At 43.4% G+C, this 133276-nt stretch overlaps 4 protein-coding genes across 9 annotated transcripts; 2 read left to right on the top strand and 2 right to left on the bottom strand.

The window, feature by feature from the left end:
• Positions 1-14023: 14023 nt before the first annotated feature.
• LOC111970037 (Krueppel-like factor 15) lies at positions 14024-21799 on the top strand. The gene is made up of 3 exons (XM_023996523.2): positions 14024-14342; positions 15297-16428; positions 17646-21799. The coding sequence occupies exons 1-3, from the start codon at positions 14249-14251 to the stop codon at positions 17812-17814; spliced, it is 1395 nt and encodes a 464-aa protein (XP_023852291.1). The 5' UTR covers positions 14024-14248; the 3' UTR covers positions 17815-21799.
• Positions 21800-27600: 5801 nt separating this feature from the next.
• On the top strand, positions 27601-40275 carry LOC111970036 (ETS domain-containing protein Elk-4). 2 transcript variants are annotated; one of them, XM_023996521.3, is made up of 6 exons: positions 27601-27807; positions 35581-35795; positions 37167-37880; positions 38038-38286; positions 38938-39063; positions 40078-40275. In XM_023996521.3, exons 2-6 carry the CDS (start codon positions 35589-35591, stop codon positions 40174-40176), a joined length of 1395 nt encoding a protein of 464 aa, XP_023852289.1. In that variant the 5' UTR covers positions 27601-27807; positions 35581-35588; the 3' UTR covers positions 40177-40275. The 2 variants fall into 2 exon arrangements, with proteins under 2 accessions (XP_023852289.1, XP_023852290.1); XM_023996522.3 differs by lacking the exon at positions 38038-38286.
• Positions 40276-61470: 21195 nt separating this feature from the next.
• Positions 61471-69090, bottom strand: LOC111970052 (major facilitator superfamily domain-containing protein 4A-like). The gene is made up of 2 exons (XM_023996542.2): positions 68659-69090; positions 61471-61502 (listed from the first exon to the last, which is right to left on the bottom strand). The coding sequence occupies exons 1-2, from the start codon at positions 68886-68888 to the stop codon at positions 61484-61486; spliced, it is 249 nt and encodes an 82-aa protein (XP_023852310.1). The 5' UTR covers positions 68889-69090; the 3' UTR covers positions 61471-61483.
• A 468-nt stretch (positions 69091-69558) lies between these two features.
• cdk18 (cyclin dependent kinase 18) lies at positions 69559-130283 on the bottom strand. 5 transcript variants are annotated; one of them, XM_023996517.2, is made up of 17 exons: positions 129937-130283; positions 112707-112812; positions 93269-93390; positions 78029-78177; positions 76896-77042; positions 76368-76424; positions 75391-75505; positions 74617-74711; positions 74431-74493; positions 73960-74083; positions 73666-73786; positions 72957-73054; positions 72722-72827; positions 72573-72615; positions 72390-72480; positions 72112-72189; positions 69559-71981 (listed from the first exon to the last, which is right to left on the bottom strand). In XM_023996517.2, exons 3-17 carry the CDS (start codon positions 93384-93386, stop codon positions 71947-71949), a joined length of 1440 nt encoding a protein of 479 aa, XP_023852285.1. In that variant the 5' UTR covers positions 93387-93390; positions 112707-112812; positions 129937-130283; the 3' UTR covers positions 69559-71946. The 5 variants fall into 5 exon arrangements, with proteins under 5 accessions (XP_023852285.1, XP_023852284.1, XP_070301722.1 ...); XM_023996516.2 differs by lacking the exon at positions 112707-112812; XM_070445621.1 differs by lacking the exons at positions 112707-112812; positions 129937-130283 and adding an exon at positions 105144-105242.
• Between the last annotated feature and the right edge of the window lie 2993 nt (positions 130284-133276).

The raw sequence follows: 133276 nt of genomic DNA, 5'->3' as shown, positions 1-133276 counted from the left end.
CCATTGGATCAAACTGCTGAAAGAGAAGATAAAGTGTGTGGTGAGTGACCATCATTTCGTAAATAGCTAGCTAGTTTTTTATTTCCCCCCCCAAAACATTTGAACTCTCCTTTACAATTTATTTACAATACAAACGGTCTTGTGACACCTTGGTCACCATAGCAACTGTTGATGGTTGGGGAAATGGCTGCCAGGCAGTTGAGCTTGTTTCAAGTACTGCTAATATTAGTATTTGTACAGGTAAGGAGTCAGAGAAACATACAAATCTACAACACGTGTTTATATTAACATGTTAGGGGGTAATACAGTTATTTTTGAACATGTGTGTGTAGATTATTTTTTTATGCATAAATTAGCTAGCTTAGCTAGCATGTCCTCCAGCTGCATTGGCTGCTAGCTAGGTCTGACCATAAAACTATTTAAAAAACGTATTTCCATGGAGAGTGACAATTGAGGTCTGATAAACGTCTTGCTATGTCATAAATTGGGTTAGAATTTGAGTATTTTGAAACGGATGGCGATATATTTGATTTGTTGATTGACGAGGCTACTTGGCTAGTACCTGACGATGGTAACCAAGTCACATGACCCATCATGTAAATACAGTGCATTTGGAAAGTATTCAGACCCCTTGACTTTTTCCACATTTTGTAATGTTACAGCCTTATTCTAAAATTAATTAAATAGTTTTTTCCCCTTATTAATCTACATACAATACCCCATAGTGAGAAAAGCAAAAACAAGTTTTATACATTTTTGCCAATTTATAAAAATAAAAAAAATGAAATTTGTTCCTACAATCCGTTCTCAATAACTACCCTTATGTATGTTTTCTACAGAAGAGTGCCATACAGAAGAGTGCCAACTTAACTTTTAAAAAGTTAATTCAAATCACTGAAGTAAGAGGTACTTGGGTTGATTTATTGAGGTAATATGTACATGTAGGTTTGGTTAGGTGATTGAAGTACTATGGACATCTAGCTATGGGTAAAAAGCAGAAAGTCTGGGTGTCCGTTTGATTAACTGCTTGGCAGTCATGGCTTTGGGGTAGAATCTGTTCAAAAGCACTTAGGTCCCAGATTTGGCACTCCGGTACCAGTACCGCTTATACCGCTGATTGAGTGTAGTCTGGCCCAGGAGTGTGAAGGTGAACGGAAAGGCTCTGGAGCAACGAACCGCCCTTGCTGTCTCTGCCTGGCCAGTTCCCCTCTCGCCACTGGGATTCTCTGCCTCTAACCCTAATACAGGGGCTGAGTCACTGACTTACTGTTTCTCTTCCATGCTGTCCCTAGGAGGGGTGCGTCACTTGAGTAGGTTGAGTCACTGACGTGATCTTCCTGTCCGGATCTTCCTTCCTGCCTTGGGTTGTGCCGTGGCGGAGATCTTTGTGGGCTATACTCGGCCTTGTCTCAGGATGGTACGTTGGTGGTTAAAGATATCCCTCTAGTGGTGTGGGGGCTGTGCTTTGGCAAAGTGGGTGGGGTTATATCCTGCCTGTTTGGCCCTGTCCGGGGGTATCGTTGGACGGGGCCACAGTGTCTCCCGACCCTTCCTGTCTCAGCCTCCACTATTTATGCTGCAGTAGTTTATGTGTCGGGGGGCTAGGGTCAGGCTGTTATATCTGGAGTATTTCTCCTCTTATCCGGTTTCCTGTGTGAATTTAAGTATGCTCTAATTCTCTCTTTTTCTCTCTTTCTTTCTTTCTCTCTCTCAGAGGACCTGAGCCATAGGACCATGCCTCAGGACTACCTGGCCTGATGACTCTTTGCTGTCCCCAGTCCCCCTGGCCGTGCTGCTGCTCCAGTTTCAACTGTTCTGCCTGCGGCTATGGAACTCTGACCTGTTCACCGGACGTGCTACCTGTCCCAGACCTGCTGTCGCGGTAGAGATACTCTCAATGATCGGCTATGAAAAGCCAACTGACATTTACTCCTGAGGTGCTGACCTGTTGCACCCTCGACAACCACTGTGATTATTGTTATTTGACCCTGCTGGTCATCTATGAACATTTGAACATCTTGGCCATGTTCTGTTATAATCTCCACCTGGCACAGCCAGAAGAGGACTGGCCACCCCTCATAGCCTGGTTCCTCTCTAGGTTTCTTCCTAAGTTCTGGCCTTTCTAGGGAGTTTTTCCTAGCCACCGTGCTTCTACACCTGCATTGCTTGCTGTTTGGGGTTTTAGGCTGGGTTTCTGTACAGCACTTTGTGACATCAACTGATGTAAGAAGGGCTTTATAAATACATTTGATTGATTGATTGCTTACCGTGCAGTAGCAGAGAGAACAGACTGTAACTTGGATGGCTGGAGTCTTCCTCTGACACCGCCTGGTATAGAGGTCCTGGATGACAGGGAGCTCGTGCCCCAGTGATGTACTGAGCCGTATGCACTACCCTCTGTAGTGCCTTGCTGTCGGATGCGAGCAGTTGCCATACCAAGCGGTGATGCAGCCATTCAAGATGCTCTCAATGGTGCCGACAGGGCAGGAGATGCTGTGTGGATAAAGTTGAAATCAGGTCAAAGGAAGGGAGGGCATTGATGAATGAGAAACAAACCGGGTGGTCTCGAGCACATCTCTGTCCCTTAGGTAATAGTTACAAGAGAGAGAAATAATTAACGGCAGCACATCCAAGATCACAAAGTACATCAGCTACAGTATTCTAAACCTGGCACTTAAAAAAATATATATATATGAAATTTGATAGTCAGGAGTCTGTGTCGACTCCAAAATTCCTTTGTTCCATTAATCTACTTTCTCCTGAAGTGTTCATTCAGCACTCCAACTGAAGATGGGCACTCAAACTGAAGATGGCGCCGAAAGACATGGTAGCTTTGCTTCTAGCTCCTAAGCAACTTAGAGTCATGGCTCACTCTGGATATACTGTCCCCGTGCATACAGCCAGCTGGGTTCTCAGTACATTGCACAGACAGGAATAAAGAACTCTCCGGGAAGAAGAAAGGCGGTGGTGTATGTTTCATGATCAACTACTCATGGTGTGATTGTGATAATCTACAGGAACTCAAGTTCTTTTGTTCACCTGACCTAGAATATCTCACAATCAAATGTCGACCGTATTACCTACCAAGAGAATTCTCTTCAGTTATAGTCACAGCCGTCCCTCCCTTCGGCAAATCAGATCACAACTCCATTCTGCTCCTCCCTTCCTATAGGAAGAAACTCAAACAGGAAGTACCCTTGCCAAGGTCTATTTAGAATCCATGCTTCAAGATTGTTTCAATCACGTGGACTGGGGTATGTTCTGGGTTGCCTCGGAGAATAACATTGACATATACACAGACACAGTGACTGAGTTCATCAGGAATTGTGTCCACTGTGACTATTAAAACCTACCCAAACCAAAAACCGTGGATAAATGGCAGCACTCGCGCAAAACTGAAAGCGCGAACCACTGCATTTAATCACGGCAAGGTGACTGGAAATATGGTCAGATACAAACAGTGTAATCATTCCCTCTGTAAGGCAATCAAACAGGCAAAACGTGAGTACAGAGACAAAGTGGAGTTGCAATTCAACGGCTCAGACAAGAGACGTATGTGGCAGGGTCTACAGACAATCACGGATTACAAGGGAAAATCAGCCATGTCGCGGACACCAACGTCTTGCTCCCGAACAAGCTAAACACCTTTGCCCGCTTTGAGGATAACACAGTGCCACCAACACGGTCTGCTCCCAAGGACTGTGGGCTCTCGTTCTCCATGGCCAATGTGAGTAAGACATTTAAGCGTGTTAACCCTCGCAAGGCTGCAGGTCCAGATGGCATCCCTAGCCACGTCCTCAGAGCATCCACAGACCAGCGGGCTGGAGTGTTTTCGGACATATTCAATTTCTCCCTTAAGCAGTCTGCTGTCCCCACTTGCTTCAAGATCTCTACTACTATACCCAAGAAGGCAAAGATAACTGAACTAAATGACTATCGCTCTGTAGCACTCACTTGTGTCATCATGAAGTGCTTTGAGAGGCTAGTTAAGGATCATAACACCTCCACCTTACCTGACAGCCTAGACCAGGCCTAGGCAATTCCAGTCCTCAGGGGCCTGATTGGTGTCATGCGTTTCCCCCATCCCCAGCAAACCCAGCTGATTTAAACTAATTGCATTCTAAACTGAATATCATGATTAGTTGATTATTGGAGTCAGGTGTGTTAGCTGGGGCTGGGGCAAAAGTGTGACACCAATCAGGCCCCCGAGGACTGGAGTTTCCCAGGCCTGCCCTAGATCCACTTCAATTTGCCTACCGCCCCAATAGATCCACAGATGATGCAATCGCCATTGCACTGCACACTGCCCTATCTCATCTGGACAAGAGGAATACCTATGTAAGAATGCTGTTCATTGATTATAGCTCAGCCTTCAACAGCATAGTACTCTCCAAGCTCATCATTAAGTTTGGGGCCCTGGGTCTGAACCCCGCTCTCTGCAACTGGGTCCTGGACTTCCTGACAGACCACCCTCAGGTGGTGAAGATAGGAAACAACACCTCCACTACACTGATCTTCAACAAAGGGACCCCACAAGGGTGCGTGCTCAGCCCACTCCTGTACTCCCTGTTCACCGATGAGAGAGTGGCCACTCATGCCTCCAACTCAATCACCAAGTTTGCAGACGACACAACAGTAGTAGGCCTGATTAGCAATGATGAGACAGCCTACAGGGAGGAGGTGATGGCCCTGGTGTAGTGGTGTCAGGAAAATTACCTCTACCTCAACAAAATGAAGGAGACAACCGAGAGAGCAGGCCCCTATTCACATCGACGGGACAGGAGTGGAAAAGGTGAAAACGTTAAAGTTTCTCTGCATATACAGTACATATATGACAATCTGAAATGGTCCACCCACACCGACAGTGTGGTGAAGAAGGCACAACAGCGCTTCCTCAACCTTAGGAGGCTGAAGAAATTTGGCTTGGCCCCTAAGGCCCTTACGAACTTACAGATTACAGATGTACAATTGAGAGCATCCTGTCGGTCTGTATCACCACCTGGTACGGCAACTGCACCACCCGCAACCACAGGTCTCTCCAGAGGGTGGACAGTTTCAAAAAAGAAAAATGGTGTAATTTTACCCCCTTTTTCGTGATCTTGTCTCATCGCTGCAACTCCCCAACGTGCTCGGGAGAGATCGAGTTATCCGTCTGAAAATCTAACCCGGAAGTGTTTATTTTTGATTTTTTTAATCTGTGTTTCCTGGCCCGTCTTTCTTCCATTTAAAGGGGTATCAACCAGATTCCTTTTCCAATGGCTTCATCAGGCTGTGATCAGGCTTTAGACATAGTTTCAGGCTTTTATTTTGAAGAATGAGCGAGATTTTTCAAAACTAGTCAGGTGTCCTCTGATTAGTTCCTGCGCGCGAGAGGGTAGCTCTCCATTTTCTTTTTCTCTCTTATTGAATAGGTTACGGTCCGGTTGAAATATTATCGATTATGTTTGTTAAAAAAACCTGAGGATAGATTATAAAAAACATTTGACATGTTTCTACGACCATTACGGATACTTTTTGGAATTTTCGTCGAACGGAACAAGGCTTTGGTTTTCTGAACATAACGCGCAACCCAAATGGCGTTTAAAAAAAATAAATTAAAGTCATATTTATCGAACAAAAAGAACATTTATTGTGTAACTGGGAGTCTCGTGAGTGCAAACATCCGAAGATTATCAAAGGTAAGCAATTAATTTTATTGCTTTTCTGACTTTCGTGACCATGCTAATTTGGGGCTAGCTGTTCTAGCATTGATTGATACACTCACAAAAGCTTGGATTTCTTTCTCTGTAAAGCATATTTTCAAACTCTGACACGATAGGTGGATTAACAACAAACTAAGCTGTGTTTTGGTATATTTCACTTGTGATTGCATGATTATAAATATTACTAAAATATTTTGCGCCCTGCAATTCAGCGGTTGTTTAGGAAAATGATCTTGTAAAAGGGATCCGTAGAGCAGAGAAGTTAACACCCTCTCGCTTAACCCAGAAGCACCAATGTGTCAGAGGAAACACTGCTCAACTGACGACCGAAGTCAAACTGCAGGCACCCGGCCTGCCACAAGGAGTTGCTAGAGCACAATGAGCCAAGTAAGGCACCCCCGGCCAAACCCTCCCCTAACTCGGGGGAGTTAGACCAATTGTGCGCCTCCTGGTCACGGCCGGTTGTGACACAGTCTGGGATTGAACCCCAGGCTTTAGTGACGCCGCAAGACTGCGATGCAGTGCCCGAGTCCACTGCGCCAATCGGGATGCCCAAGATTCTACCTTTATTCGTATGAGTTCCCGATATGTTTTTAGGTTAAGACCTACTGCATAAAAGTATCATGGACACTATTTAACTTGGATAATCACAGATCACAGCCAAATCCCGTAGTGTATTTTGGTGATGTTATGGTGAGATTATTATTCACTAAGAATAGAAAACATTTAAATGAATTTTACTATTAACTATACCCTTTGTACTCGACTTAAAGTTATTACAGTATTCCAAACAACCGTGCTGATGAAGCTGGAAACAATAATCGAGAACCAAGTGGAACTACTGGCAATTCAGCGACAGCTGCTAGCCGCTGGAGCGCAAGACCTGCAAAACGGAGTCCTGCATAGACCTTGTAGGACCAAGGAGGAGTTAGAGGACCTTGCAAGAGTCTGGAGGAGGCCATCACAAGACATAAAGAGATGGTATATATCTTAATCTTTGAAAATGTTCCAAGAACTTCCCATAGCAATCTGTTGTAAATCACAGTATTCAGGATGATGGGATAACTGCCTCTCAATTTTGTCTGTCATTTTAGATCCATTACATCCATTCCCTGGGGGGGAAGGGACCACAACACCATCGTGTGCAAGGTCCTCTACAAATTTCCTACCAATGATGTCCTCAAACACTACAGCTTGAGAGAAAGGAGAGAGAAGTGTTTTTTCCCAGGACCTGGTGATTTGCGGGTTAATAACCAGTAGATTCAATACTAACCTAATCTGAGTGTACAAAACATTAAGAATACCTTCCTAATATTAAGCTGAACCCTGCCCCCCAACCCCTTTTGCCCTCAGGACAGCCTCAATCCATCAGGGCATGAACTCTACAAGGCATCGAAAGCTTTCCACATAGATTCTGGTCCATCTTTCCACAGGGATGCTGGTCCATGTTGACTCCAATGCTTCTTTCCCACAGTTGTATCAAGTTGGCTCGATGTCCTTTGGGTGGGGGACTATTCTTGATACAAACAGAAAAAACCCAGCGTTGCAGTTCCTGACACAAACCGGTGTACCTAGCATCTACTACCATACCCCGTTCAAAGGCACTTATAATTATTGTCTTGCCCATTCACCCTCTGAATGGCACACGTACACAATCCATGTCTCAAGGCTTAAAAATCCTTCTTTAACCCATCTCCTCCCCTTCATCTACACTGATTTGAGTGATATCAATATAACACTGAAATATCACAGGATTCAGACCCTTTAAGTACTTTGTTGAAGCACCTTTGGCAGCGATTACAGCCTTGAGTCTTCTTGGGTAAGACGCTACAAGCTTGGCACACCTGTATTTGGGGAGTTCTCCCGTTCTTCTCTGCAGATCCCCTCAAGCTCTGTCAGGTTGGATGGGGGGTGTTGCTGCACAGCTATTTTCACGTCTCTGCAGAGATGTTCGATCGGGTTCAAGTCCGGGCTCTGGCTGGGTCATTCAAGGATTTCAGAGACTTACATTTACATTTAAGTCATTTAGCAGACGCTCTTATCCAGAGCGACTTACAAATTGGTGCATTCACCTTATGATATCCAGTGGAACAACCACTTTGACAATATGCATCATAACTCTTTTAAGGGGGGGGGTTTAGAAGGATTACTTATCCTATCCTAGGTATTCCTTAAAGAGGTGGGGTTTCAGGTGTCTCCGGAAGGTGGTGATTGACTCCGCTACCTGGCGTCGTGAGGGAGTTTGTTCCACCATTGGGGTGCCAGAGCAGCGAACAGTTTTGACTGGGCTGAGCGGGAACTGTACTTCCTCAGAGATAGGAGGCGAGCAGGCCAGAGGTGGATGAACGCAGTGCCCTTGTTGGGTGTAGGGCCTGATCAGAGCCTGAAGGTACGGGTGCCGTTCCCCTCACGCTCCGTAGGCAAGCACCATGGTCTTGTAGCGGATGCGAGCTTCAACTGGAACGCAGTGGAGAGAGCGGAGGAGCGGGGTGACGTGAGAGAACTTGGGAAGTTGAACACCAGACGGGCTGCGGCGTTCTGATGAGTTGTAGGGGTTTAATGGCACAGGCAGGGAGCCCAGCCAACAGCGAGTTGCAGTAATCCAGACGGGAGATGACAAGTGCCTGGATTAGGACCTGCGCCGCTTCCTGCGTGAGGCAGGGTCGTACCTCGCAATGTTGTAGAGCATTAACCTACAGGAACGGGTCACCGCCTTTATGTTAGTTGAGAACGACAGGGTGTTGTCCAGGATCACGCCAAGGTTCTTAGCACTCTGGAGGAGGACACAATGGAGTTGTCAACCGTGATGGCGAGATCATGGAACGGGCAGTCCTTCCCCGGGAGGAAGAGCAGCTCCGTCTTGCCGAGGTTCAGCTTGAGGTGGTGATCCGTCATCCACACTGATATGTCTGCCAGACATGCAGAGATGCGATTCACCACCTGGTTATCAGAGGGGGGAAAGGAGAAGATTAATTGTGTGTCGTCTGCATAGCAATGATAGGAGAGACCATGTGAGGATATGACAGAGCCAAGTGACTTGGTGTATAGCGAGAATAGGAGAGGGCCTAGAACAGAGCCCTGGGGACACCAGTGGTGAGAGCACGTGGTGCGGAGACAGATTCTCGCCACGCCACCTGGTAGGAGCGACCTGTCAGTAGGACGCAATCCAAGCGTGGGCCGCGCCGGAGATGCCCAGCTCGGAGAGGGTGGAGAGGAGGATCTGATGGTTCACAGTATCAAAGGCAGCCGATAGTCTAGAAGGATGAGAGCAGAGGAGAGAGAGTTAGCTTTAGCAGTGCGGAGCGCCTCCGTGACACAGAGAAGAGCAGTCTCAGTTGAATGACTAGTCTTGAAACCTGACTGATTTGGATCAAGAGTCATTCTGAGAGAGATAGCAGGAGAGCTGGCACAGGACGGCACGTTCAAGAGTTTTGGAGAGAAAAGAAAGAAGGGATACTGGTCTGTAGTTGTTGACATCGGAGGGATCGAGTGTAGGTTTTTTTAGAAGGGGTGCAACTCTCGCTCTCTTGAAGACGGAAGGGACGTAGCCAGCGGTCAAGGATGAGTTGATGAGCGAGGTGAGGTAAGGGAGAAGGTCTCGGAAATGGTCTGGAGAAGAGAGGAGGGGATAGGGTCAAGCGGGCAGGTTGTGGGCGGCCGGCCGTCACAAGACGCGAGATTTCATCTGGAGAGAGAGGGGAGAAAGAGGTCAAAGCACAGGGTAGGGCAGTGTGAGCAGAACCAGCGGTGTCGTTTGACTTAGCAAACGAGGATCGGATGTCGTCGACCTTCTTTTCAAAATGGTTGACGAAGTCATCAGCAGAGAGGGAGGAGGGGGGGGAGGGGAGGAGGATTCAGGAGGAGGAGAAGGTGGCAAAGAGCTTCTAGGGTTAGAGGCAGATGCTTGGAATTAGAGTGGTAGAAATTGCTTTAGCAGCAGAGACAGAAGAGGAGAATGAGAGAGGAGGGAGTGAAAGGATGCCAGGTCCGCAGGGAGGCGAGTTTTCCTCCATTTCCGCTCGGCTGCCCGGAGCCCTGTTCTCGTGTCCCGAAGCCACTCCTGCGTTGTCTTGGCTGTGCTTAGGTCGTTTCCTGTTGGAAGGTGAACCTTGCCCCAGTCTGAGGTCCTGTGTGCTCTGGAGCAGTTTCTCATCAAGGAATATCTCTGTACTTTTGCTATGTTCATCTTTGCCTCGATCCTGGCTAGTCTCCCAGTCCCTGCAGCTGAAAAACATCCCCACTGCATGATGCTCCACCACAATACTTCACGTAGGATGGTGCCAGGTTTCCCCAGACATGGTGCTTGGCATTCAGGCCAAGAGAAATCTTGTTTCTGGTCTGAGAGTCTTTTGGTGCCTTTTGGGCAAGCAGCTGTCATGTGCCTTTTACTGAGGAGTGGCTTCTGTTCTGGCCACTCTACCATAAAGGCCCAATTGGTGGAGTGCTGCAGAGATGACTGTCCTTCTGGAAGTTCTCCATCTTCACAGAGGAACTCTAGAGCTCTGTCAGAGTGACCATCGGGTTCTTGGTCACCTCCCTGACCAACGCCCTTTCCCCCGATTGCTCAGTTTGGCCGGGCTGCCAACTCTAGGAAGAGTCTTAGTGGTTCCAAACTTCTTCCATTTAAGAATGATGGAGGCCATTGTGTTCTTGGGGACCTTCAATGCTGCAGAAATGTTTTGGTACTCTTCCCCAGATCTGTGCCTCGACACAATCCTGTCTCGGTGCTCTACGGACAACTCCTTCGACCTCATGGCTTGGTTTTTGCTCTGACATGCACTGTCAACTGTGGGACCTTATATAGACAGGTGTGTGCCTTTCCAAATCATGTCCAATCAATTGAATTTTACCTAATGCTCAAACTTTTTTGATAATATATTGGATTGTTTTATATTTTTTTATGGTTTTAAACCGTTTGTAATTGTATCAAGGGAAAGGTTAAGTTGTTACACAAGGTAATAGCAGGTAGTAGTGCCTTACATAATTTCATTTTTATTTGCAAGCTTCTTTCTCCTTCCTTTTATCTTGTGAATAAAATATTTTAAACATCAAACATTCTTTTTCATATGTAAACTAAATTATTTGAGTTTGACTGTCCGTTATGTTTGATACAGAAGTTATTCATAAGGACTGGGCTGGATTCAGATAACACCACCCAAATCCACACCAACACAATGAAGGGATTAAAATCACAGCAGACTGGATCATTGTGGCCAATATCCTGAATCTCCAGCAGAGGTCCCCGTTGTATCGCTAAAACACTCCCAAACATGATAATGGAGGTAGGCTCTCTAGTCTTGCAATGTGGTCTCAGGGCATTTCATATTATTCTGTACGTAAAACCGTTAGTATGATCTATTTAGTATGATCTGTTATGTTTGGTATGGTATGTATTAATTTGTAATTGTCCATCATCCATTTCGTATGATATGTTATGAATTACAATTTGTATATGTTCGAATTGTAATTCGTACAATTTGTTAGGGATTTGAAAAAGTAAAATATGTTACGAATAGGAAAAAATTATGATATGTTATGAATTCCAATTTGTTGTGGCTAACGTTAGCTAGGTGACTAATGCTAACATTAGCTAGTGCTAATCTAATCAAATGTATTGGTCACATACATGGTTAGCAGATGTTAATGCGAGTGTAGCGAAATGCTTGTGCTTCTAGTTCCGACCGTGCAGTAATATCTAACAAGTAATCTAACAATTTCACAACTACCTTATACACACAAGTGTAAAGGAATGAATAAGAATATGTATATATACAGTGGGGAGAGCAAGTATTTGATACACTGCCGATTTTGCAGGTTTTCCTACTTACAAAGCATGTAGAGGTCTGTAATTTTTATCATAGGTACACTTCAACTGTGAGAGACGGAATCTAAAACGAAAATCACATTGTATGATTTTTAAGTAATTAATTTGCATTTTATTGCATGACATAAGTATTTGATACATCAGAAAAGCAGAACTTAATATTTGGTACAGAAACCTTTGTTTGCAATTACAGAGATCATACATTTCCTGTAGTTCTTGACCAGGTTTGCACAAATACTTTTTTCCCTCACTGTATATACATTTGAGGTGAGTAAGAGTAGGGTATGTAAACATTATATAAAGTGGCATTTCTTAAGGTGACTAGTGATACATTTATTACATCCAATTTTTAATAATTAAAACCTTTTCTCAATAGGGGGGCGCTGTTCTCACTTTGTAAAAAATCGTTCCCAAATTAAACTGCCTCGTACTCAATTCTTGCTCGTACAATATGCATATTATTATTACTATTGGATAGAAAACACTCTCTAGTTTCTAAAACCGTTTGAATTATATCTGTGAGTAAAACAGAACTCATTTTGCAGCAAACKTCCTGTCAGGAAGTGAGAAATCTGAAATCGGGGGCTCTGTTCCAGGGTCAGCCTATCAATTTGCATGGAATCTATGGGTCTACATGCACTGCATACGCCTTCCACTAGATGTCAGTAGGCAGTGAGAGTTGAAATGGGGTGTACAGCTCTATCTCAGGCCGAACAAGACCTGTTGGAATGACGCGACCACTCTTTCCTTTATTCTGCATGGCGCGAAGGGGACCCCTGGATTGCATTCTGAAAAGCTTTCGTTATAGGCGTTAGATATAGATTTTCGGTATTTTCTTTGTTATGCGTTCTGGTGAGTTGGACACTTCTGTGCCGCATGGCTAGCGTTTGCTAGCGTTCTACAGATGAAGAGGGCATTCACGTACTTCTGGTCTGGAACTCCGGCGTCCATGCTGGCACCTGTACGCCAGCCCAGGTAGCGCATTCGATATGCTGATAAAATGTAGGGAGCCTTGTTTTCACATTAGCTTTGTTAAAATCCCCAGCTACAATAAATGCAGCCTCAGGATATGTGGTTTCCAGTTTACATAGAGTCCAATGAAGTTCTTTCAGGGCCGTCGAGGTGTCTGCTTGGGGGGGATATACACGGCTGTGATTATAATCGAAGAGAATTCTCTTGGTAGATAATGCAGTCGGCATTTGATTGTAAGGAATTCTAGGTCAGGTGAACAAAAGGACTTGAGTTCCTGTATGTTGTTGTGATCACACCACGACTCGTTAATCATAAGGCATACATCCCCGCCCTTCTTCTTACCAGAGTGATGTTTGTTTCTGTCAGCGCGATGCGTGAAGAAACCGGGTGGCTTTACCGACTCTGATAACGTATCCCGAGTGAGCCATGTTTCCGTGAAACAGAGAATGTTACAATCTCTGATGTCTCTCTGGAAGGCAATCCTTGCTCGAATTTCGTCTACCTTGTTGTCAAGAGACTGGACATTGGCGAGTAGTATACTCGGGAGTGGTGAGCGATGTGCCCGTCTACGGAGCCTGACCAGAAGACCGCTCCGTCTGCCCCTTCTGCGGCGCTATTGTTTTGGGTCGCCTACTGGGATCCGATCCATTGTCCTGGGTGGTGGTCCAAACTGAGGATCCGCTTCGGGAAAGTCGTATTCCTGGTCGTAATTTTGGTAAGTTGATGTTGCTCTTATAGTTCTTCCCGGCTGTATGTAATAAGACTTAAGATTTCCTGGGGTAACAGTGTAAGAAATAATACATTAAAAAAATTAAAATACTGCATAGTTTCCTAAGAACGTGAAGCGAGGCGACCATCTCTGTCGGCGCCATGTTGGCTCTAGGAGTTAGGGTTAGGGGACGGGTTAGATAAAAGGGTTATGGTTAGGGTTAGATGAAGGGTTAGCTAACAGCTAATTAAGTTGAAAAGTAGTGAAAAAGTAGTAAGTAACTGCAAAGTTGCTAATTAGCTAAAATGCTAAAATTGTCTGTGATGAGATTCAAACATGCAACCTTTGGCGTGCTAGTCATTCGCTTTATACCCACCCCACCCCAAGGGTTGCTAGATGTTTGCTTCATACACCCCCCCCGACCAACCACCCTCCTTTCGTTTTTACTTAAGTAACCTTCTAATTTATGTAACCATACCAAACGTGACATATAATAATTTGAGTATCCCGGATTTACATGAACTATGTTATGTCTAGTCTATGAGACCAGTCTGAGTCTAGTGTTTATACATGTGCTCTCCACAGGGCTGACAGCCACTCCAACATTTGGTTAACCATGAAAAAGGCTATAATTCTTAATCCTAATTAAGCAATGCATAGGCTATAATTTAACAAAATGTCCATCATACCACCTGCTGCAGTTCAAAACTCTGCCATCTTGTCAGTTCATGACACATGGTTTCTGAATGAGCCACGTTGTATGTACGATATCATTTTGAGAACACTGGATACATAACTGTGGTTGGGTTAATTCTAATTTTCCCGGTGGCATAGGGACAGTAGGCCTAGATCAATGACGTTTCCAAAATATTGGGGGAAAAACAGCGTCCATCAAGCGGAAACCAATTAAATCTCTTGTTTTAGGGCGAGCCTCCGTAACCTTAGCCAACCAAACAGCCGGAATTGGATCCTTGCCTCTGAGTGTACAGAAATGCAGTCATGTGATGGGCTCATAAAGAATGCCAACATGGAGCCTTGGCAATGACGGGATCCCTCTGCAACAATAACACGACGGACAAAAACTTCGAGGACGGTGTATTTCGAAAGCTCTTAATATATTTCATGATAATAGACGGTAAGTTCGCCATTACTAATGTTAGTTGTTCTTTTCGTTTGCGCTGGATGCTTAGATTTGTATTTATAGAACCCTCCGAACTTGAGACTCGTGAATTCCTGTCTGGCTGTTGCAGTCAGGTGGCTTGCCATGCGCCTCGCCTGCCCATGCGCTGAGGTTAAAAGCAGTTGAAGTTTTAAATAATACTGTTTGCTGACGTCGAATAAGGTTTATCGATTGTATAACATGATTCACTTTGGTGTAATTACGCACTTATTACAGTCCTGCACCATGTTGTTTAGCGCCCGAGACACATATGGGCGTCATGTGGGAAGTGTTTACGCTGGACATGTCATTGTGCACAATGTATCCATTTAATTATCCCGCGTGTTGCTTTATTGTTATGATGGTCGAATTAATTAAATCAAGTGACACATTAGGTTTATTATTTTTCATTTGATGATAGATATTATTGCTTTGTTTTAGCACATGTGTTTAGGCCTTGATCCCATTCGGATTAGATGTTTGGCCTAATCATTTGTTGATTGTTAGCTTTCAGCCTATTATTACCTAGCTCTGGAGAACCCAATGGGGGTATACACATTTTACAGCCGGCCCCACTTTTGGGTTCTCAGCTGATGGTATGGACCACAGCTGGCTCCATGTGAACTACAATCCCAACACTTTGTCTAAACGCAAATACGCTTCACTTGCAGTATGGTTTTGGAAACCTTTGGAACTTATTAACGTTAGTATAAGCGAGAAAGAATCTTTCAAATCCAAAAGATACACTTTAATGCTGTTTTCACACACCACCTTGGCTGACACATCCTCTCACCTTGCACTCGCATTTCCATTGGACCATTCCACATTTAGCTGTTCCTTCAAATACAGCTAGGTCTTAAATATTGTATTCTTATTCATGTTTAACCGTTCACATTTTTAACTGCGCTATCCCTCACATTTTCTGTGCAGGTGTAGTGAGAAGCGTGGTTCTCTGCTCATCTCTCCTGTGTATCTGGACTGTATCAATGGTGTCGTTAAGCAGCAGAGCGCTGGTCTCTGATAATGACCTCTTTAGGGACAGTGTTAGTCTGGTCTCCCTGGAGCTTGAGGAGGGAGAGGGCAGTGAGGGGAGGAGCGAGGGGGATAGCTTTGCCTCCGGTTACAGCCCAGATGCCGGGGACATGGGTGCTCGGCTCAGCTTCAGCCCCGGAGAGGAGGAAGAGGAGGAGGAGGATGATTTTACCCCCATAGAGCGGGATAGGGAGAAGCAAGAAGAAGGCATGCTGCAGGTCCCCAGGCTGCCTGACTTCAGTCCCCGCCTGCCCTCGCCCTTCTCTCCCACCCTTGAGGACATCGAGGAGTTCCTCAGGGAGAAGATGGAGCTGGTGAGAGAGGGGATTCTCTTCTCTAGTGAACCCATGGAGGAGCCCGCTCCCTCCCCTTCCAGCTCCATTGAACAACCTCTCTCCTCCCCAGGGGGACAAAGTGACCCAGGGACCAGCGCTGCCCTGTCACCCCCCACCCCACAAACCCCCAACATCCCTCACACCCACAGCCCAGCAGCCCCGTGCCCCTCCCCGTCCCCCTCCACCCCCTCAGTGCTCCTGGGAGCACCCTTGGTACTCCAGGTCCAGTCGCTGCCGCTGGCCCAGCCTCTCCCCCAGACAGGCTCTCCTCCTGGGGCGTCCAGTGGGCTGAGATTGGCCCACCTGGTCTTGGGGCTCCACGGAGGGCAGAACTTTACCCTGCTTGCCTCACAGGTGCCCTCTGCCCCAGCCACCCTTCTCAACGTAGCCAGCATGGACGCCGGAGTTCCAGACCAGAAGTACGTGAAGATTGCCCCTCTACCGATCACCGTGAGGATTGCCGGGGGGCTTGCTGGGGCAACGGTGGTTGGGGGTCACAGTGGAGGGGCCGTGGTGAAAGCTGTGGCCCCACATAAGGTGAACAGACCCCCTCCTACAGAGACACTGAGGGTGCACAAGTGTTCTCATCCAGGCTGTGAGAAGATGTACACCAAGAGCAGCCATCTGAAGGCCCACTTCCGCAGACACACCGGAGAGAAGCCCTACACCTGCAGCTGGCCTGACTGTGGCTGGAGGTGGGTTATATCATAACAATGCTAGTCAACATGCAGAAAACACAGAAAGCTTAGGTTTGTTTAGTTCATTATCATATAGGCTAGTTATTAACATGTGATAGGATAATAAACAGAGAGAAGAAAGCCTGTAATGACTGGTTCAAAATGAAGTAGGTATAATGATGATAGTAGAAAAAATGCTCTATACCCCTTGTTAGGATGTTGACACAGTATTCCACTGTAATTATTTTGCAAAGCTTAGCATAAAGAAAAATAATATCTGTCTGTGAAGGTAGGGAATAGAGCTTTTATAAGACAATATAGAGGTTCTGCAAATATGAGATATTACAACACGCTCACAGTTTCTAATATCCCTATAAGCAACTGCAGTGAGCTTCCTAAGGGAAGGGTTAGTGTTATTGAGGTAGTTAGAGGATGTGAAAGGATATGCTTATAATGTTGTTTGTACACTGAGTGTACAAAACATTAGAAACACCTGGTCTTACCATGACATAGACTGACCAGGTTAATCTAGGTGAAGCTATGATCCCTTATTTATGTCAATTGTTAAATCCACTTCAATCAGTGTAGATGAAGGGGAGGAGACGGGTTAAAGAAGGATTTTCAAGCCTTGAGACATGGATTGTGTATGTGTGCCATTTGGGGTGAATGGGCAATACAAAAGATTTATGTGCCTTTGAACATGGTATTTTAGTAGGTGCCAGGCGCACCAGTTTGAGTGTCAAGAACTGCAACACTGCTGGATTTTTCACACAACAGTTTCCCGTGTGTATCAAGAATGGTCTGCCACCCAAAGTACATCCAGCCAACTTGACACAACTGTGGGAAGCATTGGAGTCAACATCGGCCAGCATGTTGACTCCCTGTGGAATGCTTTCGACACCTTGTGGAGTCCATGCCCCAATGAACTAAGGCTGTTCTCAGGACATAAGGGGTGCAACTCAATATTAGGAAGGTGTTCCTAATGTTTTGTACACTCAGTGTATATTGTAAATACTGTTTGACCCACCATTTAGTGTTTCTATTTCCCTCAGAGTTCAGTCTGAGCGCTAGTCGGGGGGCTATCAAACAGTGGGAAAAACCGGCCTCCTGACACACTTAGCTGTAACCGACTGAATGTTTAACTCAAACATTTTGAATTCAGAGAAATGATCAAAACACCAACTTGTTTTATCGCAGGGCTTTGGGTGTTGACCTGTGCTCCTCTGTCTCTGTAGGTTCTCTCGTTCTGATGAGCTGTCTCGTCACCGGCGCTCCCACTCCGGGGTCAAGCCTTACGAGTGCTCTCTGTGTGAGAAGAAGTTTGCCCGCAGCGACCACCTCTCCAAACACACCAAGGTGCACCGCAGCCCCCGGCCTGGCAAAAACATCAGAACTACCGTCTGACCCAGCCAGCCCAGTCTGGATCCTGATGCCACCCACCCACCTTCACTCACCCTTAACCCTGTTACAGCACTTGACCAGGACGGCAGAATTATAAGTACCTGCATTCAGAATTCAGAGCAGCCTGGTCCTCTACCTTTACCCTGGCTGTTCTTGCCCAGCCCAACCCAGCTCAGTACAATCTCAACCCCACCACGGGCTGACAGACTCATGAGAGTCATCCACCCAGGCCTACCCCGGGGAGGCCTTGCCAGAGAGTCTGGGTCCTCATCAGGACTCTTGTGCTATAGAAGCAGTCCTGGGCCAGAACGTAGGGTAGGGTTTCCCAAACTTGGTCCTGGGGCCCCCCCTGGGTGCCCGTTTTGGTTTTTGCCCTAGCACTACACAGCTGATTAAAATAATCAAAGCTTGATGATGAGTTGGTTAGTTTAATCAGCTGTGTAGTAATAGGGCAATAACCAAAATGTGTACCCAGAGGGGCCCCCAGGACCCTCTAATAGGGCTCTGAATCTGATTCAGACCCTAACCGGCCTCTGCCGCCTCCCCTCCTTCCTGCAACCGGAGCAGATGAGGGCTTGTCCTGGTGCTACACAGTGAACTAACAGGTAACGGCCATTTCAGGGATGTGATTGTTCAGCTTAAAGAAGAAGTTCACTTTATTTGAACCAAATCTGTATTTTGAATGTAAATGGCATGTTGTAAAAGTGCCCAGACACATGATACTGTGTCATTCTAAACGGTTTCCCCTCTGCATATGTGCTGCTTCTCCGTGTGGAAAAGTCTTGTGGGCTACACAGAGAATTATCGCTCGAGTCGCACAAAATGGAATATAACGTTGCGGATAAAGTTCTCAATGACACAATTTCATGTCTGAAACATCTAAAGACCTGCATCACAATACTGAGAGCGTTGCTGTTTCTAAAATGACGTATTTGGGTGTTTTTGGAGCCTTTGTTCATGTTTAATTAGCGCCCCTGCAACTGCAGAACGAGCATGAGGAAGTATATCGCTGGTGGTGTAAGGTTCTCAGAAACAATTTATTGTAAAAAAGAGGGTACTTCTATAACATGCTATTTACACTACAGTTCAGAAGTTTGGGGTCACTTAAATTTCCTTGTTTTAGAAAGACGAGCACATTTTTTTGTCAATTTTAAAACAACATCAAATTGATCAGAAATACAGTGTAGGCATTGTTAATGTTGTAAATGACTTTTGTAGCTCGAAATGGCAGATAAAAAAAAAAATGGAATATCTACATAGGTGTACAGACCCCCATTATCAGCAACCATCACTCCTGTGTTCCAATGGCACGTTATGTTAGCTTATCCAAGTTTATCATTTTAAAAGGCTAATTGATCATTAGAAAACCCTTTTGCAATTATGTTAGCACAGCTGAAAAATGTTGTAACGATTAAAGAAGCAATAAAACTGGCCTTTAGACTAGTTGAGTATCTGGAGCATCAACATTTGTGGATTCGATTACAGGCTCAAAAAGGCCAGAAACAAAGCACTTTCTTCTGAAACTCGTCAGTCTATTCTTGTTCTGAGAAATGAAGGCTATTCCATGCGAGAAGTTGCCAAGAAACTGAAGATCTCGTACAACGCTGTGTACTACTCCCTTCACAGAACAGCGCAAACTGGCCCTAACCAGAATAGAAAGAGGAGTGGGAGTCCTCAACTGTCAGCTTCATTAAATAGTGCCCGCTAATGATCAATTAGCCTTTTAAAATAATACACTTGGATAAGCTAACACAATGTGCCATTGGAACACAGGAGTGATGGTTGCTGATAATGGGCCTCTGTACGCCTATGTAGATATTCCATAAAAAATCTGCCATTTCCAGCTACAATAGTTATTTATAACATTAACAATGTTGACACTGTATTTCTAATCAATTTGATGTTATTTTAATGGACAAAAAATGCGTTTTTCTTTCAAAAACAAGGAAATGTCTAAGTGACCCCAAACTTTTGAATGGTAGTGTACATACAGATTTGGTTAAAATAAAGTGAACATCTCCTTTAAAGTGGATTTCAGGCCTTAAGGCTAAATCGCATCCTGCTCAGCCCCCCCGCCATACATATACACTCACCTCGTTACCCTGAGCAGATGACAAATTGTGACAGGCAGTTGCTCACTGTATAACACTGTTTTAAATGTAATTTAATTGTGTTTAAAACCCTATACTGTCACACATTCTATTCTACATATTTTATTGTTCTGTGAATCTGCTTCATGAGTTACTCTCTACAAAACAGTTTTAGAGGGCAATCCACCGTAAATAGCCCAGCTCATTCTAGCCTGTAATCTGTGCTATTAGCCCAGATGAAATTACTGTGTTGATATGTGAGTTTAGAGATTCTCTCAGAGAACAGGTGATGAGTCTAAATCTCTTAAATATCCCCTCCTGCTCCCCACGGTGCTAAACCTCTGTCCCAATCACATCCCTACCTGACCCTACAAGGGCCAATCCAGTACTTTTACCACCGCTTCCCTGACCTCGTGCCTCCTCCCACTCCACAAAAGACCTCTGGGCTGCAGACTGGTGTCTGTTGGTTTTCACCATGGTACTTCACTGTTCCATTATGTAATAACTGGTTCGTTAAGAGTCCACTCACACCCACCTGGTTTCCCAGGTTTGCATCAGATGCTGATTGAAGGGTAAGAGTGACTGAGTGAAAACCAGCAGAAATCACAGCCCTCCTGGTCCATGCTCTTAAACGACTGGAATGAGTTTAAAAACAAAATATTGCCAAACCAAACGTCCTATTTGACTTTTTAGTCACCTTTTTGTGCTATCTGCGCACACATTGTATGATGTAGAACCTATAAGCTATTTTACTTTATTTCTATGTCTTTAAAATCAATGTTGAAATGACTTGGCGAAAGCTAGTTGTGTATACTGTATTTGTACATTGGCTTTACAATGCAAAGTAACCAATTTTGTAAGGAACTGCTTAGTCATTTACAGTAGTAGAGGTTAGTATGTTAGGCCAGCAAGCAAAGCTAATAATTTACAGTATAGTAGCATACTGTACCTGAAAAGAGCAGCTGATCTTTGTCCAATCTGTGTCCGTCAAATATCACATTTACATGTACAGAACATGTAGGAGCTCCTATCCCGAGACAACCCCCCCAGTCAGTATATTAAGCTATCCAGGGGTGTCTGTGCTTGATTCTCTCATGTAGTGTATCTTGGTGAACCTGTAGAATGTTATTGAGGGGTTATCAGGTCAGCCAGACAGGAATTAATTATGAGACCCACTCTAACATTAATGAGTTAACCCATCACATCCCATCAAGATGAGCCCTTTGTTCTCAAGTGCACTTACTGTATGTTAGCAGGAGGGGGTTTAGCATGGAGAAATGCTATGCCAAGCACTGGAGGGCTCTGTTATGGGTATGTAAGCTGTATCTATGTGTTTGAGTTTAAAATTGTAAAAGGTGCTTTTTCAACAGGCTACTGCACTTAGGAAATCATATAGAGAACTATGGACTTTTCAGGGTAGCAGTCTTGGCCAACATCCCTTGAGTGAATTGTACTCACATTTGCCACCCATCACAGTGGTTCAGAACTTTTGGTTAAAACACACGTTGTGTTGCCTTTGGATGGGTCAACTCAGAATTGAGCACTCCAACATACCACCGCCCTTCATCAACAGCATCACTGGTAATCATCACCATCACATGGCCTCTTAAAAAGTTTGTTGTTCTTTGAGCATAACTAGTTTGAATAGATCACAATCCCACTCAGAAGTCTGACCCAGCTGTGTGTCCATGGCTGGTCTAGTTCCTCTGATTCAGTCCTGTTGTGTGTTCCCCTTCCTGCCTTACCTTTAACCATGGGTTTCTCTCCCAATAACTATATCATCCAAAGTATACACACACTCAACTGTACTGTATGTTTGCTGAAATACAGGTTCTATTTTTTCAAATACCAGAAAAGCTATTTTCCTATGTATGATAATAAAGACTAAGAAAATTAAAGCATCATCCTCGTCGTTATTTGAGTCATCATGGCTTATGTTTTGTGAATTTCAACACACAAAATGATCCATGCTTTCATTGGAAAGATCCAAAGATTGTAAAAGTGTTTATTTTTCTTTTCTCCAAACAATGGGGAGGATTGTGACAGTGGGTAGGTGGTGGCACAGCAACCACAGCGGTAGGCCGTTCCTACAAGACTGCCTGGGAAGAGAATGCCGTAGGCTCCAGTACTGTGAATGATGGCATATTTCTACCATTGATTCCGCTGTTACAGGGTGAAGGAATGTGGGTGTTCAATGCTAGAGAGAGAGAGAAATTCTCCCTGTGCGCTTCAGAAGCCAGCCTGCCTGTAAAACTGGAATGTCTGGCTCTGTGTGGAGCTGAGTTGTTCTGGGAATGTCTAGAAGAAGTCTGGGTTGCATTTCATTTTTTAAATTTAAATAGCATCCCCTGCCCTTTTTCATTCCCCTTTACAAACCGGAGATATCTGGGTAGCTGTAAGCCTCCATCACTCACCCTAGGGCTTTTGTCAATTGGTTTTGCTTAACTCATGCGTCCTCTCCTCCGTCCTCTGGCCTCTTTTTGGAAAAAGGTCAAAAAGTCAAGGAGAGGGAAAGTATGTGAAAATGCGCTTGAATGAAATGAGACTCCTCCAACCGCATGTCATTGGCCAAATTATGTTTACAGGGTGGAATCCCAAATTGATGGTTATCAAAACAAATGCAGCTAATTGTGCAATTTTGTTTTGATATTAGGATAAGTAGCATATCATTTTTAAATGTTAGCATGTTTTTCTACTTCGAGAAAACAATAGTTGATTGAAAAGTGGGTCAGAGAGGAAGAGGTGAAGCAAGAGTCCCAACTCTGCCAAAAGTCTCTATTTTCCAGCAGGTGCCATTTCTTTTCTTTTGCTAACCAAGCGAGGAGTTTTTGTATAGCGGTCAATAAGTGTCGAATTTGGTCAACAAGAAATGTAATGGCTTATTTGCTCGAATATACGTTTCGTAATTTTTAGGTTGTTATTAAGAGTGTACTGATATATAGGTAGGACATGTGGCCAGGGGCACAACTTTGGTTTTAGAAGTGGGGGGGCATAACCTGGCGGAGTTTGGGGGTCTTCGCTCAGACTTTCCTTGGGCATCTAAAACTAATTTCATGCATTTCTACACAATCTAATATGACCCTTTTAAGGTCATTTTTGTTGTAAACAAGAATAGAATATGTATTTTTAAACACATACATAAATGTGGATGCTACCATGATTACAGTTCCTTCGGAAAGTATTCAGACAACTTACAGCCTTATTCTTAAAAAAAAAAAATTTTTTTTAAACATCCTCAGTAATCTACACACAATACACCATAATGACAAAGCGAAAAAAGATTGTTCTACATTTTTGCTAATTTATGACTAATAAAAACCAGAAATACCTTATTTACATACACAACTGTTCAAAAATTTGGGGCCACTTAGAAATGTCCTTGTTTTTGAAAGAAAAGCCATTTTTTTTGTCTATTAAAATAACATCAAATTGATCAGAAATACAGTGTAGACATTGTTAATGTTGTAAATTACTGTTGTAGCTGGAAACGGCAGATTTTTTATGGAATACCATCACTCCTGTGTTCCAATGGCACGTTGTGTTAGCTAATCCAAATTTATAATTTTAAAAGGCTAATTGATCATTAGAAAACCCTTTTGCAATTATGTTAGCACAGCTGAAAACTGTTGTTCTAATAAAATAAGCAATAAACCTGGCCTTTCGACTAGTTGAGTATCTGGAGCATCAGCATTTGTGGTTTCGATTACAGGCTCAAAATGTCCAGAAACAAATACCTTTCTTCTGAAACTTGTCAACTCTATTCTTGTTCTACATTTACATTTAAGTCATTTAGCAGACGCTCTTATCCAGAGCGACTTACAAATTGGAAAGTTCATACATATTCATCCTGGTCCCCCCGTGGGGAATGAACCCACAACCCTGGCGTTGCAAGCGCCATGCTCTACCAACTGAGCCACACGGGACCATTGTTCTGAGAAATGAACGCTATTCCATGCGAGAAATTGCCAAGAAACTGAAGATCTCATACAACACTGTGTACTACGCCCTTCACAGAACAGCGCAAACTGGATAGAAAGAGGAGTGGGAGGCCCCGGTGCACAACTGAGCAAGAGGACAAGTACATTAGAGTGTCTAGTTTGAGAAACAGACGCCTCACAAGTCAGCCATTTCCAGCTACAATAGTAATTTACAACATTAACAATGTCTACACTGTATTTCTGATCAATTTGATGTCATTTTAATGGACAAGGAAAGTGATTTACTTTCAACATACAAGGACATTTCTAAGTAACCCCAAACTTTTGAATGGTAGTGTAAGTATGCAGATCCTTTGCTATGAGACTCGAAATTGAGCTCAGGTGCATCCTGTTTCCATTGCTCATCCTTGAGATGCTTCTACAACTTTATTGGAGTCCACCTGTGGAACTTCAATCGATTGGACATGATTTGGAAAGGCACACACCTGTCTATATAAGTTTCCCACAGTTGACAGTGCATGTCAGAGCAAAAACCAAGCCATGAGGTCGAAGGAATTGTCTGTGGAGCTCCGAGACAGGATTGTGTCGAGGCACAGATCTGGGGAAGGGTTCCAAAAAATGTCTGCAGCATTGAAGGTCCCCAAGAACACAGTGCCTCTATCATTCTTAAATGGAAGAAGTTTGGAAACACCAAGTCTCTTCCTAGAGCTGGCTAAAACTGAGCAATCAGGGGAGAAGGGCCTTGGTCAGGGAGGTGACCAAGAACTAAATGGTCAGTCTGACAGAGCTCTAGAGTTCCTCTGTGTGGAGATGGAAGAACCTTCCAGAAGGACAACCATCTCTGCAGCACTCCACCAATCAGGTCTTTATGGTAGAGTGGCCAGACGGAAGCTACTGCTCAGTAAAAGGTACATGACAGCCCATTTTGAGTTTGCCAAAAAGCAACTAAAGACACTCATACCATGAGAAACAAGATTCTCTGGTCTGATGAAAACAAGATTTGGCCTGGATGCCAAGCGACACGTCTGGAGGAAACCTGGCACCATCCCTACGGTGAAGCATGGTGGTGGCAGCATCATGCTGTGGAGATGTTTTCCAGCGGCAGGTACTGGGAGACTAGTCAGGATCGAGGCAAAGATGAACATAGCAAAGTACAGGGAGATCCTTGATGAAAACCTGCTCCAGAGCGCTCAGTACCTCAGACTGAACTCGATCTAACATCTCTGGAGAGACCTGAAAATATGTACAGGGACGCTCCCCATCCAACTTGACAGAGCTTGAGAGGATCTGCAGAGAAGAATGGAAGAAACTCCCCAAATTCAGGTGTTCTAAGCTTGTAGTGTCATACCCAAGAAGACCCAATGCTCTAATCGCTGGCAAAGGTGTTTCAACAAATTACTGAGTAAAGGCTCTGAATACTTATGTTAATTTTGTTAACCTGTTTTTGCTTTGTCTTTATTGGGTGTTGTGTGTAGATTGATGAAGAAAAATAATTTTGAATCAATTTTAGAATAAGGCTGTAACGTAACAATATGTGGAAAAAGTCAAGGGGTCTGAATACTTTCCGAAGGCACTGTTTAGACAATCCTGAATAAATAATGATGAGTGAGAAAGTTATAGACGCACAAATGTCACACCCCATCAAAAATGCTAACCTCCCCTGTTATCAAGGAAAGCGCTATGTCTGGCACAAACCCAACACCTCATCACCCAGAGAACACCATCCTCACAGTGAAGCATGGTGGTGGCAGCATCATGCTGTGGGGATGTTTTTCATCAGTAGGGACTGGGAAACTGGTCAGACTTGAAGGAATGATGGATGGTGCTAAATACAGGGAAATTCTTGAGGGAAACCTGTTTGTTTTCCAGAGATTTGGGACTGGGACGGAGGTTCACCTTCCAGCAGGACAATGGCCCTAAGCATACTGCTAAAGCAACACTCGAGTGGTTTAAGGGGAAACATTTAAATGTCTTGGAATGGCCTAGTCAAAGCCCAGGCCGCAATCCAATCGAGAATCTGTGGTATGACTTAAAGATTGCTTTACACCAGCGGAACCAATCCAACTTGAAGGAGCTGGAGCAGTTTTGCATTGAAGAATGGGCAAAAATTCCAGTGGCTAGATGTGCCAAGCTTATAGAGACATTTCCTCAAGAGACTTGCAGCTGTAATTGCTGCAAAAGGTGGTTCTGCAAAATAATTCAGTTTAAGTCATCAGGCAAGCTGAATGAATGTAGTCTATGGTATCTTTTCATTTATGTTGTGGTGGTGTTCTTCAGATTGTCCTGAATTTCACATGAAGTTTGCAATGGAGAAGGGTTACTACCAGATGCTGGTCTATGAATGGTAAAATACAGTATATTTATATACAAAATATCAGGTTAGTGTTTCCCCCTGTAATGGTTGAGGTTTAGATTGGGGAGGGAGGGTAGCCCAACTGATCCTAGATCTGTGCTTAACAGCTATTTCTACTCTGTGAGTTCTCGATCCATCTTAGTAAAAATATACAGTCCATCTATAGCTCTCCACAACCCTCTCAGAATTTGAAAAGTTGAATAATTTGTCCACAAATTTGATATACTCGAGTGATTCAATGTTTTGACCAATCTTAGCATTTGTTCACTCTAGTCTGTGTGTTTTCTGTCCAGTGCTTGAACCAGTGTCATGTGTGTAGCCTGCATTTTATCTTTCATTGAAAACCTCTCTACTCTCCTAGTGCCCTCAATATGGTGAACTGTACTGGTAAAACACACTCACAGACATACACTAACCATAACATGACTACAGTATCACATTACTTACACAGGTTGGTATTACATTACTACTAGCCTGTGTGTCTCATACAAGTTTCCTTTCTTTACATTATGCTTGGTGTGAGCTGACGATATTCTTTGTTTGGGGCTTAGATCATTGTAATCATGAAAAATATCCACTGTATGGAAATAGCTGAATTTCAGTTCACCACTGCCACTGAAGCATCTGGTCAATAGAGGTATGACACTCCAATACCACACACCAGATGCCTCCACTGTACAGAAAAGGCTGTTCTTTCATAAGGATAAGGAAAGGAGATCCATAGGTTTCTGAGCATGATCTATAGAGGCAACCTACAATCCATCTCGACAGTAGACACTGGTTACTCTGTCTCTGGACATGCTTTGCCCTTTGAAAATCTGATCAAACAAATGTAAATGTTGTGCAAGGCTGCTACAGAGTGGTCAGATGGGGTATTTGTTGAGCAGGTTGGCCCGATTTTATTTTGACCCATCTCTGCTCTGAACAGTAGTGTCAAAAGCAGAATGTGACATAACGCATATTTACACCTGGAAAAAACATATTGGCAGACAACATATTCTAGAAGCACTAAATATGTTTCCAGTTGTTTTAGAATAGCCGTCAGCGGTGGGTGGTTGCCCCAACATTTCTCACTCCACGTCTCCTACGCACCAATGCTTCATGCGAGACCAGATTCAGAAGCATGACAATAGCGAGTTGCTTATTTCTTAGCAAACCTGCCTTTTAAATTGTAACTTGCGAAATTACATTACAGGCCTACACAATATGATTGTGGGTCGACAGCGAACTTATTTTAGCTTGCAGCATCGTTTAATATATATAATTTTTGTCAAGACAGGAAGACAAATGTAACTAGCTGAAAGTAAAATTGGTTGGCGCGACGACACTTCAAACCACAGTAGCAGTCGGCGGTGACAAAAAACAATGCGTTTATGGAACGCAAACAAAAAAAGGAAGTGATCACAGCATGGTTTTAATTTCCTGTTCTTAAATATTCGCACTGTATTTTTATCGCCATAAACGTATACGGCAATTTATAGTTTTTACTGAAATGACGTAGTTACCCATTTGCTACTCGGCTTGCTGAACATAGCAAGCTCATTTTCTGTCATGTTTTGGGACTTTTATCGACACTTCTGGACGGCTCATATTTTAAGCGAGCTATACTAGCAAGGTAAGCTACCAACGTACCGTAACTAACGCTTGCGTAGTTCGCTAGTTACAATACTGTAAACCAGCTAGCTTGGTGACAAAGGGTATGACAATAAATGCTAGCTAGCTAATTGCAATATGGGTAAATGCATTGTTACATCCAATCTCAGCGTTAGGCTAGCTAACAAGTGGTGGTTTTCGTGCAGCTAGCTAAATTAGCGTTGGTTAACTACTAACGTTAGCGAAATGGCCATGTTGTAGCCAACAGCTAGCTGTCTGAATTTCAAGATAGTTAATTTAGTAACTAACAAAAGCAATGTCAACTATCACATTAACATCGTATTTTAGTGATTTGTTATACGGTATTATATTGTTTTGGTGGACAAACTAAAACACCACTAACATATTGCAAGTGACATCTCACTCTTCTCTGTGGGTCCTAGCTGTGTGTGAGTGCTGTGTCGTTACATAGTCGGATAAACTCTAATCATATATATATTTATATATAAATAATCTTGTCTCTTGGCGGCCGCACTGAGAGCCAGTTGGTCCCGTTTTGACCCCTTTTACACGGTCAGATTGTGAGTAGGGGGTGTGTCCCAGCTGGCCTGGATGAGTCAAGGCAGATTTACTTATCTAAGCCTCTTAGACGCACAAGCATTAGGTAGGCAGTGTTCAGTACACAACCCTATCAGGCCTTCTTGCCCCATAAACCTATGCAGAGAGCAAGCAGTCAGATGTACCACATCAAACCGAGGTACAATTCGTTTTCTATTAGATACTCGGTAGATATTCCGATTTCTAATCATCAATAACTTATGCAAAGAATGCCATTATGATAATGATAGTGCATTCGGAAAGTATTCAGACCCCATGACTTATTCCACATTGTTACGTTAGCCTTATTCTAAAATTGATTCCCCTCAATCTACACACAATAGCCCATAATGACAAAGCGAACACAGGTTGACATTTTTGCAAAACTATTTAAAATAAACTGAAATCACATTTATATAAGTATTCAGAACCTTTACTCAGTACTTTATTGAAGCACCTTTGGCAGTGATTACAGCCTTGAGTATGATGCTACAAGCTTGGCACACCTGTCTTTGTGGAGTTTTTGCCCATTCTTCTCTCCAGCTCCTCAAGCTCTGTCAAGTTGGATGGGGAGTGTCGGTGCACAGCTATTTTCAGGTCTCTCCAGAGATGTTCTATCCAGCCTCTAGCTGGGCCACTGAAGGACTTTGAGACTCGTCCTGAAGACACTCCTGCATTGTGTTGGCTATATGCTTAGGGTTGTCATCTTGTTGGAAGGTGAACCTTCGACCCAGTCTGAGGTCCTGAGCGCTCTGGAGCAGGTTTTCATCAGTACTCCGTTAATCTTTCACTTGATCCTGACTAGTCTCCCAGTCACTGCTGCTGAAAAACATCCCAATAGCATGTTGCTGCCACCACGCTTCACCGTAGGGATGGTGCCATATTTCCTCCAGACTTGACGCTTGGCATTCAGGCCAAATAGTTCAATCCTGGTTTCATCAGACCAGAGAACCATGTTTCTCATGCTCAGAGTCCTTTAAGTGCCTTTTTGGTAAACTCGAAGCTGGCTGTCGTGCATTTTACTGAGGAGTGGCTTCCATCTGGCCACTCTACCATAATTGGTGGAGTGTGGCAGAGGTTGTTGTCCTTCTGGAAGGTTCTCCCATTGCCACAGAGTAACTCTGTCAGAGTGACCATCGGGTTATTGGTCCCCTCCCTTCTTCCCTGAATGCTCAGTTTGGTTGAGCGGGCAGCTCTAGGAAGTCTTGGTGGTTCCAAAATTCATCAATTTAAGAACGATGGGGGCATTGTGTTCTTGGGGGACCTTCAATGCTGCAGACATTTTTGGGTACCCTTCCCCAGATCTGTCTCGACACAATCCTGTCTCAGAGCTCTATGGACAATTCCTTCGACCTCATGGCTTGTTTTTTTCTTTGACATATACTGTCAACTGTGGGATCTTATATAGACAGGTGTGTGTGCCTTTCCAAAGCATGTCCAATCAATAGAATTTAACACAGGTGGACTCCAATCAAGTTGTAGAAACATGTTAAAGATGATCAATGGAAACAGGATGCACCTGAGCTCAATTTCAAGTCTCATAGCAAAGGGTCTGAATAGTTATGTAAATAAGGTATTTTTGTTCTTTTTCTTTTTAATACATTTGCAAACATTTCTAAAAACCTTTTTTCACTTTGTCGTTAGGGGGTATTGTTTGTAGATTGATGGAAACATGTATATATTTAATACATTTTAGAATAAGGCTGTAACGTAACAAAATGTGGGAAAAGGGATGGGGTCCAAATGCACTGTATATTCTGAATTGGGGGAGTATGGACAATTATCCACAGGTTTTTTTTGCGGGGGGGGTTGTTTTATAATTTTTCTTCTGGCTTTCAATTTTCAGTAGCTCTTACACAAAGTGCCATGACTATAAAAATTATATAGTCTGAATCGAGGAAGGATGGACAAAAATACACAGCTTTTTGTATTTTATTAGAATTGTATTAGTATGTTTTCAGCTTTCAATCTTCAATAGCTCTTATACATTGTGGAATGACTATGAACATTTTCTGAATTGGGGGAGGATGGTCAAATATGCACAGTTTTTTTTAATTTGATACATTTTCTTTTAGGATTTGTTTGAAAGCCCCCAATCTTCAGTAACTCTTAGACAAAGCGTGCCATGACCATTCAAGTTCTCAATCGGGGAGGATGGACAAATATAATTATGTTTGTGTTTGTTTATTTTTAGGATTTGGGTGCTTTCAATCTTCAATAGCTTTTACACAAAGCGTGCCATGACTACAGAATGAGCCCCAAAACATGCTTTATTTATTGATTTTGATTATATAACTGACATTTTTATAATACATTTGTCATGCCTACTAAATTGAATTCAAGCAATTGAACCTACGTCGGTCAATTAGTTGTTTAATAATCGAGGGATAAAAAAAAAACTTCTGTGTAATCGCTCAGCTCTAACAGCAGCTCATCTCTGTAATGCACCACCCATATTACACTCTCCTTTCATGCAAAATTTCAGCAGGTGTAGTTCACTCCACCCAAAAATGATCTATAACAATAAACCATAAAGGGATAGTCTAGGCTACTTTCATGTTAAGGTAAGAAATGATCTTACCCAAGGTTGTCCTCATAGGCCAGTTGTGACACCTCCCATTGTCAGCTTGATGCGTGTGCAGGTTGTTTTACGGACGTGACGTCACACATTGATACTGACCCAAATATATTTGATTTCAGTATGGAGTGTGTTTTAGATATCCATTTAGAATGAATTATGTTTTTAAAAATGGTGTTATTTAAATTATATAAACTATTGAAGATTAAGAGCCACAAAAAAACAAGTGGATTTTGTCCATCCTCGCCTGATTCAGAATATATAATTTTCATAGTCATGGCATGCTTTGTATAAGAGCTATTGAAGATTGAATGCCAGAAAATACAAAAATCTAAGGCAGTCAAACTTATTTAAATTGAGATTTTAAAATGGTGTCAGGCCCAATCTCAGTATAATATTGTTTAGGGGAAGGAGCACGTATGTAGTGCTTAATAGCTTTGATGTGTATGTTGTTTATGATACATTTAGTGTAACTGTCTTGTTTAGCATTCATAATCAACCAACCAAAATCAGTTTTTAGCTTTACTAGCCTATTCACTTTTTTGTATTTTTAAAAACGAATGCTGTTCCTCAGTTTGAAAACAACCCAAGTCCTGTTTATGGCCCTATCCTTGTTGTATTTAAATATCTGAAGGGACAGGATAGGTGTGGGCTCCACCTAGCCATTTAATGGGCCTGGCCTGGGGAGTAGAATCCGCCTTATTTCCTCCATACGCCAGGCTCATACAGTAGAGCTCTCCTCTGAGCCCCTCTGTGTGTGTTCTCTCACTGCCGAGTTCACAGCTGAGTTATACAGCACGAAGCTCCCTGCTCCTTTGTTGTTGTCCATGAAGTGGTGCGTGATGGAGTTATTCAGAGTTGTATGAAAGGCTGCTTTCCCGCTGCACCCCCTCTAGTTCCCCTTTAGAGAAGTCCAAACAACACCGATGTTCCCTGCAGCTTTACAATTCAGAAATATAATGTTTCTGTCTCTCAAAGCCTTATGAATGAATGTACAGCATTTCTAGAGAACAGGTGAAAAGGTGTTTAAAACATGTTTTCTTCATGAATGATTCAATTTAAAAACACTGTTTTTAAGGACATTCAAGATGATATGCCTGACCAAGGAGCTGGGCTGTGCAGAATCACTGATCATCAAATCACCTTGAATTCCAAACAGTAACTCATTATTAGGTGATCAAGATTAGCAAATGCTGCAAATGACATTAACATCTGATAGCCTTGGTGCCAGACTTTTTGTTGTTGTTGCTTTTGCGTTGTTGAGTGCAGAAAAGGGCAGATACTCTAGGCTTGTTGACTGAGGCTGTAGATTCTGAATGAGGGACTTTACAAGGCCATGAGTAGGAGCAGTTAACCAGTTTGATAAGGGTGATTCAAGTGTTATGGACATAACAATTGCATGCAAAATCACAACTTTAATGTCTCACAGAATGAACAAACAAAATATAGGCAAAATTAAACGTATGTGTGTGTCTATGGTACCCCGTGGGGGGAGTGTGTACCCCAAAAAGCAGACTTTTTTTTCAATGGTGGCATGTTGAAGAAATAAAGAAAATAAAAAACGTTATGGATGTTTCATGACATAAACACACTTTTTGGGGAGATTGAACATATAAGTAAAAGTCTGAGGTGTACAGTCCATTCGGAAAATATTCAGACCCCTAGACTTTTTTCACATTTTACATTTTGTCTTATTCTAAAATGTATTAAATCGTGTCCCCCCCTCATCAATCTACACACAATACCCTATAATGACAAAGCAAACACTGTTTTTTAGAAATGTTGTAAATATTACATTTACATAAATATTCAGACCCTTTACAAAGTACCTTATGAAGCACCTTTGGCAGCGATTACAGCCTTGATTCTTCTTGGGTATGACGCTACAAGCTTTTTAAAAACAAAATTAAAATCCATTTTAGAATAAGGCTGTAACGTAACAAAATGTGGAAAAAGGGAAGGGGTCTAAATACTTTCCAAATGCACTGTATTAGAGGTCGACCGATTTAGATTTTTCAACGCCGATACCGATTAATCGGCCGGATATTTAATTTTTATTTTTTTATAAATGTATTTGTAATAATGACAATTACAACAATACTGAATGAACACTTATTTTAACTTAATATAATACATCAATAAAATCAATTTAAATAATGCAAAAACAAAGTGTTGGAGAAGAAAGTAAAAGTGCAATATGTGCCATGTAAGAAAGCTAACGTTTAAGTTCCTTGCTCAGAACATGAGAACATATGAAAGCTGGTGGTTCCTTTTAAAATGAGTCTTCAATATTCCCAGGTAAGAAGTTTTAGGTTGTAGTTATTATAGGAATTATAGCACTATTTCTGTCTATACCATTTGTATTTCATATACCTTTGACTATTGGATGTTCTTATAGGCACTTTAGTATTGCCAGTGTAACAGTATAGCTTCCATGCCTCTCCTCACCGCTACCAGGGCTCGAGCCAGGGACACATCGACAACAGCCACCCTCGAAGCAGCGTTACCCATGCAGAGCAAGGGGAACAACTACTCCAAGTCTCAGAGCGAGTGACGTTTGAAACGCTATTAGCGCGCACCCCGCTAACTAGCTAGCCATTTCACATCGGTTACACCAGCCTAATCTCGGGAGTTGATAGGCTTGAATTCATAAACAGCAGAGCTGTTGGCAAAACGCACGAAAGTGCTCTTTGAATGAATGCTTACGAGCCTGCTGGTGCCCACCATCGCTCAGTCAGACTGCTCTATCAAATCATAGACTTAATTATAACATAATAACACACAGAAATACGAGCCTTAGGTCATTAATATGGTCGAATACGGAAACTATCATCTCGAAAACAAAACATTTATTCTTTCAGTGAAATATGGAACCGTTTCGTATTTTATCTAACGGGTGGCATCCATCAGTCTAAATATTCCTGTTACATTGCACAACCTTCAATGTTATGTCATAATTACGTAAAATTCTGGCAAATTAGTTTGCAATGAGCCAGGCGGCCCAAACTGTTGCATATACCCTGACTCTGCGTGCAATGAACGCAAGAGAAGTGACATTTCACCTGGTTAATATTGCCTGCTAATCTGGATTTCTTTTAGCTAAATATGCAGGTTTAAAAAATATATACTTCTGTGTATTGATTTTAAGAAAGGCATTGATGTTTATGGTTAGGTACACGTTGGCGCAACGACAGTCCTTTTTCGCGAATGCGCACTACATCGATTATATGCAACGCAGGACACGCTAGATAAACTAGTAATATCATCAACCATGTGTAGTTATAACTAGTGATTATGATTGATTGGTTGTTTTTTATAAGATACGTTTAATGCTAGCTAGCAACTTACCTTGGCTTCTTACTGCATTCACGTAACAGGCGGGCTCCTCGTGAGGCAGGTGGTTAGAGCGTTGGACTAGTAACCGAAAGGTTGCTAGATTGAATCCCCGAGCTGACAAGGAAAAAATCGGTCGTTCTGCCCCTGAACAAGGCAGCTAACCCACTGTTCCTAGGCCGTCATTGTAAATAAGTATTTGTTCTTAACTGACTTGCCTAGTTAAATAAAGGTTACATAAAAAAGTGTATACAAGACCAGGTACCACACCCTAAAATGTATTTTTCTCCCTCGCTATTCATAAATATCAGCCCCTACCAGTTGAATGTAGACACAAAAATATCATATTTGGGGGTAATTACAATTTTTCTGAAACATTGTAACAAAATGTGCAAGTGAGACCATATGCATGTGCCTATGCTGCCAATCTACTTTTCTGGACACTGGATGAAGTCAGTATATTTTGGAGGGCTTTCATTTGAAACTATTCACATATTATCTAAAAGTACTGCCATATATGAGAAATGCATTTCAGCATATATTTTCCAAGATATTCTTAGCTTGAACCCAATTTTCAAGATATCAACAATTGCTTCAGTAAACGTCTACGGGATACATCTCGGAACAAGCATATAAAATCTGGTGAATGCACAAGTCTGTGAAGCTACGATTTGATGAATCAATGTCCATCACATTCACAACTTATCAATGTTACAGATTTCATCATGCTGAAAAAGGGTATTGACAATGAAAAGAAAGGACCCATTTGTTGACCATATAAAATCTTAATGAAAGTTAGCTTTACAGAGAAAGTTTAAATAATCTGATGTAAGGTGTATGTTTTACAAAACTGTCCCAGTCACTCCCCCTATATTTACAAGACTGTAGAACATGCAAACAAAACTCAAGACACTCAATTTGCTCTGTATTGCTTCATTAACATCTCATCTTCCTCATTAACACTGGGGGACAGGTGTGAGTGGAAAAACAAGCTCTGTGAGCCCTTTCTAATTGCAATGAAATATGAATGACTAAAAGCCTTATTTGAGAGTTGACCTCCTACACTGTAATATAAAGAAATCATGCAATTCCTGCTTTAATTGGTCAAATAAAGCCTGAACTCCAACATATAAACATTAATGATAATTTGGAATGTGGTTTCATTTGGAAATGTAACTTTATTTTTACATGCTCAGGTTGACTTTACCATGGAATCACCAATAACTGCCTTTTGGTGACACTGCATGTCTGGTCTGTCATCTTCATCCCCTTTCTCTCTCTCTGTAGCGGGTAGCATGGACAGCTCCGTGACCCTGTGGCAGTTCCTTCTCCAGCTCCTATTGGACCCCACCAATGATCAGCTGATCTGCTGGACCAATGAGGAGGGCGAGTTCAAGCTGCTGCAGGCAGAGGAGGTGGCCAAGCTGTGGGGCACCCGGAAGAACAAACCCAGTATGAACTACGACAAGCTCAGCAGAGCCCTAAGATACTACTACGACAAGGTACACACACACACACACACGCATGCATAGACCCCTTTAAGATCTATACTTTTTTTTTTCTAATTCCATTTAGTTTTTTCACAAATTCTGTTTTCTCCTTTTTTGTTTTTCAAGGTTTCTGATTTGTCCAACATGTTTTCAGGTTTTTGCTCTCAAGATCACAGTTTTTAGTAGAAACATTTCAATTGGATGTTCTAAGTCCACAACAATGCTTTAACCACATCAGCAGACCACTTTTGAGGTCTGGGAAAAATCTAAGATTCAAGTGCACACCAGCAAGTACACACAGTGTCCTTGGCTCACTTGGTAGAGCATGGTGCTTGCAACGCCAGGGTTGTGAGTTTGATTCCCATGGAGGACCAGTATGAAAATGTATGAACCCACTACTGTAAGTCGCTCTGGATAAGTGTCTGCTAAATGACAAAAATGTAAGAGCCTTGTTTGGTTAGCGCTGTTTTATGTAGTGCACATTTATGTGATTGCATAGTTTGCTAAACAAATACCCTCTGGAATGATGAAAATAATCCTGATATCATTCTGCCAGGTAGGCATAGGCTACTTTGTAGTTAACATATAATTGCGAAGGTTTTTTGAAAAGCCTTCCCATCTACCAGAATACACAAACGAGCACACAGACGGGATTCACACATTGTTGCCTCTTCAGAAAGTTGAAGGAAAATAAGAATCACTGATGCATTTTGTTCATGTCCTATGATAATCTTGGGCAAGTCAATACATTTTCAAATAAGTTAATTTTTTATATTGTTGAATCCTGTTTTAATGTCTAGATTACGTGATCTCGTCCGCGTTCTCTGCATCACAGATTTTAGAGGGCCCCCCACACACACACACACACACACACACACAGACACAAAGCATGAATTACAACAAACTCAGCAGAATACTGAGATACTATGACAAGGTACATACACTCGAACTTACACTCCCACACAATGCATTAACTTTGACAAGGGGCCCCTTGATGAGACCTGTTGAAAATGAGTGCAGGGTTTAGTTTAATGCTGGGCTGGGTAGAGCTATGGGCAGGGAAGTTTCTGTTTTGCCATCCTGTGATGTCACCACACCACCCAGAGTACTGCTGGGTTCATATGTCGCTGTGTGTCTCATCCACTCTGCCTGTGGTTTGGCCTAAAGACAGCCTGCCTCTGTCAGTGGGTGGGGTGGTGAGCTGTATTTAGCTTGGTACAGACAGGAAGAATGGAACAGTCCCACACAGTGGTTACTCTGTCGGTTGTTTTTGGAAGAGAGAGAGAGGGGGAGGGGAGGAAAGGGAGTGTAGAGTGTCTGTCTTCTGTGCCTATTTTTCCACATAGCGTAACATTTCTCGCTCTCCCCTACTCTCTCTTCTAGAACATCATTAAGAAGGTGAACGGGCAGAAGTTTGTGTACCGTTTCGTCTCCTACCCAGACATCCTAAAAGGGGATGCCTCTGCTCGGCCGGAAGGGGAGGGGGGTGCAGGGGGTAGCCTGCCCCTGTCCGAGAGGGGCGACAACAACTCCCGAGATGGTGAAGGTGGGGACAGGGGTGGAGGTATGACAGCGACACAGGGGTCCAGTACTAAGCCATCCAACCGTAATGACTACATCCACTCTGGCCTGTACACCTCCTTCACCCTCACCTCGCTGCAAAATGGACGCCAGCTCTTCAAGTCCATTAAGATGGAGAACCCTGCAGACAAGATGGCCGACAGGAAGTCCAATACCCAGGCTCAAGACCCGCCCTCTCAGCAGCCAATGCTGTCGCCGTCAGTTATCAAGTTCGGGACCACCCCTCCCAAGAGAAGCCCTCCGATTACAATAGAAACACCTAATCCGCCATTGTGCCCTCCCATGGGCGATGTCGTGATGACACACTCTGTCCTCCTGCCTCAGGCTGTGTGTGCGTTTGAGCAAGCCAAGCCCATGGAATCCTCGAGTCTTCGAATCCTGAATAGTTTCAGCCTATCAGAGTTGCCCATTCGGAGCCCCTCCCCCATCACGGTGCCTGACTCCACCCAGGAGCTGGTGATTGACAGCGACATCGAGTCCATCTCCTCCCAGCCCACAGAGACGCAGATACAGGGGGTAAGGAAAACACACATGCACACAAAACCTACTGAGACATGGAGACCATCTCCGTCCAGTCCACAGAGTCGCAGATTACTAAACATGAAGATGGATTTAGCATTCATGTTTTTGCTTTCTGTGATTCAACTGCTTCCCCCCCGCCCCCATCTCTCAGGTGCAGAGTTTTGGCCAAGTGTCAGGTGGTGAGGTGTGTGTAGAGAACAGGGACAAGGGGGGGAATAGGGAGATGAGTTTATCTCCGTTGTGTGTGAGTGGCCATATCACAGGGGGCAAGGCCCGCAAGCCTCCTAAAGTCCTGGAGCTGTCCACTCCTACACTGGTGGTCACCACCTCTGACCTCTCACCTATGAACCTCTACAGCCCTTCCCTTCCCACCGCCTCTCTCACACCTGCATTGCTACAGGTGAGACACACGCACACACATTCATTTTTACGCAATCTTATACACTCCACACTCACTCAGAATTATTGTTTGAGATGTGTTCTTGATTAGGAGAAGACACATTTACAATTAGGGACAAGGCTAAGTGAAATGTCAACACATTTCACTGCTAGTTTTCCCCCAGCAGATGGCAGCAATTTTGTAGTTTTATTGAACACCCCTTCTACCAGTCTGAACAGAGGTACCATGACAATGAGATGTTGACCGTTTGACCACATGACAATGTGTTCCTGTTGTGATCATAAGATTAGATCAGCAGGACCTGACAATGGTCTCATTATTCTCTCAGATTCTACCTCTATGGTTTAATGTATATGTTAATGTGGTCATGAGACAGCGCTGTTTGAACCAGCCCCAGGCCAGCTTCTCCTCTGGGTTGACTTTTCCTTGGGCTGCTGGGAAACTCTCAAAGCCTCCATTATGGATACAGAAGAGCACATCTTTTCTCTTCTGGTCTTTATCAAGTCTGCACGACTACTTGCACTTAAAGCTGGAATTCTAGTTTTGAGAACAATTTTGTGCCATCATTTGAGATATTCCCAAATGACTACTTATGTGTCCAAATCTATTGCTGACTAGCTCCTTGTGTGTTTTGTGTGTGTGTATTTACAGACACCCACTCTGTTGCTGACCCCCAGTCCCCTTTTGTCTAACATCCACTTCTGGAGCACGCTCAGCCCGGTGGCTCCCCTCAGCCCTGCCACCCGGCGCCAGCAGGGCGCACACACCCTGTTCCAGGTCAGAACACACCCCCACTCTCATTACTCTATCCTCACTCATCCCTCTCTCAGGGAACCCTCCAATCTCCACTGCACTTCAGTCTTTCTCTTATCCCTCTTTCTGTCCTTGTCCTCTCTGTCAGTTCGATATGCATACTAGTGTGCTTTGAGCATGGAACGGTAATCAGAGTCCAAATCAAAGTATATGAAACGGAACATGGATGGTTGTTCGCAGATGCATACTTCGTTTGTACAAATTTCTCAGTATTAATCGATTCAAGCTTCAATTGAAATATTCCAATTTGTAAGTCGCTCTGGATAAGAGCGTCTGCTAAATGACTTAAATGTAAATGTAATTCCCAGGATTGTTGGTGTAATATGACGAGCCAAGTAAAAAAACGACTCAATATTTCTTGAAAACAATGGCTGCTGGTTTTGAGCTGAAGTGAGAAAATTACCTCAGACTGGAATGAAAAGTTGCCCAATCACATCTCGTGTTGCCTTGATACGTTAAAAATAAATACGTACTGTGTTAATTATGAAATGTTTAACTGCCTAGAATAGCCACTGTAGTGTGCGTAGGCTAACTGATAAAGAATTGGTAGCTAACGTTGGCCATCTACATTACCTCTTCATTACATTAGTTTTAGGTTGTTTTTTACATGTAAAACTAGCTGACTGGCTAGATTAATACTTTTCACATATAGGTGGCTGATAATTATGAAGTTACATGCTTGCATTTACTTTATGTAGTTGCTTTGTCTGTATTGGTCAAAGGTAATGCAGTAGCAGGGGAGTGCTTCTCAAAATGTAATTTTTTTATGCATTCTCCACACTCTAGCGTCCTCGGAGAACGAACTCTGAGCATGAGTGTGGAGCACGGTAGTATGCATATTGAGAAACACCCTGTGTTTCTACTCCTTACTGTGTCGTCTGTTTCTGTCCTCTATTCTATGGACCCAAATTCTGCTCTTTATGACCCATTTGAAGCAGTTCTGTGTTCTCATGTGTTCTCTTATGTGTTCTCTTCCAGTTCCCCTCGGTGCTCACCCCTCATTTCCATATCCCCACACACAGCCTGGATGGGACCAACACCCCTGGACCCCTCACCCCAGACCCTCATAAGACATAAGAGACCTTATCCTTGGAACCTGTGGAGCACCCAGACACTGAGGCCCTACTTCAGCTCCCCCACACACCCCAAACAGACACAAGACACGGTGGTTCACAACTCCCCTAAAAAGGGCTTAGCCAGACTTTTTAGGAATTGCCATAGTAACAGGTGCTGCAAAGTTCACGGATTGGATGCTGAGCAGTCACAAATGTGCATCTGTACCTGGAACAGGCAATTGTGTCTCCGTTCTTGAGACCAATGGTATTACAGATGTTTTTCTGTTTGATGCTGTGTTGTCAATTCCAACTTAGTTTTTAGATGTTTTCATGGGTAATGTTCCTGCTATTTGTTGTATGTTTTAAACCAGGGGTCTCCAACAGGTCAATCATGAGATACCAGTAACTCGCAGCCCACCTATGAGTAGCTCGCCAAACAATTCTGAAAGTACATGCAATTTTCACGTGTTTCACTGCAAACTGTCATAAACAAATCTCACAAGTATCGGACACTGCAAGCTCCCAGCTACTATATAACCAACGCAACATTGACATTATCCCACCCCTGGTTAGCCACTATTGGCTTAAAAAGCCAAACCTAACACAATATCTGCCAATGAATTTCCAGCAATATTGCCCCTTTCTGTCTGTGTAGTGCGGGCGTTTGTCTTACTCTGTGTGTAGCCACTAGTGACGGGTCATTCGCGAACCCATCACTTCATTTGGCTCCCTGATTTGCATACTTTTACTATTGCTTTTGAGTTCCAGACATCGATTATCTGAAGATAAATTATAAAAACATTCTATGAAGATGGTAATTCCTCAGTGCAGGAACAATATAAGTGCGGAGAGAGCGTCATTAAGGCCATCTAATAATTTTGTCACAATCTGACATAATGATAGGCAACGTTTTAGGATTTAAATTAGAGATTGACTTTTCTTTCATGGTTTTATTTATTTCATGGGGATTTTTATTTTATTTTTATAGGGCCCTCCTTAGTTTTTATTAACCATTATTTTACCAGGTATATTGACAGAAAACAGTGCACTACTTTCTCTTTACACTAAGGATCTGTAGAGGAGAGAAGAATAATGTATATATTTGAAAGCTAGAAAATAATTTGTAGCTCGTGACATGTTTCATTTGTTAAACGTTGGAGACCACCTCAGATGGGAAATGCTTCAACTGGCTTCTCTGCTTGCCAACACCAACTCTACCCTGACCATAACCCTCATCTGAAACTTTACCCTCACATCAATCCCAAACCTCAATCCCCTCTTCTACATGCTATTATATATGAAGCAGTGTGAGGTCTGTCAGAAACATGCCCCTGCTCTCGGAAGTGTGTAACTGTTGCCATAACAGATGAAGTCCTTACTGTAACGCCCTCACTTAGACTAGTAGGGAGGCCACATCAGAACAAAACCAAAACACCTCGCACCCACCATTTATACCAGAGACAAATGGGCATATGTGTTGGTAATGCTTGAATTTGTGTGAAAAAGCCCCTATACCTCGGTACATTTATGAGAAGCCATAACCATTACCTTTGTCCCAACCTTAAACCTAGCCTTAACCATATTCCTAACCTACAAAGGAAATCTAAACCAACCTGTGGCCTCAGGTAGTACAATGGACCATTATTATCACCTCCTTTGACAAATAGCCACTAACCTTGTGGAGATTGAGCAAATAATGATCCTCACCCTAAACTAACCCTAAGGCTATGCACTTCTGTTAATATAAAGCCATAAGAAAAACATTAAATGTGTGAAGCAAAATCACATCTTGATTCCGAATATAGAATTGATAAGTGAGGAGTACTTTCGCTGGCGCTAGTGTTGGATGGCATATTGTCACTCTAACCTGCAGCATTGCTCCATAAGACTTAGCCATTCTAATGTGGTGCCTTAACCCCCAAGCCCAAGCCAAACATGAAGAGGAGGAACAACCATCCCTCCTCTCCACCCTATCCTACTCCCTCTGCCCTGGTCTTCGGTGCCTATACGCTCTCCCTGGGAGCAAACCTCAGCTTCTACAGAGCACTAACAGTATTTGGTTTATAACGTGAATTGATAAAGTAACAGACTACATCATGTAAGTATTATAGATTTCTACCGGTCCTTTACTCGTCTGTAAAGTCGGCTCTCCTATGTGTTTCCTCTCCCAGGTGTGGGTAAAATGACCCTTGTGTGTAAAACGACCCTTGCCATGACATGGCCAGTGAATAGCCTGGGTGGTGCCAGTCTGTTTCTGTGTTGCAAACATGTCACCCTGTCAAGACTGTTTAGAAAGGGCAATGATGTGGCACGGTTGAAGGCAGAAGCAGGCTACTGTCAGACACAGGGTGTTCACAAAGCCTGTCACAATAGCTTTTTTTTCCACGTATTCTCATGACGTTGTAATGTGACATAACATTTACATTTTGGTTTGTATGATCCATGTTTTAGAACAGGTTTGCATAGGTATTATGATTTGAATGACAGTCATTTTAAGTATGGAATATCGTCACCCACATTTGCAAGTCCTGTGAATGAGGAACATGAGCTTTTAATGTACCACAAATAATTTCTAGGGAGATTCTGCTAAACTCAATTTTGCACGAGCTAAAACATGTACAGTACACATGTATATGATTTATCAGTACACCTTCAAACCTGTCTTAATCCCTCTCTTCTTTCCCTCTCTTTGTGTCTGTTATCTGCTTATGAGGTGTCATATACAATCATATGACAGAGAAAATAGTGATGTGAACTTCAGCTGACATGTATTTTCAATGAATTCCATTTACCCCTCCCCTATCACCCTAACAATCTGAATTGTAATCTGTGGTTTTGTTACATGACCAGATGCGAGGCTCCATGCTGTTCTATAGTCTGTTTTTTAATGGTGATGTCTTTGGTTTTTACATGGTTTTCTATACTCATTGTTGGACTAATGGCATTGACTATTTGAGCATCGAAGCCTTAAGGAGTGAAACTTAAATCCATGTCTTTGTTAAGTATTTTGATATTGTTAATATTGTCTGTGTAGGTGTGTGTCTTAATGTTGGCATTTAGAACAATGGGGTGCCTGTATGAGATTTTACAGCATCGCTTTTCTGTTTCAAATTAGACTTTTTCCCCAGTGTTCTTTCAAAAAGCTATATTGATCTAATTATAGCTGTAAATGAATATTGTGTACATTTCTATTTCCCAATCAACAGCACAACTATGCACAAAGTACTTTATAATGCAAATCTAAGGATTAAATCTTAAATGTTTATATTCTAAGGAAGTGTGTCTAAGAGGCATGACTTTAAATGAAGCAGAGTCCCTATGTTTAGTTTGGCCTTATAACAGATGTGTATTTCCTCTAAACTAAAGAGTTAGATTTATTAACTTGATACAGTAGTCAGAAACAGAGTTCTATATACATAACTATAGTTCTGATAAAGACAATCTCTGAATACGTAGCCATATTAAGGATTTTGAATCATGTTTCATTCATTAGACCCTGTTGCACAAAACATTACACCTAGTGCATATTTCAGAAAAAGTAGTATTTTACATTAAACCCCCTAGAGTCGTTTGATGCACCTGTTCATCAATCTAAGTTACATGACAAAAAAATCCCCATCAAAATCTGTCAAGCTAGAGAGAGATGTTTTTTGTTGTTGCATTGGACACGTCTCAATCCACCGCATCCGCCAGTGTGACACATCCACATCTGAGGTGAAAGGTGGCAGAGCTAGACTGGTTTTTGTCAGACCATGAGACATCCTGAAAATCGGTCTTCTCACATAAACGTCTAGTGTCTGAAGGGTTTGACCTACACTGTGGAAAGGGAAGATTCTCACGAACATGATGGTGTTCTCCGTTTTGCTCTAGGACCCCCACAAGTGTCACGGGACTCGTTTGAAGGTAACCTGTACCTGTAAAAAAAATAATGTATGAAGGTAGTTTTGTGCCTACCCCAAAAAAGGGGTTAAATAAGAAAAATATTTATTTCCTGAGTAATAAAAATATTTCCTAGATTTAAGACGGGACACTTCAAAGCCTTGTTTCTTATAATGTATTTTTTCACTGTCCCTTTTAACATTTATGAATGTGTTATTCAATGCGTTTCTATGGGCTTTAGTAGTAATGGCCGAAATCAATATTTTATCAGAATTTTTTGATACCTTAAGGTGTCCTGAAATTAAAAATCTAATAGGAAAATGATCCATAGTATGACCATTTTAAAACAATGCCATATGTCAGCTTAGCACCCCCCTCCTTTAACGCCTTTGACTCTAAAGAATTAAACCAAGTTTTTCCTTGAATCACAATTCAATTATAAAACCGGTGCTTTTGCAGTTTAAAATCATTGTCTATTGGCTCACCCGTAACATCTTTTTAAAAATCCTCATCAAAATCTGTTAGTTTAAGCTAAAGATATATTTTTTTGTTGCATGGGCTGCGTCTCAATCCACCTCCTCCGCCTATGTCGGGCTCCCGCATCTGCGGTGGAAGGTGTTTGTCAGACGAAAACGTATGTTGTGTCTGAACAGTTTGGCCTACACACTGTTGACAACTCTATGGAAAGGGGAGACTCACGAATACGATTGTGTTCTGCTCTAGGACCCCCAAGAGTGTCATGAGAATCTAGAATCTGAAGGCAACACATACAAACAAATGGAAGTATGGAGGTATTGTGCCAACAAAGTAAGGGGTTAAATGTGTGTAAAAATATATATATTTCCTGACCTTTCTTATATCTCCTAGATTTAGGACAGACACGTCAAAACCTTATGACTTATGATCTATATTTTTTTTTTTACAGTCTTTTTTTGTCATTGCGTATGGGAAATGAAAAAAATTAGAGGGAGAGAAAAAGTAGTAGAGAAATATGTTCTAACCAATACTGCGCTCATTACGTATGCACACACACACAGCATCCTCCCCGATCCTAAAGGAGAAGCACCTGGCAGGGATACACACAGGAAACAGTATTATTGTCCCCCATGATGAAATCGGGGAAGGGACTGTGGATCGGTCTCCGTCTGTCCATCCGTACCGCCTTAGGGGGTGACATGTTTAATGTTGCCTTGTCAAATACAAAAATTAGGCTATCAACCAAATGTACCATTTTCTTGTGCTTGTGGGTTGACTGAATTAAAATGCATAACTGTACAGGAAGAATCATCAAGGGGTGAAAAAACCCTAACCTACATATTACATAACTCCCACACTGCTGCCCACAAACAGGTTGGGGAGGTTTACTTAAGTTGGGTTTTACACTGAATCGTTTGAGTCAAAAAGACCAGTGGTTATACTTCCCAGACAGGTGCAATGGCCTCTGCAACAAAAACTATTAAAACCAGTTAGTCTAATTCTTTTGGTGGGAGGTAACAGAGCTAGCTATGGGAGCCCTGCCCCAGAAACAATAGTGATTGGGGCAGGGAGGGCAACAACCCAGCAGCAGGACCGCTACCTCCGCCTTTGTGCAAGGAGGAGCACTGCCAGAGCCCTGCAAAATGACCTCCAGCAGGCCACAAATGTGCATGTGTCTGCTCAAACGGTCAGAAACAGACTCCATGAGGGTGGTATGAGGGCCCGACGTCCACAGGTGGGGGTTGTGCTTACAGCCCAACACCGTGCAGGACGTTTGGCATTTGCCAGAGAACACCAAGATTGGCAAATTCGCCACTGGCGCCCTGTGCTCTTCACAGATGAAAGCAGGTTCACACTGAGCACATGAGCACATGTGACAGACGTGAAAGAGTCTGGAGACGCCATGGAGAACGTTCTGCTGCCTGCAACATCCTCCAGCATGACCGGTTTGGCGGTGGGTCAGTCATGGTGTGGGGTTGCATTTCTTTGTGGGGCCGCACAGCCCTCCATGTGCTCGCCAGAGGTAGCCTGACTGCCATTAGGTACCGAGATGAGATCCTCAGAGCCCTTGTGAGACCATATGCTGACACATGCACATTTGTGGCCTGCTGGAGGTCATTTTGCAGGGCTCTGGCAGTGCTACTCCTTGCACAAAGGCGGAGGTAGCGGTCCTGCTGCTGGGTTGTTGCCCTCCTACGGCCTCCTCCACGTCTCCTGATGTACTGGCCTGTCTCCTGGTAGCGCCTCCATGCTCTGGACACTACGCTGACAGACACAGCAAACCTTCTTGCCACAGCTCGCATTGATGTGCCATCCWGGATGAGCTGCACTACCTGAGCCACTTGTGTTGGTTGTAGACTCCGTCTCATGCTACCACTAGAGTGAGAGCACYGCCAGCATTCAAAAGTGACCAAAACATCAGCCAGGAAGCATAGGAGCTGAGAAGTGGTCTGTGGTCACCACCTGCGGAATCACTCCTTTATTGGGGGTGTCTTGCTAATTGCCTATAATTTCCACCTTTTGTCTATTCCATTTGCACAACAGCATGTGAAATTTATTGTCAATCAGTGTTGCTTCCTAAGTGGACAGTTTGATTTCACAGAAGTGTGATTGACTTGGAGTTACATTGTGTTGTTTAAGTGTTCCCTTTATTTTTTTGAGCAGTGTATATACTGAACAAAAATATAAACTCAACATGCAACAATTTCAACGATTTTACTGAGTTACAGTTCATAAAAAGAAATCAGTCAATTTAATCAAATAAATTAGTCCCTAATCTAAGGATTTCACGTGACTGGGCAGGGGCGCAGCCATGGGTGGGCCTTGGAAGGGCATAGGCCACAACAGGGCTTTAATACAGACAGAAATACTCCTCAGGTTCATCGGCTGTCCATGTGGCTGGTCTCAGACAGGCAGGCGCGAGGTCAAGGGCAGGCAGAGTGGTCAGGCAGGCGGACTCAGTCAGGACAGGCAAGAGTCAAAACCAGAAGGATGAGAAAAAGACTGGGAAAAACAGGAGCTGAGAGAACTGCTGGTTGACTTGGCAACATGATGCAGCCACCACAATGCTTGAAAATAGGAAGAGTGGTACTCAGTAATGTGTTGTATTGGATTTGCCCCAAACATAACACTTTGTATTCAAGACAAAGTGAAATGCTTTGGCACGTTTTTTGCAGTATTACTTTAGTGTCTTGTAGCAAACAGCATGCATGTTTTGGAATATTTTTATTCTGCACAGGCTTCCTTCTTTTCACTCCGTCAAATAGGCTAGTATTGTGGAGTAACTACAATGTTGTTGATCCTTCCTCAGTTTTCTCTTATCACAGCCATTAAACTCTGTGACTGGTTTAAAGTCACCATTGGCCCCATGGTGAAATCCCTTAGCTGTTTCCTTTCTCTCCGGCAACTGAGTTAGTATTTTATTTTTTATTTAACCTTTATTTAACTAGGCAAGTCAGTTAAGAACAAATTCTTATTTACAATGATGGTCTGCCGGGGAACTGCCTTGTTCAAGGGCAGAACGACTAATTTTTACCTTGTCAGCCCAACGCTCTAACCCCAAGGCTACCTGCCGCCCCATAGGCTAACTGCCGCCCCCTAGTAAGGACACCTGTATCTTTGTAGTGACTGGGTGTATTGATACACCATCCAAGGTATAATTTATAACTTCACCATGCTCAAAGGGTTATTCAATGTCTGCATTTTTTCCCATCTACCAATAGGTGCCCTTCTTTGCGAAGCACTGGAAAACCCCCCTGGTCTTTGTGGTTGAATCTGTGTTTGAAATTCACTGCTTGACTGAGGGACCTTACAGATAATTGTAAGTGTGAGGTAAAGAGATGAGGTAGTCATTCAAAAGTCATGTTAAACACTATTATTGCACACAGAGTGAGTCCATGCAACTTATAGAGTATCACAGTATGAGTCATAACCATAACCTAGCGGTCAAACAGGAAAATGGTTCCAATCGTTTTTCCACCTTAAATTTTTCTCATAGGGCATTTTAGAAACACTTAAAGGGCTGTGTTTCATGTTTTGTGGCGTGACATTTGGATTACCATGTAAATCTCTCTAGGACAAGGTGGCTTTTATGAATATATTTGCCTGTATTTACACTCCCCCCCCAAAATGAAATGCTAATTAGCTGCTAATGTGGCTATCATAAAGAACTAAATGCCATGATGATCTGGATGAGACTGCCGAATCGGGGAAAAGGTAAGAATCTCTGGATCTAATCTATCTAATGTTAGTTAAATGTAGTAATTAATACATTGCATACATTTCTTTAAATGAACAATTCTGTGAACTGTCTTGTGCAAGTTTTAAATTGACACAATACCTGTTAGCAAAGATGTCAACTAGAGATGACATGTAGGAGCTTGCAGGGACTTACAGCCTTATTCTAAAATTGATTAAATTGTTGTTTTTCGTCATCTACAAACAATACCCAACAACGACAAAGTAAAAACAGGTTTTAAGAAATGTTTGCAAGTTTATTAAAATAAAAACAGAAATGTCACATTTACATAACTATTCACACCCTTTACTCAGTACTTTGTTGAAGCACCTTTGGCAGCAATTACATCCTGGAGTCGTCTTGCGTATGACGCTACAAGCTTGGCACACCTGTATTTGGGGAGTTTCTCACATTATTCTCTGCAGATCCTCTCAAGCTTTGTCAGGTTGGATGGGGAGCGTTGCTGCACAGCTATTTTCAGGTTTCTCCAAAGCTGTTAGATAGGGTTCAAGTCTGGGCTCTGGCTGGGCCACTCAAGAACATTCAGCCACTCCTGCTTTGTCTTGGCTGTGTGCTGTGTGCTTAGGTTTGTTGTCCTGTTGGAAAGTGAACCGTCGCCCCAATCAGAGGTCCTGAGCACTCTGGAGCAGGTTTTCATCAAGGATCTCTTTGCTCTGTTCATCTTTGCCTCGATCCTGACTAGTCTCCCAGTCCCTGCCTCAGCATGATGCTGCCATCACCATAGTTCACCGTAGGGATGGTGCCAGGTTTCCTCCAGACATGACACTTGGCATTCAGGCCAAAGAGTTCAATCTTGGTTTCATCAGACCAGAGAATCTTGTTTCACACGGTCTGAGAATCTTTAGGTGCCTTTTGGCTAAATCCAAGCTAGTTGTCATGTGCCTTTTACTGACGAATATCTACCGTCTGGCCACTCTACCATAAAGGCCTGATTGGTGGAGTGCTACAGAGATGCTTGTCTCTACAGAGGAAATCTAGAGCTCTGTCAGTGACCATTGGGTTCTTGGTCACCTCCCTGACCAAGGCCCTTCTCCCCCGATTGCTCAGTTTGGCCGGGCGGCCAGCTCTAGGAAGAGTTTAGGTAGTTCCAAACTTCTTCCATTTAAGAATGATGGAGGCCACTGTGTTCTTGGGGACCTTCAATGCTGCAGACATTTTTTGGTACCCTTCCCCAGATCTGTGCCTCGACACAATGCTGTCTTGGAGCTCTACAGACAATTCCTTCGACCTCATGGCTTGGTTTTTACTCTGACATGCACTGTCAACTGTAGGACCTTATATAGACAGGTGTGTGCCTTTCCAAATCATGTCCAATCAATTGAATTTACCACAGGTGGACTCCAATCAAGTTGGAGAAGCATCTCAAGGATGAGCAATGGAAACAGGATGCACCTGAGCTCAATTTCGAGTCTCATAGCAAAGGGTCTGAATACTTATGTAAATAAGGTATTTCTGTTCTTTATTTTTTATAAATTTGCAAACATTTCAAAAAATTATTTTCGCTTTTTCATTATGGGGTATTGTGTGTAAATTGCAGAGTTTTTTAAATTTTATTTAATCCATTTTAAAATAAGGCTGTATTGTAACAAAATGTGGAAAAGGTCATTGGGTCTGAATACTTTCCAAAGGCACTTTATATGGATATCAAAACCTCATGCCAGAGTAAGCCTATGTAGCAGTGTGATGTTGTTCCCCTAGATTACGCACCAAGTTGCACACAAGGACCAATTCAAATAGGCCAGGTCAAGAGGGGATGTTAATAATTTGATAATAATAATTCAGTGTATTTTTTAAATTTAATTACAACTGCATAGCTAATGTTTTTATTTGGTATACAAACACTTTTTCATATCAATATTGTACATACATGTGATTGTAAAAGTTTTGTATATTTTGGTTTGGCCCATCGCAGATTATCTGTATTTCTGTGCCCCCTTATTGTTCTCTTTTGCCTGACCTTCGGCTAGCAAGGTATGTTGTCCTTGGTTCCGAAATTGTTTAATATAAAACCGTCATAATGTTACACAATGTACTGTTATGCAACCATAAGTTTGTTACAATGTGGATAATAAAAAGATTTATGTTAACAAGTTTCACAAAGCTCGCTAACTAGGGTATCTATTGTAACTTGTGAGTACTTGGGACAGTGTTTGAGTGAGTGTCCATGTGCTCGCGCAGGTGCCTGAGAGCTAGGACTGCACCAAGGGTTAACATAATGTGTGTTGTCTCTTGTGTGCAGGTATGTCTTTTATTTTGTCCGATTTATGTTCTGTATCATTTTACTTGTGTTGTATGGTGTGCTGTTGTGCATCGAATGTGGCTAGCAAGGTGCCTGAGAGCTAGGACTGCGCCAAGGGTTAACATAACATGTGTGCAGGGCAAATAAGTGTGCAGGGCAAATAAAAATAATTCAACTAGCAGACCTTCAGTTGTGGCAGCGTCCTAATTAAAAGTACACAAAGCAGAACGAACCACGCTACACCTACATGAAACACAGTCTGTGTTTCTAAAATCCCCTATGGGAAAAAATATGTTTGAAAAAAGGTTGGAACCATTTCCCTGTTTGACCGCTAGGTTTTATGGCTATTATGACACCTCTACTGTGGGACTCTATTATGTGACTTGTTAAGCAAATCTTTACTCCTGAAGTTATTGCCATAACAAGGGGGTTGAATACTTATTTCAGCTTTTCAGTTTTAATTCATTTGTAAATAGTTTGAAAAACAGTGTGTGTAGGCCAGTGACAATAAATCTCAATTGAATCACTTTTAAATTCCGGCTGTAACACAACATAATGTGGGGGAAGGGTGACATGTCTCAGCTGGGTTATCACTAGACCAGGGGCTCTGCATGACTTGCATTCATTATTATTAAGGGTATGTTTTGGAACTAGCTGGCCGACTGGCCGGACCTATTTTGCCGGCCGGACCTACCTGGACAGTCAGTTAGTAGGTCAGGCTGGCAAGATAGGTCCAGCCAGTTCCGGCCAGGTAGGTCTGCCAGATAAGTCCGGCCAGGTAGGTCCAGCTGGCCAGCCAGCGAGCTAGGTAGGTTAGATAGGTTGGTCGGCCAGGTAGGTCTGGCTGGCCAGATAGGAAGGTCATGCCGGCCGGGCGGCCAGGTAGGTAGGTTCCAAGTGGTTGGGCCTATGCCCACCCATGGCTGCACCAAGCCACGTGAAATCCATAGAATAGGTCCTAATGAATTAATTTCAATTGACTGATTTCCTTCTATGAACTGTAACTCAGTAAAATCTTTGCAATTGTTGCATGTTGCATTTATATTTTTGTTCACTATCTAAGAATATATACTTTAACAATTATCCGGCCATGTAAAGTCCTAATTCAGCCTACACAGATATTGCACATTTAACTAAAAAACAGACATGCTTGAGAGTAGCACAATCACCAGATGGTGTCGCAAAGTATTGGAAAAGTAGTATGGGTTGCACCTCCATCACTCGGCCAAGTCATTGCCATTGTTATCAACACAGCCACATTGATGTCCAAAAGTAGAAAGGGAGCTGATAACTGTTTCGCCCAGTAATGTAGTCGAGTCACTAAACCTCGAGTCCGAAATCGAGTTCCAAGTCCCCTGTGTCCGAGTCCAAGTAAGAGTCAACAATTATCGAGTCACATGTCCCTATGGCTGAAGTCCCCGTGCTCAAGTCCTGGTCCAAGTACTGAAGTCTGAGTCATTGGGTCCACATTAACTCAAAATACAGATATAGGGTAGTGGCAAGAGGGATTTAGTTTATAAATTGTTTGATATCCTTTCTTTCTGTGCCACGAAATGTTTGCATAATATAAGCTACTGGCAATGTTACTAGAGCCACATTCAGTTGCAAAACGTTCTTGAATGTTGCAGATAGAAATTCATGAATAGAGCCAACTTTATTCCTTATTCAACATGTCTATGTTCCACATAGAATATTTCAATCTGAACGTTCCAAAACATTGTGTCCTGCTGAATGCACCCCAGGTTGTTAGCTGTAGCTAGCTAATGAGGTAACATGACTGAACAAGGTGGTTAACGGTGCGGTCTGCAAGTAGCCTGGTTATGCTTTGTGAATGTAAAATGCGACCCACCAATGCACGATAGAAAGAAAAAAAATAGCGCCGGTATTATGGGTCATATCTTTTGATCGGTAATGGCTAAAATCACACCGTTTCGTCAGAGGAAAAGAGGGAGACTTGGCTAGTTCGTTGGTTACAGAACCTGGCTATGACAAGCAGTAGGGAAAGTGCAAGGGTTGATAGAGACTACACATTTTTTAACGTTTCTACACTCAAGGGACAGAAATATAGCTAGACTGTTGTTTTACTCTTAAACTTAATGCTGCTATTGTTTTTCATTTCGTAAAACAGCTTGCGTTTCTTAACCAGGCTGCTGGTGACTGGTTAGCTACAGGTGAAGCAAGAGTCGCCTAAGTGATGTGTATAATAGGAGGCGGAGCCTGTCTGCTCACACTCATCGCTTGCTCCCCATCAATTCACAAGCTGATATAGGCTAGGCTGTATGTCGGGTGTGGCGCGTCCTTCACACTGCTGAACGGAACTGTGTTGCGCATCTGTGCTGTACATAATAATTGTGCTTATCACTGGAAAGCTCTCAATCTCTCCAAAAACTATTGTCCTGTCCACTCAGTAGTCAGATTTTAGTCACAGATAATTTAGTCTCCTCCTGTTTAAGTCAAATGAATGGTTTTTCTAGGTTTATTTAGTCAGTTATAGTCTGCTCAATTGCTGCTGAAAAATAGGTGTTTGACAAATATTTTGTCACTATTATGTTTACAAAATGAACACTGCCCATAGACCTGGGCATAGTCATATGACACGCCATCATCCTAGGCATGGGGCTGCCACACATCACTGTGAGAAAGAAGGGGGAAAAAACATTTGTTACAAACAAAGGTACATAACACATTTATGGATTAACACTGGACATTTTACACGTGCAGCACAGCTGGAAAACTGCAGCTCGCAGTTACCGCTTATTTTGCTCTGGGATAGACACAAGAGGTGGGGGAGAGGTAGAGGGTAGGAGAAAGGAGAGAGAGAGGTTGAAGGTGGAGTGGGAGCGAAGTAGCGAGTAGGGTGTGGGAGAGGAGAAAGACGGGACGAACTTGGAGTAAGGGAGCAGTAGAGGGTAGGATGGGGAGAGAGTGGTTTAGACGGTGGAGTGGTGATGGGATTGGGCGTACCTACTAAATGTATCAACTCATACTACATAGCTGAAATGCAAGAGAGAGAGACTAACGGACAGACAGACAGAGAGAGATATGGATACTGAGGGAGAGAAAGAGAAGAGGAAATACAGGGTTTTGAGTGAAACACATGGACCATGACTAAAGAATATCAATCAAATTTATTTATAAAGCCCTTTTTACATCAGCCGATGTCACAAAGTGCTATACAGAAACCCAGCCTAAAACATCAAACAGCAATCAATGCATATGTAGAAGCACGGTGGCTGGGAAAAACTCCCTAGAAAGGCAGGAACCTAGGAAGAAACCTAGAGAGGAACCAGGCTCTAAGGGGTGGCCAGTCCTTTTCTGTCTGTGCCGTGTGGAAATTATAACAGTACATGGCCAAGATGTTCAAATGTTCATAGATGACCAGCAGGGTCAAATAATAATAATCACAGTGGTTGTAGAGGGTGCAACAGGTCAGCACCTCAGGAGTAAATGTCAGTTGGCTTTTCATAGCCGATCATTCAGAGTTAGAGACAGCAGGTGCGGTAGAGAGTCAGGGTCAGGGTTCCATAGTCGCAGGCAGAACAGTTGAAACTGGAGCAGCAGCACGACCAGGTGGACTGGGGACAGCAAGGAGTCATCAGGCCAGGTAGTCCTGAGGCATGGTCCTAGGGCTAAGATCCTCCGAGATAAGGGAAAGAGAGAGAAAGAGAGAATTAGAGGGAGCATACTTAAATTCACACAGGACACCGGATAAGACAGGAGAAATACTCCAGATATAACAGACTGACCCTAGCCCCCGACACATAAACTATTGCAGCATAATTACTGGAGGCTGAGACAGGAGGGGTCGGGAGACACTGTGGCACTGTCCGACTATAACCCCGGACAGGGCCAACCAGGAAGGATATAACCCCACCCACTTTGCCAAAGCACAGCCCCCACACCACTAGAGGGATATCTTCAACCACCAACTTACTACCCTGAGACAAGGCCGAGTATAGCCCACAAAGATCTCCGCCACGGCACAACCCAAGGGGGGTCGTCAACCCTCACAGGAAGATCACGTCAGTGACTCAACCCACTCAAGTGACGCACCCCTCCCTGCTCTTTATTCCACCAGGTCTACTCTGCGCTCGGTCACTATGCGGCATTTCTTGTTTTAGAGGTAGAGAATCCCAGTGGAGAGGTGAACCAGCCAGGCAGAGACAGCAAGGGTGGTTCGTCGCTCCAGTGCCTTTCCGTTCACCTTCACACCCCTAGACTACACACCCTAGACTAAAGACTACACTCAATCATAGGACCTACTGAAGAGATGAGTCTTCAATAAAGACTTAAAAAGGTTGAGACAGAGTCTGCGTCTTTCAATGGATAGGCAGACCATTCCATAAAAATGGAGCTCTATAGGAGAAAGCCCTGCCTCCAGCTGTTTGCTTAGAAATTCTAGGGACAATAAGGAAGCCTGCGTCTTGTGACCGTAGCGTACGTGTAGGTATGTACGGCAGGACCAAATTGGAAAGATAGATAGGGGAAAGCCCATGTAATGTTTTGTAGGTTAGCAGTAAAACCTTGAAATCAACCCTAGCCTTACCTGTGTACCTGATTTTTGCAATGTTACGTAGAGGAAAAAAAGCTGTCCTTGAAACAGTCTTGACATGTTCGTCAAAAGAGAGATCAGGGTCCAGAGTAACGCCAAGGTCCTTTACAGTTTTATTTGAGTCGACTGTACAACCATCAAGATTAATTGTCAGATCCAGATCCAACCAGTGGTTGTCTTGCAAATAGGTTAGGCCTTAACAGTGTCCTTTGGGGCACTCTTTTTAGAACATTGACATGCTGTATGTTTAACAATATTAACACTGGATGGCGCTGGAGGGGATAGCTGTCATTTTACAGGCTCCTGACTAAGTGTAGTATTTTGTATGTTTCTGCCATTGTTGCCTATGACCAAAGATATCTTCTGGACATCAGAACAGCAAGTACTCACCTCGATCTGGACAAGGATTTTTTCTTCAATGAGTCGGATGCGAAGGACATACTGCTCTACCCGGACCAGGCCCAAATCCCCATCATTAGTAAGATGAGGCCGGTGAGCAGGTTACCTGACGAGTGGATAATCTGCCTTTCTCTAATATTAGGGAAGTCTCAAGGTTTTGCTCACCTGAGCTAGAGTACCTCATTAAAGGCAGTAGACAACACTATTTCCCAAGAGAGTTTATCTATATTTTTCATAACTGTCTATTTACAAACACAAACCGATGCTGGCACTAAGACTGCACACAACGAGCTGTATAGGGCCATAAGCATATAATAAAAGGTATTTTAATGCAGGAAAACTGAAATCTGCTTGACCTAATTTCTATCAGTGTGCAACTAGAGGGAAAAAAACTCTAAATCCACTTTACACAGAGACGCATTTGTAGAATAATAGTGAAGACATCAAAACTATGAAAAAACACATGGAATCATGTAGTAACCCAAAAAGTGGTAAGCAAATAAAAAGATTTTATATTTAAGATTCTTCAAAGTAGCCATGCTTTGCCTTGATGACAGCTTTGCACACTCTTGGCATTCTCCCAACCAGCTTCATGAGGTAGTCACCTGGAATGCTTTTCCAACAGTCTTGAAGGATTTCCCACATATGCTGAGCACTTGTTGGCTGCTTTTCTTTCACTCTACGGTCCAACTCATCCAAAACCATTTCAATTGGGTTGAGGTCGGGTGATTGTGGACGCCGGGTCATCTGATGCAGCACTCCATCACTCTCCTTCTTGGTCAAATAGCCCTTACACAGCCTGGAGGTGTGTTTTGGGTCATTGTCCCTCCCCTTCCTTTTATAGGTTAAATGACAAACTGACCGTTTGCTTCTACACTTTTGTTCTTGTTTTGTTCACTTCTGTAAATTGTTTTAGTTCAACATGCTTTTTACAGGTTTACATGCTACTTGTCTTGGAGTGGTGCAGCCGTGTGTGTATGTTTGAGAAGTAGGAAGCGTTTATAACGTGAGACTATAAAAATAAAACAAATATCTCTAGTCGCCTTGTCTGTGTTTCCTTAGCCCTGGAAGACTAAGCTTCTCACAAGTCAACAAGAGATTTGGAAGGCTGGCCCCGTGACACAAGTGTTTGAGGTAACAGGGCCGGCCCAACCTTTTGGGGGATTTGGTTGGCTAATTGAGTGACTGACATAAGAGAAACTTATGCACAACCAAATTTCAAAATTGCACCTTGTGTATTCATTCTACTGATCTAACTCAACAGTAAATTGAGACCCTGACGGAGTTCCGCCAAAAAATGCACACTTTTTTTATCTAGCGATGGCCCCGTGAGTTAACCCCCACACCTTGCTCACACAGCAACACCATCTGTCCTCATGTCATTGCGCCACCTGAGTCACACGGGTCATTGTCTACATTAAAGCTCTTTATAAGACACTGGGATTAGTCAAGGATCCAGCAGGATACCAGCTGACGTGAGTATATAGAAGCAGCATGTCAATGGAGGAGGCTTTGGTCTCAGCATGTTCATGGCTTTACACTGTGTCATGGTCAGACAGTATTTAGAAAGACAAAGACATGAACAAGCACTGCTTTATTAATACACAAACAAGAAAGGTTAACATCTACTCTCCAACTCCTAGTTTATGAATGCCACAGTCATTCAGACAGCTAATGCATAACATTTCCCAGTTCTAACATACAAAATAAATCTTAAATTCATAATTCCAAACAGCTGATTTCTGGGTGGATTGACTATTGTAAGTATGTAAAGCCAGCTAAATCTGAATCAACCGTCTGAGTTTGTGTTTGCTCTGAGGGTGGATATTGGGTAAGAAGGGATTGTCTTTGGGTTGAACTTGACTGTCTCTGGGTGTTGACGAGAGCTGGAAGAGAGGAGGAGAAAGTCTGGATCAATTCCAGTGGTTGCTGCCGGTCCTCCAGGCATTTTAAACAGTTGGGTCGTCGCTTTGTTTCCCTTTACTCTGTCTTTTAAAAAGAAAAAGATCACACAGTCTTCATCTCTCTGTCCCTTGTTTCATCCTCACGGCCTCCATCACTAGCTTGAAGGCTTCTCTGTCATGGCGATTTCCTTACTAGCACCTTTGGCTGTAGAGAGAAATAAATAAGACCGTTTTAGTTTACTCATAAACTGTATGTGTGTACCTGCTTGGGAGCTCCTGTGTAGGTGTTGAATGTAGAGTAGGCCCGAGGAACACAGTGAATCCGATGTAGGATGAGATCAGACTAACCAACAGGAAACTATGACTGCCTTTACTGTGGATCAACTGAAGAGAGAAACACATTACAACACAGTGTACACCAGGGTTCCCCAACTAGTGGCCCGCGGGCCAAATTTGGCCTGCGTGTGGTTGTATTTGGCCCCCAAGAGTTCAATCATTATTGAACATAAAAAAGACTAAAACCAACAGGAAATCAGCTCTGAATGATTTTAATTTTGGAAACCTGTTCCTAACTATTCCCAGCATTATAGAGAAACAAGTGATTGTATTCAAAATATAAGAAAACGTTTGAAATGATTGTTTTGAAATGATTGTCTTCATCCGAAGAGGAGGAGCAGGGATTGAACCAAGGTGCAGCGCGTTGAAATTACATACTGAAGTTTATTTAACAAGAACAAAACGAACTATACTTGGAATGATACAAAATAACAAAAACGAATGTAGACAGACTAGAACGACGAACTTACATGAAACATGAAGAACGAACGAACAAGTACTTACTACAAAACAAAACGACGAACGAACGAACGAAACAGTCCTGTATGGTGAAAACATATACACAGACACAGGAGACAACCACCCACAAACAAACAGTGTGAAAACACCTACCTTAATATGACTCTCAATCAGAGGAAATGAAAAACACCTGCCTCTAATTGAGAGCCATATTAGGTCACCCTTTAACCAACATAGAAACAGAAAACATAGACTGCCCACCAAACTCACGTCCTGACCAACTAACACATACAAAACTAACAGAAAACAGGTCAGGAACGTGACATAACCACCCCTCAAGGTGCGAACTCCGGGCGCACCAGCACAAAGTTTAGGGGAGGGTCTGGGTGGGCATCTGACCACGGTGGTGGCTCAGGCTCTGGGCGAGGTCCCCACCCCACCATAGTCAATCCCAGCTTACGTTTTCCCCTACGACTGACCACCTCCTTTCCACCCACTTACTTTTAATGGTAACCTTACGATAAGAGGCAGCACCGTGACAAGGGGCAGCACCGGGATATAGAAATAGCTCAAGACAGAGAGGTGGTCAGGATAGAGAGGTAGCTCAGGATAGAGGGCAACTCCGGACTGAAAGGCAGCTCCGGACAGAGAGACAGCTCTGGACTGAGGGGCAGTTCTGGATTAATGGCCGCTCTGTGCTGAGGGGCAGCTCATGACTGGCTGCGGCTCTGGACGCTCATGGCTGGCTGACGGCTCTGGACGCTCATGGCTGGCTGACGGCTCTGGACGCTCATGGCTGGCTGACGGCCCTGGACGCTCATGGCTGGCTGACGGCTCTGGACGCTCATGGCTGGACGGCTCTGGCTGGTCCTGGCTGGACGGCTCTGGCAGGTCCTGTCTGGTTGGCGGCTCTGGCAGGTCCTGTCTGGTTGGCGGCTCTGGCAGATCCTGTCTGGTTGGCGGCTCTGGCAGATCCTGTCTGGTTGGCGGCTCTGGCAGATCCTGTCTGGTTGGCGGCTCTGGCAGATCCTGTCTGGTTGGCGGCTCTGGCAGATCCTGTCTGGTTGGCGGCTCTGGCAGATCCTGTTCGGTTGGCGGCTCTGGAGATCCTGTCTGGTTGGCGGCTCTGGCAGATCCTGTCTGGTTGGCGGCTCTGGCAGATCCTGTCTGGTTGGCGGCTCTGGCAATCCTGTCTGGTTGGCTCTAGCGGCTCCTGACTGACTATCGGCTCTGACGGCTCTGGACAGACGGGCGGCTCTAATGGTTGGGACAGACGGATGGCTCAGACGGCGCTGGGGAGACGGATGGCTCAGACGGCGCTGGGAGACGGATGGCTCAGACGGCGCTGGGGAGACGGATGGCTCAGACGGCGCTGGGAGCGGATGGCTCAGATGGCGCTGCGGAGACGGATGGCTCAGCGGCGCTGCGGAGACGGATGGCTCAGACGGCGCTGCGGAGACGGATGGCTCAGACTGATCCTGTCTAGCGGAAGGCTTTGGCTGCTCCTGTCTGGCGGAAGGCTCTAGCGGCTCCAGTCTGGCGGAAGGCTCTAGCGGCTCCAGTCTGGCGGAAGGCTCTGTAGGCTCATAGCAGACGGGCGGCTTTGCAGGCTCATGGCAGACGGGCGGCTTTGAAGGCTCAATACAGACGGGCAGTTCATGCGGCGCTTGGCAGACGGACAGTTCAGGCGCCGTTGGGCAGACGGCAGACTCTGGCCGGCTGAGACGCACTGTAGGCCTGGTGCGTGGTGCCGGAACTGGAGGCACCGGACTGGAGACACGCACTTCCAACCTAGTGCGGGGAGCAGGGACAGGGCACACTGACCTCTCGAAGCGCACTATAGGCCTGGTGCGTGGTACCGGCACTGGTGGTACCGGGCTAAGGGCACGCACCTCAGGGCGAGTGCAGGGAGAAGGAACAGTGCGTACAGGGCTCTGAGACGCACAGGAGGCTTAGTGCGTGGTGCCGGCACTGGAGGCACTGGGCTGGAGACACGCACCACAGGGAGAGTGCGTGGAGGAGGAACAGGGCTCTGGAAACGCACTGGAAGCCTGGTGCGTGGAGTAGGCACTTGTGGTACTGGGCTGGGGCGGGGAGGTAGCGCCGGAAATACCGGACCGTGCAGGCGTACTGGCTCCCTTGAGCACCGAGCCTGCCCAACCTTACCTGTTGAATGCTCCCCGTCGCCCGACCAGTGCGGGAGGTGGAATAACCCGCACCGGGCTATGTAGGCGAACCGGGGACACCATGCGTAAGGCTGGTGCCATGTAAGCCGGCCCGAGGAGACGCACTGGAGACCAGACGCGTTGAGCCGGCCTCATGAACACTGGCTCAATGCCCAATCTAGCCTACCAGTGCGGGGAGGTGGAATAACCCGCACCGGGCTATGCACACGTACAGGAGACACCGTGCGCTCTACTGCGTAACACGGTGTCTGCCCGTACTCCCGCTCTCCAGGTTAGCCTGAGAATGTGGGCGCAGGTCTCCTACCTGCCCTTGGCCCACTACCTCTTATCCCCCCCAAGAAATTTTTGGTAGTACTCACGGGCTTTTCGGGCTTCCGTGCTAGACGCGTCCCCTCATAACGCCGGTTTTTGGCTTGATTCTCCGGCCTCCAGCCTTGCTTCCTTGCTGCCTCCTCATATCGCCTCCTCTCAGCTTTAGCTGCCTCCAGCTCCTCTTTGGGGCGGCGATTTCTCCCTGGCTGCGCCCAGGGTCCTTTGCCTTCTAGGACTTCCTCCCATGTCCATTTCTCCAATAATTCAGCCTCTCCTGTTGCTGTGCACTGCTCGAACTCACGCTGCTTGGTTCTGGTTCGGTGGGTGGTTCTGTAACGGCGTTCCTCCTCCTCTTCATCCGAAGAGGAGGAGCAGGGATTGAACCAAGGTGAGCGCGTTGAAATGACATACTGAAGTTTATTTAACAAGAACAAAACGAACTATACTTGGAATGATACAAAATAACAAAAACGAATGTAGACAGACTAGAACGACGAACTTACATGAAACATGAAGAACGAACGAACAAGTACTTACTACAAAACAAAACGACGAACGAACGAAACAGTCCTGTATGGTGAAAACATATACACAGACACAGGAGACAACCACCCCAAAACAAACAGTGTGAAAACACCTACCTTAATATGACTCTCAATCAGAGGAAATGAAAAACACCTGCCTCTAATTGAGAGCCATATTAGGTCACCCTTTAAACCAACATAGAAACAGAAAACATAGACTGCCCACCCAAACTCACGTCCTGACCAACTCACAACATACAAAACTAACAGAAAACAGGTCAGGAACGTGACAACCGCACCCAGTCCTATGAAGAAATGCAGGACCTGAGGAGATAGGAGGGGAGAATCATTATGGTGCAATTTGTGATAAAAATAACCCTGACCCCTCACTTTCTCCTCCCCTCCATCCCCCCTCCCCGACCTGTAGGAACACTGCTGAATCTTTCTGGTAGTTTCACCAGCTGCTGGTTGGCAATGGTGTCAGTCACCCCCCATCGCCATGTCAGATATTGCCATGGCAACGGCAAGCATCAGCACATGGTGGCATAGTGGGATTATGGCAAAAACCACAGAGATTTTTATTTTTTATTTCACCTTTATTTAACCAGGTAGGCTAGTTGAGAACAAGTTCTCATTTGCAACTGTGACCTGGCCAAGATAAAGCATAGCAATTTGACACATACAACAACAGAGAGTTACACATGGAATAAACAAAACATACAGTTAATAATACAGTAGAAAAATAAGTCTATATACAATGTGAGCAAATCAGGTGAGATAAGGGAGGTAAATGCAAAAAAAGGCCATGGTGAATACAATATAGCAAGTATATTAAATTAATGGTAGATTTGGTAGATGGTAGATTTGCAGTGGAAGAATGTGCAAAGTCGAAATAATAGGGTGCAAAGGAGCAAAATAAATAAATAAATAAATACAGTAGGGGAAGAGGTAGTTGTTTGGGCTAAATTATAGATGGGCTATGTACAGGTGCAGTAATCTGTGAGCTGCTCTGACAGCTGGTGCTTCAAGCTAGTGAGGGAGATAAGTGTTTCCAGCTTCAGAGATTTTTGCAGTTCGTTCCAGTCATTGGCAGCAGAGAACTGGAAGGAAAGATGACCAAAGGAGGAATTGGCTTTGGGGGTGACCAGTGAGATATACCTGCTGGTGCGCGTGCTACGAGTGGGTGCTGCTATGGTGACCAGTGAGCTGAGATAAGGCGGGGCTTTACCTAGCAGAGACTTGTAGATAACCTGTAGCCAGTGGGTTTGGCGAGGAGTATGAAGTGAGGGCCAACCAACAAGAGCATACAGGTCGCAATGGTGGGTAGTGTATGGGGCTTTGGTGACAAAACGGATGGCACTGTGATAGACTGCATCCAGTTTGTTGAGTAGAGTGTTGGAGGCTATTTTATAGATGACTTCACCGAAGTCGAGGATCGGTAGGATGGTCAGTTTTACGAGGGTATGTTTGGCAGCATGAGTGAAGGATGCTTTGTTGCGATATAGGAAGCTGATTCTAGATTTAATTTTGGATTGGAGATGCTTAATGTGAGTCTGGAAGGAGAGTTTACAGTCTAACCAGACACCTAGGTATTTGTAGTTGTCCACGTATTCTAAGTCAGAGCCGTCCAGAGTAGGGATGCTGGACGGGCGAGCATGTGCGGGCAGTGATCGGTTGAATAGCATGCATTTAGTTTTACTTGTGTTTAAGAGCAGTTGGAGGCAACGGAAGGAGAGTTGTATGGCAAGACTATGAGACGAGAGATGACAAGACTTGAGACGAAGAGAGCTGAGAGGGCGCAGCGGAGCCTGGAAAGAGGAGGTCGAGAAGGGGAGAGAGATATTAGAGCACTCTTTTGGGTAACAGGGTAACAGTGGCTTTGGGAAAGAGAGAAATTAAAACAGTTAACAATTTATAGCTCCCTCTGTTTAAGTTTGTCATGACTGTCCTGTGAGGATCAGACTGGGCCAGATCAGCTTGGCAATGGCTGACAGTAACCAGACCTTCTCTTACCCACAGGAGAAGGGAGGAGGGAACTGGTGTGGGGGTTTTGACACCTCACGCCCTGTCATAAATTTAAGTAGAAGAGGATTCTCTTTTCCCCTCCAGTATTGGTGAAAGGAATGTCCTTTGTTAACAGACTGTTTCCCGCCAAAACTCTAACACGTTCAAAAAAGTGAATGGTCAGTGGGGAACTATAGAAAACTAATGTCATGCTGTTTTTTATTTTGTGGCGTCATTAAAAATTGTATGGACGAAATACTGTAACTTGGAAAGTATATCCCCTTTATCTGTCAAGTTTCCATCCAATACATTGTGCATATAATATGAAAAAGGATTCCCTTTATCTGTCAAGTTTCCATCCAATACATTGTGCATATAATATGAAAAAGGATTAAAGTATTTTTGTTAAGATAGATTCTCTTATACCTCCTAAAATCACATTCCTATCTCCTATAAACTGTGCATAAGTAAGTAGCAACGCCCCGATAAGGTCAGATACCCTGTCAGACTGACAGAACCGCTCCTGTCGGCCAGAGGGCATAAAAGGATTAACAACAGAAATAAACATTAGACCAGGAAACGTGAGGCGGGAGCTACACGTTTCAAATGGTTAGAACTTTGAACCTCAACACAAGGTGAAGAAATACCTCACCTCTGAGACCAGAACATTGCAGCTGTACGTGTAAAGTGGTCTGAATCCTGAACCCTGAACAATCAACATGAGGTGTAGGCGAGGATCTCAACTCCCAGACAATCACTGGTACGGCTGATTAGCTGTCCTAAGTCAGATATCGAGGAAAGCGAATCGAAGAGGACCATTCTACAATGCTTCAAACCCTCCCATCCTACTACGAGTCTCAAACGGCGAAGAAATACATTAATGATTTCTTATTCCATGCGGGCACCGGTTTGTGTGCAAAGTATATGATTAAATGTGAGAATCGTTCTAAAATGTATACACGATAAGTGTCCCTTTTTATCTCTCCCTCTCTTCCCACCCTCCCTGTAACAACCAGTCATATTGTCAGTCCGCTAGGGACCTTCTCATGTATTAAGTGTGTATGTTATCCTGTTAGTTATCCTGTCCTGCTAGTAAATAAATAATTAAACCAATTGGTGTAGTACTGAATCATGAGTAAGGCTGGGTTTTTTGCAGATGCATGAGGTTACAACTGTTCAGAACGATGATATAAGAGGTTATGGGAGATGGTAACTCTTTACATAACCTCTTCCGTGGTGCCCCAATTTCCTAATGAGTTAATCGTTACATCATTAATAAAAAAATCGGGTAAAAATTAAACATAGTTAGTGGATTAAATAAATAAACAGTCATCAGATTAATGAAAGTAAAGTTACAACAAGGTAATTGAGTCCCCTTGCTGGCCCTCTCTCTCTCCACTTCTAGTCACATCTGGTCTCCCATCCAGGAAGTGATTGTGCCCAGGCCTGCTTAGCTCTCCCTCTCTGGCCTTAACCCAGGGCTAGAGGTAGGGTAGCTGAGGGGCTGTTTCTCCAGCTCTACTAGTGTGGGCAGTATTGTAGCAGGAATGTCCCCTTGACGCTTTCCCCACTGATGAATGCTACGGTCGTATTTACCCAGTTTGTGAGAGTTTCAGACCCCCTGAGGCACCTAGTGTTTAGCAAGCCCTGCCTTATCTCCACCTCTGCTCTGCCAACTTTCCACTCTCTCGCTCTGTGAGCTGGTTTGAGAACTAACGTTCCATTAGACTGGGTCCCTAATAAACACAGCAAGTTGCAGTTAACACCAGAATATGTATATCTATCTTTTTCCTCTCTCCCTCTCCAACACCAGAATATGTTATATCTCTTTTTCTGTCTCTCTCTACCTCTCAATCACTCTCTTCCCATCACTCACTCTCTCTCCCTTCCTGTTTCGCTCTACTCCCCTTCTCCCTCTGTTCTTATGTTTTCTCTTCAGTGCTCAGCTCTGATACAGGTGTATGTGTAATTAAACCCCACTCATGTGGCAGTGGCACTAACTCAGAAAACGTATCAGAGCAGAACGATTGGACTGGAGATCTGTGAATGTCACACAAGGATAGACATACAAATTTGGTTCAAACAAACTTCATTGGTATGGGAACAATATTGGCAGTTCTTAGAGGGCAGTCATTTGTTATGTTCTGGGGTGGTGACAGAAGCAAAATACTCTACTTCCCAATTCATGAGCATCACTGAGACAAATTCACACTCAGCCTCCACAAGGCATTGTTGGCATCTTGGCAACACCTCCCATATCCTGAACACTAAATACACCCTGATGCCATCCAGTCAGCACTTTGCCTAATGCAAGAACCAACAGAGCACTCAATGAATTTGTGCCAAGGAGTATCACACTTTTAAACAAAAGCAAAGCACTTTAAGCCTTGTCTGGTCTATCAAGTCTGTGGTATAATTGTAAATTCTTGACATGGGCAATTCCACGCTAGCAGAATTTTGGGGGGCATCTCAGATTGCTCTGGTAATTCTCATATAGGAACGTCATTGGGAGGAAAGAGTTTAAACAACTTAAGGATTGGACCCTTTCCCCCCCCCCAATTTGTGCCAAAAATGACATACCCAAATCTAACTACCTGTAGCTCAAGACCTGAAGCAAGGATATGCATATTCTTGATACCACTCGAAAGGAAACACTTTGAAATTTGTGAAAATGTGAAATTAATGTCGGAGAATAACACATTAGATCTGGTAAAAGATAATACAAAGAAATAAACATGTTTTAAATTTTTATGTTCCATCTTTGAAATGCAAGAGAAAGGCCATTATGACTTAGGACTCTACGTGTAATTTAGATTTTGGCCACTAGATGGCAGCAGTGTATGTGCAACGTTTTAGACTGATCCAATGATCCATTGCATTACTGTTCAAAATGTTGTATCAAGTCTGCCCAAATGTGCCTAATTGGTTTATTTATACAGTTTCAAGTTCATAACTGTGCACTCTCCTCAAACAATAGCATGGTATTCTTTCACTGTAAATAGCTACTGTAAATTGGACAGTGCAGTTAGCTTAAATTCTTGTTAATCTTTCTGCCCATATCAGATATGTCTATGTCCTGGGAAATGTTATTTTTTAAACTTAAAACGTCATGATAATCACTTTAGCGCACATTAGCTCAACCGTCCCGTGTGGGGGGACAACATTTGTCACAAACCTTTTTGAGAAAATTATGACATTAGCAATTTTAGGCACTTTTTGAGACCTATACATGCCTCCTGTAAGACCCTATGATCTGTGAACAGTACAGTCACGGCCAAAAGTTGAGAATGACACAAATATTAATTTTAACAAAATCTGCTGCCTCAGTTTGTATGATGGCAATTTGCATATACTCCAGAATGTTATGAAGAGTGATCAGATGAATTGCAATTAATTGCAAAGTCCCTCTTTGCCATGCAAATGAACTGAATCCCAAAAAACATTTCTACTGCATTTCAGCCCTGCCAAAAAAGGACCAGCTGACATCATGAGAGTGATTCTCTCGTTAACACAGGTGTGAGTGTTGACGAGGACAAGGCTGGAGATCACTCTGTCATGTTGATTGAGTTCGAATAACAGACTGGAAGCTTCAAAAGGAGGGTGGTGCTTGGAGTCATTGTTCTTCCTCTGTCAACCATGGTTACCTGCAAGGAAACACGTGCCATCATCAGTGCTTTGCACAAAAAGGGCTTCACAGGCAAGGATATTGCTGCCAGTAAGATTGCACCTAAATCAACCATTTATCGGATCATCAAGAACTTCAAGGAGAGCAGTTCAATTGTTGTGAAGAAATCTTCAGGGCGCCCAAGAAAGTCCAGCAAGCACCAGGACAGTCTCCTAAAGTTGATTCAGCTGCGGGATCGATGCACCACCAGTACAGAGCTTGCTCAGGAATGGCAGCAGGCAGGTGTGAGTGCATCTGCACGCACAGTGAGGCGAAGACTTTTGGAGGATGGCCTGGTGTCAAGAAGGGCAGCAAAGAAACCACTTATCTCCAGGAAAAACATCAGGGACAGACTGATATTCTGCAAAAGGTACAGGGATTGGACTGCTGAGGAATGGGGTAAAGCAATTTTCTCTGATGAATCCCCTTTCTTATTGTTTGGGGCATCCGGAAAAAAGCTTGTCCGGAGAAGACAAGGTGAGCGCTACCATCAGTCCTGTGTCATGCCAACAGTAAAGCATCTTGAGACCATTCATGTGTGGGGTTGCTTCTCAGCCAAGGCAGTGGGCTCACTCACAGTTTTGCCTAAGAACACAGCCATGAATAAAGAATGGTACCAACACATCCTCCGAGAGCATCTTCTCCCAACCATCCAGGAACAGTTTGGTGATGAACAATGCCTTTTCCAGCACGACGGAGCACCTTGCCATAAGGCAAAAGTGATAACTAAGTGGCTCGGGGAACAAAACATCGATATTTTGGGTTCATGGCCAGGAAACTCCTTAGACCTTAATCCCATTGAGAACTTGTGGTCAATCCTCAAGAGGCAGGTGGACAAACAAAAACCCACAAATTCTGACAAACTCCAAGCATTGATTATGCAAGAATGGGCTGCCATCAGTCAGGATGTAGCCCAGTAGTTAATTGACAGCATGCCAGGGTGGATTGCAGAGGTCTTGAAAAAGAAGGGTCAACTCTGCAAATATTGACTCTTTGCATCAACTTCATGTAATTGTCAATAAAAGCCTTTGACACTTATGAAATGCTTGTAATTATACTTCAGTATTCCATAGTTAACATCTGACAAAAATATCTAGACACTGAAGCAGCAAACTTTGTGAAGATTAATATTTGTGTCATTCTCAAAACTTTTGGCCACGACTGTACATGATAGACACTATGTTGGTGTCATTATACTCCTTATAGTGTTCTCTCAAATATGGAGTATGTCTAGATTCTGAAAAATACATTTTCAGTCATTTATTCAACATAAAACAATTCAACATGTTTATATGCACATTTTTCCACCAGTGGTGCATTTCCACCAAACGGACTTGTTGCGGTAAAAATCAGTGTGTGATGACATAGTGGACACAAAATGTACATTGTCGCGTAAGTTGTATTTCCATCGCATTTTCAACTCTACCGATAGTTGTCACAAATAAATAGCAACATTTGCCTTCTCTGGTCTTGGAAAGTGCGCTCTAGCCAACAGCTTGCAGATACAGTGCGGGTAGGCTGAGCGGGTAGACTAGTCTACAAGATGATTATTGTGGATAAGAGCCAGAATATTTGTATTCGTCAAACAGCAGTCAGGCATCGACAATCATGTCACCAGAATAAGACCCATGATATTTATTGGAAAGGAGCATCAAGACCACCATCCTGTTTACTAGTGGAGGGGCTGCTGTTAATTGCTGTTGCTGAAAAACAAATCCCAGGTTATAGTTTCAAAATCACTTGAAACTAAATTTCCCCCAACCCTGGCTGGTACACATTGGCCACACCAGTAGCCAGACATCTGACACTCACGTCTTCTTGAAGAGTCCTCCCAGGGTGCTCTCCAGCATGAGGGAGAGCTGTTGGGCGAAGAAGACCCAGGTGATCTCCTGCAGAGTGGACTGGGTCTGACACCTCAGGTCCAGGATGGTCGGCCCCAGGAACGCAATACACAGCCCGAAACTAAAGAACACGCTCCAGTAGGTCAGGGTGTGCTGCCAGTGGTGCTTGAACAAAGCCCAGACCAGATCATCTACTAACATCTCGTTGTTGCCGTGACGAGCACTGGAGCTGAATTGAGACGAAGGTTATAAGGAGACCTTGACGTGCGCCGACAACAAACCCCCTGAAGTTATTTAAATTTGGCTGGCGAAGTTGGGATGCCTGCACATCATTAGTAAATTGAGTTAATAAACTGTTGTTTGTCTTCCAGTTACGTCACTCTTCTAGACCTGTCAAACTCGCAGTGCCCCCCCTTGGCGACTGATGTCCATCACTGAACTCAACTGTGCTGCTCGGTAGGAGAGAAGGGCATATTCCACGCTAGATTTGACTGTTTAGCAATAATCTATGTTATGTGAAGTGCCATTGTCGTTATTTTCCGTGTAATGCATTTTTATGGAATAGTTTTACGCTTGCTGGGTCTGTCCATTGACTAGTGGTCTGTGTTGCGACTCCTGTCGGTCTTCCTCAATCGCATTATGATCACGAGATTCATGATCTTAATAAATAGGTTATGGTCAATATCATAAAGTGGATCATGAGTGACAAAATATGGATGATTAGATGTCCAAGTTAGTATGAAAGGCCAGATTTGGAATTGTGACACCTATTGAACACTACATTTTCTTGCTTTCTATTTATTTTCCTTCATGATTGAAGACACTCAGTCATAGACTGTATTATGTATAAGTACTGAATCAGAGACGGTCATTGTGCTACAGAATGATATAATTTATTAATTTATCAGTTATTTATTATTTGATCACTTTTGGCTTCTTGGCAGTCACAATACATTCAGTTTCTGGTTTTAATAATTGTGCTGTAGATAAATCACACAAAATATTGAATATCACATTTTATACAAAATCTAAATATACTTTATCTTTTATAAAACATTTAGACATCATCTACAGTCATTAGTAGTCATCACTTGTATCATCTGGCATAAAATTCACTGAGAAAGAAGAAAAACATCTCTTAAGGTCCAATGCAGATGTTTTTATCAGACATCAAGTCATTTCTGGGTTACAATTAAGTACCTTACTGTGATTGCTGTCAATTAAAATTGTCAAAAATAAACTAATATCTATATAACCTGATAGCAAAGAGCAATTTCTCATTTTGCTAAGAAGCTAAGACTGTATGGGAGTGATCTGATTGAGGGGAAAACTGAAAACTAGCTGATATTGCCAGAGAGGGTTGGAACTCTCTTTCTTATTTGACTATTAACTAATTTACCGCCTGGCAGTAAACAGGTGGTGTTTTCAAACATCTCTTACACTAAAAGGGCATTATCATAATTTTTCACAGTATTAGTCAAACCTCAATGTGGAAATATACATAAAACACAGGATTATCACATTTTTGACTGCATTGGGCCTTTAAGGTACATATATATTATTTATTTTCATTACAGTACAGTATTTAAAATATCTTAATTTACCACAGCAAAACATATACAGTAGGCTAATACTTTTGCCCCAGAGGTTGCTAAAATAAACAGAGGGGAAGTTTTAAAGTGTAATACACAGATCGCCATCTCTCCCAGTGTGTCCCAATGCTTTTGGCTTCCCTTCCTTACCTTATTTCCTTCATGGCCACTGATAGGACTGGATAAGTGTCCACCATATTGCTTTTACCTGTCAGTTTTTTCAGTTAGGTGGTGAGGAAGTAAAGGAGACAAGGAAAGTTAGCTCTATAAAATGATTGGCGTTGTCTCCAGTGTGGGGTAGAGAGAACTGCATCTGAGTGGCTCCCTCTCCTTGTTCCCTTTCTTTCATCAGATGTAAATGTGCTGGACACACAGAGGTGTAAACAGATTGAATCCTAGTAGGCTTACCCCAAATTGCTTTTCAGTGACCCTGTCATTTTATAACAGTTTAGATGAATGAGAGGAGAAGAGGAACCCCCTCTAGACTAGATGCACCCTAGGTTAGGAGAGAGGTAGGTGAGAGGAGGTTAGGCGAGAGGTAGGGGGAGACTATGTTAGAAGAGAGGTTTGGTCCAAGCATGAGATGGAGACAGATTAGACAGTGATGTCCAGATTATTCAGGAAGTATCCTATATCTGCCCTGGGAGCCAATTGGAATTCCCAAGCCCATTTCACAGGGGGAGGAAACAACTGCACACTTCAGAGAGAAGTGGGGGAGATCAGAATTTGTGCTCCAGTGAATGGAAGTGAATAAACCAATTGGAATAGTCGGTTTCCATTTGCAATTCCGGGTTCATTATGTAATGGTCTTTGTCTAATCCTTCTTCATCTTACTCTAGAGCCAGTCCAGGAACACTCTTCAGAGGTGATTTCAGGTTTGTGCAAATAGGAAACTCAGTGATAAGAACACTAAACGTGTGTTATTCACTAATGCAAAGCAAATGCCCATTGGTTTCTTTATATCATATTTTGAAGAAAGAAATCTCAAGCACATTTTACTAAGGCCATTTCAAAAACTGTAATACTGATTTGAATGAAATCCCCACTAGGTGAAATCGAGGGGTGTTTATGTAGAGGCAGGTTTGCCGTAAATGGACTCCTCCCCAACCACTCAGATTTAGTTTGGATTTAGAGTTTTGGTCTCAGATGATGGTTGTGTTGCAAGGTGCTAACTCTGTGTTATTTTATTACAAGGGGACATGAACAGAAGGAGAGGAGGAAGGGAAAGGGAGAAGTGGAGATCATTGAAACATGCAGAGTGATTGGTTAGCTTGGGTGTCTGCAGGGGGCTGAGTAGGAAGGGGATTGGGTAGGAGAATGGGAGATACTTCCTGGTCAGTCCCAGAATCATGACAGTAGAATGCTCATAGAGGGACCTCAGATCCAAGACGTTTGAGGTGCAGTGCTAGTTTATTCTCAGAAACCCTGTCTGTATCCATCCTCTGTTGTGGGGAGGGAGAGGGTTAGATGTGTGTGTTTGTGTAAATTTAACTCGAACCTTTATTTAACCAGGAAAGACCTTTGAGGTTAGACTGATGTGACCTGGATGTTTGTGTTTGCATTTGTATTTCTGTTTGTATGAGGGATTGGAGTGTGTTTGTCTTCAAAGCCGATTCCTCCTTGAGGGTTTCTCTCGCCCTGTCTGCACTCCATCGGCTGGTCGTCCTTTAGAATATGCTCTGCCTTCTGTTCTTCCCCCGACCTGGGTTTGGTAAAGAGAACAGGAGGATCACATGAATGAACATGTTTCATGGTTTATTTGCAGTAGTTGTTATTCGTGTTATTGTGATGGTTTATGGGAGTAGTACTGTATTTGTTGTACTGTATTGTACCTGGAGGCTGGAACACTGAGCTGCGGTGGCCTGGGTCTTTCTGCAGTTTAATTTCTCTGAGAGAAAACACCGAGGAGGCTAGAGAGGGGTGTGAGAGAGCGCGAGTGAGAGAGAGAAAGTGAGAGGGAGTGAGAGAGAACAATGAAAGAGAACAATGAGAGAGAGAACAATGAGAGGGGGAGTGAGAGAGAGCATGAAGCACAAAACATAAATTGCTACTTAATACATAATTCTCACCACATGATTGAAGTCAAATACATTTAATGTGTGTGTCTTACTGTCTGCAAGACTGTGGATGTTCTCTCCCAGGCTGAGGAAGTAGGGGTGTCTAAGAGATGCTTCAGCTGAGACTCTGGTCCTAGTGTCATACTGAAATAACACAGGGAAATACACACAACACCAGAATAAAGGTTTGGTATTGAACACTAGTGGTTACAGGTTGGTGTAAGTGTTTTTCTTACCAGGAGTAAAGCAATTAGCATGTCAATCCCCTCAGTATCCAGCCTGGAGAGGACAGTAGATTCTGGTTATGTTACTGGGTTGTGGTTTGTGTTACCTGAGCTAGTGGTTGGTGAGTGGTCTTATTGCAGTAATGCTGTGGTTGTGTTACCTAGGCACGTGGTTGATGAGTGGCTGAGGTCTGTACTCGGGGAACATGTAGGATCTGAACTCATCATTATTGGAGATACCTGGCCAGCTGTCCTCTTTTGGGGTACCTGAGAGAGAGCGAGAAAGGTTAATGTAAATGCTTCATATTCTATGTCTGTATGGGGGGTTGTCTGTATGTCTTTGAATCTAGTTACCAGCACGATTGCCCAGTGGTATAAATGAAAGAGTAGAATTACCAATGATTCTGAAGACTAAGTGCAGCTCCTCTTTCACTGAGGAGCCGGGGAACATGGGACGACCTGTCGCCATCTCAAATAGAATACAGCCCACGCCCCTTTAACACATACACAGGAAGCACAGACACAGAGGATTGAAATGGAAAGTAAAGGGGGCGTTCGACATAGCAGATTATTTGTAGATCAGTCAGTCATTCACAATTGACCCATGATACATCACAGTTTTGATGTTCTGGAAAATGTCCAAAGTGATCTTTGGAGACTAATGCCTGAAGGGAGGTGGTAATGCTTCACAGTGTGTATGGAAATAACAAACCCCTGGAGCCGCACACCCACACTCACACTGATGGACTCACATCACAAGGTCCAGACCACAAGGTCCAGACCATAACAGCATTTGGCTATTCAAGGTAAATTCATGTGATGCAGAAATGATCACCATGGTGATTGCTCATATCAGGAGTGATGGCTTACATGTGAGTTAAGTGAAGGAACAGCTTAGCTATGTTGCTGTGATCATGTATAGTGTGGACAAGACATTGATCAAAACATGGTTTCTCTCATTTAGGTTTCCATTGTTGTTAATGAAGGTTAATCAACGTGACAGACATGTAGAGGTTTTCTGAAATTATTCTGTCTCTGAGTCAGAATGGAGGTCTGTGTGTGCGTGCGTGTGCATTTGTGTGTATATGTGTAGTGTACTACTCACCACATGTCGATGGGTGTAGAGTACTCTGTGGTACCCAGAAGTACTTCAGGGGGGCGGTACCATAGAGTCACCACCTCGTTGGAGTAGGTCTTAGTGGGGACAGACTTGGCCCGTGCCAGACCTGACCAATCAAACAAACAGTCATGAGCTGGATCTCCGAGAGGGAACGTTATCTACTGATCTGGTCATCTACATGCCGAATGGGTGTTGAAAAGGTTGCTAAGTTACCAATGTCTGTGTATCTATCTGTATGGGGGGACTATCTGTATGTGTGTGCGTGTGTGCATGTCATACCAAAGTCAGCTAGTTTGAGCTCTCCCTTGTCGTTGATGAGCAGGTTCTGAGGTTTGAGGTCTCTGTGAAGGATCTTCCTCTTATGGCAGTAGGACAGACCMCGTAACAACTGGAACATAAAGATCTACAGAGAGAGAGAGAATAAGAGAAGATGAACTGTTTTCAGTAGGGGTGACAAGAGCCATATATTTAGAATTAGGACATTGAGGTTTCTGCTTTATGATGCATTTACATGATACAGTACAATCAAATAATTCCATACGGCAGCCATGTTAGCTCCCCATGAGAAGTATTGACCAATAGCAATTCATGGAATATTTCTTAATTTTAAACAATGCTACAGAATGTTACAGAACTTCTAAAATTAGAATCCAAATTCTTGTCATGAATGTATAAATGGAATGCTCAATGGCAACTACATGGTGTCTGTTCTAAAAGGTGGCCGAACTCTCTATTGCTCTGGGGACTAACCTTGACGTTGTTCATGCTCATCAGGTTTCCACAGTTGTCCAGGTACTGTTTCAGATCACTGTCCTGAGAGACACACACACACACACGCACTATTTAAGAACTTTAATATGAACATGAAGCTATGTACAAAAAAAATACTGATTATTAAACTGCTCAAAGTATTTGAAAGATGTTTGAACTACTCACCAGGTACTCAAAGACAAGAGTGAGGGAGCGTTCTGTGTGTATGATGTCATGCAGTGTGACAATGTTGGCGTGTTTTAGGTTCTTCAGTAAAGACACTGCAGAGAGACAGAGAAAATGGTTGGATGTAGCTCTGGCTGCATGGATGATATGGTAATTACATTTTAGCTCCACTGGGTGGCGTCACATCCATTTCTATGGGCACAAGCACTGTTCATGACACAAACTGTTCACACTGTTCTTGTTGGCAGAGAAAAAATGTTGCATGTTTAAAGCTTATTTTCTGCAATTCTACACATTTTTGTCATGGGGTGCAGAGAAAATGTTGCGTTTTTAAAGCACATTTCCTGCATTTCTACACATTTTGCCATGTCTTATGTGTGTTCATGTGATATTTGAGTGACTCAAACGATATAAAACAATCTATGGGCTAAAAAACGTTAGCTGACATGTGCTAGTTGAGCTGGACATTTCTGACAAGTTATAAATAGATGTATAATCATGTCACTCAGTATGCAATGATTGACATGATGATGCACTATCCAATAACAAAATTGCACCTTGTGCATTCTACTATTCCAACTTTCTAGAGTAAATTGAAAGCCGAACTGAGTTTCTTCCATTTACATTTATTTATTGGGGGGGGTGGGGGGACCACTGAGCTACTGTAGTAAATCTCAGCCCTGTTGAAACACTTTGTGGGTATGTGTGGTGTGATGAGCGGTGAACAGAGGTTAGGAGAGAGGTTTGATGGTTGTATAGGGTGCTGTATGTTACCTTCTCTGATAGCTGTACAGGGCGCTCCCTCCTCGTGCTCTAGCCTAATCTCTTTCAGCGCCACCAGGTTCTCTGTCAGTTTGCTCCGCCCCTTAAAAACGGTGGCATACGTCCCCTACACGGGAACAGGAAATAGGAAAGAATAGTCAATGCCAAATGTCTAACCCTGACCCTTTTAACTACTGAGTCTAACCCTACCCCATAACCTTACCCCTAACCATAACCTATTAAGAAATAAGGTTAATTTTGCTACCAGGTAGCTTTATGTCATTGCTGTCTCTCTCTTGAAACACTGACTTGTTTCATGGCAGGATGAAGGTATTTAAAGAGGACCACAGTGTTATGTGGAGGAGCAGTCATGGTTGACCATTCATTGGTTCTGTTAGTTTACTGTAAACACATGTCTTAACTCCCCCCTCTGGCTTGAGATGACCTAGACTGCAATACATTCCAGAACACTGCTCCCACCCTGATGCTGCCCATGTTCACTCCCCTTCACAGATCTGGCAGGACTGCATAGGTGTAAGCAATATGAAGGAAACTAAATACAGGGATTGCTTACACCTATCCAGCTATTGTAGATTGGTGAAACCCAGTAGGTCCCCAGAGACTGTGTTGACTCACTTGTTTCCTGTTAGACTTTCTTAAGATGACGTAAAAGGGAAGGTGAATACCCACACACTGATAATACCCACACACTGATAATACCCACACACTGATAATACCCACACACTGATAATACCCACACACCTGTCTCTTATACACATCTAGATGTGTATAAGAGACAGGATAATACCCACACACTGATAATACCCACACACTGATAATACCCACACACTGATAATACCCACACGCCTTTACTTTCAAGTTTCTCCTTTATTTTCACGTTATTCTCTGTATCCTGCACCTATTCCATCAGCTGGATGTGTGCCTTGAACTGCAGCTGAAAGAGCGTGACCATAGCGACACACACTCACCTCTCCCAGTTTGCCCAGTTTCACGTACGTCTCCAGCTTTCCAAAGCCAATGTCAGACTGCATGGAAAAACACATAAGGTAGCCTACTATGGTTAGGGCAATAGGGTATTATTACAGTATTGGGATATTGGTTAGTTATGTGTAGGGTAACTGTGCTGTAGGGTTATGGCTGGTAAAGGGATATATTTATGGTTATGACCATATGATTTAGGGATCATGGTATTGGGATACTGTGATATTGGGTATAGGCGGTAGCCTACTGGGTATAGCCTAATGTGTATATTAGGCTATTGGGGTATAGGGGGGTACAGGGTACTGACCAGTGATGCCCGCAGAACATGCGTCTGAGTGGTTTGATTTAGTGTATTGGGGTATGGGTGTATGATGGTATATAGTGGTACAGGTATGTGATACTGAACAGTGAAGCCCGTAGGGACATGCATTTGAGGGGTTTGATTTAGGGTATGGGTGTATTAGGGTATAGGGGTATGAGGTATACAGTAGGGGTACGAGGTATGGGGTACTAACCAGTGAAGCCCGTCGAGACATGCGGCTAAGGGGTTTGCAGGGAGGAGAGTTGTTCTCACTCTCCATCTCTCTCTCCATCTGCAGCTTCTTGAGGAACTCCGGAGGAAGGCGGATGTCCATGGGCAGAGACATACGCTTACTCACGTCCTGCAGAGAATCAATAATCCGTCATCAATATGCAACACTCACACATAACCAATCATTATTCATCAATATACATACCATCATAAATGGGCAATATTCTCACATGATCAATGACACATTGCACCAGAAGGATCATCGCCAGACATAGGTTATCACAGGTGAGGAGGGATTGTGGCTATTTAAAGCTAGGGATGATTAGACAACTATTGATTTGAGAATGTCATTCTCTCTGTGAGTCTATTCTGTATGAATGGAGATCTGTTTGAATATAGGCCGAGATTAATCAAACCTCTGTTCAATTAATCTTTTCTCCCAGTCTCTCACCCTCCGACACAGATAGTTTCTGCTGTGAGTGACTCTCACACTTCCCCCTGTAATACACATCTGCAACTGTCTAAAATAAAAATGTTGTGTGTATGTGAATTTCCCCAGGGTGTGTGTGTGTGCTTGTTTGTGCGTGCGCGCAAAAACATATGCGTTTGTGACTGAGTCGCTCTTTGCAGTTATTTTTGTTAAAGTAAGACGGCTGAATTCTCTCACTAAAGGTATCTGTCACGGCTGGGTTTAGTGGAAGCAAAGAAGAAAAAATAAAGCGAGAGACGGTAAAGAAAGAAAATTCAGATGATGGCTTGTAATTCCCTGTGGGCTGTGTAGCAGCTACTGCTGTTCTGAGGCTGAGAGGAAGTTATGGCCACTCAGCATGGAGAGGAACCCAGTCAGTAGCTCTTATGATATCATAATGGTGTTATGACTGGTTTCATAATGGTTTTATGAATGCCTTATGTATACCCCCTTCAAGTAATGTGTTACCTAATTTGTACAGGAGGCTATATTTACTTAGTGTCTCTCTCAGTATAGCAGTTCCTGTCAGATTGGTGTTTTGAGCTACACTATACTAATTGGTCTGTCAATATTAACTTTATCACATCTAAACTCTCTGTATTTTATATAAATATTTCCTTCTTCCCAACTCTCCCTCCCTGTCTCACTTCCATTGAGAAGCGTCGGTGTGGTGCTTTGCTGCGGTACTGGAGCTGGGAGGGGGACTGTGCTCCGGGTGTGGCAGGCTCAGGGCTCACTGGACTGGGACTGGCCTCAGGGTGCAGTGACGGCAGGGTCAGGCTGTCTGGAGTCAGTGCTGCAGGTCAGACAGAGAGGGAGACAACATACACTTTAGTGTTATAGAAAACGTAACACACAGATACTGATAAATATATATTGTAGCCTCACACACACACACACAAACAGGCTTGCTTTAACAATCTATCCTCTTCAGTGTTGTACACAACAGATTGAGTGGACAATTACTCTTTATGAAACAACAACACAGCACTCTTTCAGTCTGGACACTACACAAGGCTGGACACTACACAAGGCTGGACACTACACAAGGCTGTATCAGCTATACTGTGTGGAAGTGTGTGCATGTGTAACTGTGTCAGGCCGTTGAACAGCTCAAGGTGGAGTGTTTCAGCCTTGGTTTGACCCTGTATGTGAATGGATTGTTGGTCTCACTGCTTTTGGATGTGTTTGGAGTGGATATGTGTCTCTTCCATCACACCGACTGACACATCTATGTACAGTGGGGAGAACAAGTATTTGATACACTGCTGATTTTGCAGGTTTTCCTACTTACAAAGCATGTAGAGGTCTGTAATTTTTATCATAGGTACACTTCAACTGTGAGAGACGGAATCTAAAACAAAATCCAGAAAATCACATTGTATGATTTTTAAGTAATTAATTTGCATTTTATTGCATGACATAAGTATTTGATCACCTACCAACCAGTAAGAATTCCGGCTCTCAAGACCTTGTTAGTTTTCTTTAAGAAGCCCTCCTGTTCTCCCACTCATTACCTGTATTAACTGCACCTGTTTTGAACTCGTTACCTGTATAAAAGACACCTGTCCACACACTCAATCAAACAGACTCCAAACTCTCCACAATGGCCAGACCAGAGAGTGTGTAAGGACATCAGGGGATAAAATTGTAGACCTGCACAAGGCTGGGATGGGCTACAGGACAATAGGCAAGCAGCTTGGTGAGAAGGCAACAACTGTTGGCGCAATTATTAGAAAATGGAAGAAGTTCAAGATGACGGTCAATCACCCTCGGTCTGGGGCTCCATCAAGAATCTCACCTCGTGGGGCATCAATGATCATGAGGAAGTGAGGGGATCAGCCCAGAACTACACGGCAGGACCTGGTCATGACCTGAAGAGCTGGGACCACAGTTCAAAGAAACCATTAGTAACACCTACGCCGTCATGGATTAAAATCCTGCAGCGCATGCAAGGTCTCCCTGCGCAAGCCACGCTGTCAGGCCCGTCTGAAGTTGCCAATGACCATCTGGATGATCCAGAGGAGGAATGAAGAAGGTCATGTGGTCTGATGAGACAAAATAGGCTTTTGGCTAAACTCCATCCTTCCTGTTTGGAGGAAGATAAGGGAGGTACTACGTAAGAAAGCATCCCACCCAGATAACAGTGCACCCAACGACGTGAAGCGGGGGAGGTAGAACATCATTCTTGGGGATGCTTTTCTGCAAAGGGACAGGATGACTGCACGTATTGAGGGGAGGATGATGGGGCCATGTATCGCGAGATCTTGGCCAACAACCTCCTTCCCCTCGGTAAGCATTGAAGATGGGTCGTGACTGGGTCTTCCAGCATGACAACGACCGCGAAAACATAACAGCCAGGGCAACTAAGGAGTGGCTCCGTAAGAAGCACTCAAGGTCCTGGAGTGGCCAGCAGTTTCCAGACCTGAACCAATAGAAAATCTTCGGAGGGAGCTGAAAGTCCGTATTGCCCAGCCGACAGCCCGAAAACTAACGGATCTGGAGAAGGTCTGTATGGAGGAGTGGGCCAAAACCCCCTGCTGCAGTGTGTGCAAACCTGGTCAAGAACTACATGAAAAAGGGGAACAAAAGAGAAAAAAAAGGAAACGTATGCTCTCTGGGTATTGCAAACAAAGTTTCTGTACCAAATATGAAGTTCTGCTTTTCTGATGTATCAAATACTTATGTCATGCAATAAAATGCAAATTAATTACTTAAAAATCATACAATGTGATTTTCAGGATTCCGTCTCTCACAGTTGAAGTGTACCTATGATAAAAATTACAGACCTCTACATGCTTTGTAAGTAGGAAAACCTGCAAAATCGGCAGTGTATCAAATACTTGTTCTCCCCACTGTATGTGTGTCTGCGCATGTGTATGTGTGTCTATGTGTGTATAGTGATTTGATGTGTGTGTGTGTGTGTGTGCGTACAGTAGCAACGCGCATAACTCACCCACTTGAGGATCTGTCGTTTTCAGCGATTTATTTTGATGGTTGTTAAATTTTTGTGAAATTGAAAATATAATGATTTAATACAGTTGAAATGTTTACAAATTAGATGCACTGAAATGAAAGCAAGTTCCAAAAATGAACACTTGGATTATCGTGATATTATAGTATGTCTGATCTCGCAAACAATGTAAAGTTTGTATAGGTACAGTTGAAGTCGGAAGTTTACATACACCTTAGCCAAATACATTTCAACTCAGTTTTTCACAATTCCTGACATTTAATCCTAATAAAAATTCCCTGTCTTAGGTCAGTTAGGATCACCACTTTATTTTAAGAGTGTGAAATGTCAGAATAATAGTAGAGAGAATTATTTATTTCAGCTTTTATTTCTTTTACCACATTCCCAGTGGGTCAGAAGTTTACATACACTCGATTAGTATTTGGTAGCATTGCCTTTAAATTCTTTAACTTGGGTCAAACGTTTCGGGTAGCCTTCCACAAGCTTCCCACAATAAGTTGGGTGAATTTTGGCCCATTCCTCCTGACAGAGTTGGTGTAACTGAGTCATTTTTGTAGGCCTCCTTGCTCGCACATGCTTTTTCAGTTCTGCCCACACATTTTCTATAGGAATGAGGTCAGGGCTTTGTGATGGCCGCTCCAATACCTTGACTTTGTTGTCCTTAAGCCATTTTGTCACAACTTTGGAAGTATGCTTGGGGTCATTGTCCATTTGGAAGACCCATTTGCGACCAAACTTTAACTTCCTGACTGATGTCTTCAGATGTTGCTTCAATATATCCACATCATTTTCCTTCCTTGATGCCATCTATTTTGTGAAGTGCACCAGTCTCTCATGCAGCCCAGCACCCCCACAACATGATGCTGCCACCCCCGTGCTTCACGGTTGGGATGTTGTTCTTTTGCTTGCAAGCCTCCCCCTTTTTCCTCCAAAACATAACTGGCCATTATGGCCAAACAGTTCTATTTTTGTTTCATCAGACCAGAGGACATTTCTCCAAAAAGTACGATCTTTGTCCCCATGTGCAGTTGCAAACCGTAGTCTGGCTTTTTATGGCGGTTTTGGAGTAGTGGCTTCTTCCTTGCTGAGCGGCCTTTCAGGTTATGTCGATATAGGACTCGTGTTACTGTGGATATAGATACTTTTGTACCTGTTTCCTCCAGCATCTTCACAAGGTCCTTTGCTGTTGTTCTGGGATTGATTTGCACTTTTAGCATCAAAGTACGTTCATCTCTAGGAGACAGAACGTTGGAGTTTGCCAAAGGCACCTAAAGACTCTCAGAACATCTTTGGCCTGAATGCCAAGAATCATGTCTGGAGGAACCTGGCACCATCCTGGGTGAAGCATGGTGGTGGCAGCATCATGCTGTGGGGTATTTTTCAGTGGCCTGGAGTGGGAGACTAGTCAGGATCGAGGCAAAGAAGAACGGAGCAAAGGACAGAGAGATCCTTGAGGAAAACCTGCTCCCGAGCGCCAGGACCTCAAAGTGGGGCGAAGGTTCACCTTCCAACAGGACAATGACCCTAAGCACACAGGCAAGACACCGCAGGGTGGCTTTGGGACAAATCTCTAAGTGTCATTGAGTGGCCCAGTTAGAGCCCAGACCGGAACCGCGATCAAACATCTCTGGAGACCTGAAAATAGCTGTGCAGCAACGCTCCCTATCCAACCTGACAGAGCTTCAGAGGATCTGCAGAGAAGAATAGAAGAAACTCCCCAAATAAAGGTTTGCCAAGCTTGTAGCATCAGACGCAAGACCCAAGGCTGTAATTGCTGCCAAGGTGCTTCAACAAGTACTGAGTAAAGGGTCTGAATACTTATGGAATTGTGATATCATAAAAAATATATTAAAAAATCTACATAACAGTTTTTGCTTTGTCATTATGGGGTGTGTAGATTGATGAGGGAAAAAACTTTTGATACATTTTAGAATAAGGCTGTAACATAACACAATTTGGAAAAAGTCAAGGGGTCTGAAATACTTCCCGAAGGCACTGTACACTAGGTTGCTGTATTAGATTGACTTAAAGATTAGACTGGCAGGCGGACGGGAGGCCTCCCTGGTACACACACGTTAGCCTGTAAGGTATGCTAATGAATTAATCTCTCTCAGACGTGACTAATTGACTTTTTTTGCTTACCTACTGAGACAGGAGACTGAAGGAGATATTATGTTGATAAAACTGCCTTAAGGATATACCACCTATATATAGTCATTCTGATCTGCGAGCTGATTGTGTTTCTCTTTTGTTTGCAATAAAGATCGATTAGAAACAATAAATACATGAACCACTGTAAAGACAGCTGCTCTGATGCATGTGACAAGCTTTTTGTGTGTTCTCGGTATTTCAGTGTCAGGGAATATGATTGAACTGTATCTTGATGTGAAAAAACATTCTTTGAGAGTCTAGGAAAGGTTGTGTTGCTGATGTTGTATCCCAACCTCATTAGGAGTTGAAAGGAATGTTAGGTTATGTGGTTAATCCTGGGAAAAATGTCAGCCAAGTCCCTCACTCCAAACATGGACAAAAAGTTGGACAGCATCGCTGATTCACTGTTGCAGAAATCAAAGATTATTTCATGAAATCTTTGTTCAGTTATTGTCTGAAAGAGGCCGTGGTGGAATAAGGGGTTGCGAAGGGTAGAATGTCTGGATTGACAGAGAGCCTAAAGAACACTATGAACAGAATGGTTAAAAGGTTCTCTTTCACTGCTGCAGGCCAGACTAGTGCCAGATGAGAGGATGGTTGTTGCTCTGACCCAGTGGCCTACAACAAGGGAGATTGGCTTGTATAAATGTGTCTTGAACACTGCTAATCCCCATCAGCCTCAGCTCCCAGCACCCCCGTCTCACTCTTCCACCCCTCTGTCTTTCTCTCTCCTCTCTGTCTTTCTCTCTCCCCTCTGTCTTTCTCTCTCCTCTCTGTCTTTCCTCTCTCCTTCTGCTCTCTCCTACACCTCTCTTCTTGCTTCTCCTCTCTTCTATCTCTCCACTCGAAGCTTTGTGTGTGTCCTAACCTCATCAAACTGCAGCCTTCCCTTAGCTGGAAATCAGTGATATACAGGCTGTGGGGACAGAGTGGGGCTGGTACAGAGATGACTGGGCTGGTGGTTTGATTACAAACGGATCAAAGAATGGCCTGATCCATTATAAAAGGATGAAATAATTAATGCAGGGAGGGATGGAGGAGAAAGTAGTGTAAGATCTGGGATCATGACTTTGAGCTTCCCGTTTCTAAATATAGTCCCATTACGCTGTCATTCATTGCAACGCTCATAACAGCAAGACCCCACCGGATACAAGGAGGACAGAGGAGATGATTTGCTGGGCGTCATTGGACAGTGTTGGACAGGCAGTATTGGGCAGTGCAAGGTAGTGTTAGAGGTCTTACCCTGAGTGTGTTGGATGTTGAGCTGGTTGATTTGTCAGTGAACTCGTTTTCCTCGATGGTCTCGGTGCGAGGGACGGACAGAGAGAAACGTCGCTTAAAGTTTTTCATCTTGTTCATGGCGCTGAGAGGAGAAGAGAGAGAGAGAGAGAGAGAGAGAGAGAGAGAGAGAGAGAGAGAGAGAGAGAGAGAGAGAGAGAGAGAGAGAGAGAGAGAGAGAGAGAGAGAGAAGAGAGAGAGAGAAGAGAGAGAGAGAGAGAGAGAGAGAGACGAGAGAGAGAGAGAACAAGGCCATACATGTATTGTAAATGACTGGGTGTCGAACCCTGTTTTTTTTTGCTGTGTATCACTCCAGACCATGTAAGCCCACTGAGGTAAAAGTCATCCAGCTTACAATTGGCTCATTCATCCTCCTCTCCCCTGTAACCTATTCCCCAGATCGTTGCTGTAAATGAGAATGGGTTCTCAGTCAAATTACCTGGTAAAATAAGGTTAAATAACACAAGTTTTCAAGATCCAAGGCAAAGTTACTCAAACAACACCATGTCCTTAACACTTTACAGGCTACGACCACATTATACGATTTGAACCACTAACCATAATCCCTGGGGTGAAAGAGCATAACGATCAGACTGTCTGGACAGAGGAAAGTGAATATGTAACTACTCTCTGCTGAACCATCGGTCTCTAACCTCAACTGGTCACTAGTGCACACCAAACAGAAACCAGCTCCCATGCACAAACCAAACACGCACACTCCCTTAGTGATTGGTTTGGGTCCTTTGGCTTGAAGTCAGCAACACAGAGAGACAGAGAGGCAAAGTCCCTCTGTGTTGTGTGCTCCCTGGCTGTTAAAAATCTGCTAACATCGGATCACTGATTGAGCGGAATAAATGACGGCAGCGCAAAATAGCAGGAGAGAATTGTAATCAATACAGTCACCTCTCTGTCACATGGCCCAGACCTGCTTTGTCAATACTCCCATAACCATATAACCTCTCCCCCACTCATTAATCCTCGGTTCTCTCATCTCACTCACTGAGCAGCAAGTGAGGTTGGTTGCTATGGGTCCTCCTACTTTCTAATTAGTTTTGCTTTTCAACTGTGTGATGTATTCCTTTTAAGAATTGACGAGTAGCAGAACTTATGTTCCTCAGTTGTAACAGCGTGTTCATGCATGCCTTGTGCGTGCGTGTTGTAACGGCATACGTCACAATCTGCTTGCTTAGAGTTCCAACGTCTCGCAAATTTGGGCTCAGCGCCGAGGCTTGAATCCAGACCTCTGCATTTCTAGCACACGTGACGAACCCTCCCTGAAGCTCTTAACCAGTCGGTGCCACTAAAAAATGTAACATTCGTCTGTGTTCATTTCTTATTCGCATTTTTCAATCATTTGAACTTGGAAGAATGCCACGACTTCCCTTTAAAGTGACAATCCGCAGTAGAACACAATATCAGCTTCCCTGTTTAGGTAAAAAGCTGAGCGGATGGGCTGGGAGAAAATGTAACCACAAATCCCTGATACATCACATAATAGTTCTGACCCAATGTTTTGAGGCTATATAGTGGTTTGGTTTACATTACTTCATTTAAAATGGCTTAATATTTTGGGTTCTGATGGGGTACAACAGTTGAACTAATAGCTCATGAGAATAGAATTCTGTTTCATTGATACAGCTCGGCATTCAACACCATAGTACCTCCAAGCTCTCATCAAGCTGCGAGCCCTGGGTCTTACACCCCCGCTGTGCACTGGGGTACATGACTCGAACGGGCCCCCCAGGTGGTGAAGGGTAGGTAACATATCTTCCCTCAGCTGCCTCAAACTGGGGCCCACGGGTGGTCTAAAGTCCTCTCCTGTACTCCCTGTTTCACTCCATGACTGCGTGGCCATGCACAGGCCTCCAACTCAATCATCAGTTTGCGTGACACACTAGTGGAGGCTTGATTACCACAAGACGAGACAACAGCCTCACACACGGAAGGAGGTGAGGGCACTTGGATGTGTGGCGTGTCAAAAAACAACCCTCTTCAACTCTACCATCAGTCCAAAGCCATAAGAAGTGATTGTGGACTTCAGGAAAAACACACACGCACAGACAGGAGACGATCAAATCTCCACATCAAAGGGACAGCAGTCCGCTCACGGTGGGACCGTTAAGTTACTAGGGCGGTACACTCACAGACAAAACTGAAATGGTCCCACCCACACAGCAGTGTGGTGCAAGAAGGCAAAACAGTGCCTCTTTACACCTCAAAAGAAGGGGCCTGAACTATTTTTGGTTGTTTTAACCCAACCCTGACAAAACTTTCTTTACAGATGCCAATCGAGATCCATCTGTCGGGCTAGCTACCTCACAGCCCTGGTACCGCCGCGCAACTCGACCACACCCTACCCCAACCCCGCAAAGGCTTCCACACGAGGATGGTGCGTCTGCACAACGGCAATCCCCACCCGGGGCCTATAACTCTGCCCTCCAGGACACCTACAGCACCCGATGTCACCACGGAAAGGCCATAAAACTTCAAAGGACAACAACCACCCGAGCGATTGCTCTTGTTCACCCCGCTAATCATCCACAAAGCGAGTGCAACGTAACCGTGCATCAAAAGCTTGGGACCCCCCCCACCACCACACACACAAACCAACCAAAACGCCAGGAGATTTGAAAACAGGTATCTATCTCAAGGCCATCAGACTGCTTAACCAGCAATCCTAACCAAGAGAGGCTGCAGCCTACATTGAGCCCAATTAATAATTATTTTTTACAATTTATTTACCTTTATTTAACCAGGTAAAGGCAAGTTCTGAAGAACAAGTTCTCATTTTACAAACTGCGACCTGGCCAGATAAAAGCAATAGCAGTTCGACCACATACAGCAACAAGAGCTTAACACATGGAATAAACAAACTACAGTCAATATAGTAGAAAAAGTCTATATAACAGTTGTGTGCAAAGTGAGGTAAGGGAGGTTAAGGCAATAAATAGGCCATGTGGGTGCGAAATACTTACATATACCAATTAACACTGGAGTGATAAGTATGGTGCAGAAGATGAATGTCAAGTAGAGATACGGGGGTGCAAAGGACCAAGATAAATAAATAACCTAAATCCAGTAATATGGGGATGAGGTAGTTGGATAGGCCTATTTACAGGTGCAGTGGGGATTCTGTGAACTGCTCTGACAGCTTGTTGCTTAAAGCTAGTGAGGGAGATATGAGTTCCTCCAGCTTCAGTGATTTTTGCAGTTTTCGTTCCACGTATTGGCAGCAGAGAACTGGAAGGAGAGGCCGGCCAAAGAAGGAAATTGGCTTTGTGGTTGACCAGTGAGATATACCTGCTGGAGGGCGTGTACGGGTGGGTGCTGGCTATGGTGATCAGTGAGACTGAGATAAGGCGGAGCTTTACCTAGCAAAGGCTTGTAGATGACCTGGCGCAGTGGGTTTGGCAACGAATATGAAGCGAGGCGGCAGCCAACGAGAAGCTACAGGTCACAGGTGGTGGGTAGTATAATGGGGCTTTGGTGACAACAACAGATGGCACTGTGATAAGAACTGCATTCAATTTGTGAGTAGAGTGTTGGAGGCTATTTTGGCTAAAATGACACCTTCCGAAGTCCGAGGATCGGTAGGATGGGTCAGTTTTTCAAAGGGTATGTTTGGAGCAAATGAGTGAAGAATGCTTTGCTGCGAAATAGGAAGCCGATTTCTAGATTTAATTTTGGTATTGGACAGATGCTTAATGTGAGTCTGGAAGGAGAAGTTTATACAGTCTAGCCAGACACTAGGTATTTGTAGTTGTCCACATCTTCCTAAGTCAGAACGTCCAGAGTAGTGATGCTGGGAAGGGGGGCAGCAATCATTGAAGCAGCATGCTTTCGTTTTAAGTTGCATTTAAGAGAGAGTTGGAGGCCAAGGAAGGAGAGTTGTATGTCATTGAAGCTCGTCCTTGGAGGTTAGTTAACACAGTGTTCCAAAAGGGCCAGAAGTAACAGAATGGTGTCATCTGGCGTAGAGGTGGATCATGAATCACCAGCAGAAAGCGGACATCATTGATGTATACAGAGAAGAAGAGTCCGGCCGAGAATTGAACCCTCTGGCAACCCCCATAGAGACTGCAGAGGTCGGACAACAGGCCTCCGATTTGACACACACTGAACTCTTCCTGAGAAGTAGTTGGTGAACCAGGCGAGGCAGTCATTTGAGAAACCAAAGGCTGGTCGAGTCTGCCAATAAGAATGTGGTGATTGACAGAGTGAAAGCCTTGGCCAGGTCGATAGAATACGGGCTGCACAGTAATGTCTCTTATGATGGCGTTATGATATTCGTTTACGACCTTGAGCGTGGCTTGAGGGTGCACCCATGACCAGCTCGAAAAACCAGATTGCAATAGGCGGAGAAGGTACGGTGGGATTTGAAATGGTCGGTACCTACTGTTTTGTTTAACATTAGCTTTTCGAAGACCTAGAATGTCCAGGATAGGATAGATATAGGTCTGTGTAGCCATTTTGGGTCTAGAATGTCTCCCCTTTGAAGAGGCGGATGATCGCGGTTTTCCAATCTTTGGGAATCTCAGACGATACGAAAAGAGAGGTTGAAACAAGGCTAGTTTAATAGGGGTTTGAAACACAATTTTCGGCAGAGAGGGTCCCGATTGTCTGCCGGCTGAATTTGTAGGGGTCCAGATTTTGCAGCTCTTTCAGAACAACCATTCCAATATGGACACTTTAATAAATGGAATTCACTCCAGTCACTTTAAAACAATGCACGTTTTAAAAATACTGCCACTTTAATAATGTTTACATATTACATTACTTTATATCACGTGCAGTATATACTGTATTTCATACCATCTATGCGCTCGGCCATCGCTCATTCCATATACTTAACAGGTTCTATGCACTTTTATGTTTACATACCCTACATTACTCATCTCATATGTATATACTGTACTCGATACCATCTACTGCATCTTGCCTATGCCGTTCCGTACCATCACTCATTCATATATCTTTATGTACATATTCTTTATCCCTTTACACTTGTGTGTATAAGGTAGAAGTTGTGGAATTGTTATGTTAGATTACTTGTTGGTTATTACTGCATTGTCGGAACTAGAAGCACAAGCATTTCGCTACACTCGCATTAACATCTGCTAACCATGTGTATGTGACAAATACAATTTGATTTGATCCATTGTCCAACTGTTGCATTTATTAAAATCGTTTTAAAAACTTTTTAACAATTTCAATGACCATTGCTAGTGTGTTTGTGCTTCTGCGCGTTCGTGTGTGTGTTCAGCCGATTGCCTCCTGGGGTGTTTGATGTAGTCTGCAGTGAGCTCTTTAACTCCTTGTTTCCATGGGGACACTGATTGCTAACAAAAGCGTGTGAGGATAGGGCTAAACAGAGGGAAATATTCTCTCTCTTCGCCCCCCTCCCCCATCTCTCTGTCTCCTCTCCCCCCCTCTTTCTCTGTTTCCTTCTCTTGTCTCCTCTCTCTCTGACAGATAGCTCATCCATTAATATTTATTCCTGCACCCACAGCCTTCCTTTTATTAGTAGATACACTTGTGTCTGCAAACACAGATACCATTTCTGGTGTACATGCACGCAAATGATGATGGAGATGGAGATTTAGATGGTAGATTTTAGTTGAAATAAAAGTTAATTATTCATAGGCAGAAGGCAAGTATCTAACCAGCTCACTTAAGTGTTAGAAAAATAAGATGAAAAATATTGATTGGGCAAAAGAGCGATAGAGAAATGGAATAGAGATAGAGAGATCAACGAAGGCGAGAGACAGGGAATTGGATGGAATGAAGTGGTGATAGATTAATGGTGGGAAAGATAGCTATGATGACATCTTAGTTTGATTAATACTTCTGCTATGAGTGGGCACAGAAGGAGAGAGCGAGAGGAGAAGAAATAAAGGGAGCAGGCTGATCATTTAAATATCACAGTTACAGCAACCCTTTGATCTGTCTGCTTGTAATTGGGGTCAGTGCAGGTGAGACACGTGCACACACACACACACAAAGGTATAAGACAGCTTGTTTGGAAAAGGACAATCCAATAAGTGGACCACAAGATGTCAATACCGGTCATTATGTAAGGCCATGTCCACAAAGAAGGAGAGTTAATGAGTGTGAGTTAGTTTGTAGTTGTGTTTTTGTTGGTGTGAGGGTACAGGAGGAAGAAAACAGTGTTCACAATAATATTGTTCTTTATGATGAGAGGGTACAGAGACTTCAGCCTATGTGTATATTTAAAAGACTGTGTGTTATAGTCCTATCCTATCTAAATTGGGAGATAATATAGGACATCTGATGAAGTGAATAATGTATTAAAGGGCAGACTGAAAGGCTCTCACATGGCCAGGTAGGAAACTCAAACTCAAGACAGGAGCTTTCTGCTAACTGTTGGTTCCTCTCAGAGTTGCATTTCTAATTAAGCTTATTGTTGTAGGCTACTACGATGTTTTCTACCGATGGGGCATCCATTCTTCTCTAGCTGGCTCTGGTAAAATGTTGTATGACAGTGTTTGATGTGATGACCTGAACTAATTCAATTATTTCATTATGTTTATCTTTCCATCAGCATATAAAAGTATTATTTAATATAGTGAAACTATACCCCTTGACTTTTTTGTTATAGCCTTATTCTAAAATGGACTAAATAAAATAAAAATCCTCAGATATCTACACACAATACCTCATAATGCCAAAGCTAAAACAGGTTTTTAGAAATGTTTGCAAATGTATATATAAAAACAACAACTGAAATACCTTATTTACATAATTATTCAGCCCCTTTGGTATGAGATTCGAAATTGTGCTCAGGTGCATCCTGTTTCCATTGATCATCCTTGAGATGTTTCTACAACTTGACTGGAGTCCACCTGTGGTAAATTCAATTGATTGGACATGATTTGGAAAGGCACACAACTGTCTATATAAGGTCCCACAGTTGACAGTGCATGTCAAAGCAAAGACCAAGCCATGAGGTCGAAGGAATTGTCCGTAGAGCGCCGAGACAGGATTGTGTCGAAACACAGATCTGGGGAAGAGTACCAAAAAATGTCTGCAGCGTTGAAGGTCCCCAAGAACACAGTGCCCTCCATCATTCTTAAATGGAACAAGTTTGGAACCACCAAGACTCTTCCTAGAACTGGCCAAACTGAGAAATCGGGGGAGAAGGGCCATGTTCAGGGAGGTGACCAAGAACCCGATGGTCACTCTGACAGTGCTCTAGAGTTCCCCTGTGGAGATTGGAGAACCTTCTAGAAGGACAAACATCTCTGCAGCACTCAGTCAGGCCTTTATGGTAGAGTGGCCAGACGGAAGCCTCTCCTCAGCTCGCTTGGAGTTTGCCAAAAGGCACCTAAAGACTCTCAGAACATCTTTGGCCTGAATGCCAAGAATCATGTCTGGAGGAAACCTGGCACCATCCCTAGGGTGAAGCATGGTGGTGGCAGCATCATGCTGTGGGGGTATTTTTCAGTGGCCTGGAGTGGGAGACTAGTCAGGATCGAGGCAAAGAAGAACGGAGCAAAGGACAGAGAGATCCTTGAGGAAAACCTGCTCCCGAGCGCTCAGGACCTCAAAGTGGGGCGAAGGTTCACCTTCCAACAGGACAATGACCCTAAGCACACAGGCAAGACACCGCAGGAGTGGCTTTGGGACAAATCTCTAAGTGTCATTGAGTGGCCCAGTTAGAGCCCAGACCGGAACCCGATCAAACATCTCTGGAGACCTGAAAATAGCTGTGCAGCAACGCTCCCTATCCAACCTGACAGAGCTTCAGAGGATCTGCAGAGAAGAATAGAAGAAACTCCCCAAATAAAGGTTTGCCAAGCTTGTAGCATCAGACGCAAGACCCAAGGCTGTAATTGCTGCCAAAGGTGCTTCAACAAAGTACTGAGTAAAGGGTCTGAATACTTATGGAAATGTGATATCATAAAAAAATATATTAAAAAAATCTACATAACAGTTTTTGCTTTGTCATTATGGGGTGTGTAGATTGATGAGGGAAAAAACTATTTGATACATTTTAGAATAAGGCTGTAACATAACACAATTTGGAAAAAGTCAAGGGGTCTGAATACTTCCCGAAGGCACTGTACACTAGGTTGCTGTATTAGATTGACTTAAAGATTAGACTGGCAGGCGGACGGGAGGCCTCCCTGGTACACACACGTTAGCCTGTAAGGTATGCTAATGAATTAATCTCTCTCAGACGTGACTAATTGACTTTTTTTGCTTACCTACTGAGACAGGAGACTGAAGGAGATATTATGTTGATAAAACTGCCTTAAGGATATACACCTATATATAGTCATTCTGATCTGCGAGCTGATTGTGTTTCTCTTTTTGTTTGCAATAAAGATCGATTAGAAACAATAAATACATGACCACTGTAAAGACAGCTGCTCTGATGCATGTGACAAGCTTTTTGTGTGTTCTGGTATTTCAGTGTCAGGGAATATGATTGAACTGTATCTTGATGTGAAAAAACATTCTTTGAGAGTCTAGGAAAGGTTGTGTTGCTGATGTTGTATCCCAACCTCATTAGGAGTTGAAAGGAATGTTAGGTTATGTGGTTAATCCTGGGAAAAATGTCAGCCAAGTCCCTCACTCCAAACATGGACAAAAAGTTGGACAGCATCGCCCTGATTCACTGTTGCAGAAATCAAAGATTATTTCATGAAATCTTTGTTCAGTTATTGTCTGAAAGAGGCCGTGGTGGAATAAGGGGTTGCGAAGGGTAGAATGTCTGGATTGACAGAGAGCCTAAAGAACACTATGAACAGAATGGTTAAAAGGTTCTCTTTCACTGCTGCAGGGCAGACTAGTGCCAGATGAGAGGATGGTTGTTGCTCTGACCCAGTGGCCTACAACAAGGGAGATTGGCTTGTATAAATGTGTCTTGAACACTGCTAATCCCCATCAGCCTCAGCTCCCAGCACCCCGTCTCACTCTTCCACCCCTCTGTCTTTCTCTCTCCCTCTCTGTCTTTCTCTCTCCCTCTCTGTCTTTCTCTCTCCCTCTCTGTCTTTCTCTCTCCCTCTCCTGTCCTCTCCTACACCTCTCTTTCTGCTTCTCCTCTCTTCTATCTCTCCACTCGAAGCTTTGTGTGTGTCCTAACCTCATCAAACTGCAGCCTTCCCTTAGCTGGAAATCAGTGATATACAGGCTGTGGGGACAGAGTGGGGCTGGTACAGAGATGACTGGGCTGGTGGTTTGATTACAAACGGATCAAAGAATGGCCTGATCCATTAATAAAAGGATGAATAAATTAATGCAGGGAGGGATGGAGGAGAAAGTAGTGTAAGATCTGGGATCATGACTTTGAGCTTCCCGTTTCTAAATATAGTCCCAATACGCTGTCATTCATTAGCAACGCTCATAACAGCAAGACCCACCGGATACAAGGAGGACAGAGGAGATGATTTGCTGGGCGTCATTGGACAGTGTTGGACAGGCAGTATTGGGCAGTGCAAGGTAGTGTTAGAGGTCTTACCCTGAGTGTGTTGGATGTTGAGCTGGTTGATTTGCTCAGTGAACTCGTTTTCCTCGATGGTCTCGGTGCGAGGGACGGACAGAGAGAAACGTCGCTTAAAGTTCTTCATCTTGTTCATGGCGCTGAGAGAGAGAGAGAGAGAGAGAGAGAGAGAGAGAGAGAGAGAGAGAGAGAGAGAGAACAAGGCATACATGTATGTAAATGACTGGGTGTCGAACCCTGTTTTTTTGCTGTGTATCACTCCAGACCATGTAAGCCCACTGAGGTAAAAGTCATCCCAGCTTACAATTGGCTCATTCATCCCCCCTCCTCTCCCCTGTAACTATTCCCCAGATCGTTGCTGTAAATGAGAATGGGTTCTCAGTCAAATTACCTGGTAAAATAAGGGTTAAATAACACAAGTTTTCAGATCCAAGGCAAAGTTACTCAAACAACACCATGTCCTTAACACTTTACAGGCTACGACCACATTATACGATTTGAACCACTAACCATAATCCCTGGGGTGAAAGAGCATAACGATCAGACTGTCTGGACAGAGGAAAGTGAATATGTAACTACTCTCTGCTGAACCAATGGTCTCTAACCTAACTGCATGGCACACCAAACAGAACAGCTCCCATGGCACACCAAACAGAACAGCTCCCGTTAGTGATTGGGTTGTGGTCTTTGGTTGAAGTCAGAAACAGAGAGACAGAGAGGCAGTCTCTGTGTGTGGTGCTCCCTGGCTGTTAAAAATGCTAACATCGGATCACTGATTGATGGAATAATGAGGCAGCGAAATAGCAGGAGAGCATTTAATCAATACAGTCACCTCTCTGTCATGGCCCAGACACTGCTTTGTCAATACATCACATAACCATATAACCCTCTCCCCCCACTCATTATATCGTTCTCTCACTCTCACTCACTGAGCAGCAGTGCAGGTTGGTTGCTATGGTCTCCTACTTTCTAATTAGTTTGCTTTCAGACTGTGTGATGTCATTATTTTAAGACATGAGAGTAGGCAGAACTATGTTCCTCAGTTGTACACGTGTTCATGCATGCTTGTGCGTGCGTGTGTAACGGACATCACGCTGCTTGCTTAGAGTTCCACGTCCTCCTAATTTGGCTCACGCCGAGGCTTGAATCCAGGACCTCTGCATTTCTAGCACACGTGACCACCCTCCTGAAGCATCTTACCAGTCGGTGCCACTAAAAAATGTACAATTCGTCTGTGTCATTTCTTATTCCATTTTTCAATCATTTGAACTTGAAGATGCACACTTCCCTTTAAAGTGACAATCAGCAGTAGAAACAATATCAGCTCCTGTTTAGGTAAAAAGCTGAGGGATGGGCCTGGAGAAATGTAACCACAATCCATGATATCAACATCATAGTTCTGACCATGTTTTGAGGCTATATAGTGTTTGTTTACATTTACTTCATTTAAACATTGGAGCTTATATTTTGGGTTCTGATGGGGTACAACAGTTGAACTAAGCTCATGAGAATAAGAATTCTGTTCATTGACTACAGCTCGGCATTCAACACCATAGTACCCTCCAAGCTCATCATCAAGCTGGAGGCCCTGGGTCTTAACCCCACCCTGTGCAACTGGGTACCAGGACTTTCTGACCGGCCACCCCAGGTGGTGAAGGTAGGAAACATCATCTCCACTTCGCTGACCCTCAACACTGGGGCCCCACAAGGGTGTGTGCTAAGTCCTCTCCTGTACTCCCTGTTCACCCACGACTGCGTGGCCATGCACACCTCCAACTCAATCATCAGGTTTGCAGATGACACAACATTAGTGGGCTTGATCACCAACAATGACGAGACAGCCTACAGGAAGGAGGTGAGGGCACTTGGAGTGTGGTGTCAGAAAAACAACCTCTCACTCTACGTCAACAAAGCAAAGGAGATGATTGTGGACTTCAGGAAACAGCAGAGGGAGCACTCCCCTATCCACATCAAAGGGACAGCAGTGTACGGTGGAAAGTTAAGTTCCTGGGCGTACACATCACAGACAAAACTGAAATGGTCCACCCACACAGACAGTGTGGTGAAGAAGGCAAAACAGTGCCTCTTCAACCTCAGAAGGCTGAATAAATTTTGGTTGTTACCCAAAACCCTGACAAACTTTTACAGATGCACAATCGAGATCATCCTGTCGGGCTGTATCACAGCCTGGTACGGCAACTGCACCACCCTCAACCGCAAGGCTCTCCAGAGGATGGTGCGGTCTGCACAACGCATCACCGGGGGCAAACTACCTGCCCTCCAGGACACCTACAGCACCCGATGTCACAGGAAGGCCAAAAAGATCATCAAGGACAACAACCACCCGAGCGACTGTCTGTTCACACCGCTATCATCCAGAAGGCGAGGCCAGTACAGGTGCATCAAAGCTGGGACCGCGAGATTGAAAAACAGGATCTATCTCAAGGCCATCAGACTGCTAAACAGCAATCACTAACACAGAGAGGCTGCAGCCTACATTGAGACCCAATTATTATTATTTTTTAAATTTATTTCACCTTTATTTAACCAGGTAGGCAAGTTGAGAACAAGTTCTCATTTACAACTGCGACCTGGCCAAGATAAAGCAAAGCAGTTCGACACATACAGCAACACAGAGCTACACATGGAATAAACAAACATACAGTCAATAATACAGTAGAAAAAGTCTATATACAGTGTGTGCAAATGAGGTAAGGGAGGTAAGGCAATAAATAGGCCATGGTGGCGAAATAATTACAATATACCAATTAAACACTGGAGTGATAGATGTGCAGAAGATGAATGTGCAAGTAGAGATACGGGGGTGCAAAGGACCAAGATAAATAAATAAATAAATACAGTATGGGGATGAGGTAGTTGGATAGGCTATTTACAGGTGCAGTGATCTGTGAACTGCTCTGACAGCTTGTGCTTAAAGCTAGTGAGGGAGATATGAGTCTCCAGCTTCAGTGATTTTTGCAGTTCGTTCCAGTCATTGGCAGCAGAGAACTGGAAGGAGAGGCGGCCAAAGAAGGAATTGGCTTTGTGGTTGACCAGTGAGATATACCTGCTGGAGGGCGTGCTACGGGTGGGTGCTGCTATGGTGATCAGTGAGCTGAGATAAGGCGGAGCTTTACCTAGCAAAGGCTTGTAGATGACCTGGAGCCAGTGGGTTTGGCAACGAATATGAAGCGAGGGCCAGCCAACGAGAGCATACAGGTCACAGTGGTGGGTAGTATATGGGGCTTTGGTGACAAAACAGATGGCACTGTGATAGACTGCATTCAATTTGTTGAGTAGAGTGTTGGAGGCTATTTTGTAAATGACACCCCCGAAGTCGAGGATCGGTAGGATGGTCAGTTTTACAAGGGTATGTTTGGCAGCATGAGTGAAGAATGCTTTGCTGCGAAATAGGAAGCCGATTCTAGATTTAATTTTGGATTGGAGATGCTTAATGTGAGTCTGGAAGGAGAGTTTACAGTCTAGCCAGACACCTAGGTATTTGTAGTTGTCCACATATTCTAAGTCAGAACCGTCCAGAGTAGTGATGCTGGAAGGGCGGGCAGCAATCAATTGAAGAGCATGCATTTCGTTTTAGTTGCATTTAAGAGCAGTTGGAGGCCACGGAAGGAGAGTTGTATGTCATTGAAGCTCGTCTGGAGGTTAGTTAACACAGTGTCCAAAAGGCCAGAAGTATACAGAATGGTGTCATCTGCGTAGAGGTGGATCAAAGAATCACCAGCAGAAAGCGCGACATCATTGATGTATACAGAGAAGAGAGTCGGCCCGAGAATTGAACCCTCTGGCACCCCCATAGAGACTGCCAGAGGTCCGGACAACAGGCCCTCCGATTTGACACACTGAACTCTATCTGAGAAGTAGTTGGTGAACCAGGCGAGGCAGTCATTTGAGAAACCAAGGCTGTCGAGTCTGCCAATAAGAATGTGGTGATTGACAGAGTCGAAAGCCTTGGCCAGGTCGATGAATACGGCTGCACAGTAATGTCTCTTATCGATGGCGGTTATGATATCGTTTACGACCTTGAGCGTGGCTGAGGTGCACCCATGACCAGCTCTGAAACCAGATTGCATAGCGGAGAAGGTACGGTGGGATTTGAAATGGTCGGTAATCTGTTTGTTAACTTAGCTTTCGAAGACCCTAGAATGTCAGGATAGGATAGATATAGGTCTGTAGCATTTTGGGTCTAGAATGTCTCCCCCTTTGAAGAGGCGGATGATCGCGGTTTTCCAATCTTTGGGAATCTCAGACGATACGAAAGAGAGGTTGAACAGGCTAGTAATAGGGGTTGCAACAATTTCGGCAGAGAGGGTCCAGATTGTCTAGCCCGGCTGATTTGTAGGGGTCCAGATTTTGCAGCTCTTTCAGAACAACATTCCAATCACTGGACACTTTAATAAATGGATCACTAGTCACTTTAAACAATGCCACTTTAAATAATGCCACTTTAATAATGTTTACATATTACATTACTTATATCACGTGCAGTATATACTGTATTTCATACCATCTATGCCGCTCGGCCATCGCTCATCCATATACTTACAGTTTGAAGTCGGAAGTTTAAATGTATTTGGCTAAGATGTATGTAAACACAGTTTTTCACAATTCCTGACATTTAATCCTAGTAATAAAATCCCTGTCTTAGGCCAGTTAGGATCAGCACTTTATTTTAAGAATGTGAAATGTCAGGATAATAGTAGAGAGAATTATTTATTTCAGCTTTTATTTCTTTCATCACATTCCCAGTGGGTCAGAAGTTTGCATACACTCAATTAGTATTTGGTAGCATTGCCTTTAAATTGTTTAAGCTTCCCACAATAAGTTGGGTGACCTTTGGCCCATTCCTCCTGACAGAGCTGGTGTAACTGAGTCAGGTTTGTAGGCCTCCTTGCTCGCACACACATTTTCAGTTCTGCCCACACATTTGTTTTGGCCACTCCAATACCTTGACTTTGTTGTCCTTAAGCCATTTTGCCACAACTTTGGAAGTATGCTTGGGGTCATTGTCCATTTGGAAGACCCATTTGCGACCAAGCTTTAACTTCCTGACTGATGTCTTGAGATGTTGCTTCAATATATCCACATCATTTTCCTGCCTCATGATGCTATCTATTTTGTGAAGCGCACCAGTTCCTCCTGCAGCCAAGCACCTCCACAACATGATGCTGCCACCCCCGTTCTTCACGGTTGGGATGGTGTTCTCCGGCTTGCAAGCTTCCCCCTTTTTCCTCCAAACATAACAATGGTCATTATGGCCAAACAGTTCTATTTTTGTTTCATCAGACCAGAGGACATTTCTCAAAAAAGTATGATCTTTGTCCCCATGTGCAGTTGCAAACCGTAGTCTGGCTATTTTACGGTGGTTTTGGAGCAGTGGCTTCTTCCTTGTTGAGCGGCCTCTCAGGTTATGTCGATATAGGACTCGTTTTACTGTGGATATAGATACTTTTGTACCTGTTTCCTCCAGCATCTTCACAAGGTCCTTTGCTGCCGTTCTGGGATTGATTTGCACTTTTCGCAACAAAGTACATTCATCTCTAGGAGACAGAACGAGTCTCCTTCCTGAGCGGTATGATGGCTGCGTGGTCCCATGGTGTTTATACTTGCATACTATTGTATAGATGTATAGATGAACGTGGTACCTTCAGGCGTTTGGAAATTTCTCCTAAGGATGAACCAGACTTGTGGAGGTCTACAATTTGTCAAGCAAAAATGCACTGAGTTTGAAGGTAGGCCTTGAAATACATCCACAGCTACAGCTACAATTGACTCAAATGATGTCAATTAGCCTATCAGAAGCTTTTAAAGCCATGACATCATTTTCTGGAATTTTCCAAGCTGTTTAAAGGCACTGTCAACTTAGTGTATGTAAACTTCTGACCCACTGGAATTGTGATACAGTGAATTATAAGTGAAATAATCTGTCTGTAAACAATTGTTGGGAAAATTACTGTGTAATGCACAAAGTAGATGTCCTAACCGACTTGCCAGAACTATAGTTTGATGACAAGAAATTTGTGGAGTGGTTGAAAAACTAGTTTTAACCAATAAAATTGACCAATAAAATTTATAAATTATATTCTTTACGAATTTATGGGTATATGCCATTAATTTATAAAAATAGATGTAGCAACTGGTGATTGCCCCTTTAAAAGCAACGTCTGTTAGGCAGATGACCAGCAAACCTGGTGTTGCATTAAATCTTTCCCCTCAAAGGATGGGAGAGACAAGAGAATGATAGTTTTATGTCCTTTGGATTCAGCCTCTCGATTCATTGCTCTCCTTAGAGATCTGTATATAATGATGAGATGCTCATGTCTCCGTGCCCTAACAATGGGAGTCATTGTCCCAAAGGCGGGAAGACAGGCGACAAGCTTAGATCCAAAATAAGCCCATAGAAACACATTTGGCTTATTTTGCAAAGATTTGGGCAAGAGTGAAACATTTCGCTTCGCCTTTTCCTCTCTGCTCTCCTCCCCTTTTTCTCTTTTCAACTCTCCAAAGCAGCTTAATTGTGTGTGTCATAACGTAAATATTTTGTATTTCTTACAGATCCTCATTAGTACCTGCCAAAGCAGCAGCTACTCTTCCTGGGGTCCAAAAAAGACTAAGGCAATTACATACAAAATCACACAACACGTTATTACACACTACTTTACCACATATCTACAATACAAAATCAATATGACAATATAATAATGTACATGTGTGTAGAGTGTGTGTGTTTGCATGTGTGCCTGTATCACTTCACAGTCCATACTGTTCCATAAACGGTAGTTTTATCAGTTTTTGAAATCTGATTTTACTGCTTGCATGAGTTACTTGATGTGGAATAGAGTTCCATGTAGTCATGGCTCTATGTAGTATTGTGAGTTTCCTATAGACTGTTTTGGACTTGGGAACTGTGAAGAGACCCCTGGTAGTATGTCTTGTGGGGTATGCATTAGAGGTCGACCGGTTATGATTTTTCAACGCCGATACCGATTATTGGAGGACCTAAAAGCCAAAACCGATTTTTTTTTATTTTTTTTAAATCGGCCAATTTTTTATTTATAATAATGACAATTACAACAATACTGAATGAACACTTATTTTAACTTAATAATACATCAATAAAATCAATTTAGCCTCAAATAAATAATGAAACATGTTCAATTTGGTTTAAATAATGCAAAAACAAAGTGTTGGAGAAGAAAGTAAAAGTGCAATATGTGCCATGTAAGAAAGCTAACGTTTAAGTTCCTTGCTCAGAACATGAGAACATATGAAAGCTGGTGGTTCCTTTTAACAAGAGTCTTCAATATTCCCAGGTAAGAAGTTTTAGGTTGTAGTTATTATAGGAATTATAGGACTATTTCTCTCTATACCATTTGTATTTGATTAACCTTTGACTATTGGATGTTCTTATAGGCACTTTAGTATTGCCAGTGTAACAGTATAGCTTCCGTCCCTCTCCTCGCTCCTCCCTGGGCTCGAACCAGGAACACAACAACAGCCACCCTCGAAGCAGCGTTACCCATGCAGAGCAAGGGGAATAACCACTCCAAGTCTTGGAGCGAGTGACGTTTGAAACGCTATTAGCGCGCACCCCGCTAACTAGCTAGCCATTTCACATCGGTTACACGAGCCTAATCTCGGGAGTTGATAGGCTTGAAGTCATAAACAGCGCTGTGCTTGCGAAGAGCTGCTGGCAAAACGCACGAAAGTGCTGTTTGAATGAATGCTTACGAGCATGCTGCTGCCTACCACTGCTCAGTCAGACTGCTCTATCAAATCATAGACTTAATTATAACATAATAACACACAGAAATACGAGCCGTAGGTCATTAATATCGTCGAATACGGAAACAAGACATTTATTCTTTCAGTGAAATACGGAACCGTTCCGTGTTTTATCTAAGGGGTGGCATCCTTTAGTCTAAATATTCCTGTTACATTGCACAACCTTCAATGTTATGTCATAATTACGTAAAAATTCTGGCAAATTAGGCAGCCCAAACTGTTGCATATACACTGACTCTGCGTGCAATGAACGCAAGAGAAGTGACACAATTTCACCTGGTTAATATTGCCTGCTAACCTGGATTTCTTGTAGCTAAATATGCAGGTTTAAAAATATATACTTCTGTGTATTGATTTTAAGAAAGGCATTGATGTTCATGGTTAGGTACACATTGGCGCAACGATACGCACCGCATCGATTATATGCAACGCATGACACGCCAGATAAACTAGTAATATCATCAACCATGTGTAGTTAACTAGTGATTATGATTGATTGATTGTTTTTTATAAGATAAGTTTAATGCTAGCACGCAACTTACCTTGGCTTACTGCATTCGCGTAACAGGCAGTCTCCTCGTGGAGTGCAATGAGAGGCAGGTGGTTAGAGCGTTGGACTAGTTAACTGTAAGGTTGCAAGATTGAATCCCCCGAGCTGACAAGGTAAAAATCTGTCGTTCTGCCACTGAACGAGGCAGTTAACCCACCGTTCCTAGGCCGTCATTGAAAATAAGAATGTGTTCTTAATTAACTGACTTGCCTAGTTAAATAAAGATTAAATAAAGGTGTAAAAAAATACCGATTTCCAATTGTTATGAAAACTTGAAAATCGGCCCTAATTAAATTGGCCATTCCGATTAATCAGTCGACCTCTAGTATGCATGGTTGTCTGAGTTGTAGTCATTTAAACAGACAGCTCGATGCTTTCAACATGTCAATACCTCTCAGAAAGACAAGTAGTGATGCAGTCAGTCTCTCCTCTACTACCAGGAGAGATTGACATGCATATTATTGATGTTAGCTCTCCGTGTACATTTAAGGGCCATGCTGCTCTGTTCTGGGCCAACTGTGGTTTGCTTGTCCCTTTTTGTGGCACTTTGTAACGACCTGGGTGTCGGAGGGTGTGAAGTCAGACGCAGGAACAGCAGAGCTTCAATACGTTGATTCTTTAATGCCCAACTGGCAAATAAAATGTCCAACACGGACTTACTGGGTGTCATAAACAACTGTCCAAAAACACGGGAGACAAACCCAGTCCACAATACATAAACCACTCCCGAAATCCAAAGCTACAAATGAACAATCCCGCACAAAGAAGCGTACGGGCTGGCTGACTAATAAAGCCACACTAATTACCAATTACCTAAACACAGGTGATACAAATTAACACATAAGGAGGGGGAGGAAAAAGAGTCAGTGGCAGCTAGTAGGCCGGTGACGACGACCGCCGAGCGCCACCCGAACGGGAAGGAGAGCCTGCCTCGGTTGAAGTCGTGACACACTTGACCATATGACTGAGCAGTAGTTCAGGTGTGACAAACCTAGGGCCTGTAGGACTTGTTTTGTTGATAGCGATACGGAGAGACCTCTCCCCATCTTAGCTACCGTTGCAACAATATGTTTTGACCATGACAGTTTGAAATTCAGGGTTACATCAAGCAGTTTCGTCTCCTCAACATGCTTGATTTCCACATTAGTCATTACACGATTTAGTTGAGGTTTAGGGTTTAGTGAATGATATGTCCCAAATACAATGCTTTTAGTTTTTGAAATATTTAGGACTATCTTATTTCTTGCCACACATTCTAAAACTGACTGCAGCTCTTTGTTAAGTGTTGCAGTCATTTTATTTGCTGTAGTAGCTGACGTATGTAGTGTTGAGTCATCAGCATACAAAGTGTTCCTGAGCACAGTAAGTAAGTTGTGTGTTGTCAGGGAAGTGTTACCAATGGTGGTGTGCTCCATGTATCTTGTTTACAGACAACATATCCCTCTGTTTGGAGCAGGGTGCATTCTGGGAGCTCTATGCTCTGAGCCAATAGGATGGCTTTAACACTGTCAAAGAACATGGCGTCAGGCTCAGTAAATGTACAGTATGACTGTATGTGTGTGTGTGTGGGGGGGTCAATGCAGGATACACAACTACAGAAGACCAGAAGATACAGAGAGCAGAGAAGATTGAGAAAAATAAGTTATGAGTGTTCCATGTTCAACACATGAAGGCTCAGTGGGGTTTGGTGTATTTGATTGGGAACACGACCACCACAACCACACAGAGAGATAATGAGACGATTAACACACACACAATCAGAGGGCATCTGGTCATGTAGGGGTGCCAGCAAGGCTCAGTCCCACCATTCATTCCCTCTGATCAGTCCTGGACACAGATAGCCTTAATGGTGCATCTTTCTCCTGAGAGAGAGAGAGAGAGAGAGAGAGAGAGAGAGAGAGAGAGAACTAATGGTCTCTCTGCTCCACTCCAGCAATACTCTCTCCTGTAAAGTTTAGAAGGCATTAGAAGAGTTATAAAGGGAAAGTTGAGTCTATTAGCTGCTTGTTGTGTTTATCACTTCTGTCTTAATTGAATGAATCTATTTGAACTATTGTTCAAATAGTCTTTCTAGCAAAAAGGACTTCCATAATAACGCCTGTCATATACTGTAAATCCACAACCCAAATGTCTGTAGAAATCAACCATTGTCCTGGATTAAACTTCTCTCAAGAATACAGCCTACTGAGGTAGATTGTGTTGCTTGTTCACTTTGGCTTCATGGGTTTATGCAGGTCAGTGCACATCAGGAACATGACACACACAAACTCTCCAGCCCACAGAAATATCCCAAAACCACATGAAATAGGCTGAAATGTGTGTCTGGGCTCAATGGTAGGAAAATCCATTACAGTAGGAAGCAGTCTAATCTGACCAGTGTGATTTTCCAATCAGACCTCTGGACCTGGCAGGTCACCAGAGACGAAACAGCAGTCACAAACACACAGATATTTCAATGGAAAAAGAAAGGATGAGAACATTGAAAAAAACATTCAAAGTACCTTGGCAAATATGCATCACAATCCTGAATATCAATACCTTGCCCTGGACATGGTTTGATGGATTTTAAAAAGGAAGTTGTGGAAAGCAGATGAGCATGCAGTAAGAATGGCACATGATGTGAGGAGAGGTGGATGTGAGAGGAAGAGAAAGAAAGATTGAGCTGGTGTTTATTTTGTATAAATGGATTTAAGGAAGAACAATGAATGAGTGTGCCTTTGTACTGTGCAGACTTTGTTACTGCTCAGTAGTGAGGCCAACTCTGGGCCTGTGGTCATATTACCTCTCGCCCCAACAGTTCACACGCACCGAAAGACTGCTCATTCAAGCGCTGCCTGTGTAACCGGCGGTAGCTCTCCAAAACACACACAAACATACACACACACACACACATTGCACATGCGCGCCCTTTCATCCACACAAACTCGTTGTCTACGAATACACACAACACAAACACTCTGTCTCTACACACATCCGACAACATTCTCCTAGAGAGAATGTCCCGACAGGACTGCAGACAGAAGGCACACACAGGAACATTGAACATCGGTCCCCCACATACCGGAGTACAGAAGCACATATGCACCATTGCACACAAGCAGGTACACGCACAAGCAAACTCACATTCAAACACAGCCGTTGACCGATCCAGTGCAAAGTTTGTTATTTCCAGGTGCAAGAGAACAAAAGACAAGCTACTCTCAAGATAGGAAACAATCCATTATACACAAAGAAAACAGAATTGGAAGCACATATGTTCTTCAGTGAAATGTTAGGGTTGTAAAGGGCTGTTGTGGTAATTGTGTGTGAGTGACTGCAGATAATATAAGTACAGTACAGTGGTGAAGGACTGTTGTTTTTCCTCCGGTCATGTACCAAAGGGACTGTTGTCGTGTTGAACATTACAATCACACGTCTCATGGACTCAGACACGTCATGCATGGTGGGAGTTTTCCCCTGCTCTGTCCCTCCTCCATCCATCCCTCTCTCCTCATCTGTGGTGAGACAATAATAAAGATAACCTTTTGTATTTTTCCTCACCAGCAGCAGAGAGATGATTCGTAAGACAACAAATGCTCCTTTCTTTGGGCTCTCTCTTGTCTCCCCTCTCGGTCTCTCCCTCTTCGGTGTGTGTGTGTGCATCTCTCTCGCTCTCTCTCTGAACAGAAGGCCAACTGTACATCATGGGCCTAAGTGAAAAACAAATATCTCACTCTGCTGGGTCAACATTAGAGTGCTCCATTGTGTTCCAGGCTTGGCCATGCAGCTTTATGTAATAGGACATTTATGTTACGCATTCTTATCTTGTTTGGTCATTTTCTTTTTGGTTATAGTCATAATATGACATTGTGCTTGCAATTACAAAGTCTTTGTGTGCACTCAGTGTTTGCAAGTGTATATTGTAAAAAAAAGTGTGTGTGTGTGTGTGTGTGTGTATGCTTGTTAATGTGCTTATGCAGGTGCATGTGATGTGATTGTACCTGGAACATCAGATGTCGACCTTGGCTGTGTTGAACTAAGTGTGCTGGAGAGTGTATGACTGCAGTGTCAATTACTATGTACTGTACTCACTCACACAGGTGTTTTTGGCATATATACAGAAAACAGAGCAGGCTGGACACTTTCCTCTGTCTGTACTTACAGTAAACACCCCTGCACTGTTATTGAATGATAATGTCTGTTTTGTCTCTACACATAACCTTTGGAAGGTATCTCAGTGAGCTAGATATCTAAAGGAAGAGTGGAGAATCAGGACATATTTAATCTGCTGCTGAGGTCAAGTTATGGTTAAGATAAATGTTATTTACATCATGTACAGTCATAGCTGCAGGAAGTAGGGGGGGGAAAAAATCATTAAAGTAGTGCACTGGGTCTTTAATAGTCCTGTATAAACTGAACCACACGCCGACAAAACACACACGCACTACCCTCTGTAGTGGCTTGCAGTCAGAGGCAGAGCAGTTGCCATACCAGGCCATACCATACAACCAGTCAGGATGCTCTCGATGGTGCAGCTGTAGAACTTTTTGAGGACCCATGCCAAATCTTTGTAGTCTCCTGAGGGGGAATAGGCTTTGTCGTGCCCTCTTTACAGCTGTCTTGGTGTGTTTGGACCATGATAGTTTGTTGGTGATGTGGACACCAAGGAACTTGAAGCTCTCAACATGCTCCACTACAGCCCCGTCGATGAGAATGGGGGTGTGCTCGGTCCTCCTTTTCCTGTAGTCCACAATCATCTCCTTTGTCTTGATCACGTTGAGGAAGAGGTTGTTATCTTGGCACCACACGGCGAGGTCTCTGACCTCCTCCCTATAGGCTGTCTTATCGTTGTCGGTAATCAGGCCTTCACTGCCATGAAGTGGTGCCTGGCCATGCAGTCTGCGTGCCTGGCCATGCAGTCATGAATGAACATGGAGTACAGGAGGGGACTGAGCAAGCACCACTGGGGGGCCTCCGTGTTGAGGATCAGCGTGGCGGATGTAGCGGATGGCGGATGCACAGTCCGTGCTTCTACACCTGCATTACTAGCTGTTTGGGGTTTTAGGCTGGGTGTCTGTACAGCACTTCGAGATATCAGCTGATGTACGAAGGGCTATATAAAATAAAATTGATTGATTGATTGATGTGTTGTTACCTACCCTTACCACCTGGGGGCGTCCCGTCAGGAAGTCCAGGATCCACTTGTAGAGGGAAGTGCTCAGTCACTGGGTCCTTAGCTTAGTGATGAGATTTGAGGGCACTATGGTGTTGAACGCTGAGCTGTAGTCAATGAATAGCATTCTCATATAGGTGTTCCTTCTGTCCAGGTGGGAAAGGGCAGTGTGGAGTGCAATAGAGATTGCCTCATCTGTGGATCTGTTGGGGCGGTATGCAAATTGGAGTGGGTCTAGGGTTTCTGGGATAATGGTGTTGATGAGAGCCATGACCAGCCTTTCAAAGCACTTCATGGCTACAGACGTGAGTGCTACGAGTCGGTAGTCATTTAGGCACGTTACCTTAGTGTTCTTGGGCACAGGGACTATGGTGGTCTGCTTGAAACATGTTGGTATTACAGACTCAGTCAGGGGCAGATTGAAAATGTCTGTGAAGACACTTGTCAGTTTGTAAGCGCATGCTCGGAGTACACGTCCTGGTAATCCGCCTCGCCCTGCGGCCTTGTGAATGTTGACCTGTTTAAAGGTCTTCCCTTTGTAGTCTGTAATAGTTTGCAAGCCCTGCCACATCTGACGAGCGTCTGAGCCGGTGGAGTACGATTCAATCTTAGTCATGTATTGATGCTTTGCCTGATTGATGGTTCGTCGGAGGGCACAGCGGAATTTCTTATAAGCTTCGGGGTTAGAGTCCCGCTCATTGAAAGCTGCAGCCTGTAATCAATGGCTTCTGGTTGGGGTATGAACGTACAGTCACTGTGGGGACGACATCATCTTATGCATTTGTTGATGAAGCCAGTGACTGATGCCATCGGAAGAATCCCGGAACATATTCAAGTCTGTGCTAGCAAAACAGTCCTTTAGCTTCTGCTTCATCTGACAACTTTTTTATTGAACGAGTCACTGGTGCTTCCTGCTTTAGTTTTTGCTTGTAAGCAGGAATCAGGAGGATAGAATTATGGTCAGATTTGCCAAATGGAGGGTGAAAGAGAGCTTTGTACGCGTCTCTGTGTGTGGAGTAAAGGTGGTCTAGAGTTTTTCCCCTCTGGTTTCACATTTAACATGCTGGTAGAAATGAGGTAAAACGGATTTAAGCTTCCTGCATTAAAGTCCCCGGCCACTAGGAGCGTTGCTCTGGATGAGCGTTTTCCTGTTTGCTTATGGCCGTCTACAGCTCATTGAGCGTGGTCTTAGTGCCAGCATCGGTTTGTGGTGGTAAATAGACAGCTACGAACAATATAGATGAAAACTCTCTTGGTAAATAGTGTGGTCTACAGCTTATCATGAAATACTCTACCTCAGGTGAGCAAAACCATTAGATTTTGTGCACCAGCTGTTGTTTACAAATATACATAGACCGCCACCCCTTGTCTTACCAGAGGCGGCTGTTCTATCCTGCCGATAGAGTAAAACCCGCCAGCTGTATGTTATTCATGTCGTCGTTCAGCCACGACTCGGTGAAACATAAGATATTCGTTTTTTATGTCCCGTTGGTAGGATTATACGTGATCGTAGTTTGTCTATTTTATTATCCAGTGATTGTACGTTGGCTAATAGGACCAATGGTAAAGGCAGATTACCCACTCGCCGTCAGATCCTTACAAGGCACCCCGACCTACGTCCCCGATATCTCCGTCTCGTTCTCCTGCGAATGACGGAGATGAGGGCCTTTTCGGGTGTGTGAAAAAAATACTTTGTGTCCGACTCGTAAAATAAAAAAATCTTCTTCCAGTACGAGGTGAGTAAATCACTGTCCTGATATCTAGAAGCTCTTTTCGGTCATAAGAGACGATGGCAGAAACATCATGTACAAAATCAGTTACAAATAATGTGAAAAAACACACACACAATAGCACAATTGGTTAGGGGACCGTAAAACGGCAGCCATCTCCTCCGGCGCCATTAATACTAGTCCCGTGCGAATCGACATCCCTGTGTTTTGAGAAAAATGTCTGAGTTTGACAGGTGTTGGTCACAGTTTGAGCAAGAAAACAATAACTGATTCGATAAATTGAACGTTCTGAGCATAGCCTATATATTGTTGTATGTCCTACATGGAGTTGATCAGCCGTCTCCTGTTGCTTTACCACAGTTGTTGGCTAACGCTAGCTAGCTACTGTACTGTAGTTCGATCAATGATCCTGGACCCCTGTCAACTACTCGTTGTTTGGAGGCGTGGAAAGAAGGCCACAACAATATTCACTCTTTGGGCGTTTTATTACCAACTTGTAAATAATATAATGCACTAGACCAACTAGCTCCAACACAAGAACTAGCTTGGTTCCATGCTGGGGAAATACATCTAGACACTTAAACCAGTGCGCAACAAATATAGCTGAATAACTCACATGATTGGCTGGTAAGCCATCACTCATACAATAACTATGTAGGCAGGATCTTCACTTACAACACCAGCCCCTCCAGCAGTGCCGAGTCCCTTGGGCACCCATAATAATTAACAATTTTCCCCACTATGAACAAACATACTGGTAAAAGTTAAATGCAAAGTTAAATGCATTTCAAACATTTGAGTGTCATCAGTAGTAACAGCAAACAAGGTAAGTATCTCTTTTCTCTCTTCTTTTACTGAACAAGTGACTACCTTGTTCAGTAAACTAAAGGTGAGTGTTAATGTCCTTTTCACAACTTCACTTTTCAGGATGACAGTAACAGTTCCCTTTCACTGAAAAACATCAGTAACTAGAGTCAATATTTGCTTGTTTGCTTGTTTTTTTTTCAATGTGTCAGTCCTGATAATGAGCTGGCAAGTGCACTACTCACTCTGTGTTTTATTCTTGGCTGGTGGCGTTTGTGTTTTCTTCAGTATGCGGCGACACCCTCCTCACAGTCATTTTCACTCTGTTCCACAGCTGTGGTAATTGGGTCTTGGTTGTCAGGGGTGTCTAGGCTTTGTGTGGGTTCAGTTGAGGTACTCTGGTGTTGTATGGTGACCTGATGTCTGAGTCGTTTCATCCACCCTGGAATCACCTCCCCAGTGTATGGAGACAGGCAGTCATGTTGGAGGACCTTCTTTCCTCGCAGACCACTGATTTCGTACAGGACTGGTCCAAAACATGCACTGATGACAAAGGGGCCTTTCCTATGGTGCTTTTAGCTTAGGGCTTAGTCCTTTCTTTTTGGTGCTGTCCCGCATGTACACCAAGTCTCCCAGTTGGTAGGTTCTCTCCTTAGCACGTAGGTCATACGCTTTCTTCTGCCGGACCTGTGCTGCGCGAAGATGCTGCCGGGCATCTTCATGGGTCTCCTTCAGCTGTGTTTGAAGGTCATCCACAAAGGTAGGTATGTCTCTGTTTGTTTTGCAGTTCTGCTGTGCGAAGCCAGATGTCCTGCGGTTGATTTAGCTCTGCCCAGCATCATTCTGTTGGGTGGGAACCCCGTTGTGGAGTATGGGACGCTGCAGTAGGCAGTACTGAGTAGGGGTGAGTGCTGGTCCCAGTTCTTTTTATTCTCATCAACATAGAGGCGGTTCATCTGCAAGAGCGTGCGATTAAAGCGCTCTACCATTTGAGAATGGATGGTAAGGTGTGGTCCTTGTTTTTGTTATCTGTAGTAGGCGGCACACTTCCTGGACCAGAAAGCTTTGGAAGTTTATTCCTTGATCTGTGTGGAGTTCGAGGGGACTACCGAAACGAGCAATGAACTCCATGACCAGGGCATTTGCTGTGCTCTCTCTACCTTGGTCTGGGTAGGCCTCAACCCAGCGTGTAAATTGATCAACCTCATTTACTTAGACTGGGATCTGAAGGCTTGGGACTCGGCTAGTAGCTCGCCCTATACTCGGGACTTGTTCATGGTGGTGAGATCTAGAGTTGGGTGTCTGCCTGGAGTTCTGGATGGGGTTGGGCTAGGAGACCTTGAGCATTGTCTTCCGAAATGCCCCTCACCACATTGGAAGCCGGTGGCTTTGGCACCTTTGTTTGGGCTTGGGGACTGGAATGTGACTCTGCCTTGGCCGGACCTCCTCCTCCCCCGCTCAGTAGACAGCTCTAGGTAGCTGTTGGGTCCGGACATGACAAACTTAGGGGGTGGAGGGGGTTGTTCGAGGCTTCTCAGCTCCACCCGTAATGGTTTAATTTCTTCCAGTAGAGACTCAAACTTATGTGGGCCCTTGAACCACGTATGTCACTGATTGTTCGTCTGAGTCAGACCACGATAGGAGTCGAGCCCTGTGCCTTGATTTGCTGTCACGGCCAACAGTTGCCTTTAAGTTGTGCTCATGCACCTCCACGAGTTGCTGCGCTTGAGCCAGGGTCACAGTTTATCACCTCGTATGCCACCTTTTGTTTTTTGAGTCCTTTAACTTCTTATGGATGGGGGCCAGTATTGAGTAGCTTGGATATGCTTGGATATGCAGATATGCATATTATTAGTAGATTTGGATAGAAAACACTCTGAAGTTTCTAAAACTGTTTGAATGATGTCTGTGAGTATAACAGAACTCATATGGCAGGCAAAAACCTGAGAAAGAAATCCAACCAGGAAGTGGAAAATCTGAGGTTTGTAGGTTTTCAAGTCTTTGCCTATTCAATATACAGTGGAAGTTTGGTCCAATTGCACTTCCTAAGGCTTCCACTAGATGTCAACAGTCTTTAGAACCTTGTTTCAGGCTTCTACTGTGAAGGGGAAGCGAATAAGAGCTGTTTGAGTCAGGGGTCTGGCAGAATGCCATGAGCTAAGTCATGCGCGCGGCCGTGAGAGCTATCTGCGTTCCTTTTCATTTCTAAAGACAAAGGAATTGTCCGGTTGGAATATTATTGAAGATTTATGTTAAAAACATCCTAAATATTGATTCTATACATCATTTGACATGTTTCTACGAACTGTAATATAACTTTTTGAACTTTATCTGGACTAAGTGTGCCTGCGCCTTATGAATTTGGATTTGTGAACTAAACGCGAACAAAAAGGAGGTATTTGGACATAAATGATGGACTTTATCGAACAAAACAAACATTTATTGTGGAACTGGGATTCCTGGGAGTGCATTCTGATGAAGATCAAAGGTAAGTGAATATTTATAATGCTATTTCTGACTTCTGTTGACTCCACAACATGGCGGGTATCTGTATGGCTTGTTTTGGTGTCTGATCGCTGTACTCAGATTATTGCATGGTGTGCTTTTTCCGTAAAGCTTTTTTGAAATCTGACACAGCGGTTGCATTAAGGAGAAGTATATCTTTAAGGAAAGCTTCAGTGGCAAGCTGATCCTGAAGCACCAAGCTAACCCCAGGATAGGCAAGACAAACCAGGCAATTGACCTCCTCTGCAAACTCAGCAGATGTTTCCATCCCCTGCCTAATCTCACCCTGCTTCCTCCTCACAGTCGTGGGTGGTTCCTTCTGACCAAACCTGGTCTGCAGGTGCGCGATCAACTGGTCGTTGTCCTCCCTAACGTACTGTGGGAGGGAGCACACAAAACAGATGGAATGACCCCTCAGGCACTCGTGCAGCCTGTCAAGTTTCTCTGAGTTCCAGTAGTATTTCCGTGCTAGACATTCAAAAGGAATTATGAATGACCCCCAATCCTCCTTCCCCTCAAACATAGCCAACTTGGTCTTCGGACCATCACCTTCATAGAAGCAGCCCTCCCTATTAAAGTCAGTACTCATGGGGGTGCTGTGCATGGGCCTGTGCCTCTCCTCTGTTTCCTTCCCCTACCGGATGACTGGCCACGGAAGATCTGGACGTGGGCCTATTGGCACTTTCAGGGGCGTGTCCAGATATGTCATGTTCGAAGGCCATGGGAGAATTCTGTACAAGCCTATAACCAGTTTCCCTCGGTCTGACTGAGTGGTTGGGGGACCTGAGCTGTGGGCATACTGGTCAATGACATGAAGTTCTGCTACAAAGGGCGATGTGTTTGATGGGGCCCCATTGAAAAAGAGACCAGATGCAGAACCATGATAAGTGAGGTTAGGCGGAGCAGACTCACATGAGCTTAGGATGACGTCTATCTTCCTGTCGATCCTCTTCTCCAGTTGGTCACATCTCTTCTCTGATTTGTCAATTAGCTGCTGCTGGCCCTCGCTTAGCTGCCGCTAAGTTGGAGAACAGCACATGCCTTTAAAATTACACTGTGATTATGAAAAATACTGTATATACTGAGCTAGAAAAGGAAAAGCTATATCTCAATCTGTATCCTGATGCACTGGCTCCATGCACTGACAGCGTCCTGCCACAGTGTTGAGTTGATTTTATTTTTACAGGGACAGTGCACATTAATCAACGTTTCAGTAAAAGTGCCGGTTTTAGCCAGCTGGCTAATTTTCAACCGCAGTCCCTGGGCAGGTTATTAAAAACAATTACAATATAAACAATCATTGAGCAGTGAGCACACGCAGAGCAACATAGGACAAGCAAGACATAGCATACAGACAGAGCAACATAGAACAAAAAGCAGCAAGACAAAATTCATAAAAGCAACAAAGTGTTTTCACACCTCACAAGCTACAGACAACAGACAACATGGAATGCGGCAATACACAGCTAGGGATTATGTTCACAAATCTGATTGACCTTTAGCCATGTCTTCATGCATTTTGTGAAAGTGTGATATGTGGTGCAGTTATGTGTGTCTGATGGCAGTGTATTCCAGACATGGGAAGCTCTCACAGAGAAAGCGGATTTACTAAAGGTGCTTTTCCTTAAGGGAACTATACAGTCACCTCTCATGGCAGACCTTGTGGATCTGCTGCCATATGTTTGGGTTTTCTGTTTAACAAAAATACTGAGTGGAGGGGGAGCCAGGCCATTTAGGATCTTGAATACAAGACATGCGTCGGTGTATTGCACAAGATTTTCCCAACTCAGGAGCTCATGCTTTCTGAGGATGTAACAGTGATGATGGCTATTGGCCTTCCTATCAAGCACTTTGAGAGCCTGTTTGTAGACAGACTGAATAGGTTTTAATGTTGTACAGCAAGCTTGGGCCCAACTAGTCAAGCAGTATGTTAAGTGGGGGAGTATCATAGATTTGAAGTACAGTTTTGCTACCTCTGTAGTCAAACAATTTYRTATAAATCGGAAATTAGCTAGGTTGAATTTGGTTATTTGAATTACCCTTTTCACATGCTTTTTAAAAGAGAGGTTGGAATCAAGTATGATGCCAAGGTACTTAAAATCAGATACCACCTGGAGCTTCCCCCCTGACACATAGACATCTGTCTCAGTAGCATCTGTTGCCATCTTTGTGAAGAACATGCAAACAGTTTTTTTCACATTGAGATGCAAACACGAGTCACTGAGACACTTTGTAACCTGGACCATTACAGTAGTGAGTTCTTGTGCAGCTTGTTGTTTGCTCTTTGCATGCACATATATCACTGTATCATCTGCATACATTTGAACTTCAGACCCAGTACAGACAGAAGGCAGATCATTAATGTACAGGCTGAACAGGAGGGGCCCCAGTATTGACCCTTGGGGCACGCCCACATCATAGCTAAGAGTGGGCGACAGCTCATTGCTCACTCTGACACACTGAGTTCTGCCTTCAAGGTATGATTTTATCCATCTCAAGGCATCGGGGGAAAAGTTGAACTTGGACAATTTTGTGATGAGAATCTCATGGTTAACAGTATCAAAAGCCTTCCTTAGGTCCAGAAACACAGCCCCAACAACACCCCCTTTGTCCATCTTGGACTTCACATTTTCCAGAAGAAAGCAGTTGGCCGTTTCTGTGGAGTGTTTCGCTCTGAAGCCAAACTGCATGGAGTGTAATGTGAAGGGCCTGTTGTTGAGGTGGGCAATCAGTTGTTCTGCTACACACTTTTCAACAACCTTTGACACCATAGGTAGTATACTAATGGGCCTGTAGTTACTCACCTCAGCAGGGTCGCCAGATTTAAAGATGGCCGTTATTATGGCCGACTTCCATGCCCTTGGAAACACCCCGAGACCAATAGATGTGTTGGTGACCTTAGTAATGGGGCCAATGAGWGACTCTTTGTAGTTTTTAAGAAAGGTASAGTCCAGCCCAAACACATCTTTGGCTTTAGAGTTCTTTAGTGAGCTAATCACCTTGTTCACCTTTGACTCAGAAACCTCCCTTATGATGAAGACATGTTGAGTGTCATTTACTAGCACTGAGCTCAAGAAACCAGTGGAGGGGTTCTGAGTCAATAAAGTAGGAATTGAAGGCTATTGTTATTTCGACTGCATCCTGTGTTAGATTGTTATTCACCATGATTTCTAGTCTTTTGCAGTGTTACTATGGTCTTTCCCTGTTAACTTTTTTAGATTCTCCCAGATTAATTTAGAATTTCCCTTTGCTTCACCAATTATGTTAATAAAAAAAGTTTGCCTTGGCCTGTCTGATTTCTTTCATCACCTTATTTCTCAACATGGTAAACCTACGTCTGTCATGCTCTAATTTGGATCTTAGGGCTATTTTTAGAGCATAATCTCATTCTTTCATCAATTTCCAGATTTCTCCATTTAGCCAAGGAAGAGTGCTCTTTTGGCCAGGTTTGGATTTGATTTTCTTTAGGAAACCATTTATTGTAGTCTGGATTGTGGATAGAAAAACCTGACTATCAGCTTCCACGTCTGTATAGGACAAGAGATCATTCCAGTTAATTCCCTTAATTGCGTTTTCAAAATAGTTTAATTCACTTACTTGATCCGGCTTTCTAACAGTAGAGGTTAAACCTGCTCTTAGACAGCTTTCTGGCTATACGTGTCAGATTATGATCAGATAGCCCAGTAACCATATTTAATGATTTTGTCACTCTCTGGTTTATTACTGAACACCAAATCAATCTGTGTTTTAGAGCAACAAGTCACCCTGGTTGGCCCTTTAACTAGCTGTGTAAAGTCAAAGGTATTAGTGATCCGTTTGAGGGTTTTCCTACAAGACTTGTTTTCATAATAAATATTAAAATCTCCCATTAAGATGACCTCTTTCCCAAAATCACATTCCCCAAGCATGTTATTAAACTGATCAAAAAACACTTTTGGTGGAAGGTGGCCTACATGGCCTACATTCTAGTTCATTATCACATGACCAATCAATTTGTTTACATCGGATATGTTCTTTAATGTAAATCATCACACACCCTCCTCTTCCTTCAATCCTGTCTCTCCTGAAAACATTGTAGCCAGGCACAATCAAAGCAGCATATGGAGAGTTTTTATGGAGCCATGTCTCTGAGAGGCAGAGGAAGTCAAGGTTGGAGTCTGTGAGTAGATGTTGAATTTGATCACTTTTTGGAATGACACTACAAATGTTCAAGTGCCCCCCTAGTAGTCCCTTGGGCTTAGCTCGTGGGTCCCAGATGACTCGAGAGGGATTGACACATTTAAAAAAGTAAAATTTTCTGTGTTTTCTGACGGCTGGGTTTAGGCCGTTTTGTTTAGTTTTGATTAGGGGCAGTTCGGTAGCGCAATTAACAATCCCTCCTGCATGCACTGGATGCGGGGAACTAATTAAAACAGCTTGCGTACCAGAAGCAGAGTCAGAGATCGCATATAGCGACTTGGGTATGTTTGAAGAGTCTAAATCTATCCTGGAGCCGGGTGAGTCGAGAGAAACCATGGGACCATAGCACTCACCCACTTCCACAGCGGCGACGATCAGTGGACGAGGCCATCCACTGCTTTCCACTCCGGTGAGTATCGCTGGCTCGGTGATGTTAGGCCCAGGATTGAGTTGCACATCCCCGGAGAGTAGGAGGGTAGTGAACAGGTAGTTTAAAAGTTTCCGATAAATGTTGGACTTGTTTGTTACGCCTAAGCGGTTCAGTGGAATAGGGAGCGAGGTAGACTTGGCCATTATTCAGAACATTATGGTATGCTGTGTACTGTCCGCTCCCGTGGAACGGTGAACCAATGTGTTTGGTGTTGATAATCTCCGGTAGTAGACTGATTGTGTCATCCCAGCAAGGACGCTGGGATCACTTTCCAAAGTTGAAATGGTCCTCATCAAGATGCAACATCTTATCAGGTATGAAGGTAAGACCCAGATGCAGACCACATCGAATAAACAATAGTTTAATAATACAACAGGGGCAATAGACAGGTCAAGGCAGGCAGGGGTCAGTAAACCAGAGGTGGGGAAACGGTACCGGGTAGAAGGCAGGCTCAGAGTCAGGGTAAGGCAGAGGTCGGTAATCCAGAGGTGGGGAAACGGTACCGGTTAGAAGGCAGGCTCAGAGTCAGGGTAAGGCAGATCGGTAAACCAGAGGTGGGAAACGGTACCGGGTAGAAGGCAGGCTCAGAGTCAGGGTAAGGCAGAGGTCGGTAACCAGAAGTGGGGAAACGGGCCGGTAGAAGGCAGGCTCAGAGTCAGGGTAAGGCCAGAGGTCGGTAATCCAGAGGTGGGGAAACGGTACCGGGTAGAAGGCAGGCTCAGAGTCAGGGTAAGGCAGAGGTCGGTAATCCAGAGGGGGGGCAAAAATACAGGTCGGCACGCAGGTTCAGGGGCAGGCAGAGTGGTCAGGCATACGAGCTCGGAGTCAGGACAGGCAAGGGTCAAAACCAGGAGGGTAAGAAAAGAGAGACTGGAAAAAACAGGAGCTGAGACACAAAACGGTGGTTGACTTGAACAAACAAGATGACCTGGCAACAGACGAACAGAGAGCACAGGTATAAACAGACAGGGGATAATGGGGGAAATGGGCAACACCTGGAGTGGGGTGGATACAATCACAAAGACAGGTGAAACAGATCAGGGTGTGACATCTGGCTTCAGTTTTTTTACAGTTTTGTCATGGCAATGTGATGATCCTCAGCCATGGAGAGGTAGGGACATTGGTTTCGCGCTAGCTAGCTAGCTAGCTGTTTACTTATATAAACAGTCAATAAACTTGTAGCTGGATAGCACAATAATGTCTCTGAGTTTATAGTCGTTTCCGATTACCGTTAGTTGTCCAAAACTAGCTTGGTTCTGTGCTGGGGCAATACGTCAAGTCAAAATCCGACACTTAAACCAGCATTCAACAAATATAACTGAATAACTCTCATGTGACTGGTTGGTAACCCATCAATCATACAATAACTATATAGGTGGGATCTCCACTTACAACAATATGAAGGGCCACAGTGAATGCTTTTGTTTATATGTTATGTGCGATTGAATTACACATAGGCAAATGCATCATAAAAAAACATTTATTTATTGAGCCCTTGCTGTTAATAGATCGCAAAGCAGCATAAAATTTTGCTAAAAGTTTGAAAATAACAACTTCACTTTCTCATTCATAGCTTAAAAATGCATATCAAGTGCACTGTTTAGCTCACATCTGAAGGCTGGAGGGCTTTTAGGACGTCTTCTACTGCAGATTGCTAAAATATCCTAATGATTATGATCCCGCTTCCTCAATTCAAATATTATGGCGACACTTTACCAAAGATGGTTTGGTATGGTTTAGAAACTTGGGAACCAAGCTCGAGTTATCAGTGTAGCCTGTTACCGCCTAGACTAGTTGAAATATCTTCACCCCTAGAAAAAAAACTCCAGGCTTCCGTTATAACTAGGGCTCCCGAGTGGCGTAGCGGTCTAAGTCACTACAGTCAATTAACTGTCAATCTATTGGATTTTTTACATTTATTTACTGGGGGCAGTTTGGAAAAAAACAAATCCCGTATGAATGGTCCTCTTGGCAATAATGATCCCTCGGCTACACAGCTGATGCCTGCTGGACTGTTCATTAACACATTTTGTTTATCTGTCGGCAACAGCCTCGAACTCAGGCCCTGTGTGTAGCTAACTGACCCGCTCTGCCCATTCATCGCCATTTACCCGATGTTGTTGTCTTAGCTGTTTACCCGTTGTTGTCTTAGCTCTATCAATCAACACCTGTGATTGCTTTATGCCCCTCTCTAATGTCAATATGCTTTGTATACTGTTGTTTAGGGCAGCTCTCATTGTTGTATTTTACTGCGGAGCCCCTAGTCCCGCTCAACATGCCTAAGATGGCCCCTTTGTCCCGCCCCCACACATGCGGAGACCGCACCTAGCTTAACTGGCACCTCCAGAGATGCAACTAATCTCATCGTCACTCAATGCCTAGGTTTACCTCCACTGTACTCACACCCTACCATAGCCTTGTCTGTACACTTTGCCCTGAATCTATCCTACCACGCACAGAAACCTGCTCCTTTTATTCTCTTTTCCCAAAGCATTAGACGACCAGTTCTTTTAGCCTTTAGCCATACCCTCATCCTATCCTCCTCTGTTCCTCTGGTGATGTGTCCCCAGGCGCTCTCATTTGTTGACTTCTGCAACCGTAAAAGCCTTGGATTCATGCATGTTAACATCAGAAGCCTCCTCCCTAAATTTTCTTTATTCACTGCTTTAGCGCACTCCACCAACCCTGATGTCTTAGCTATGTATGAATCCTGGCTTAGGAAGGCCACCAAAAATTCTGAAATTTCTATCCCCAATTACAACATTTTCCATCAAGATAGAACTGCTAAAGGGGGCGGAATTGCAATCTACTGTAGAGATAGCCTGCAGAGTTCTGTAATACTATCCAGGTTTATCAAGGAACCTAACAGGTATAACCCCAAATCCGTAAACATGGGCTCCCTCCAAATACACCTCTGCTGTTTACAACCAGGATCTCAGCGATCACTGCCTCATTGCATGCGTCTGTTATGGGTCCGCGGTCAAACGACCACCCCTCATCACTGTAAAACGCTCCCTAAAACACTTCTGCGAGCAAGCCTTTCTAATCGACCTGGCCCAGGTATCCTGGAAGGATATTGACCTCGCCCCGTCATTAGAGGATGCCTGGTTATTCTTTAAAAGTGCGTTCCTCAACATCTTAAATAAGCATGCCTCATTCAAAAAATGTAGAACTAAGAACAGATATAGCCCTTGGTTCACTCCAGACTTGACTGCCCTTGACAAGCACAAAAACATCCTGTGGCATACTGCACTAGCATCGAATAGTCCCCGCGATATGTAACTTTTCAGGGAAGTCAGGAACCAACATACACAGTCAGTTAGGAAAGCAAAGGCTAGTTTTTTCAAACAGAAATTTGCATCCTGCAGCACTAATTCCAAAAGGTTTTGGGACACTAAAGTCCATGGAGAATAAGAGCACCTCCTCCCAGCTGCCCACTGCACTGAGACTAGGAAACACTGTCACCACCGATAAATCCACGATAATCGAGAATTTCAATAAGCATTTCTCTATGGCTTTCCACCTGGCTCTGCACCCCCCGCAGCAACTGGACCAAGCCCACCCCCCGCTTCTCCTTCACCCAAATCCAGACAGCTGATGTTCTGAAAGAGCTCCAAAATCTGGATCCCTACAAATCAGCTGGGCTAGACAATCTGAACCCGCTCTTGCTAAAATTATCCGCTGCCATTGTTGCCATCCCTATTACTAGTCTGTTCAACCTCTCTTTCGTATCGTCTGAGATTCCCAAAGATAGGAAAGCGCCCGTGTTCATCCCCCTCTTCAAAAGGGGAAGACACTCTAGACCCAAACTGTTACAGACCTATACCCATCCTGCCCTGCCTTTCTAAAGCCAAGTTAACAAACAGATCACTGACCATTTCGAATCCCAACCATTTCGAAACCCTTCTCCGCTATGCAATCCGGTTTCCGAGCTGGTCAACGGGTGCACCTCAGCCACGCTCAAGGTCCTAAACAATATCATAACCGCCATCGATAAAAGACAGTAATGTGCAGCCGTCTTCATCGACCTGGCCAAGGCTTTCGACTCTGTCAATCACCATATTCCTATCGACAGACTCAACAGCCTTGGTTTCTCTAATGACTGCCTCGCCTGGTTCACCAACTACTTCTCAGATAGAGTTCTGGGTGTCAAATCGGAGGGCCTGTTGTACGGACCTCTGGCAGTCTCTATGGGGGTGCAACAGGGTTCAATTCTCAGGCTGACTCTTCTCTCTGTATAGTTCAATGATGTCGCTCTTGCTGTGGGTGACTCTTTGATCCACCTCTACGCAAATGACACCATTCTGTATACATCTGGCCTTTCTTTGGACACTGTGCTAACAAACCTCCAGACGAGCTTCAACGCCATACTACACTCCTTCCGTAGATTCTAACTGCTCTTAAATGCATGGTCTTCAACCGATCGCTGTCCCCACCCGCCCGACTAGCATCACTACTCTGGACGGTTCTGACTATAGTTGTCCACATATTCTAGGTGTCTGACTAGACTGTAAACTCTCCTTCCAGACTCAGATTAAGCATCTCCAATCCAATATTAAATCTAGAATCGGCTTCCTATTTCGCAACAAAGCCTCCTTCACTCATGCTGCCAAACATACCCTCGTAAAACTGACTATCCTACCGATCCTTGACGATGTCATTTACAAAATAGCCTCCAACACTATACTCAGCAAATTGGATGCAGTCTATCACAGTGCCATCCGTTTTGTCACCAAAGCCCCATATACTACCCAGCCCTGCGACCTGTATGCTCTCGTTGGCTGGTCCTCACTACATATTCGTCGCCAAACCCACGGGCTCCAGGTAATCTATAAGTCTTTGCTAAGCAAAGCTCCGCCTCATCTCAGCTCACTGGTCACCATAGCAACACCCACCGGCAGCACATGCTCCAGTAGGTATATTTCACTGGTCAAAGCCAACACCTCTTTTGGCCGCCTTTCCTTCCAGTTCTCTGCTGCCATAATGACTGGAACGAATTGCAAAAATCACTGAAGTTGGAGACTTATATCTCCCTCACTAATTTCAAGTGTCAGCTGTCAGAGCAGCTTACCGATCGCTGCAGCTGTACACAGTCCATCTGTAAATAGCCCATCCAACCAACTACCTACCACATCCCTTATTTGTTTTTCTGCTCTTTTGCACACCAGTAATTCTGCTTGCACATCCTCATCTGCACATATCACTCCAGTGTAAATTGCTAAAGTGTAATTACTTCGCCACTATGGCCTATTTATTGCCTTACCTCCTTACTTCATTTGCACACAATGTATACAGATTTTTCTATTGTGTTATTGACTGTACGTTTATTTATCCCATGTGTAACTCTGTGTTGTTGTTTTTGTCGCACTGCTTTACTTTATCTTGGCCAGGTCGCAGTTGTAAATGAGAACTTCTCCTCAACTGGCCTACCTGGTTAAATAAAAGTTATTACATTTTTTTATAATAAATGACAACCAAAATTCTTTAGTAATACTAGTCCTGTGCGAATAGGGCTTAAATTAGCAATGTGCAGTGATGTCACTTACTGTACCTTCCTGAGGCAGGAAATATTGTCTCCCCCCCTAGACTCGTAAAATACGTGGCTTTGATGGGTCAATGGTATTGAAGGGGACTTCAGAGAAGGGAACTCCTCACAGGGGGTATTAAGAGGTGTCTAGGGGTGGGAGCTAGGTGTTGGTTTGGAATTTGGGACATTTCATGGTGAGCTTATCTGGTCCTGTGTGATTCTTAGCTCCTGTTTCTCCTATACACTGTGTGTACAAAACATTAAGACCATCTGCTCTTTACATGACATAGCTTTTACCTGGGTTCACCAGATCAGTCTATGATCCCTTATTGATTTCACTTGTTAAATCCACATTAAATCAATGTAGATGAAGGGGAGAAGACAGATTAAAGAAGGATTTTTAAGCCTTAAGACAATTGAGACAGTGTATGTGTGCCATTGAGGGTGAATGGGCAAGACAAAACATTTAAGTGCCTTTGAACGGGCTATGGTAGTAGGAGCCAGGCACACCGGTTTGTGTCAAGAACTGCAACGCTGCTGTTTTTTTTTACGCTCAAATGTTTCCCGTTTGTATCAAGAATGGTCCACCACCCAAAGGACATCCAGCCAACTTGACACAACTGTGGGAAGCATTGGAGTCAACATTGGCCAGGATCCCTGTGGAATGCTTTCGACAACTTGTAGAGTCCATGCCCTGACGAATTAAGGCTGGCAAAAGGGGGGGGGGGGGGGGCAAACTCAATATTAGAAAGGTGTTCTTAATGTTTTGTACACTCAGTGTATACTGTTTAAAAATTACACTTAACCCTACAGCCCTGGCATCATACACACTAACGCACTACACTAACATGGAGTAAGTACACACACTAATGCAATAACAGGATAACACAGGTAAATCCAATCACTCAACACATGATCACATTAACTAATTACATGCTATTCTACACATTTTGCTATGAGGCTGAGAGAAAGGATTGCAGTCAGTTTCCTCCTAGGTCTGAGGTCTCCATCATATTCCACATAATATCAGTTCTCTTCGTTCTCCTGAACTGCACAAAACTGGGTGCTACACATCACCAAGTTCCCCCATTCAATACAAATCACTATTAGTTCAAGTGAAAGAAGCTTCACAATCGAGACTAGTTGCTTAGCCAGTCAAATACAGCAAGTTTTAATTCTAGGCAGGATTTAAATTATAAAAAGTCAGGACAACCCATAAACCTTGTAAATGGGTAATTTTTTAAATGTGGTGGAAAAAAGTTGCACATTGTCATGTGAAAAAGTAAGTACACCCTATGGAAAGTGGTCTTTTTTTCTACATATTTGGACACATGGATATTTGAGAAAAATCCAACCACATGTATTGATAAAGGTGACACAATTTAACAAATCACACAAAAATGTTTACTTTGAAAATGTTATGCAATTAAAATAAACAAAAATGCAATTTCCTTATGCATAAAAAATTTGTACAACCCCTACCATCACCTAAAATGTCTAAAATTAGGATCATGTGCAAATTATTAGGAAATCATTAGAGAGTACCTTGGGATGGTCCAGCCTTCCACAAAGATGAGAAACTTGGTCTGATTTGATCTTAACCATAATGGGTGTGTGGTAACACATCATGCCAATATCAGAAGACCTACCTGAGCCCCTCAGAAGAAAGATTAGATGCCTGTGAGTCTGGGAGGGGTTACTGATCCATTTCCAAGCAATTTGAAGTACATTGTTCCACTCTCTGACGGATCATCTATAAATGGAGAAAATTCCAGACCACTGGCAATCTACCTAGGACAGGTCATCCCACCAAATTCAGCCCAAGAGCTGACCGAAAGATGCTCATAGAAGTCTCTAAGAACCCCAGGGTAACATCAAGGGATCTACAGGCCTCTCTTGCCACAATCAATATTGAAGTGCATGAGTCAACTGTCAGAATGAGACTGAGCAAACTTGGCCTACATGGAAGGTAGGAAGCCTCTGCTCTCAAAAAGAAATAAGACTGATGTTTGCCAGACAACACCTGGGTGAAGACCAAAACTACTGGAACAACATGCTCTGGACAGATGAGTCAAAGGTGGAGTTGTTTGGCTGCAATGCCAAATGCCATCTTTGGCAAAAACGAAACACTGCCTTTGAACAGAAGAATCTCATACCAACTGCTCATACCAACCGTAAAGCATGGAGGCGGTGGCATTATTGTTTGGGGCTACTTTGCTGCCTCAGGGCCAAATTGCCATCATTTAGTCAACCATGAATTCCATATTGTACCAGAGAATTCTTGAGGAGAATGTGAGGCCATCTGTCAAAAAGCTGAAGCTGAACCAAACATGGATCTTGCAACAGGAAAATGATCCAAAACACACAGGCAAAGCTACAACAGAATGGCTCAAAAATAAGAAATGGAGGGTTATGGAATGGCCGAGTCAAAGCCAAGCTCTCAATCCTGTTGAAATGCTGTGGGGGCACTTGAAGCAGGCCGTGCATGCAAGAAAGCCCTCGAACATGACACAGTTGAAGCAGTACTCTAAAGAAGAGTGGGGGAAAATTCCTCCCAGTCGATATAAGAGACTGATAGACGGTTACAAGAATTGGCTTCATTAAGTTACTTCAGCCAAAGGGGGCAACACCAGCTATTGAAGCTAGGGGTGTACTTATTTTTTCCCGCACTATGGAATGTGCATTTCTGTAGATTTTTGATGAATAAATTATTGCAAAGTATAAGTACCTTTATCCGTCAATAGTGTTGAAGTGAAGGTTACATATCCATCTGTCCAAATATTTACAAAGAAATACTACTTTCCAGGGGGTATACTTACTTTTTCACGTGACTGTAATACATATTTGGTTTATATTGAACTGATTATCAATGATCAAACATAATGCAAGTCATGTATACCACAAAACTGTATGTCTATGCATTGTTTAACGTAATTAGGTCAAGCAAATTGTCTTGACCCAGGAGTGATGTTGTTGTGACATGTTTTTGCAATTTAGAGATATATTATTTTTAATGCAAGAAAGTAAACAAAAGTATGTAATACATTATATAGATCAATTTAAACAAAGATCACTATTAAAATACCTTGTTTTAATAAAAATGCGCTCATTTAAAAAAAATCTGTTTGAACCCTATCCCAAAACTTAAACACATGCTCTGGAAATTTTAGTGAATAGAAAAGTAATTTTTAAACCTCCCGCTTTGGGCTGGATGTGTCAATGTGTAGTTCATACATGCAGAATCTACATGATCAGAATTACTATTTTACCTCAATTAGCCATGAAATCTCTTGTTTTTTTGCCATTTTCCCCCATGTGGGCCTGCTCCCTAGCAATTTGATTTCTAACCAAGAGCTTCAGACCCCCGCCATTTGAGTGATAGCTAGCAAGATGCACACACAGCAGAGCGAGAGAGAGAACAATGACGGGATGCACATATGTGCATAATATGACATATTATGCGATTTTCGGGGACCACGTTTGGCTCGTAAGTGCTACTTTCAGAACTACTGGCTAAAAAGTATACAACAGTACCAGAGGATTTCCTTAACCCATTCCTTAACTAGTCTGAATGCCTAAACTTAAACTTCAGTTTTGACGTTCCTCAATTACCTTAAACGTGTAATTGGTGTTACTACTTCTACTGGTGGCACAATGTTATCATAATGGTAAAACTTATTTAAAGTCATTAAGCTGCCATATTAGTTGATTTACAATTACAAATATATATTTTTTTTAATCAAGAAAAATGAACCATGCCCAAATGCCACCGCAATTCAAGAAGAACCAAAATATAACAATATTAGTCCTCCTGTGTATCATAGTTTTTGGCCATCCTCACTAACGGCATCTTTTTGCCTATTCCCTGCCTGTACTTTTGCCTATCAGATTTCCTGTCATCAACCTCTTGCCTGATCTCCCGGACTACGTTATTAGCCTTTTCCCTGCCTGTACTTTTACCTTTTTGGAGTCCCTGTGTATGACCTTCTGCCTGCCCCTGGACCCAGCTACCTGCTTTCTGTGGTATTCTACTAATAAACACCTGCTGCGCCCTGCGCTTGAAACCAGCACTCTGTCTCCCATCGTACTCATTACATTAAGCAAGCTGAACTATTCTCTTTCATAAAGTATTCATGAGCCAGGCCATCTAAATAGTACTGATGATGTCATTGATGATGTCATCATCCCGGACATCTGAGTGGTGATATATTGGCTCTATTGACGGCTTCATCTAACCCTGATTTCAGAGTACTCTCAAATTACTCATTGCTGTTTGTCTCCCAGTTCTCTCACAATCAATACCCCCACACAGTGTGTGTGTGTATATATATATAGAGGCCAGAGAAGGTTGATGCTGACTGCTGACCTTTTGCCCATACGTCCGTGCCTCAGAGAGCAGAAAATCACCACTACTCATATCATGGTTGAGGAGTGACCGCCACTACAGGTCTCAGGGCTAAGGCTAAGACGACTAAGCGTAAGCTGGCAGAAACAAGCAGACCCCTTCTACATGAGGTACAGAGGAATGTGTCTTATCATCTCTGTGAGGCAGTGTATCTTTACCAAGGAACAAGGGCTTTTACATTGTGTCAACTAAAGACGCAAACAGAAGCTACTGTCAAACTAAGAGTATCAAAGTGTCCTCAGCCCAAAAAATATATATTTCTCAAGAACAGTTGCCTTCTCTCTTTCCCTTCCACAGTGTTGTATTTCTCTCCTATGTAATGAAAAACGACTACTGAAATACTAGACAAAACATATTTCGTGCAGTAGTGGCTATGTAGAGACTTGTAGGGATTGTGTAGTGAATGTGTAGTTTAGATACACAAGTAGAGTTTTGTGTTCAGTAGGAAAACATTAGTGTTTCCAGTAGTAAAGTAGTACTCAGGTAGAGATTTTAACTACTTGATGTTGGTTGTAAATAAATAGTAAAAACACTACAGCTTTACTACACACAAGCTTGTCAATAGTAATCAGGTAGTGATTTTACTAGTTGATGTTGGTAGTAAATAAGCAGTCACTACAGCAGAAGAAGACAAAACAGGAAGTAGATAGTTGTTGTTAGCTATCTAGTAAGTATGTGTTTTTGTATCCAAATGTACAGTATGTTCATATTTGTATACTTACCCATCCTACTTAGCACTTTTGACCTGTTGCCAAGGAAGCCCTCGACATAAGACTAGAGGCCATTGTTGGTAAGAATAACATTGTTTATCAAATGTTTTTCTGTGTATGTGACCTCTGTTAGCAGATGATTGATAATGGCTTATAAATGGTTGTCTCTTATGCTTGTCTTTGTTTTCTAAAAAGTTGTGTGGTGGAGAAATGTGGCTGCAACAAAAAAGAGGATCTGAATATATATTGAACAAAAATATAAACGTAACATGTAAAGTGTTGGTCCCATGTTTCATGAGCTGAAATAAAAGATCCCAAGGGTGCTGAGGAATATTTGTCTGTAATAAAGCCCTTTTTGAGGAAGAACTCATTCTGATTGGCTGTGCCTGGCTCCCCAGTGGGTGGGCCTGTGCCCTCCAAGGCCCACACATGGCTGCACCCCTGCCCGGTCATGTGAAATCCATAGATTTGGGCCTAATTAATTTAAATTGACTGATTTCCTTAGAAGAACTGCAACTAAGTCATATCTTTGAAATTGTTGCATGTTGCGTTTAGATTTTTATATAGTATAGTTAAGTCAAAGCTGAATGAAGACATAAGGGATAAAGAAAAAAAGTATAAATATTTTCTGTATTTCAATTTAAAAATGCAATTACGTTTGTATAATCATACTGGTTCTTGTTTGATGATATAACTACAGTTAGAAACTTAAGGAAATAACATGGCAGTGTACACATTTTTATTTATTTAACCTTTATTTTAATTATGGTAATGTAACGACATAATACATAGTGCTGATAAAGGCTGTTCGAGTTATTAATAGTTGTCTGTCTGTTTACCTCAGTCTGTCTCCCTCTGCCCTGCTGACAGTCTGCTGCCACAGAGCTTCCACACAACACACTGATGAATGTAAATAATAATACAAATTTAAAAAAGGGAGGTTCTATGTTACTTAGGTGATGCATAATTGCGATAATCTCAGTCGGTATTAGATAGAACGTCGCGGCCCCACCCACCTGTGGGGAAAACAACCTGTTGTTACCTAAATTACCCCATTGGCTCACAGCAAATACTTTACGTTTTTCAAAAGCAATTTTGTTGTTGTCTGATTGTTTTAGTCAAATACAAAACTACATTTAAGAAAAGTACAATATGTCTAATCCTTAAGAGTCTATTAATGCACATGTGTGTCAATCTAAGGGTGTATTTGTAAATTTACTCTGGCTATCTACTCCGATTTCAGAGCACTCTAGTCTGAGTGTGCCAGAGGGCAGAATAACTGGCAACACTTTCCATGACAGACTGACCAGGTGAATTCAGGTGAATCCAGATAAAAGCTGTGATCCCTTATTGAGGTCACTTGTTAAATCCACTTCAAATCAGTGTACATGAAGGGAAGGAGACAGGTTAAAGAAATGATTTTTAAACCTTGAGACAATTGAGACATGGATTGTGTATGTGTGCCATTCAGAGGGTGAATGGGCAAGACAAAAGATTTTAGTGCCTTTGAATAGATTTTTAGATAGTAGGTACAACTCAATATTAGGAAGTGTTCTGCAACAGGGTGATTAAATTAAGATCCTACATCTGTAAACACACCTTTACGCTCCCTGTTTCTTTCTCAGTGATTCCATCTTCACTCTCATTGTGAGACAGTGTTTTTAACTAGCTGTTTAGCCTAGTGTCTCTGGAGAACCAAGCTGGCAATTATAAAAAATAAAATAAATACATTTTTTTTTTTTTAAATCACCTTATCAGACTGCCTTAGAACAGCCAGCCAGATCAGAATACAGAGTCTACCAGACCAGCAGGCAGAGGTCTCACACGTTCACTTCACACCAGAACAAGACAGAGACAATTAACGGAAATAAATCCTTATTTTCAAACATTGTGATTGTGCAAGAGTGCCAGAGATTAATATGTGTCACTGCAAAGGACACAGGGCAACGCCTTACTGAGCCAGGGTTGGCAGATCTGTAGAAACTTCAAACTAAAACTTTTAATTTAACTCTAGCATTTTGGATTTGAGATCAAAAGTAGCGACACTAGAGAATGTCACCTTTTATTTGAGGGTATTCTCATATTTGATCATATCCCCAAGACATGCTACGTTAATGTGTGTGTTACCATGATTACTTGTTAGATATTGCTGCACTGTCGGAACTAGAAGAATAAGCATTTCGCTACACCTGCAATAACATCTGCTAAACACGTGTATGTGACCAATACAATTTGATTTGATTATGGATAATCATGAATGAATCGTGAATATTGATGAGTGAGAAAAGAACAACCGCACAAAAATCACCCCCCCCCTTCAAAAAAATGCTAACCTCCGCTGTTATTGGTAATGGTGAGAGGTTAGCATTTTTTTTAGGGGGGGGAATATGACACACACAGAGAGAGAGATACAGACACACAAAGATTAGCAGGCATACTTTTTGAGGGGGGGTATGATCTTTCTGCCTGTGTCATTTTCTCACTCATCAATTTTCACGATTTATTCCTGATTATCCATAATCATGGAGGCATTTCACATTAACATAGGTGTTCAGAAACATTATTTTCTTATTAACAATTTACCATTCCCTTCTATTGGACACAACAATCTGAAACACAACCAAAACAAACTGAAAATGCATCCAACAAGTTTGTAGATTCACAAGCTTGATGTAGTCATTGCGTGCTAGGAATATGGGAACAAATAAAACATTTGCTTACTTTAATACACGGTCCAAATACCTACGACACCTTCAAATGGGCGGACTAGATACATAAAGTGCTTCCATTTGCAAACGGTAAAACAGATATGTATGAAAGATAGAAAGCGATACAGACAACGTGAGAAGTACAGACATCGATGGAGAGAGAGCAGCTGCAGTGGTACTTACAGGGGAGAAGAGGTCGCCCGCGAAGGGAAACAGAAGACTCTCTCCTTCTGTTTACGGTATCCAGAGATTTCCCAGGTGTTTGTGTAAAAGTGTAATTATGTGTTTTAGGCAGATAATCCAGAGCTGCAGGAATGTTATTCTGATGGTAGCAGGCAGAACACAGGCAAGAGAGAGAAATAGAGAGCAAGTAGTAGCGAGAGACAACCACTCCAGTCTTCCCCTCTTACAGCGCAGGACTCGGCCACTCCGTCCGCCTGCATGCAATGACCTGCTGCCTGAAAAAGAATAAACAGAAAAAAAACAGAAGCTAACTCGAGATTAGGAGAAGAGAGGGAACGCTACAGAAGAGTGTTATAATCAACCTCTCTCTCCGCCCCCCTACCGCCTTCACCCCGCCCTCATTGTTATAGCAACGGCCAATCACAGCTCAGCATCGCACAAGCGTTCCACAGCCTGCCCTGCAGTGTTGACATGATTCTCACTTTAACCAGCTAATGCAGGACAGCCATTTTTTGGAAATAGGTTGTAGCAACTGAACAAATCAAATCCAATTTTATTTGTCACATGCGCCGAATAAAACAGGTGTAGACCGTACAGTGAAATGCTTACTTACAAGCCCTTAACCAACAATGCAGTTTTAAGAAAATGCAAAAATATAAGAGATAAGTATAACAAATAATTAAAGAGCAGCAGTAAATAACAATAGCGGGGCTATATACAGGGGGTACCCGTACAGAGTCAGTGTGTCAATGTGCAGTGGCACCGGCGTCGAGGTAATTTATGTAATTATGTACATGTAGGTAGAGTTATTAAACTGGCTATGCATAGATAATAACAGAGAGTAGCAGCAGTGTATGGGGGGGTGCAATGCAAAAGTCTGGGTAGCCATTTGATTAGCTGTTCAGGAGTCTTATGGCTTGAGGGTAGAAGCTGTTTTGAAGCCTCTGTGACCTAGACTTGGCGCTCCGGTACCGCTTGCCGTGCAGTAGCAGAGAGAACAGTCTATGACTAGGGTGACTGGGGTCTTTGACAATTTTTAGGGTCTTCCTCTGACACCGCCTGGTTTAGAGGTCCTGGATGGCAGGAAGCTTGGCCCCGGTGATGTACTGGGTACTGATGTACTGATGTACACTACCCTCTGTAGTGCCTTGCGGTTGGAGGCCGAGCAGTTTCCATACCAGGCAGTGATGCAACCCGTCAGGATGCTCTCGACAATCATCTCCTTTACAGCAGTTATGAGAACAACACATGCACCTTTTAGTCTCGTAAACCCGACCCAAGGTAAAAGCAGTGACTACCCAGCAAACTGGGAACATTCCCAGAACATTAGCTAAGATTCCCATTAAGTTCTAGTTAGGGTTTTATCTTGAGAAAAGGTTTTTGACAAAATCTATTTGTTTATCAAAATTGTTTGAGATTAAATATCCTTGGAATGTTCTCCTAACGTTCACTAAAATGTTGTCCACAACATCTGTAACAACCACCAAAGAACATTCCCCAAAAGTTTGTATGTTTGCATAAAACATGTGCCTGATGTTGCAAGAACGTTCCTGTAACACATTTAATCTGTTATTTTAAGTCCACTGAATGTTTCATTAGGTTGTGGGAACAGTCTGGTGGGAACATTGTGGGGACATCACAAAAGATATGTTCCCTTAACACAAAAACTGTCCAGTTGTGCAGAAGATTCTACAAGGCTTCTTTTAGAGTGCAAAAAAACATTCATCTGATGTTACAAAAATATCTCCATAACACATTTTGTCTGTTCTTTAAAGGTTCCCAGAATGTTTCATTAGCTTGTGGGAACATAGGGTTAACATGACAGGAAATACGTTCCAAAACGCTAAAACTGTCCAGTTGTGCTGACATTCAGAAAATGTTTGCATCAAGGTGCACATAAGTAAGGCTTTCACGGTAAGGTTGTTGTATTCAGTGCATGTGACAAATAAAATTTGATTGGATTCCTTTGATGTTGCAAGAATGTTAACATAACAGCCTTTATCAGTTCTTTAAAGGTTCCCAGAACATGTAATTACAGTGCATTCGGAAAGCATTCAGACCCCTTGACTTGTTCAAATTTCTGTTACGTTACAGCCTTATTCTAAAATGGATTCAAAAAATAAATAAACCTCCTCAATCTACACACAATACCCCATAATGACAAAGTAAAAACAGGTTTTTAGAAATGTGTGCAAATGTATATTAAAAAAACAACCACAGAAATATCACATTTACGTAAGTATACAGATCGTTTACTCAGAACTTTGTTGAAGAACCTTTGGCAGCGATTACAGTCTTGAGTCTTCTTGGGTATGACGCTACAAGCTTGGCAAACCTGTATTTGGAGAGTTTCTTCCATTCTTCTCTGCAGATCCTCTCAAGCTCTGTCAGGTCGGATGGGGAGTGTCGCTGCACAGCTATTTTCAGGTCTCCAGAGATGTTAGATCGGGTTGAAGTCCGGGTTCTGTATAGGCCACTCAATGACATTCAGAGACGTCTCAAATGCCACTCCTGCATTGACTTGGCTGTGTGTTTACTGTAGGGTCGTTGTCCTGTTGGAAGATGAACATTTACCCCAGTCTGAGGTCCTGAACGCTCTGGAGCAGGTTCTCATCAAGGATCTCTTTGTACTTTGCTCCGTTCATCTTTCCCTCGATCCTGACTAGTCTCCCAGTCCCTGCCGATGAAAAACAACCCAGCAGCATGAACCTGCCACATGAAGCTTGGCATTCAGGCCAAAGAGTTCAATCTTGGTTTCATCAGACCAGAGAATCTTGGTGGTTTCAAATTTCTTCCATTTAAGCATGGTGGAGGGCACTGCGTTCTTGGGGACCTTCAATGCTGTAGCTTTCCCCAGATCTGTGCTTCGACACAATCCTGTCTCGGAGCTCTACAGACAATTCCTTCGACCTCATGGCTTGGTTTTTGCTCTGACATGTACTGTCAACTGTGGGACCTTATATAGACAGGTGTGTGCTTTTCCAAATCATGTCCAATCAATTGAATTTACCACAGGTGGACTCCAATCAAGTTGTAGAAACATCTCAAGGATGATCAATTTTATTTGTCACATGAGCTCAATTTCGAGTTTCATAGGAAAGGGTCTGAATACTTATGTAAATAAGATATTTCTGTTTATTGTTTTTAATACATTTCTAAACATCTGTTTTCGCTTTGTCTTTATTGTGTGTAGATTGATGAGGAGAAATGTAATTTCATCCATTTTATAATAAGGCTGTAACATAACAAAATGTGTAAAAAGTCAAGGGGTCTGAATACTTTCTGAATGCACTGTAGGTTGTGGGAACATTGCAAGAGGTAGGCTACCAAAATCACAAAA

The sequence above is a fragment of the Salvelinus sp. IW2-2015 genome, linkage group LG11 (assembly GCF_002910315.2).
Source record: "Salvelinus sp. IW2-2015 linkage group LG11, ASM291031v2, whole genome shotgun sequence".
NCBI classification, from domain to species: domain Eukaryota; kingdom Metazoa; phylum Chordata; class Actinopteri; order Salmoniformes; family Salmonidae; genus Salvelinus; species Salvelinus sp. IW2-2015.
The sequence above is the reverse complement of the archived record's forward strand: the minus strand, read 5'-3'. Positions and strand labels throughout refer to the sequence as shown.

Excerpts from the sequence above, each read along its gene's own strand:
- LOC111970037 (XM_023996523.2), top strand. The coding sequence starts at position 14,249 with ATGACGGGATCCCTCTGCAACAATAACACGACGGACAAAAACTTCGAG. Across the intron at positions 14,343-15,296 it reads ATATTTCATGATAATAGACG|GTGTAGTGAGAAGCGTGGTT; the intron begins GTAAGTTCGCCA and ends TTTTCTGTGCAG. Across the intron at positions 16,429-17,645 it reads TGGCCTGACTGTGGCTGGAG|GTTCTCTCGTTCTGATGAGC; the intron begins GTGGGTTATATC and ends CTGTCTCTGTAG.
- LOC111970036 (XM_023996521.3), top strand. The coding sequence starts at position 35,589 with ATGGACAGCTCCGTGACCCTGTGGCAGTTCCTTCTCCAGCTCCTATTG. Across the intron at positions 35,796-37,166 it reads TAAGATACTACTACGACAAG|AACATCATTAAGAAGGTGAA; the intron begins GTACACACACAC and ends TCTCTCTTCTAG. Across the intron at positions 37,881-38,037 it reads CAGAGACGCAGATACAGGGG|GTGCAGAGTTTTGGCCAAGT; the intron begins GTAAGGAAAACA and ends CCCATCTCTCAG.
- LOC111970052 (XM_023996542.2), bottom strand. The coding sequence starts at position 68,888 with ATGTTAGTAGATGATCTGGTCTGGGCTTTGTTCAAGCACCACTGGCAG.